Source organism: Vitis riparia, chromosome 10, assembly GCF_004353265.1.
Source record: "Vitis riparia cultivar Riparia Gloire de Montpellier isolate 1030 chromosome 10, EGFV_Vit.rip_1.0, whole genome shotgun sequence".
Lineage (NCBI taxonomy): Eukaryota > Viridiplantae > Streptophyta > Magnoliopsida > Vitales > Vitaceae > Vitis > Vitis riparia.
Genome location: NC_048440.1, coordinates 20,764,775 through 20,876,205, shown reverse-complemented (window position 1 = coordinate 20,876,205; position 111,431 = coordinate 20,764,775). Strand labels below are relative to the sequence as shown.

The 111,431-nt window shown below is 33.6% G+C and overlaps 8 protein-coding genes and 1 pseudogene across 10 annotated transcripts in view; 1 reads left to right on the top strand and 8 right to left on the bottom strand.

Moving 5' to 3' along the window:
• Positions 1 to 725, bottom strand: part of LOC117923740 (protein PYRICULARIA ORYZAE RESISTANCE 21-like) — a 1,379-nt gene extending 654 nt beyond the window's left edge. The window contains exons 1-3 of the mRNA XM_034842174.1: positions 632 to 725; positions 291 to 372; positions 1 to 143 (exon numbers count right to left, since the gene is read on the bottom strand). The exon at positions 1 to 143 is cut by the window's left edge and continues 654 nt beyond it. Coding sequence (XP_034698065.1) covers positions 1 to 143; positions 291 to 372; positions 632 to 640 — 234 coding nt within the window. The 5' untranslated portion in view covers positions 641 to 725. The remainder of the gene's footprint in view (positions 144 to 290; positions 373 to 631) is intronic.
• A 15,347-nt stretch (positions 726 to 16,072) lies between these two features.
• On the bottom strand, positions 16,073 to 17,671 carry LOC117923217 (60S acidic ribosomal protein P2A-like). Its single transcript, XM_034841443.1, has 3 exons — positions 17,407 to 17,671; positions 17,019 to 17,257; positions 16,073 to 16,123 (listed from the first exon to the last, which is right to left on the bottom strand). Exons 1-3 carry the CDS (start codon positions 17,669 to 17,671, stop codon positions 16,097 to 16,099), a joined length of 531 nt encoding a protein of 176 aa, XP_034697334.1. The 3' UTR covers positions 16,073 to 16,096.
• Positions 17,672 to 18,436: 765 nt separating this feature from the next.
• Positions 18,437 to 20,774, bottom strand: LOC117923216. The gene is made up of 2 exons (XM_034841442.1): positions 20,635 to 20,774; positions 18,437 to 20,345 (listed from the first exon to the last, which is right to left on the bottom strand). The coding sequence occupies exons 1-2, from the start codon at positions 20,772 to 20,774 to the stop codon at positions 18,437 to 18,439; spliced, it is 2,049 nt and encodes a 682-aa protein (XP_034697333.1).
• A 1,530-nt stretch (positions 20,775 to 22,304) lies between these two features.
• LOC117923741 (histone H2A-like) lies at positions 22,305 to 22,745 on the bottom strand. The gene has a single exon (XM_034842175.1). It carries the CDS (start codon positions 22,743 to 22,745, stop codon positions 22,305 to 22,307), a length of 441 nt encoding a protein of 146 aa, XP_034698066.1.
• A 16,104-nt stretch (positions 22,746 to 38,849) lies between these two features.
• Positions 38,850 to 39,535, bottom strand: LOC117923215. Its single transcript, XM_034841441.1, has 3 exons — positions 39,527 to 39,535; positions 39,283 to 39,367; positions 38,850 to 39,172 (listed from the first exon to the last, which is right to left on the bottom strand). The coding sequence occupies exons 1-3, from the start codon at positions 39,533 to 39,535 to the stop codon at positions 38,850 to 38,852; spliced, it is 417 nt and encodes a 138-aa protein (XP_034697332.1).
• A 13,303-nt stretch (positions 39,536 to 52,838) lies between these two features.
• LOC117923214 lies at positions 52,839 to 53,707 on the bottom strand (annotated as a pseudogene).
• Positions 53,708 to 69,781: 16,074 nt separating this feature from the next.
• LOC117923739 (early nodulin-75-like) lies at positions 69,782 to 71,168 on the bottom strand. Of its 2 annotated transcripts, XM_034842172.1 has the most exons (3): positions 71,073 to 71,168; positions 70,758 to 70,839; positions 69,784 to 70,610 (listed from the first exon to the last, which is right to left on the bottom strand). In XM_034842172.1, exons 1-3 carry the CDS (start codon positions 71,079 to 71,081, stop codon positions 69,979 to 69,981), a joined length of 723 nt encoding a protein of 240 aa, XP_034698063.1. In that variant the 5' UTR covers positions 71,082 to 71,168; the 3' UTR covers positions 69,784 to 69,978. The 2 variants fall into 2 exon arrangements, with proteins under 2 accessions (XP_034698064.1, XP_034698063.1); XM_034842173.1 differs by lacking the exon at positions 71,073 to 71,168 and having other exon boundaries at positions 69,782 to 70,612; positions 70,758 to 70,845.
• A 14,639-nt stretch (positions 71,169 to 85,807) lies between these two features.
• On the bottom strand, positions 85,808 to 92,838 carry LOC117922940 (heavy metal-associated isoprenylated plant protein 6-like). Of its 2 annotated transcripts, XM_034841175.1 has the most exons (4): positions 92,732 to 92,838; positions 92,416 to 92,497; positions 92,107 to 92,268; positions 85,808 to 85,921 (listed from the first exon to the last, which is right to left on the bottom strand). In XM_034841175.1, exons 1-4 carry the CDS (start codon positions 92,738 to 92,740, stop codon positions 85,869 to 85,871), a joined length of 306 nt encoding a protein of 101 aa, XP_034697066.1. In that variant the 5' UTR covers positions 92,741 to 92,838; the 3' UTR covers positions 85,808 to 85,868. The 2 variants fall into 2 exon arrangements, 1 of the variants encoding a protein (XP_034697066.1); XR_004652585.1 differs by lacking the exons at positions 85,808 to 85,921; positions 92,732 to 92,838 and having other exon boundaries at positions 92,033 to 92,270; positions 92,416 to 92,725.
• A 12,885-nt stretch (positions 92,839 to 105,723) lies between these two features.
• Positions 105,724 to 110,293, top strand: LOC117924113 (heavy metal-associated isoprenylated plant protein 7-like). The gene is made up of 5 exons (XM_034842679.1): positions 105,724 to 105,957; positions 106,127 to 106,298; positions 106,454 to 106,650; positions 107,960 to 108,050; positions 109,774 to 110,293. The coding sequence occupies exons 1-5, from the start codon at positions 105,949 to 105,951 to the stop codon at positions 110,106 to 110,108; spliced, it is 804 nt and encodes a 267-aa protein (XP_034698570.1). The 5' UTR covers positions 105,724 to 105,948; the 3' UTR covers positions 110,109 to 110,293.
• Positions 110,294 to 111,431: the final 1,138 nt, after the last annotated feature.

Genomic DNA, 111,431 nt, shown 5'->3' with positions numbered 1-111,431 from the left:
CTTCTCCGGTACTATAATCTCAAAACTCTTGATGGTTTTGCCGCCTTTGCAGATAAGCTTGTCTCTGATCTTATCAGGGCTGCAGCATACTACTTTGATCGTCACTGTGTTTTCCTTCTCAAAGAAAGCCTGCTCTCGTATTTCTCTTGTTCATAAAATTCAACACCAAAATCCAAACAAACAACTCAATTCTTCATCCTTTCAACATTGCCCACAATCTCAAAATGCATTCAACATTCACAAAACCTAAAAATTCAACTACACCAAACACATATATATAAGACTCTCACCAGGAAATTTGCAGAGCAGTTTCTTGATCTTCTTGTAACAGCGGTCACACCCAAGATCAACCCTCAGCCTCATAGTCGTAACCTGCAATATTATCAATCAAAGAATTAGAAATGATTAGAAGAATTATCCAATGCCAGTGGTGAAGAGAAAATATTTTTTTCTGACATGGATAATCAAGAACGAAAGGCCAAACCCCGAAAGATATGGCAGATATCCAAAAAAAAATATAAATAAAAAATAAAAAAGAAATAGCCAAGAAAAAATATGAAATTCAGATGAGAAAAATCAAATGGGTGTGAAGGGATTGGAGAGATTAAAGCCACAGCCTCATAGTCGTAACCTCTGGCATGGCTGTGAGCAGTGAGTGATGATGGGGATCCGATCAAAATTTAGTAGGATGAAGAGAAAGAGTGGTTTTATCCGGTGAGAACGGGGGAGGTTAGGCTGAGGTGGCCACTTATAATATGACCAATCTTTTTTTGAATCTTTAGAGGTCAGGCCAATCATTGTCGCCACGTTGCATGATGAATTTCATTTATTCATCAATTTTGTCTATATCTTGGATGGCCCACAATTGCTGACTCCACCATCTTTGACTGCATGTGAAGGCTTTGATCGACCCATCTCACCTTCCTTCCTTCCTTGCATTAAAAAAATTATATGTTCATGAGGTGCAATTATGGATCCTGCACCCCCACGTGGGAACCGTACACGTGTCCCCAGATATTCATTAATGCCACCAGCAAACTTCAAATGAAATAAATATTTTAGTGCAGTGCTGGGGTTTCACTTTTTGTAAAGAATTGTAATATTGGGAAATGAAGGCATCTTTGAATAATGGTTTTATTTGATTGAATGGGGAAAGGATGGTGTCCAAGATACATCGACCGCAAGTTATGACAACGGTGTCGATGTTTGGATGTGGATTGCAGACACATGAGACACTGCACAACTTGCAGAATTGTTTTAGAACCTGAAAGATTACAAAGTACCAAGAGGGTTGCAGAGTTTTCCAGTGCCAGAACCAAGATCACTTAATTGGCCCCAAACAAGGCCATGTTAAAAACCGGGGTGAACAGAATATTCATGATGGAAATGTATCTGTTTTTTGGATGTTCCATGCTGGTTTTTGAAGAGTTATGAAATATGGATTTTTTAAATAATTAAATAAATAGATGTAGACCCTCGTTTTGGTCTATAAGTCTTTAGGATATTTGAGGGCTTATTTGGACCACTTTGAGGAGCTTTTGGCAGCTGGTATGAGAGGGTGGCATGAGAGGAGTGATCTTAGAGGTAAGAAATCAGGGATTGACACGTTGCATGGGGATATTCTGGCAGTAGTGAGGCACGTATTTTTTCTGTTAGAGGAGGTAGGCGCTGATTGGTGCAGAGGCACTTTTGGCAGGAAGGTGGTGTCGTCTGACCGTGGGAAGATATTTTTTGAGGGCTTCGGGACGGGTGAGAGTAGGAGAGAGTTTTTGGAGGAAAAAGGAGATTCCGGGAGAAAGAGAGAGGAAAAAGGTTAGAGAGAAGAAGAAAAAGAGAAAAGTAGTAGAGAGCTTTGAAAGGTCTGGAGAGAAAAAGGAGAGGGGATTCTGGGAGCTGAGGAAGAGAGTAGGCTGTTTGGGGCTTAGAGAGGAGAATATTCAAGGAGAGCTTGAGAGTATTTTCTCTGGGGAAGCTACTAGAGAGAGAAGGGAGCTTGCTGTTTCCATGGATTTTTGAGGTTGAAGCTTGAAGAAGGAGAGAACAGGAGAAGAGAGCAGCTGCAGGTGAGTTTGAGGCGATTTTCTTGCTTTCTTTGATTCATATTCTTCTCATTTTGGTTTACTTTGCATAACTCATCAGTTTGGGATCGATTATATGCTGGAAACTCTTGATTTTCTGGATCACTTCCTTCTTGTTGTTATAGATTTTTGCTGTTATCTTTGTGGTTTGGCTTGGAGTTAATAGAACTCTGTTTTTCACGTATTTTGCGACTTTGGCTTGAGATCTCCTCGCCTGTATCAGCCCATGGATATCACCTGAAATGAGGCTTGATACAATCATGTTTTTTTTTTTGCTTTATTCCTCTTTTATCCTTCCCTCGTTTTTTTTGGCTTTGGATCCTTTTCTGCCATTTTTGTTCCTTTGCTGCTGGCGCGCGTGAAGAACTGAGCATCCCAGTTGGTCCGATTACCTACTGAGTGTGTAATTGTTGAGTTGATTGCTAAAATGGATGAATGTTTTTAATGGATGGACGGAATTTCTTCATATCTCATGATGATATTCTGGGATAATTTTGATAACTATGGGGTTTTCCAAGATTTAGTCGTGATTGTGCCACTGGTCAGAGGAGATTTCACCCAGGAACCAGCTCAGATCAGAATGATGATATTACAGATACATGCTTCAAAATGATGCTTCAACTCCATGATGTTTACGACCCTGATGTGATAAATGTGAAGATAAAAATTGCCTCTGGCTCATGATGTGGAGTAGTGGCAGCTGAAGCCAAAAACTGCCCAATTTTACACGCTCCAGGTTGTGCATTCTGGACCCTACAAAAGCTGACCCATTAACATGCTCGCCACCACCTACCTATTTTCTTAATCGTCAAACAGCAAACAAAGCTGTCCTCAAGCCGCCGGCGGCGAAACGCCTCCGCCATCATCAGCGCGCCAATCAGGCCATACCCAAGTTCTTTCTTTGTCGCTTCTTGACGTGAAAGCTCCTCTATCCATGCATCACATGAAGGCAGTTGCATCTCGTTGTCAATCACGACTTAAGCAAAGCCATTCCCGTCATAGCCTTCATTCTCTCTGCATCCAAATACCCATTATCCACCACTCATCCCATGCCCACGCACATCACCATACCCATTCCTCACTCACCTACACTGCCCATTTCACCCTCCATACCCATAATACCCATTCGTCTTACTATTCTCCACCATTCATCATCCTCCACTATTAACTTTCCGTTCACCTATTTCACATCCTCTCACATGCATGCAACTCATGCACACGATTCCTCATCATTATTCCCAAGCCTCCTCAAAAAATTCCATATCACCACCTGAGTTACCCATGCTCTCATCTTTTTAAGCTCACCATATCCAGCACCTTGGAACAATTCGCTTTTGATATCGCCCTCCTCGTCATTGGTTCTCCTTCGAAAAATGATACTTCTTAAACCCAGTAACGATGAGAGGGTGCCCTGTGATTTCTGTAGTGAGTCGATTGCGGTTCTGTAATGTATAGTTGACTCCGCCAAGCTCTGTTTGTTCCGCGACCAGCATGATCAGTCAATGAATGCCCTCTCACGCAAGCATCCGTGTTCTCAGATCTGCAACAACTGCAGTTCAGAGTCCGTTTCAGTCTGGTGCAAGTTATCCAGAGGCACATCCAGATGCGATGCTAAATGGCATGGCTATTTTGGAATCATACCAGAGAGATGTGGTTTGTTTGAAAGGAACAAATAGTATATAAACATTGCAGTTTGGCAATTCTTTGGATAAGACTGTAAGACTTCGGGACCTTAACATGTGGGGCAGCTACATTAAGGAACATCCTGATGCTGAAAAGAAGCCGCTGGTTCCGGAAGAAGAATTTGCTAAGTGGAGTTAATCAGAACGGAGCACCAACCTATGTACAGCATCATTGAACCCAGCGCGAGCTCTGTAAGGAAGGGCTTCAGGTGGAGCAATCGCCGCAATGAAACTGCCAGCATCAGCATCTCACCTTCAGGATAATCTATCACTATTTTAATACGTACTGTTGCTCTATTCTCCCAGCGTGTATCAATCTGTTGATGCGTTCTTGACTCTAAATATTGATGCCCCATTTGTGGATCTATCTCCATTACTACGTTGGCCACGAGAGGAAGTTCGATGCATTGAGATAGAAGAGTCCAGCAAGCACAAGAACCTCAAGTCCCTTGATACATCCACTGGTGAAAATGAAGACGTGGCAGTGTCTAGGAATGAGGAAAATGTTATCCGGGTCGGCAATCTCTCAGAGGACACTCATGAAACTGACTTGCGTGAACTATTTAGCCGTTTTGAGCCACCAACCCGTGTTTATGTTGCCATTGACCACAAGTTTGATTTGAGCAGAGGCTTTGGGTATGCTAATTTTGTCAACAAGGAAGATGCTGAGAGAGCTATCGATAAGCTCAATGGATTTGTTTATGACAGTCTCATCCTGCAAGTTGGGTGGTCCCCACTAAGATCATTATTTGACTGGGATCCCAATAGCAATCAGGGCCCCACAGTGCCATAGCCTGAATCAAGCTACTACTCAAGCATCCAACCTCACTGCATGGTCTGCATGGCCATCTTTAGGGCCACCTGTCCTTAAGCAATTATTTCATCTTTGATTTTAAAAATAATTCCCTAAATTCCAATTTCCGAACAATTTTATTTTTTTTAGATTTTCAATCCTCAAATAATTTCAATTTTTCAATCTCTCAATCTTAGAATTTTTTAGGACCCAAAAATCTCATTTCTTTCAATAAAATTGGTTGTCCTTTCCTTTCCGGCAAGCCATTTTCAAATTGTCTTTGATTTTTAAAATGTTTTAAAATAATTGTGAATTTATTTTCGTAATTCTTAATTATAGAATTTACGAAATTGATTCACTCAAAAATAAACGGGCTTTGGTGGGGGCCCGACATAAGTGAATTTATAATTGATTGATTGATTGATTGACTGATTTAATTGCCATGAATGATTGATTTGTTCTACTCTATGACATGCATGAAATTATTCTTTAATTGCGCGCTAATCTCCTATCTTGATAGCACATAACGGCTTGTTGCCCAGGTACGTATCTATTCCCACTTTGGTCTTTCTATATACATGTTTTGATTCCCATATGTGCATGATCAATTCGGGTATTCATTGATTTCTTTATTAGATGCCATGGTTGTTTCATTTTATTAGTAGAGACCCGTCTTTAGGGACTTAGAGGGGTGCTACGGTCTTTACCGTACCTTCCCGATAAGTAACCTGACCCCCGAACCCAATCCGGTTTTTCGTAGATCACCTTTTCCAAATAAGGAGTCACACTTAGGGTTTTTCTTTCTTATTTTGTTTACCCTTTTAAAAATAAAACAAAAATAAGTGGCGACTCCAAGTCATTTTTCAAACAATAAATAAAAATCAATTTTTCAAAATAAAAATCGAGCTCACCATCGAGTGGGAAACGCATTGAGTCGAAATGCGGGGTCCACAATAGAATAATAATAATAACGAAAATAATAATGATCAAATAAATAAATGTAAAAATTAGAATTTTGGAAATTGAGAATTTTGAAGAATTATTTAAAGATGAAATTTTAAAAATAAATAAATAAATAAATACAATAACAATAGTAACGAAAATAACAACAATTAAATAAATAAATGTGAAAATTAGAATTTTGGAAATTGGGAATTAAATTTGGAAATCAGAATTTTGAAGAATTATTTAAAGATGGAATTTTAAAAATAAATAAATAAAATAATAATAATAATAATAATAATAATAATAATAATAAAGAAAATAATAATGATTAAATAAATAAATGTGAAAATTGGAATTTTGGAAATTAGGAATTAAATTTGGAAATCAGAATTTTGAACAGTTATTTAAAGATGAAATTTTAAAAATAAATAAATAAATAAATAGAATAATAATAATAACAAAAATAATAATGATTAAATAAATAAATGTGAAAATTGAAATTTTGGAAATTGGAAATTAAATTTGAAAATCGGAATTTTAAAGAGTTATTTAAATATGAAAATTTAAAAATAAATAAATAAATGAATAGAATAGAATAATAATACTAATAACGAAAATAATAATGATTAAATAAATAAATGTGAAAATTGGAATTTTGGAAATTGAGAATTAAATTTAAAAATCAAAATTTTGAAGAATTATTTAAAGATAGAAATTTTTAAAATTAAATTTGAAAATAATTAAAGTTTGGGAAGTCAAAGTTTTGAAAAATAAACTTGAAAATGGGAGTTTTGAAAAATTAAATTGGAAAGAAATCGAAGTTTTGAAAATTAATTGAAAATTAGTTTTAAAAATTGGAGTTTTGAAAATTAAATTTAAAATAAATCATAGTTTTGAAAATTAAATTTGAAAATTAAAAATTTGGGAAAATTACACTTCGATATCAAATATGAAGAATTATGGAATGATTCATAATCAAAGCAAGTGGAGAAGTAAGGCACCTAAATCAGACGGTGGAAAATGGAGCATAGGAAAAAATGGCTTTTCATATCATGGCTGGCGGATAAAAAAATAGAGAAAAAAAAGGGAAAGTTGTGTTTTCATGGACCAATTTGTTAAATATATGGTTTTTGGAACCCAGGTTTATGAAATATGAAAAATATTTTTCAATGTGGAAACTTATATGGGTTTCATGCACTCTGAGCCGGTTGTCTTTTTTCTACCAAGATTGCCCCTCTTAGTATCCAGGTCAGCAACAACTAAAGGGCACGTCAGCACGGGCTGAAACTGAACGGGTTGAAAACTCCAAAATCAAATGTTGAGCTTCCCACAAAAACACCCTAGCCGACGGTTCTTTCTTCCCTCTTTCTCATTGTTGTCTTCACTCCGTCACCAAGGCGATTTGAGCTTCCCAGAAAAACGGTGTAGCCGACGGTTCTTTCTTCCTTCTCTCTCATTCCATACCCATTCCTCTCATCTGTCTTCACTTTGTCACCGAGGCGATTTGAGCTTCCCAGAAAAACGGTGTAGTCGACGGTTCTTTCTTCCTTATCTCTCATTTCTTACTTTTTCCTCTCATTTGGTTTCACTTTGTCACTGAGGCGAAGCAGAGAACCGTGTAGAGTGTTAAAAAAGTTCTGTCATTTCAGTTGAGAAGGGCTTAATCCCATTTGTTTCATATCAGATTTTCTGTCTCGAGGTAACCCATTCCTTCCTTGTTTTGCATTCGCATTTACATTCACGTAAATATGTTGTTTGTGTGGGTTTTTTTATGAACTAGGTGTGGCTCAAATGTTGGCATTTAGGAGTTGGTACTAAATTTTTAAATCTATTCGTAATAAATCATCATCATTTTTTTTCAATTCCATGCGTTTTCTGAATTTTTACTATTTTATTTGGATTGGCAAATTCTCAAAAATCTGTTGTTTTGATATAAAATGAAGGCAAGAATATGGGTTGGGAATTATTTTGCTAAAAAACCCATTTGTTTTTGTTGTGGTTTAGAATTGGGAAAAACATATTTTGAATTTGTTTGCCAAAAAAGGAATTTTTTTTTCCCAAACTGTTTTTGGGTATTGGGAAACAATGCATTTTTAGTGAAACCCATTTATTGGATTGTGTTTTTGGATTGAGCTATGCAATGGATGACCAAAAGGGAACATTTTTTCGGGATGATGTATTTCTTCTGAGAGCGAAATAAGTGCTAACGTTTTCATTGTTTTTTTTTTTTTGTATTTGTTTTATATGTATAGTTTAAATTCACGACCCATTTCTTCAAATATTTTTGGTTAGTATATGTTACTCTTCTTGTTGATTAGTAATTGATATTGATTTAGAGATCTCTTTTAGAAGATGGAAATAGGAAATGCTATACAGGAACTATTTGAACTCATACGTGTCTCATTTTTACTCCTTTGTACAGCTTTCATATCCATAGGCTTCAATGTTCATAAGGCCATTGATTACTTTGTAGGTTTCGAAACTCACCGATTCAGTATCGCCATCCAAACATACTGATTATACACATGGCAACAGAAAAGAGAAAAAGGAAGGAGCATGTTCCACCAACATGCACATAGGTCGGCAAAACAGATTTCATTGAACAATGGCTCCAATCTTCAAATTCAGCTTAATTGGAAATTTGCATATATTGGATTTTTTTTGTCACTAACCCATATTTCATTTTAACTGTAGGTTAAGCTTCCTAAGTCCCGATGTTCTAGGAAGAAATTCATAAATGCCATTGCACGGCTAGCCCCTGAAAAACAGCAAGCCATTAGAGAGATGGGCTTTGGGGGCCTACTGACTTTTGCTTGTCGCGAACTAAGATATGAGCTATGCACGTGGCTCATATCTCAATATGACTTTACCTACCATAGACTTAATATGGAAACCGGCAATGCTATCACTGTTAATGAAGAACATGTCAACAGAGTAATGGGCATCCCTAACTCCGGGCTAGACGTGGTTATCCTTAAGAGAACAGCCCCGTCCAATCGCACATACACTCTCAGGGCACTGGAGCAAAACCTTGAGAATTTGCCCGTGTGTGATGATTTTTTAAAATCATTTTTAATTTTTTCATGTGCCACTCTACTGGCACCTAACTCTAAGCTTGAAGGAAGCCATGACCTTTGGGACACCATATGGGATGGTGATGTTGGTGTCCAAAGGAATTGGGCAAAGTTTCTGCTGAAACACTTAGAAGATGGAATCAAGGAATATCGACAAAAGCAGCCTACTTAGATCCGGGGCTGCCTCATGTTCCTCCAGGTACAGTTTAGGCTCCAACCCCTTTTGCAATTAGTATGAACTTAGTTTACATTTTAATTTGAATGTCATGCTTACTGCAATTTGCTCTTTTAATGCTCCTTGTTTCATATACTACCCTTGGACAGCTGTTCTACATAGCATACTTCTACATGCCATCAGTCAATGTTGAAGTGACCAGCCCGCTAGCTGCTGCATGGACTGACGATGTAATGAAACGCCGATTAGCAGCTGAAATATCAACATTCGGTGGTTATGGATATGTGCATGTATGCTCTAACTCAACAAAGCTTTCCCTACTGGTTAAATTACCATTTAGCCTCGCACCAGTAATAACCAATTTGTTGATTCTCTCATTGAAATAATGATGCAAGACACAGGCACAGGAGCGAGCACAAAGCACAGCCAATATGAATGTACCATCAGTAGCCTCAACCTCTACAGCTGATGACGATGCTACAGAGGTAGTTCTTCTTCACTAACCACTCATACAAGTTCTTCAATACAATGCATACAATAGTATTCTAAAACTATTCTGTTTTCCACTATGTAATAGGTTATTGAAGCCCGTGTCATTGACACATCGGAGAGTATGCTACGATTAGCTTCCTCTCTGGCGCGGGATGTTGCTGCACTACGTTCCAGCCGAAGTGGATCAGAGGGGATATCTTCAATCCCTTGCCCAAAAGCAGAGCACCACGCTGAATATCAACCAATGCGCAAAACACCGGGCAAGCAGACGTCAGCTGACGAAATGGAACCACAAGATAGCCTCGCACCAACCCCCCATTCTCCAATTGGAATGGAACCGTCACCAAAAGCCACTCATTCCGAGCCAATGGCCCCACAGTCTCATGCAGAGGCATCATTTCCACCACAAGTAACAATAGAAGAAGCGCGAGAATGTGATAGGGTAGGTGGGAGTGGTAATCAAGCCATTAAACCTTCATCTATCAAGAGATTTAAGCGGACTGGTAAAAGGATTGTGAAGCGTCCTCCCACTTGCAAAAGTCCATTTGTCACCCAATGTGTTAAACAATTCCCTAAAATCCCCCATGCTCATCGGGTAGTAGCGGATTACGCTTTGGCAGAAATTGGTGATCCTAGGTACATTTCATTTTTCTAAAAATAATTCTTGCAATCATTTAATATGTGAATAACTTTGCATCATTATGACATAATTCATTTTCAATCATTGTAGCGAGATTTTATGCGAGATGTATGGGATGTACATTACCCGAGAAGAAATTTCTTGTCTAAATACAGGGCGATGGGTTAATTCAGTAGTAAGTTACTTATCTTTATGTTGAATTAAATTCAAAATTAATAGGTCATATAATGTATAAAGTGTTGATGGGGTTGTAAAATATGTTCATTTCCACAACTTTGCCAGATTGTGGCGATTGTCTGTCGCATGATGAATGGACAGCAAGCACCACCAACGTGCACACACTATTTTGATCCTTCGTTCTCGGTGAACCCTCTAATATCCTAAATTGACATAGTCTCAAAATAGAATAGCATTTGTTGATGTTTGTATTGATTAACCCCACCCGTGAACAGGTGATTCTGACCAACTTGAAAACAAATGCAACCAGCCAGGTGATCATGGATAGATGTCGCATGTATCTGGATGCTGGTATATTGGGCCATGATTTGGGGACATGTGACATGGTAAATAACGGTTGTTAAATTTCATTTCCATAGTAATATATGCAATGGCATTGGACATGACTATTATCTTATAACATAAAAGGTAATAACTCTTTTATGATAATGCAAATGTTCATCCCGGTTTGTGAGAACAATCACTGGCACGTGCATGTTGTTAATTTTGCAGCTGGAACAGTTGAAATTCTTTCATCTTTGCCCTTGAGGTGAGGAAACAGTATTAGTGCTGCAACAAGGCGATTATCTATGGCAATCAATAAAGCACTGCATGCATATAGAATTCATATGGACGTAGATGTCTCGACTTTTGTGCATGTCCAACCACACCTTGTGCAACAACTGAATGGGTAAAATATTCATATATTCTAACCAAAACGGACATTTGAGGTGAATTTTTTTTCTTAGATTTCTATCATCTACATGACAAGCCTAAATGTGATGTGTTATAGGTTCGACTGTGGTATTCTTGCACTAAACTTCATGGAATTTTGGAATAGGGCGACCTTAACTACTTCAGTGGTAGAGGTTAGAGCTGGTTTACATCCTAATTGGTTTTGTTTTTTTTTAAAAAAAAAAAACAGTATGAAATAAGTTTTTCCCATTTCTGTAGGACAAGCTGAACATGTACAGACTCCAGCTAGTTGTGGAACTAGTGCTCAATGAACAATACACTGTTAGAGATAAAATTATGGCCTCCTGTCATTTGTGACTTCATGGTTGATGATAAGTTTTTTCCTATCTGATGCTACTTACCATATAAAGCAATACTTGATTGTAGTTTGTCCACAAATGACTGAATTCATATCCTGTTATGTGATGATGTGATTTTGTTCCCATTCTAAAACCATTATTTATGTTCTATATTTATTGTATCTTATTAAGTATACAACATCCCATTGTAACAGTGACAGTATGGTGATGTTGAATGTCAAAACTTTATGTACAACAATGGGCAACGCGTAAGGGAAAGAAAGACTGCATGGTGATGCTGTTCCTATAGCTTACGAGAGGGAGTAATATCAGAATGAGTCATATGTTATCCTCTTTCTTCGGATTGTATGAAGCAAACTTGGTTTACCATATGATCAAAATTAGGGTTGTTCATTAATGTGAAATATTGTATAGGAAAGGGAGTAGGAAAGGAGTTGTTCATTATTCTGGGGCATCTTCTGTCAATGTTATAGGTAGGTTGGAGGTTTCTTTGGTTTGTTGACTATATTAGAAACATTTTGCTGATGTACAAATTCTAAGGACTATGTTTGTGTTTTGTTTTATACAAGAAATCCTAATAGAGATAAGGCATTTGTTACATATCCTTTCAATTTTTTCCCTGTTCCATCCCAGTGTCCTCTCCAAATATAGTTCAAAAATAATGATCCTTTGTTGAAGTAGAATGTTACAAACCATGGTGACAAATTCAGGTGTCATGGGTGATGGTGAAGACATTGGATGGTATTCGTAATGAATCATTGAAGACTATTGGCACTGGTGATTTTTTTAGATTGTCATGTGCTGAGATAATTCTTTGTTACATATCACGAGTTTTTTTTCTTTCAGTTAATAAAAATCTGATAAAATCGTCTCATGAAAAATAAAGACAAATCTTAAGGTTTGATATCAGAGAGTGGGTGCAACATGGGTCGTGTGGTGACATATTTATGTGGCAACCTTGGCCGGATATGATGAGAATGCACAACCCATAAAATGTCAACTACCCATTTGCTCATCATTTTGTGGCGCTTTTAAAAAATTGCTCTTGATTATCAATAATGTTATTACAAATTATTATATTAATAATAATTAAAAAACTAATACTAATACTAATACTAATAATAATATTAAGTGATGATCTGGTATTTCATCATGTTCTTAATATTTGGCTTAATAAATATATGTTACAAAACCAAAAAACAATTGGTTCACATGATCACATTCCATATCCAACCACAACCCTTCAAAATCCAAATGAATACCAAAATGGGAAAACAACTGTTTACTTAAATTAATAGTCACAACAAAATATTGACAAAAGAACAACATTTCTTGAATGTCCATTTAGGTAGTACATGAGGTACATTAAGGTAGTACCTCAGGGTCTTAAGGTAGTACCTCATGTGCATTAAGGTAGTACCTTAAATTTTTGATGATTACATAAGCTATCGAATGAGTAAGCAAGAAGAACATAACAATGGCATGCTGTAATATGTAATGCAATGAACTAATTGTAGCTTAAGTCGTAGAAGAGCAACATTTCTCCAAGGTGCCTTAAGGTAGTACTTGAGGTACATTAAGGTAGTACCTCAGGGTCATTAAGGTAGTACCTCATGGTCATTAAGGTAGTACCTCATGTGCATTAAGGTAGTACCTTAAATTTTTTATGATTACATAAGCTACCGAATGAGTGAGCAATAATAATATAATAATGGCATGCTGTAATATGTAATGCAATGAACTAATTCTGACTTAAATCATAGAAAAGCAACATTTCTCTAAGGTGCCTTAAGGTAGTACCTGTGGTACATTAAGGTAGTACCTCAGGGTCATTACGGTAGTACCTCATGTGCATTAAGGTAGTACCTTAAATTTTTTATGATTACATAAGCTACCGAATGAGTGAGCAATAAGAATATAATAATGGCATGTTGTAATATGTAATGCAATGAACTAATTCTGACTTAAATCATAGAAGAGCAACATTTCTCTAAGGTGCCTTAAGGTAGTACCTGAGGTACATTAAGGTAGTACCTCAGGGTCATTACGATAGTACCTCATGTGCATTAAGGTAGTACCTTAAATTTTTTATGATTACATAAGCTACCGAATGAGTGAGCAATAAGAATATAATAATGGCATGCTGTAATATGTAATGCAATGAACTAATTCTGACTTAAATCATAGAAGAGCAACTTTTCTCTAAGGTGCCTTAAGGTAGTACCTGAGGTACATTAAGGTAGTACCTCAGGGTCATTACGGTAGTACCTCATGTGCATTAAGGTAGTACCTTAAATTTTTTATGATTACATAAGCTACCGAATGAGTGAGCAATAAGAATATAATAATGGCATGCTGTAATATGTAATGCAATGAACTAATTCTGACTTAAATCATAGAAGAGCAACATTTCTCTAAGGTTCCTTAAGGTAGTACCTGATATGCATTAAGGTAGTACCTCATGATCATTAAGGTAGTACCTCATGTGCATTAAGGTAGTACCTCAAATTTCTGATGATTACATAAGCTACCGAATGAGTAAGCAATAAGAACACAACAATGTCATGCTATAATATGTAATGAAATGCACTAATTCTGACTTAAGTCATAGAAGAATAACATATCTCCAAGCTGCCTTAAGGTAGTACCTGATGTGCATTAAGGTAGTACCTCATGACCATTAAGGTAGTACCTCATGTGTATTAAGGTAGTACCTTAAATTTCTGATGATTACATAAGCTACCGAATGAGTAAGTTATAAGAACATAACAATGCCATGCTGTAATATGTAATGCAATGAACTAATTGTGGCTTAAGTCATAGAAGAGCAACATTTCTCCAAGGTGCCTTAAGGTCGTACCTGAGGTACATTAAGGTAGTACCTCATGATCATTAAGGTAGTACCTCATGTGTATTAAGGTAGTACCTTAAATTTCTGATGATTACATAAGCTACCTTAATGATCATGAGAAATTTCAGGTACTACCTTAATGCACATAAGGTACTATCTTAATGGTCTTCAGGTACTACCTTAATGTACCTCAAGTACTACCTTGATAGTTTGAATCTTTTCTCAGTCATTTCCTTGCTAAATTTGGATTTGACAAAATTGAGGAATTGCAAAATACCATTGTGACTGCATGTGTAGTTAATCATCATGGTACTAATAATGGGATGGGGACATGTGTCTAATGCATTACTTTTCTTACTAAAGATAAGTATTCTGCATTCTCTTTCCCTTTCATATGTGGGATTAGCTCATACCTAGGTTTGTGCTAGCATTTTCTACAGGTAGCAGAGTTAATTTGTGAATGGAATCAAGCATGAATACTATAATCTGCAAAGCATTGTGGGCTGTGTGAACTTTTTCATGCGGTATGACATGAGATGTGTCCCAAACCACTAATATCGAGTCAATGTTTTCTCATGCGGGCTAGATGGAGCCCCCATTCCTGTCAGTCCCCTTTGGGGATCCTGGTTGAGGTGGTTGTAGATGAGAGTTTGTGAACTTTTTTCTCATTTTGATTCTTTTTTGGTGCAGTTGGAAAGACGAATTCTCTGTCACAATGCTTGAAATGCAATGATGAGGGAGCTGTGGTGTGGTTTCCCACGAACGTGGAAAGAGTTGTTGCGATAGTCGACCAAAATAGTAGGACTCAATTGTTGCCTTTTTTGTTTTGCTTAAACGATTGAACACTAGGACATTTCGTCTTTGTGGTTGGAACCTTTATATGGCTCAATTAACGAACCATTCTGGATCTTGTTCTTTTATTTGGTGAGGTCTTCACAAGAAAGTTGCATGTTTGTTCAGAAAAAAAAAAATGGTGGGAATCATCCTCCATGTTCATTTGTGGGCTGTGGCGCGGCTATTTGATGAGTATTGTATACCTTACTGCTTCCATTTTCTAGTGATATGGTGTATCATGTTCTCTTGAGGTGCCCTTCTCTTAGACCATTGGTAGAATGAGATGATTCAAACTGATGATGAGAATCTGCTGGGGTTTTCAGAAGGCAACCTGTTCAAATATGTTTTTGAAACAACTGGCACTCGGAGTTGTTACATAAAACAACTGGCACTCTTGAGTAGTTTCAAAAAACAACTGGCATTGAATTCAAGGACTAGTTCACAGCATGATATGTTTGTCTTTCTCAAATAACAATGGATTTGATTGAATGTTGGTTGGTTGAAAAGGTGATCCTACCACTTAGGCTACCTGTCTTGTTGCAGCCCCCACAAAATTGTGTGAAATTTCCTTAATGCTACCACAAGACCAACAACCCTAAAGATCAATCTACCACTTAATCCAACGTCCTGGTAATTGGTCCCTTCTCTTGTGTGAAATTTCCTTGGTTTTTATTTCAAAATAAGTGTGCAGAATGTGGAACAGTGAATGATTTCACCTGCCTGGAAGCGCCTTCACTTGAGGGTAATTTCCAGTTTTGTCACCCCTGGTGAGAGGACTAAACAACACAATCAAGCTTGGGTGGGTGGTGGCATCCCCCAAAGTTCCCCTGGGATAGTTTCCTCTTGTGAATCTGGGATAACATATAAACAACCATTCCATTCCGTATTGCTAGATTCAGGCACTCCAACAGACTGACATCAATATATTGAAATAGCATCCTTACTTCAAATGTAATCCTCACCTTCTGAACCTATTAGCAACAGAGAAGGGTTGCTGCAAAAAACAATATTGAATTTCCAATAGTGATGGATCATTTAGCAATTAGTTGATTATGTCAATTCTGAAATACACAATAAATAAATAAATAAAAATTAAAATCTGTCATTACTAAATTACTGGTAATTGCTTGAACATAGTTAGCAAATCATTGTGGTTAAAAATGAAAGAGCAAATCGTCTTCAAAAAAAAAACCCTGAATTCCCAAAATAGTATAAAGATTTGAGAAATCTTAGCATATGAAAAAATCAAAATCCCATTCCATCAATCAAATAGACTGAAGCCCATGTCCTGCAATGAATGAAACAAAAGGAAAGATATATCAGTTCCTGAGGAATTAAATTTGTGCATGTGTTTAATACAGTTAAGGTTGGCTATATAGGCATAATCAGTGTGCTTTCTATGTGAAAGTCCAATGCAGTGACAGGACAGTGGAGAGGCTACATGCGCAGTAAGATGGTTCATGCAAGTTCCACATTACATAACCACACTTGGGCAGCCAAAAGTACTCAAATTTAATTGCATATAATCAAACTAAAAAAGGGATTTCTGTAATCTGTATTCATGAAAGACTAAAGTCTCATGCTCCAAATAACAACCATTCCTTTTATGTGGAAATTAGATTTTTTTTTTTTTCCCAATCAGAGATAGAGATAGCAAAGAGCATCAAATCTGAAAAATGCTTTAAAATCTAAGGTTTGTAGCCAAAAATGTTCTAGACCAGTGGCAAAGGCATCTTGGTTGGGTTAGGTGAGTCTAGCATTCAAATAATATAAAGGTCAAAATAACCATAAAACATAAAGTAAGCAAAGATAGAGATCCAGAAGCTCATCAAAGTTCTAAGCTTCTAGCATCATGGTTCTACTTAATTTGAGAGAACATAGGTAGGATCTAGTTGTGCTTTCTCATTGGGAAAACATAATCATGCAACCCAATCCTAAGATAACTGAGACCAAAATTGTGGTAATCTAGCACACATCTGGCTCCACACATATGAATGCCACTTTATATGCAGGAATTAAAGGAGAGCTCATTGTTGAGGCATGATGAAGGAGTAGAGAGTTACTCTTAAAATGCATAAAGTGAATCCCAAGAGTAGCCAAAAAGACCAGTAGGGACAGCTGATATGTGACTCAATAAAACTAAGGTGCTGGTTTTAGTGCCAACCCAATCATTGAACGCTTACCTCATCTGATTCCTCTTTCTCTTCCACCTTTTCCTCCTTCTTTGGTTCTGTGGCAGCAGGTGCTACACCACCACCATCACCACCACTAGCCGCAACAGCTGCAACAGCAACACTACCACCAGAAGGCACTGATGTCAATTTCTCTCTTCCAGATGCAATAAGCTCTATTATATCCTTACCCTTAACTTCGGACAACAGCAGCTTAATCCCATCATCATCAGCTTCAGCTCCAACTGTGAATTAAAAGAACAAGTTTCAGCTCAATCCCACATTTAAGCTACTATGGTCATTTAACTAATACGAAAATCTATGTTCATTTATAGCATACATCCACATGCCAGCAGAGTGGCACAAGAAAAAATTAAAAATGATTTTAAAAAATCATCACCAACGGGCAGATTGTCAAGGTTTTGCTCCAAAACCCTGAGAGTGTATGTGAGGTTGGAGGGGCCTGTTCTCTTAACAATAACCAAGTCTTCCCCAGTGTTAGGGATGTCCATGACTTGGCTGACATGTTGTTCATTAACATTGACAGCACTGCCAGTTGCCATTTTAAGCTTGTGGTAGGTAAAGTCATATTGAGATATGAGCCACCCGCACAGCTCATATCTCAGCTCTCGACAAGTAAATGTTAGCAGGCCCCCAAATCCCATATCTGTGATGGCTTGGTGTTTTTATGGTGGTAAGCGCGCAATCACAGTGATGAATTTCCTTCCAGAACATCGGGACTTTGGGAGCTTTTCCTACAGTTAAAATTAAATATTGGTCAGTGATAGGAAAATAGAATATATGGAAATATGCATTAAAGGTGAAATTGAAGATTGAATGCATTGTTGAATGAAATCCGTGTTGTCGACATGTGCACATGTTGCAGGGACATGTTCCTTCCTTTTCCTCCTTTCTGTTGCCATGCCTAGAATAAGATGACCGTCTCGTTCAGATGGATATAATGGAAGCGCAATTAATTAAACCTAGAAAGTAAAAACTGTTAGCGTACAGTTGTGGCTGGTATTGCACAAGCCATGAAGAAGTGTGGTGAAAAATAAATTTTGTTAGAGTGCATGGGAACACAAATGATGCCACTCATTCAAAGTATTTATTTTCGGATAATTAAATGATGCCACCAAATGATACATGGGAACACAAACTGCAGTATGGTTAAAATGGCTTAACCAATGTAATCTTAGCAAATACATGGGATTTGAGTAAATACCATTAAAACAAGATGTGGTGCAAACATAGTTCGAACTTTGTGAAAGAACTGAATCAGCAGAGAAATATAATGTAACTCAATGAACATTGCAGGTGAATGGAAAAACACAAAACATTCAAATAGTAACGATGATTGGGTGACAACCAGTGAGTTGAAATAGAGTAATACAATATCAGCATAATGCAATAAGTAGACAGATATGCATTTAGGGCAAAGGATTTTTGCAGGTTTTTCTGTTGTGGCCGGACATATGACAACGAGAGCAATAAACAGTCCATTTATCTTGATATTGAGACTCAATGCGCTTCTTCCTTGGCCTTCCGGGAGCGCGCTTTGTATGTGGAGGCTTTAAAGAGAAGAACACCTCCCCAGTGATAGATCGAACCAAACCATCATCGTCCACAGTAGGCATGCCATGGGTCTCTATGCCGGAGAAAGAGCCCCCATATATCAACTCTTGCATTGGGTATTTGTAGCAATCATCGACGAAATCAGTAACATTTTGACCAATGGAAATAATGACGGCTGTGGCATGCTCACAAGGGATTCCCAACATTTGCCAACCCCTACAAGTGCATGTACGGTTCAGAATGTCTACATTCAACAAGGCTCTCCCGATACATACCCCAAATACTCCATTCTTGAACGATGTGACTGGATACACCGTACCCTTTGCAATATTTTCCTGCACCTTAGCTTCAATTTTTGGCCCTATACACCCTTTCCAATTCTTGGACTCTTCTTCATGCTTCACAAGCATAGAAGCTAACTTGGACATGTGCTCCAATAAAAAGTTACAAATAGAGTGATGTCTTTCAATCCGTAACCAAGCATTAAATGACTCGGCAAGGTTCATAGTCATTTTATCCCATCTTTGTTTTGGGAATTTTGACATGGCCCAATGGTGCGGCGCATTTTCTTCAACCCATGTGGCTAAAGCCTCGTTGTAATTTTTTAGTTCAAACATGGAAACGTTATAATCATGTTCTAACCTTCCATACGCTATGCTATCTAGGAATTGCAATGCATTTTCTTTACCCTTGTTCCCTCGTGTGTTATGCTTGGACAAGAAACTACTAAAATTCTCCTTCAGGTGACGGTAGCAATAAGCATGGTTTTCAATGCCAAACACCTCAGGGACACTACGAAGCAAAGCAGGATGTCTATCTGAGATAATAATAACTTCCTTCTTTCCCACAACTATCTTCAGTTTTTCCAAGAACCATAACCAATCTTCATAATTTTCCGAGCTCATCACTCCAAAGGCTAAGGGGAACATGGAGTCATTAGCATCGTAGGCGGTGGCTGAAAATAGAGCACCGCCATAAGGCCCACTCATATGGCCCGAATCAATTGCAATGATTGGTCGACACCCCCTTACAAACCCTTCGATAGATATTGAATGAGCAACAAAAAGCTTCTCAAAATGGTCGTCATCGGAATAACTCAACTCAACACTCGATCCCGAATTTGTTGCAAGCATTCTTTCACACATCCATGGCAACAATTTGTAATAATTCTTGGGTTGTCCATAAATGCGCTTCTTAGCCTTCTCCTTCATTTGCCATGCTTGTAGGTAAGTTAACTGGATGCCATGTTGCCTTACAAAGTCCTTACAAATTTGGCGTGGTTGGTATTCAGGAGTAGATCGAATAACATCATCAATGACCAACGATGCACGCGTAGATCTCACTAAAGGCTGAGACAAGACAACATCTTCCAAGCAATGGTTATGCACATTTCGGAATGTGTGTACTTGAACAATGTTTGAATCCCCTATTGCACGCGCAGTGATTTTCCAAGGACAATCTTCAATTGTGCATACTACGGTCATGTGTTTTGGATTATTCCTTTTGTAAGAATATCGAAATTTTCCAGCCAAAGACATCAAATATATTGCATCTCGAAACTCCGACGCATTTGGGAAGGTATGTCCACTACCTACAATTGAATGTTCGAACCGGCTTGGTTGAAGTTGAACGGTATTTGTCATAGCACATCTTTGGGAAAACCCAAATGACTGAATTGTGGGCGACTCATTAGAGATGTGTAATGGGGGCTCGCCAATAGAGGAAATATGAGCTGAGTTTGAAGCAACAATGGGGGTTGGGCCACTGCAAAAAACATAAGGAAAGAATTTGATCCTCCATCAATCTAAGTGTGAAAAGCGATTATACAAAATGGAACATTATTGTGGAAGGACATTAGGTACCTAGTATGGCAAATGAGGTCATCACCACATTCAGTACACTGGGAGATGTAGACATGACAAAACATGTCGTTGAATTTGAACATATTGACTATGTCGCCATCATTATGCAGTGGCAATAGACATGATGGGTCAAACTTGACTGTGAATTCCAATTTAATGGAATTGGAATCCAAGTTCAGTTCACCACATACTTTTGAAACGAATTCAGATTGTGAGATATTCTTGCTAACAACACTGCAATTGGTCCGACCTCCCTTATATTCGACGGACCAACAGCAGTCTTAACAAGCTCACCACCTTCATGAATGTAACAAAACATCTCCTCTTCCATTTCCTTATTGACATAAAGATTTGTTAAAAACAATACAACAACGAAAAATTGAGGAATTATGCATGTTGATTCCATAGACTTTAAGGTTCAAACATGCTAATTGGTTGATGCACACAATTAAGGTTCAAACATGCTAATTGGTCGATGCACTGCACTGCATAGCTCTCAAAAACAATACACAATTAAGAGTAATTTGGAACAACTTTCCCATCTAAAAATCACCATTTCTTAAGAACTTTTTTCACTCTCAAAATGAAAACTTCATCCCGAAAAAATGTTCCCTTTTGGTCATCCACTGCATAGCTCAATCCAAAAACACAATCCAATAAATGGGTTTCACTAAAAATGCATTGTTTCCCAATACCCAAAAACAGTTTGGGAAAAAAAATTCCTTTTTTGGCAAACAAATTCAAAATATGTTTTTCCCAATTCTAAACCACAACAAAAACAAATGGGGTTTTTAGCAAAACAATTCCCAACCCATATTCTTGCCTTCATTTTATATCAAAACAACAGATTTTCGAGAATTTGTCAATCCAAATAAAACAGTAAAAACTCATAAAACGCATGGAATTGAAAAAAAATGATGATGATTTATTACGAACAGATTTAAAAATTTAGTACCAACTCCTAAATGCCAACATTTGAGCCACACCTAGTTCATAAAAAACCCACACAAACAACATATTTACGTGAATGTAAATGCAAATGCAAAACAAGGAAGGAATGGGTTACCTCGAGACAGAAAATCTGATATGAAACAAATGGGATTAAGCCCTTCTCAACTGAAATGACAGAACTTTTTTAACACTCTACACGGTTCTCTGCTTCGCCTCGGTGACAAAGTGAAAACAGCTGAGAGGAATAGGTAAGGAATGAGATATAGGGAAGAAAGAACCGTCGACTACACCGTTTTTCTGGGAAACTCAAATCGCCTCGGTGACAAAGTGAAGACAGATGAGAGGAATGGGTATGGAATAAGAGAGAAGGAAGAAAGAACAGTCGACAAGGGTCTTGAAGCGTCGGCTACACCGTTTTTCTGGGAAGCTCAAATCGCCTTGGTGACGGAGTGAAGACAACAATGAGAAAGAGGGAAGAAAGAACCGTCGGCTAGGGTATTTTTGTGGGAAGCTCAACATTTGATTTTGGAGTTTTCAACCCATTCAGTTTCAGCCCGTGCTGACGTGCCCTTCAGTTGTTGCTGACCTGGATACTAAGAGGGGCAATCTTGGTAGAAAAAAGACAACCTGCTCAGAGTGCATGAAACCCATATAAGTTTCCACATTGAAAAATATTTTTCATATTTCATAAACCTAGGTTCCAAAAACCATATATTTAACAAATTGGTCCATGAAAACACAACTTTTCTGAAAAAAAAATTGAGTAATGATGAAAATTGGAAATAGAGACTTCTAATAGTATCTTCATTAAATGTTGTCCCCATGACAAACTAAAGTTAGCATTGGTGGCGTTTTATGAGAGAGATAAGAAGAAAAGTCTTTCTCTAACACAATTGATAAACTAAGCCTTTTAGGGAGACTTGGTGGCCTTGGATGGCAACTTGGATTCCTTTGCTGCCTTGTCAATCTTCTTTGGTAGAAGAACATGGTTGATATTCAATAGGACACCACCATGAGCAATTGTGACTCCAGCTAGAAGCTTCCCAAGTTCTTTATCATGTCTCACAACCAACAAAACATGCCTCGGGATTATTTTGTGTTTCTGGTTATCCCATGCTCCATTTCCAGCCAACTCCAAAACCTCAACAGCTAGGTACTCTAGCATGACAACAAAGTAGATTGAGACATTGGTTCTAACGCGCTGAGAATAACGGTCTTTCTTGAGGTATCTGCCGATACGATCGATCGGGAATTGAAGACCAACCTTGATGGGGCAAGATATTGGTTTCTTCTTAGGACCACTGCCCTTCCTTTCTCTGGCACCCTTCTTCACCTTTTCAGCGGCCTCCATTTCCCAAATACAGTCGACGAAAAATCAAATTCTCGAGAGAAAAAAAAAATAGGAAGCACCGTCCGAAACAAGCAATTCGATATATAGAGATGAAGATAGAAATATAGATACAGATAAATGAACAACCCAAAAAAGAGTATAAATAACATCAAGAAAAAAAAAAAAACAAAATGGCTCATTAAATGAAAACCCATTCCATGCTGAAATCAATGGGTTCCAAGACAAGTGATTCAATCATCTTCCGCTGAAGAGTGAGCCATTTCAGATCAAAACATGAGAGAAAAACAGTGCAACATCATATCCATTCCAAACAAATCAAACAGTGATCAGAATCCACCAAAAAGCCTGAAAAACAGAGTAATGAAGAGAATAAATAAGGAATCTGCCTGGAAATGGTACCTGAAAGTGCTCCTCTAAGCTTTGTTTTTGCTTTCTCTAGAATCTTTTTCCATTTCCTGCCTTTTTTTGTTCTCTCAGCTCTCACCCTCACCTATTAAAAAAACTTTTCCCCTTTCTCACTCCTTTCTTCCCTTTTTTTTGTTCTCTTCCCAGACAATCCCTATTTTGCCTTGGAACTCAAAATCCCTATATCACTTTCTCTGGCTTTTCTCTTTCTGTCCCATCTGGCCCCAAAACAGCTCACTTAGGCCTGTTTTCCTTTCGCTTTTTACATTGATGATAATAATTGATTTTTTTATCATGATACTTTATTAATTGATGGGATATTTACTGGTTTTTTAATATTTACATAAATAATACTATTGGTTTTCTTATAATCATGATAATAGGTGACTTATATTTTTTAATATCAAAAGCATTTGATAATTAAGGATTGACTTGGTGTTTATATTTATGATATTGTGTATTTGAATTTTAAGGCTTTTATTTGAATATATAGTTTTTGAAAAAATGATTTCTTAATTTTTATTTATCTATTTTATTTTATTGAAACCTATAATATTAAAAATTGAAAACATATAAAAAAATTTATATGACAAAATGTTTCCTCAAATTTCTCTTAATAAAAAATAGTTAATCATTTTTTAATTATATTTAATTTTATTAGAATTACATCGAATCAGCATAAAGGATGTCATCGTACCAGTTTGAGAGATCACATGGCCATGAAATAGACCAAAGTGACCTATATATGCAACCGCCATAATTATTACTCACCCAGCTGACAATGGCCCCCTTAAGGTATCTCTCTAGTTGCTTTCAATCAACTTCCTTCCTCTTAACTTTTTCGTTTTTCTTTACCATATATTTAACTTTAAGTATCTTCATTCCTTCATCAAAAGAGCATCTTCCAGGTTGGAACCATATGATGGCACTAACCTTACATATCCATCATAAGATGGTGATTGGTGCGGAATCCCATATCCATGGTGGCAGGAGCCACCACCACATCCCTCATAGCATGACTTACAACACACTCCAATTGGATAGATGAATGCTGAATACCTTGGTACTGGAGGTGGCGGTGGCGGTGGCTTCTCGGGTGGTATAACCTCGATACTCTTGATAGGATTACCACCTTTGCAGATAAGCTTCGTTCTGATCTTCTCAAGGTAGCAGCATACTACTTTGATTATCACAGCGTCTTCCTTCTCAATGAAAGTCTGGTCTCATAATTCTCTTGTTCATAATTCAACATCAAAATCAAAACAAACAACTCACTTCTTCATCCCTTCAACATTGCCCATATTCTCAAAAATCAACTATACCAAACACACGCATATATATATATATATATATATATATGTAAGACTAACACGAGGAAATTTATAGAGCAGTTTCTTGTTCTTCTTATAGTAGCGTTTACACCCTAGATTAACAACCTTTAGCTTCATTTTCGTACCTTGCGATATTATCAATCAAAAAATTAGAAATCATTGCAAGAATTATCCTTCAATATCTATTGATGTCGCGACCCGCTGGGATTACTGTATCTCTCTGACGTTGGTGTTTGATCAACTGAGAATGATATATGTCCGGACAGGTTGTCCGGACACACCCTCCAAAGTTCTAGTTAGATTGACAGTTCTCTATAATATCTCATCTTGGGAGTTTTTCTGAAGTAGCTGTCTTACATCTCTTTATATTGAGTTATGGGAAGAATTTTATAATGTATGGAGTTTTTGTCACATCTAGGCTGGTGGGGTCCCTTTACTTCCACAGTCATCATGACTACTCATATGGTGGCAGCGCAATCATTACTCTTTAGGTGGTGAATAGAGGTTACTAGTGGGACGATCAGGCGACGCATCTGTCACTTCATTTTGCAGGCGGCACAATGCAGAATGTGGCAGGTGGCCTGAAAGAACATAAAGATGTCTCATCTAGCACGCCTTTAATGGAAGGAGAATGATGACTTGTGGAATATGGTCAGGGACCTTGCTTGGAGCACGTTATGTAGTCTTGAAATAGCATGAGGCAACTAACCATTGACTACTAGATCCGGATATGATGGATTTGGACTATATGTTCCTAATTAATGGAGCACGTCCGGAAAGAGGCGAAGTGATGCCACTTGTCCATAGAAGGATTTCTTGAGATGTTAAGGCAGGCCACCACGTGTCAGCTCAGGAGGAGGGTCCTACAATGCCTTTTTTAACCTGTTTGGTTTGTCCGGACAGAAAATGCGGGTTAAAATGATTTCTTCAAATTTTTTCAGGGATTGTGTGAAATGTGGCGCTGGGATAGGATATTTATGACGAGATGTCGTTATTGAAATTGCTACCAGGCGGCATGTCATTTCGAAAGCAGTGCGGTTGGGTGCCTTGTCATTTGAGGTCCCTAGGGATTTTATCCTATAAATAGGAAGCTAATCCCCTTTGACGGTACTTTTCCCTCATTTTGCCTTTTGTTTGTCCCTGAAACATTTTGACCACATAGAGGCAGCGGTTTTGGGCTTTACTTAGCAACGCCTTCTTCAAAGATTCCCCAACCGGTTAACTCAGGCGGTCATAGTTCGATTCATCTTTCTCTTGTAAGCACTCGTCAAGTTCGTTTCTTCTTTCTCTTTCGCTCTTTCTACTCTCTTTTTTCCTTGATTGGAATGTTTGTTTGTGGTTGGGGGTTTGTGGCGACACTTGAGAGTTTCGGTGAGTTAGGGAATGACTTTGCCGGACTTTGCAGAAAATGGCACAGGGCGGTTCTGAGGTAATATACCCTGCTGGTGTCGCGTTCTGGTGACCCTTGTTAGGGTTTATTTCGGTTATTTCCATTTTTTGAGGCACTATCGAGTCTGCTAGGTGTGTCTTCTTTTGGTGTGCTTGAAAGTCACAGGGGTCAGTCTCTAGCTAGGGTTAAGAATTGGAATTCCTTATTTGGGAAGCTGCTAAGTCGGGCGTATTACCCAGTAGGATTTCTTGGGGCGCTACCCTTGGGGTAATAGGGTTGGGTGTCTACTTTCTAACTATCGTCATTGTGTTATGCAGGTTCAAATCGTCCAGAGCAGTTGGGCAAGGTATGAAGAGTGATCGAACAGCTGTGAATTTCGGACACCCATATCTAGGAAAGCCTACTGAGCTTCTCAACGAGCGGGAGTTCTACGACTGCTTCTGTTTTCCAAATGGTATCTCTGTTTAGCTAGTAGAGGAGGATCCAATGCCTATAGAAAAAGTCGGACACAATGCCATTTATTTTACCAAGGAGCAGTTCAACATGAGGCTCCGTTTTCCCCTTCCGTCTCTTTTCAAGCAGTTCTTTCATTACACCCAAATTCCTATGTCCTACATTGATCCCAATATCGTTCAAGTGTTGATGGGGTGCAGCATCCTGAATATGCTTTTCCATCTAGACCTTTCCCTATTGGAGGTTCTTTTTACCTACACCATCAAAAAGGGTAAGAAATATATCTTCAGTATGTTCGCTCATATCCCATCCCTCCAGTTAGTGACGGGTCTCCCTGATTCGAACAAATGAGAAGGCAAAGGCCACATGCTGGTCAGTGATTACTACTCAAAAAGTGTTATTTCATAGCTTGTAATTAACTCTTTTAAACACTTTTGAGTAGTAGTTATTACCTTTTAACTCAATTAACATGTTAAGGACCCTTGCAATCGTTTCTAATCAAATTGTGTTAAGTTTTGGTGTTTTTGATAGCTTTTAGCTACACCAAAGCAATCCAAGAATGAGGGAGAGTTGTATATAGTTCATGGCAAAGCTTTTGGAAGCTCAAATTCATGAAGAAACCAAGCTTTGGAGCCTCATAGCCCTTTGCCAAAGTCGTTCAAAGTATGCAAGGAAAAAGCAACGCAAAGAGGAAAAACAGAGTGAAGAAAACAGAGGACAACAACTGCAGTCTTCTTTCACACTTTTTGAGCACTTCCTGAAGTCCATTTTCTACATGCTATATACCATTTCAAAGCTCAGGAAGACAAAAATCCAACGCTTCAAACCGTGTACGATTTGGAGCTGAAATGAGGAAGTTACAGCCATTGGAAGCCAATCACTCCAAGCTAAAGGAAGAATTTTGCACGGCTGCGAAATCACCCTTTTGCTGCGAAATGATTTCGCAGCCATTTTGCAAAGTGCTGTGGAATTTCTCCTGAAGTTTCCTGATATTTGTGCACCGACTCATTTAGATCTTTTCTTCAAATATTTTTGTATAAATTTCCATTCTTCTCCTTGTAATCCACCGACCATAAGATTTCTTAGCTAGGAAGGTTGGAAAAACTTCTCTATATATATTCCCTTGCATCCATTGTAAAAGAGAGAATATATCATATATAGAATCAACGAACAGGGCACTTGCTCTGTTTTTCCTATATATTCTTGTTTTCTCTTTAGTTTTCTTTCTAGCCAATCAAACTATGAGGATTTTTCCTCAGAGGATGAGAGGTTAGGCTCTTTGTCTCTTGGATTGAAGAAAGCCGGGTAACTTTCCTCATGCATAAATTGGAAGTTTTGTTGTTTTAGTTTTTAATGAAGAGAAAGAGTGACCCGTTAATGGTTTTTATCTTTTTAGTTAACTTAAAACGCCTTTAAATCACCTGGGCCAACACTTGGTAAGGCAAGTGATCTCCGTCCATGGAGATTCACTAGTTTACCCCTTGCGAGCCTCTGGGAGGTGACTTGAAGGTAGGATTTTCTAGAATTGCCAACACTGGGTAAGCTTTTAGACTCCAAGGAGACATCCATTAGTTATCTCTTGCGAGCTTTTGACGGGTAATCCAAGGTTAAAGATCACCTTGAATGGCAAGTGCTAGGTGAGAGGTATGAGCCATTGCAAGATGCATCAGTGAGAGGGATTTAGTGTTTGAACCCATTAATGGGAAGCATCTGTACAACACCAGTTGGAGAAGGAACTATATGTTAATTCTCTAATGCGAGGAAAAGAAACAAGTGACCAGAACTCCCTTTTTGTATGAGGAATCTGAGCCTAGTGATCTGAAACTCCAAGAAACACTTTTCTTTGTAAGTAAAATCAGATGCTATTTTTGGTTAGCTTAAAACCAATCCTTTTTCAAACATCTTTATGTTTTCTTTTAAAGCTAACCTTGAAATGAAAAGACACCAATTCAACTTTGAATTAATATCATTTGTGAAGTGAAAACTCATCCCAGTGAACGATCCTAGAGCCACTATGCTATAGTAGCTTTGTCTTTGCTACCCTAGTATATGGTGTAATAGGTTATAAATTTTGTTGATTACTCCCTCAATCAAGGAGCACCAGTTGGACACGAATCAGCTAAGACACCAATTAGGCATGAATCAGTCAAGAGACCATGGACAGGCTTGATGGAACACCAAGAAATGGACTTTCACCCTAACTATTCATTGAAGATTCTGGGTAGGGATGGCTCTGAACGCCCCTCCCTTGTTAATATTTGGTATTGGGTTAGTTCTACTATGTTTCCAACATCCTCTGTTTTGGTTGGTGTAGGCTTAGGTAAGAGGGGTCGCTTGGTCGAGTGGGTAGAGAAAACTTCATTCGTCCGCCTGAATAAATTGTTTGAAATCATTGCCAGCGAAAGGAATTATCATACGCTCCTCTTTGCCTGGAATCTGCTAGTGATTGTCTAGGAGCCTCAACTGTCCTCAATATCCTCCTTAGGCGATTGCCTAAGGTCGTGATGCTCGGGGAGCATTTTGTCTTACGAGACCTTCCATTTTATGAAGAGACACATGAAGCAGACGCGAAGGCTCGTCAAGAGCGTCTTGAGCAATGACAGGAAAGAAGGCATGAGAGGACACTACAGAGGGCGCCCGGTGAGAAAAGTTGTGTGCGGTCTACGGCTCGTCTTCCAGTAGAGAAGAAGAAGAAGAAGAAGACCTTTATAAAAGTAATCAATGCCCTAACTCCCACTCTTGCATCTCCGTCTACCTATATTCCCTCCGCATCCGATAGCTCTGCCCATGCTTTCGAGTGTGTCTCTAGCTCCTCGAGGCTCGATCCTAGTGATCCAGGGATCTGCTCTTCTAAGCCCGAATCGGAGTCTATAGCTCTTGGAGTTATAAACGAGCCAAAATAAGAAAAGGAAGACATGTCAAACGACTTAAGAATCGGCTTCAGAGACACCACAAACACCTCCATGAAGCCATTGACATGGTCCCTCCCCCAACCAAGAGGGCTTGTCCGAAAAGGGTTCGGGAGAAAGGTTCCTTTAATGCCAGTGCCCCCGCCGAATGTTGTAGAGCCTAGCAGCATGCCCGTTGTTGAGGAAGAGGCTGACCCAGCCCTAGGAGGGGCCTCTGGTGGCACTGTTCCTGTTGAGGAGGTCTTGGACCAGAAAGACATTCCTACACCCGCTTCCCCTCCAAGCTAAGATGAAATAATGGAGATGCTAAAACACGTTCCATGCTTTACCGATGTTGAATAGCCCTCTACTAAGATGTCCGACTTTTTTCCTCTCACCAAGCATATAGCAGTGAACCTTGGTGGCGATCCCCCCTCATTTGTTTCAGCCAGGCTTCCTTTTGGCATACTTGAGTAAGCAGTTTCCCGCATTCAGCAACTTCAGGATTCATGATGTCGGAGACTGTAGAAGTGGTACTTTCCATTACTTTGCCCCATTTTTGAATTAATGTACACTTCACTAGCCGGTGTTAATTTTGTTTCTGTTGTAGTTGGTGGTTGGCATTCACAACATGGTACAGCAGCGCGTGCTGCTCTTCAAGCAGCTGAAGATTGCTGAAGTTATGCGGTCTTTCATTTCCCACAGCTAGGGTGGTAGCGAGGATTTACGTTCAAGGATGGAGCGATCCGAGGCTGATCTCGCTGCTACCCGGAAAGCCATTGTGGAAAGAGTCGAGGCTCTAAAAAAGGCTGAAGGGAAGAAGGAGACGCTCCGGATTAAGGCGGATAAGCTGAGGAATGAGGGCAAAGTCACGGAGGTCAAGCTTAAAGGGGCCAATCAGGAGAACTCTCAGTCGAAGAAGAAAATAGAGGAGCTCCGGACTGGGCTCGCTGCTTAGAAAAAAGAAATAGAGGAATTACAAGCGAGTTTTGCCACTTAGAAGAAGGAACTAGAGGTTGGGTTCATTGCTTAGAAGAATGAGCTAGAAACGGAGTATTAGAAGCAGGTGGACGAAATGTACTTCTTCGGCTACCGCTTCTATATGAAGAAAAACGGTATCATGCATGATATTCCATCCATCTTTCTAATGACAAGGATAAGATACCCGACGGCCCCCTTCGATGAGATGGTGCTTTCTTTATGTAATTTCCTCATGTAGTTTTTTTTTCTGCGAAGTGGTCCGACTGAAGATTTGTAAAGACAATTTTTAATATACTTAAGTTATGAATATAATATTGATTTGCTTTCTTGTTGATCTTCATTCACTTGCCTTTACTGATAGTATTGTTTTAAGTTAGCTACATTCCATGGACAGAGTAAATGGGTTCCGTCTAGTTTCTACAGGTGATAGGCTCTATTCTCATTTGCCTTTGACACAATGTAGGGGCTTTCCCAGTTCGCTTGGAGTTTCCTGACTTCTTTTTTAGCTGTATTTTTTAAGACCTTTCTAAGGACGAGTGTTCCGACCTTGAAGGTGCGAGACCGAACCTTACGATTGTAGTATGTAGATGTCCTTTGCTGATAGGCAACCATCCGGATGGATGTGCTTTTCCTTATTTCATCTGCCCAGTTTAGGTGCTTTCTAAGTTCCTGATCTTCGTTCCTCTAACCCTACATGGCGATCCGGCCCGTAGGCATGACTATTTCGGTAGGGATGACTGCGTACATTCTATATGCGAGAGCGAAAGGAGTGTTTCATATTGGTCGTCTAAGCGTCGTCCAATAGGCCCATAAGATGCTGGGCAACTCTTCCACCCATCTTCCCTTGGCTTGCTCCCGCCTTTTCCTTAATACGGATAGCAGGGTATTGTTGGTTGTCTTTGTTTGCCCGTTGCTTTAGGGTACCGAGGTGTTGAGTATAAGTTCTTAATTTTGAGCTCTGAACAGAAAGTTCTGAAGGTAACACTGTCAAACTACGGTCCATTGTCAGCTATAATCATTTGGGGAATTCTAAATTAGCATATGATGTTCTTCCAAACGAACTTCGTGACATCTTTGTCCTTGATGCTAGCATAAGCTTTTGTCTCTACCCATTTGCTAAAATAATCAGTGGTAACGAGCTGGAATTTCTTTTGTGCGGTTGCGATAGGCAAGGGTATCACTATCTCCATTCCCCATTGTGCGAATGGCCAAGGGCTTGTCACTGGGTTGAGTGTTTTGGAGGCCATATGGGGGATAGACGCATACCCTTGGCACTTGTCACACATCTTGACATATGCTTCTACATCTCGCTTCATAGTGGGCCAATAATACCCTTGCGAGTGTGCACAATGCACTAAAGATCAGCCTCCTGAGTGGTTACCACAAACACCTTCATGTAGTTCTGCCAACACATATTGAGTTTTCGAATGGTCTAAGCATTTGAGGTATGGGTCTCCAAAAGACCGCCTATAAAGGTAATCTCCAATTAAGGTGAAGCAAGCAGCTTGCACCCAGGTCCTATGTGCATGCTTGGAATCTTCAGGCAGGGTCCCTATCCGGAGATACGTCTTTATGACGCTCATCCACTCCTATCTTTCCTCGATAACGTTGCAGACAGGCGACTCTAAAATGGAGGGAGCAGTCTGGACATGTATGGGCAACAATATTGATTCTCTTATGGGAAGTGAGACAGCTATTCCTGCCAAGACGTCGGTCTATACGTTATCTGCCCAAGGAATCTTCTCAACAACCCATTCGTCCAGCTGTTGCAAAGAGTCCCGTACTTTCATCAGGTATTGGGACATGTGTTCGTCCTTAGCTTCATATTCTTTTTGTATATGTCCCACGATGAGCTGAGAATCATTGTAAATCATGAGTTTAGAAGCGGAGAGTGCGAACACGAGGTTTAACCCGGACAGAATGGCCTCATACTCAGCTTCATTGTTTGATGTAGGATATCCTAGCCGGATAACCTGCTCTAGTTGTTCACCAGCCAGATATTTTAGAAGGAGGCCAACTCCGGATCCGAACGACCAAGAGGCCTCATCGACCTGCAAGATCTACCATCCTGACCTGCCTAACTCAATGCTTTGGGTAGGTTGTCGGGGAATCTCAACTATGAAGTCAACCATGACCTGTCCATTTATGGACAGCCTAAGCTGATATTCAATTTCGTACTCACTCAACTCTATGGCCCATTGGAGCATTCTTCCTTATATGTTTGGTTTATGCAAGATACTTGATTGGAGCCAAAATATGTGCTCTAATGGCACATATTCGATATGATTTGTGCACCAAAGGACATTCAAATCACCCAACTTGACCTAAATCAATGCTAAGGCCCTAGCCATGAGTTTAATTTATACTTTGGAAATTTATCTCAAGTTCAAGGGAAGAAAATTGTGCAAATTGAATGACTTTAGATTTTGAAAGATCAAGAAAGGGCTAAATGAGGAAATAAGTGAGTCAAGACTCATTGAACGTAAGGAAAGGCAAAACAAGGATATCATGAGGTTGGAAGATGATAAATGACCATTATGGAGTAAGAAAAAAGGCAAGAAAGCATGGGAAATGAGGCATGAAGCAACATTTATCTGCATGGAAATTTAGAACTCAAAAATCTGATGGCATTATATACTTTGACTTTGAGGACAAATTTGGAGCACTTTCTGGAGTCCATTATATACATACTATATATCGTTTCGAAGCTCGGGAAGTCATGAGTCCAACGCTTCAAATGGTTTGCAAATTGGATCTGAAATGAAGAAGTTATGGCCATTTGAAGACAACTGCACCAAGCTGGAGGGTCATTTCGAAATGATTTCGAAATTCAACTTATGATTTCGAAATTCAACTTATGAATTCGAAATCCACTTCGAAATGACACCAATTTTGAATTCACCCACTGCCACTTTGATGTTCCGCCTCCTCTACCTCGGGAATTGCATCTAAAGCACTCCATCCGCCCTAGGTGGACCCCACATGACTAGAAATCACCATTTTATTATTTTTTAATCATTTTTAGGAAATTATTTTGTAATAAGTGGCCAATGAGAGTGTGCCACATGTTAGGTAATTGAGGATATTATATAAACTCTCTCAATTCTAGGTTTTAGGGATCTTGGATTTTTTTCTAGAGAGTTTGACATTGAAGGTGGAAGAAGACGAGAACTTTGGTTTGTTTTCTTTTTCTTCTTTATTGAATATATTGTTTTTAGTTTCTTTTGATTCAAATTATGGATTTTTACCCTATTATGGATTGTGAATGTGACATCACCCCCATTAGCGGCTAAGAGCCAACTTGGGGCTTGAAGCATGAAAACCTAAGGGTTAAGAAACCTATAGGGACAATGGGTAAATTATTATAACAATGAGATTAATTATTGGTTGGGTGACAATTTATCATTTTTTTTATCCTATCCTTGTGAGTTCGTTTAGGGAATGATACGGTAGGTTATTACTTGATACTAGTGATTCTTGATCATTAGTTATCCTCGCCTTACCTACCGTTATTTGCCCATAAACAAAGCTATAAGGAGTAGGAAGGGTTAAAAAGCCAAATCTTAAATTGATAATCAATCTCATTCATTTGATGGTTTTAGGAATCTGTTTGAAAAAGGAAAAATTAGGTTTCGGATGCAATTTTGAGTTATAGAACCCAACTTGATCGCAAGTGGCCAAGGATCCCAAAACCTTAAGATCATATTACTTAAAATACCCTTGTTTTCTATAATTTCTATACCCTAGGTTGGATTGTGGAAAACCCCAAACTTGAATCAATTGAATTTAAAATCAATATTCATTTTCTCTTATTAATTTAATTTCTTTTACTTAGTTTCACATTATTCCAATATTGTTTTTCACTTAAGGATTTAAACAAAAACAATTCATTTATTCTAGTATTGACGATTTTCATAAGCCATTCCTTGAGAACGATACCCGGAATACTACAAAAGTCGTAGTGACTCTTTCTCTAGTTTTTCTTGACCAGAGTTACTACATAAAAAGGCTAAGTATTTTGGTACAATGGAGAAATTTCGGTCAATACTTCAGAGGGGTTAGTCGGTGAACACAACTATTGGATGAGCTTGGAAATATGGGCGAAGTTTCTGAGCAGTGTTTCGTAAAGCTAAGGTCGTCTGCTCGATTTTTGAGTACCTAGTCTCTGCATCGGTCATCGCTCTACTGATGTAGTAAATAGGTTTTTGTTCTTTATGCGACAGGGAACAAAATAGTACAGCGCTGACCGCCCAGTCAGATATTGCTAAGTACATGTACAACTGCTCGCCAGGTTGAGGGCTGCTCAAAATGGGTGGTTGTGTAAGGTAATGTTTGACTTCCTCGAATGCGTTCTGGCAATTATCCATCCACCCTGTTGCACTAGCTTGTCTTCTGGGTGACCATGAATCCTAGGAATTTGCCTATGCTTACACCAAATGCGCATTTAGACGGGTTGAGTTTCATGTCATATCTTCTCAGCAGGTGGAAGACTTCCTGCAAATGCTGGGCATGCTCTTCCCAGGTTTTGCTTTTGACCACTATGTCGTCAATGTATACCTCTACTATGTGACCGATCAGAGGTTTGAAGATTTTAGTCATCAACCTTTGGTAAGTGGCTCCAACGTTTTTTAAGCTGAATGACATGACCTTGTAACAGTAGAGTATGTATGGCGTTATGAAGGTGATATTTTCTTTGTCTATTGGAGCCATAGAGATTTGATGGTATCTAGATAAGGCATCTAGGAAAAAAAACATCTCATGTCTGGCGGTGAAGTCCACTATTTGGTCTATTCATGGCAACGAAAAACTATCTTTGGGGCATGCGTCATTGACGTTAATGTAATCCACGCACACTCGTCACTTTCCTTCCTTCTTGGGAACTACCACTACGTTTTTCAGCCACTCTGGATAATCAACTTCCTTAATGAATCCGACTACCAGCAACTTTTCTATCTCACTTTGAATGATTTTCTGCTTATCCGAATGGAATCGTCGGACCTTTTACCAGATATGTCTTGATGATGCTAGGACATTGAGTTGATGGGAGACAACCGACGGGTGGATTTCAGGCATGTCGGAGTGCGTCCATGCGCAAACATCTTTGTTTTGCTAGAATGTGCTCTAGAGGCGTTGCGTTTCACCTGGCTCCATGAGGGAACTAACATATGTAAAATGATCTTCTCCTTCCGAAATCTGAATGGTTTGCAAGGGATCTACTACCGGAGAATCCTTATCCATCGGGTACTGTAATTGTTATTGGTTAGGCTTGTCTACTTGCTTGGGGGAAGATTTGCGATCATTGTTGGATCTAGTCTCCCAAGTAGCACTGACGAGTAGCCAGCTGGCTACCATAGAGATCGATTTGTCCATTTTTGGTAATGAAACTCACCATCTGATGATATGTGGAAGGGATGGCCTTCATGCTGTGCAACCAGGCACGCCCTAAGATAGCATTAAAGGGGGATAAATCTTCCACCATAAATAATTTTACATTGAGAGTGACTCAACCTGCTTGGATTTATAGTACAATATCCTCAATGGATGTTGTTGAGGCCCTATTGAACCCTGACAGTATCCGTCTCGGGTTCTCCAAGCTAAAGGGCATAAATCCCATTTATTTGATTACCGATATTTGTAAGAGATCTGTCAAGTTGCCCTAGTTGACCAAAATCCATCTCACGTTGAAGTCACCAATTCTTAGTTTCAAGATAAGGGCGTCTTGGTGTGACTACAACACCCAGGCAGGGTCCATTGGAGGAAAAATGATTACTCCATCTATTATGTGAGCGCTTCCGCTGGTTAGTCCAAGCCGGATGGAGCTAACATGTTCTCAGACTGAGGTGGCTTGTAGTAGTCTTTGTCTCTTTCGCTTGGAGTTGTATTCTTCATCTAAAGGTCCATCATGGATGTAGTTGATTATGGCTTTAAGAATAACGGGAGCTGAGGGAGTTCCGGAGACCTGATTGTGGGAAGTTTCCCCACTTTTAGCTCCTGAGCGGACGTACTATTTTAGATGTCCTGTTTTTATGAGTTTTTCCACCAAGTAATGGAGGCTTATACACTGCTCCGTGGTATGTCCATGGTCTTTGTGGTTTTGGCCACCTAAAATCAGACAGCTCGCGTATCAAGGGGAGAAGCTTTTCATGAGTAATAACGAGGGGTGTAAGTGGGAATTGATCCGGCTAGCGTTGCTCGCCTTGTCCTATGCTAGGAGGTCTTCATTGACTTGAAGGCTTGAAATTCCTTGCCGCGTCGTTTTTTACCAACCGGCCAGTGACTAAGATCTGTTGTGTGGCTGTGTAGACATCATCTTCCAGTATAGAATATTTGTTCACGCGCCAAAACAGATCATCCATAGTTGTGAGGGGTTTTTTGGGAAGGGATTCATAGAACAATGTGCCCAGACATATGCTACGCTTAAAAATTTGGAGGACAGCATCCATACTGTATGATTCCACTTGCAATACAGCTTGTCCAAAATGCTTCACGAACTCCCTTAGGGATTCATTCTCCTGCATTTTTATGTTCTACAAGGTGATGATATTCTGCTTATATCGAGCTAAGCACAAGTATTACTCCACGAAGGCTTCGGACAGATCCTTGAAATTATCAACTGAATTCATGGGGAGCCAATGAAACCATGAGAGAGCTTAGCTTTGGAGACTGGCAGAAAAGACTTTACATAACAGCATGTCATTTCCTATACCCAGAGTCATGAGTTGTCGGTAGTGCATGATGTGATCAAACGGATTGTTAGATCCATCATATGCAAAAAATTTCTACACAAGGAACCCTCTTGAGGGTTTGTAATTGATAATGCAATAACTGAAAGACGTGGAGAGCATGTCGTCCAATTGCCTGCTAATGGAGCCTGGAGGGGGCTTCATTCGCTGAATCTCCCCCGACTCATCGTAGTGGTTGGTGTAAGAGATAACCCTATGTGTTGGGTACGGCTGAGAGATCGGGGTATGTTCCATGTGTCGTGGCCGTGTGCAGCCTATCTTTGCCAGGTGCTTGAGATCCCAACCTTGCACGCATTGCGTCAGATAACTGGGGTCTTTTATCGCATTGACTCTTTGATAAGACATGAGTAGAGTCAGAGTTTTCGTCTTACAACGCACGATACGTAGGTAAAGGTCCTTCGTTAAGCCATACACCACGCACATTAGGGGGAGGTTTTGCGTTTCTAGGATATGTGGCCACCTGGTTTTGTCTAGAGTTTGTTCCCCGGCCTCTCGGTCGTTGGTCACTATGAGGCCTTGAGGATGAAACTTGGATTCTCAACACCTCGTTTTCTTCCCTGAGTCTCCTCATTTCTTGGAGCAGGGCTTGTACCTTTTGCTCGCTTTCTTATTGTCATTTTTCCATGTTTTTACGCCAGTCAAAATAACATTTGTCACCCATAGCTGATGAATGGCTTCTTGAGGGTGTGGACATCTTCGTATACGAGTTGTTCCCATAAACGGCACCAATATTGATGTCGCGACCCGCTAGGATTACTGTATCTCCCTAACGTTGGTGCGTCCATATATTAGTTAAGATGTTATGGATGCATTCTCCCCTCATTTCTTTACGTATAATCATCAAGATAATGGTCTAGCTTGGTCCCCCTCATTACGTTCTCTACCCAAGATTCGAATCTTGGAGATAAGAAAATATAAATGCCGCGAGTTGGTCACTAATAGAGTGCTACTTTAACTGGATCATCCAAAGTCGTTGGGTGAGTCCGTGACCTCTGAAGTCTTTTTCTAATGGTTTATTTTCTTTCTTATAGTGACAGCTAATTAATTAATGCATGTCAATTTACAACCAAAGCTTCCTTAAAAGAATATACAGTAACAACTGCACTAGGATTTCCATTGGCCATTGGAAATCTACGTGTGGTAGCTAAAGCTTAAGGCTCATTCGATTTGAAGATTGAGAAAGTAGTGTTGGATCAACAGCTATAGGAATTATTCTGGATCAACCCGACTTATACTTGTTGAGGAATGTGGCTAGAACTAGAAGCTTCATTGTAATGTTTCTCCATCATCGATATATATATTACTGCATGGCTCTCATGATCAACCTGCAGATACCACAAAAAGAATTCTAGAGGTAACTTCACTTGGAAGTCAGGATGAGAGAATTTAATTTCGTGATTTTGACCCTAATGACACTATGTAAGGCCACTACCAAACTTCAAATGAAAGAAGGTGTAATCAATGTTTGGATATGGACTACAGATAAAAATTTTGAGGATTGAACCATTTAGGGCATCTTCAAGCTATAAACATATAAAATTAGATGCTTATTCCCTTAAAAAGAGAATAAAAGCATTATCGAAAGCACCTTTCGTAAGGGCCCTTTTGAAGAATTGACTTGCCGAAGGCAACTTGAGAAAGTAAAAGAAAGTGAGATCCAACAGTATGGAAAGGAAATAGTCATAGAAAGACTTTTAATTTCTTACTTGATGAATGTGGTCAGAACAATCAATCATCTAAGGATGATGAAATCAACATCTATTAGTCCACAAACATTGATATTAATCAATTGGACTATACAACCTTAATGTCGTGGAAGAGAAAAGAACCGGCCCGAAAGAACTGACTCAACACCCAACTGAGAGAAGGAATCAAGGAACCAGACAAGGACAATCACATTAATGGAGTATGATTCACAGGATGGTGCATGTGGGATTTTCTTCACTAAAGATTTCACAGTGGCAACCACCACCACGCCCCTCAGAGCATGGCTTACAGCACACCCCAGTTGGATAGAATGGTGGGCAAGGAGTTGGTGGTTTTTCCTCAGGCTTAGGCTTGGGCTTCTGATCAGCCCCTTTTGGCTTATCTGCTAGAGGTTTAGGTTTTTTCTCGAGTACCTCGATCTTCTTGATGGTTTCGCCACCTTCACTGAGAAGCTGCTTTTTGATATTCTCGGAGAAGCTGGATACCACTTTGATCATCACAGTGTTTTCCTTCTCAAAGAAAGTCCAGTCTAGTATTTCTCTTGTTTATAAAATTCAACGCCAAATTCAAAACCAACAACTCAATTCTTCATCCTTTCAACATTGCTCGCAACCTCAATATTATATTTATAAGACTCACCAGGAATTTTATTGAGCAGTTTCTTGATGTTCTTGTGACAGCGTTTACATCCTAGATCAACGTCCTTTAACACCATTATCGTAGCCTGCAATATTATCAATCAAAAAACTAGAAATCATTACAAGAATTAATTATCCAATGTCAGTGACGCAAAGAAAATCGCAGATAAAAAGAACAAGAAAACAAAAAAAAAAAAAAAATCAAATGGGTGTGAAGGGATTGCAGAGATTAAAGGCACAGAGACCTCTGCCATAGATGTGAGTTGTGAGCTGTGAGTGATAGGATCAGAGCTCAAAATTGTGTGGAATGAAGAAAAAGACTGGTTTATTAAGTGGGAACTGGTCAGCTTAGGCTGAGGTGACCCCCATTAAATAGACCAAACTTTTTTAGTGTTGAGAAGTCAAGCCATTAAATAAAAAATTCAAAATTACAAAGAATTTTTAAAAAATAATTCAAACTTTTAAATAAATATATGAATTTTGAATTTTATAAAATAGGATTTTTATTTTATTATTTTTTTAAAATAGTTTGTGAAAGCAAAGGTTCCCTTATTTCATTTCATTGTGAAGTTTGTGGTTGTGTTGGATGGCCCACAATGGTTGACTCTACCATTTTGACTGCATGTGATGGCTCTGATCGACCCATCTCACCCTCTTTCTTAGCTTGCATATAAAAAATAAAAAAAATAAAAAAAAGTTTTATGTTGAGAAGGTGTATGCGCCCCGACATGGGAACCGTACACGTGTCCATAAATTAAATTTCAAATATCATATGATATCAAAAGATGTCTATGGATCCCAAAATTTATTATAATTTTATTTTTATATTAATTTTAAACTCAATTTTATCAATAAATTTCAATTGAATTTTTGGCTCATTCATATTTTAATTCTTAATTTTTATATTATTATATTATATTATATATATATATATATATATATATATATATATATATATATATATATTCTTTTCTCTGTCCTCTCTTCCCTCTTCTCTCTCTTTGCATTTCCCTTTTTCTTTTTCCTTTTTTAGTTTTTTTTTTCTTCTCTTTTTGGTGTGGTCGGCCCCGTTTCCCCCGTTCTTCTTCATTTTTTTCTTACCCCAACACCACTGGCCAAGGGATACAACCACACTTCATTTCTCTCCTTTTTACCCACTCTCATCTCTTCCCTTTTTCCCCTCCATTTTCTCCCTCTCTTCAGACCTTCCTCCACAACTTCTATATTAGCAGTTGGACCACCTCACCCACACCTCCATTCTTTTTCTTTTTTTTCCTTCCCTCCACACGACTACTCACCAGAACACCCAAACGACCCCCCATTTTTTTTCTTCTTCTTCCATTCATTTCCCCCCATTCTTCTTCCTATCCCCAACTCCCACAGACACTGCCCCCATATTTTTTCTTTCTCCATCTTCTTCTTCCCCCACAGCACACACTCCACAACTCCACACAATCTTCCTTCATTTTATTATTATTATTATTATTTTCTCTCTTCATTTTCTTTCTTCACACCATTTCCCATCTTCAGCAATCTTCGTCACCACTACCGATGGCGTGATGCCGACATCGTTCCATCCTCATTTTCGTCGATGCTATTTCCGACGTTGTTCCATCCCCATTTCTTATTATTTATTTATTTATTTATTTATCATCCACACCACTTCCCATCTTCAGCAATCTTCATCACCACTGCCGACGGCATGTGCCGATGTTATTTCTAAGTCATTCCATCCCCCATTTTCTTATTATCTTCAATTTTTTAATTTTATTTATTTATTTATTATTTCATTATTATTATTATTATACGAAATTTGAGCTAATTTATTATTGATGAATTAATTTAGAATTTGTTAATTTTGGCTAAATTAGTTATAATTTATATGATTGTGCTCATTTGAATTATTTAATTTGAATATGATATAATATTGTGATATATTTTGGATGTGAGTTTACATATTAAATTGGGTTGATTTTGGTTGTGGATATAAGTTTGCATATTAAATTGGGTTTGGATAATGAGATATTAACTTTAGGCCTAATGTGATTTATTTTAATTTATCATGTTTTGGGTCTAGTTAATTGAGCTTATATTTTGGCTATTAATTTAAAATTTTTATATTAGGGTCTATGACATGTGAAATATTTTTGTTGGGTTATATTTGTTAATTTTGACCCATTTTTAATTGGTGAAATTTGTTGGATTAATTTGAAATTTGAATTTGGGTTTGAATATCAATTGTGAATTTTATATATTTATAGATATTTACATTTTAGTTATTTTTGTTTTTGCATGAACACATTCTACAATTTTGTTGGCTAAGTACGAATTTATGACGCATGGAGAATGAAATTTCATGGAAGAAAGTGAGATTCGAAAAGTCATATAAAAACATTGAGCTTATTATAAACTTATTTGGGTAAATATTTTATTTCTCACTTTTATTTGGTTTTATTTCTATTAGTTCTTGTAAATATTCGTTTGTATATATTTATTGAGTGTTTACAAAATTGAATATCGAACAAATTAGAAATTTTGTTTAAATAAAAAGAATAATTCAGTAAATATGTTTTAATAAAATAAAGTTTTTTATTAATAAAAATTCATAAAAATGCATTTAGAAAAATCCAAAAGAATTGTTTTTAATAAAATTTGAAAATTTGTTTTTAATAAAATTGTCCAAAAAACTGTTTTTTTTATTAATAAATTCTTTTTCCTTAATTAAAATAGGATTAAAAGTAATTTTTAGAAATAAGAGATTGATTTTTTTCTTTTTAATTAAAAATTCTTTTGCAAATAATGTTATTTTAAAAAAAAAAAATTGTATAAATCACTTTTTTTAAATGAATCAAAATACTTTTGTAAATAAAATTGTAAAAATTCATTATTTTCTAGTAAAAGCAAGTAAAAAAAAAAAATTGTGCCCAAATTGAAATTTCGTAATAAATTCTTTTGATACAATAAGTGTAAATAATTTCTTTGAAAAATTGAATCAAATTACTTGAAGAAAATATTTTGTAAATAAATAAATTGAAATCACTCATTCAAAATTATTTTTAATAAAATCCTTTGAAATTTCTTGAAAACCAATTTTTAAATTTTTTTTATTTTGTTCAATAAATAATTTTGCATAATTCTCTTATTATTTATTTGTGTATTCTAGTAATTAGATTTTATCATTATTTCTATGTATATTGATTTTCACCATGACTTGTACATACTCATTTGTATGATTATTTTTCTTGGTATTCATAATTAATTAATTAATTGTCACAATTCTCTTAATTCGTTTAGTAGAGATCGTACGTATACGGACTTAGAGGGATGCTACGGCTCACCACCGTACCTTTCCAATAGGTAATTTGACTCCCGGACTGGACTTTGGTATTTCACATACCTATTTTTCTCCCAGGAGTCACACTTAGGGTTTTTCTTTCTTATTTTGTTTTTTTCTTTTAAAATAAAATAAAAATAAATGACGACTTCAAGTATTTTTAAGAAAATCAAAATTTTCACAAATAAATAAAAAAACAAGTCGTTCCATCGAGTGGGAATGCATCGTTAAAAATGCAAGGTCCACAATGTCATAATATGACTTCCATGATTTAGATTTATGTTTGTTTTTTAAAACCTTTTTTAAGTTAAAAAAAAAAAAAAACATTTTTTTAGTAGTTTTTAAAAATAAGGCTTTTGAATAAGTTATTTTAAAATATATATATATTTTGATTTTGTAGAAATATTGTAAATTTAATTTATATAATATTAATTTAATTTAATTCAAGTCTTATTAAAATAAAATTAGTTTTGTAATTATAAATAAATTAAAAAATAAATAATTTTTTAGTAAAACATGAATTATAATATTATTATAATATTCATTTTTATATAAAAATGTTGATATTAACCCCTTCAAAAAGCATAATTATTTTTTAAAAGTGAATAATAATAATAATTGAAAATAAAAATTTTATTTAAATTAAATTTTAAAAAAATAAATTTTAATTTTTTTTAAGATACAAATAAGTCAAGTTTTTTTATCACAAGCACATGTTTAATAGTGAAATAGTGATATAGTATTTTGAAATATTTTAACTTAATTTATAACTAATTGGCAAAGTCTTTTAAGTTTCAAATTATTTTTGAAAATTATTAAACTTATTAAGAAATTCAATAGAAATTGTCATATAATTTGAAGCTCATTTCTTTAGTGGAAAATTTTACTATTGTAGACTCCTATTTTTGGGGGTTGTTTTTATCTCCATTTTTTTTGGCCAGGTGGAGGAGTTTATGAAGAGCACATGCCCTTTTTGGAGAGGTTATTAAAAATGTGGCAGCTCATCTATTAGTGGAGGTGGTTTTCTGAAGAATGAATCAGTAGGTGACAAGTGGAAAAGCTCTTGCAAGTCGTTTCCGTTTGAGAAAAAAACTTTAGAGAGAGAGATGATAGAGGAGTTTTGGAGGGAAGGGGGATATTAAGGTTTTTGAGAGGTTTTGCCAAGAAATATGAGATGAATGAAGGTGAGTTGAGCTTTTTTTCTTTTTTTAAGGGATGATTTTTTCTCATTTTCTAAATAGGAGAATCTTAAGATTGAAAAATGATGGATGATCTGAGCAGGTTGTCCATGGGTGCTTCATTTTGGAGAGATTAAGAGAGAGTGAGTTGGATGTCTTGAGATAACTGGGGCAAAGGGTAAAGAGAGAGTTGGAGGAAAAGTAGCTAAACAAGCTTCACTTGAGGAGCTCAGGTATGGCAACATGGGTACCTTTACTTTGGATTTCTTTGTTTTCCTTCCTTGTCATTACTGATTTTAAGTATCGTCTGTTGATGGCTTGGGTATGGATATCATGTCATGCATTTGTTTTTTTACTACTGATCTTCAAATTGTTTGGTTTGGGCCATAATGTGTTTATGTTTCATTTTTAATTGGTTTTGTTGAGATTAGTTTGACTCCATTTTAGTTCCTTTATGAAATGCTCGCAACCATGTTTTGATCCTTATTTAAAATACATTTTGGCTCACTCACCTACATCTAAGTTTTTTTATTAAAACATGAAATGTGGCTTTCACTGGTTCATTTTTGTTTTGTTTTTTTTTTCCTTCCCGCTCTGTTTTCTTGGTTATTCTCCGCTGTTTTCTATGGGTATTTTGGGTGCATGGCATTATGCATATCACCAGTTGATGATGTTAAAGATTGACTACTGGACACTTGGATAAGCTAGTGAAAGAGTTGATTCAATGAGCTTGACTGCTTAGACTACTAATGGGCTACCTTTTTTTATCCATTTCTTCATATAAAAGTGGAGCATTATCTATGCTTCTCGTGCAAATTATGTTTTCATTTGGGCAGTCGACTATCTCATCAACAACTGAATAAAAAACACTAGCTGGGATTGCAAGCAGCTGTAATTCAGTTCATCCATCTACAATGGGGTGAGGAAAAAGGAAAGTAGCGAGCCAAAACATGGGTTCTAATCCTATTTTCAGTCATCAAGACACTCCTAGAGGCCTTCTTATGGTCATCCTCATTGAAAAAAGACTGTTAACCTACTACTTTATTCTTTGGTGTATGGAAACTAGACTTTTTGAAGCATGTTTTAGTACAGAATCTACCCCCCTATGCCAGTCACTCTCTACTGCAATAGAGAAATGCCCAATTGACTCTTCTAGTGGTTTGGGTGTGCCTCATATTGGATGAAATGCTTTACACTCCAGTTGTTAATCCTTGTCCGAACTTGTCTTTTAGTTGTGAAGGCAAGCACGACTTCAATAATTGGCTATGGTGACTAGTAAGCAAAGTGCATTTGGGCCCACTCTTCCTAACATTCCACCACTCACTCTCCAACAAATTTCTTTTCATTCATCCCTAACATGCATGAATTCTTATGTGCATGGCCACACTTCATACCCACCAGTCCCCATTCTTCACATTCACTAAACTCATACCATACTCACCACTATCAATTTGTTCCCCATCATCATACCCACCAATCACACCTCACACTCATCCCACCTGCTACCACCACCACTCATTACACCATTCATTTCCCACAAGCTTCTTCCCATTCTTTCCCATGTGCATGCAACCCGTATGCATGACCACCTTTAGATACCCCATTTTCCAAGCCCACAGCTGTTTGGAGATTTTCGTCAATGGTGAAAAGGATTTATATGTCAAGAACGTGCAAAGAATTGTTACTTTGATGGAAAAGAGGTAGGAAATTTTGGATTATTAAATGATTTTCTGGGAAGGAAACCCTTGTATTACAAAAGATACCTGAAGATGGAGTTGGGATGGTGTTATCTAAAAGAGACTCTTTGGTCGCTTATGATATTGCACTATTTGAATATAACAATTTTGAATTGTCCACTAAAGAAGGGGATCCTAATCATGAGTAGCTTAATGAAAAAGCGAAGGAACCAAAATAAAAATGAGAACGAGGAAAATGAGAAGAATGGACATGATAATGAGAATCCATGGAACTCCATGAAGAAAAATGCTAAACGATAGCAAATTGGGGAATCTTTTACATGGATCAAAATTGGTTATGAGCATCAAGGAATTTTATTTGAGACTCTATGCGTTGGATACCCATCTTTGCATTCCTATCAACCACCCAATTTTTACATAGCCTTGTAGCTAGTTACTAGAAATAAACTTCAAGATAATCATAGCAGTTCCAAAACAGGTCCACACTGGCAGGCCAAGGTGCGCAATTTGGTGAGTCTAATTAGTAAGGTTCATGCTCCAACTCAATTTCAGTAGTCTTTTAATAACAAGAGGTTTGTTTCATTCACCAAAGACGACAAGCAACTTGACACCGATGTTCACCATAAGTATTTTTAATGGTTATGCTGCTGCATGGGTGATGACTTTGATGGAAGATGGCGAGCTAATTGATGGGAAATCCCTTCATCACTCCCCAAAATATTTTGGAAAACATCTTTGCTGTTGAAACAAATTGAGCACCTCTCCAAGAAGTAGTTGTGTAGCATGCTAAACTGGCTGCTTTCTGAAAGCACTAAGTTGAACAGAAATCATGCAAAATAAGTTGAACAAGGTGCAAATGGATTCCAGAATTTGGTTTGAGGAAGATAGTGTGAGTAAAGACAGTGCATGGGTTTTAGATCAGAAGCTTAATCAACCCATGGATAAGAAAACAAGTTGAATAACATCAGAAAAATGACTTAGAGAAGCTCATTTGCCTGATTTCAATTCTGTCTTTCTTAAGTGGTTCCCCAGCTTTCCAAAAAGCTAGTCTCAAAACATCATCCAACAACACCACCAATCCCCACAGTGCAGTCTCACTAACCCTATGCCCATTTATGCATCTATGCATGGTCACCTTTAACATGCAAGCTTTAAAGGCCACGTGTCTTCACCTCCTTTATTCTTCATCCTCACTTTCAAAATTTGGTTTTCAAAGCCCCAAATTCAAATAATTTTAAGTAGTCAATTTTCCTTCCTTTCCTTAAGGTTTAGGGTCATTAAAAAAAAAAATCTCGTTTTTAATAAACTTGTTGCATTTTTCCTTTAGGCAAGTACTTTCACCAATTCTCTTTGATTTTAAAATAATTTTTTATTTTCACGTTTTTAAATAAGCATGAGTACAATTCTATGATTCCAAAAATCATGGAATTTGTAGAATTAATTCATGCAAAAATAAATTGGGTTTTGGTGGGAGCCCAACATCTATGATGTTTTCTTTAAAAATAATTTAAGTGAAGTGTATAATTGGCATTGATGGATTCTATTCTATTTTGTGACACCTAAGACGTATGTTGCATTCATTTTTGTACACTAATCCTATTTCATGATAGCATTTTATTACTTGTTGTCAATGTACGCTCTCACTCTCACCCTGTTTATTTATTTGTTATCATGACTTGCTTTTGATCCATGATCATTTTGGTATCCATTGATTTCCTAGTTGATTGTCATGTTTGTCTCACCTTATTTAGTAGAGACCTCATGGCTTAAAGGGGTGTTACAGTCTTTCACTATGTCCTCCCACTAGGTAACCTAACTCCCAGATCCATTTCTATTTTCATAGACCGTATTTTTCAAATAAGGAGTCACACTTAGAGTTTTTTTTCTTATTTAGCTTTCTCTTTAAAAATAAAACAAAAATAAATGATGACTCCAAGTCTTTTCTAAAAATAAATTAGTTAAATTTAATAAAGATAAATATGTTAACTTAATAATTTAAAATAAATTTAAAGTTAATTTTAATAAACAACTTTAATATTTTAAAAAATAAAAAACAAGTGATAAACTTTAAGTCATTAATTTAATTTAAAATCAACTTAAATTATTAAGTAATAAATATTATTAAACATTTTAGTACAATAATGGGGGTAGACTCTTTTGTGATGGATTAAGAAATATTGGAAATGAAATGCATCTTTGAAAAAGGGTTTGGTAATTGATTCAATGGGAAAATGAAGATAAAATTGACAGCAAATTATGGCAAAGAAGGTTTCGAAGTTTGGATGTGGACTGCAGATACATGGTACATGGACTTAGAGATGTTTAGAACCGATCAACATCCATTAGGACACACAACATTATTAATTAGTGGTGCATGTGGGGTTTTCTTCGGTAAGGAATTCACAACGGCAACCATAACATCTATTACAGCAACACCCAGAAGGCCAGTTGCCATAAGGGCCATCATTTGATGGCACGAGCCTCACATATCCATCGTAGGATGTGGTTAGCGTGGAATGCCATAGCCATGGTGGCATGGGCAGTGGCCACCATGCCCCTCATAGCATGGCTTAAAGTACACTCAATTAGTATAGAATAGTGGGTACCCTAGCACTAGAGGAGGTTGCTGTGCGGGCTTTTTTTTCCATCTCAGGCGAGGGGCCCGTGGAATTCTCAGCCCCGTTTGACTTTTTTGGCGAAGATTTTTTCTCCCAATACACTTGATGGTATCGACACCTTTGCATATAAGCATCATTTGGATCTTCTCAAGGCAGCAACATACTACTTTGATTATCACAGTGTCCTCATTCTCAACGAAAATCTGGTCTCATATTTCTCTTGTTCATAAAATTCAACACCAAATTCAAAATAGACAACTCACTTCTTCTTAAGAATAGTGTAAATGTGAAAAGAAAAGAAAAATGCTTAAAGTGTTTTAGCTTGTCCCACATAAGGAAAAAGTGGAACATTAGTGGATTTATTAACTAGTCCACTTTCCTTAGCCTAATAAGCTTGTGGAGATGTGTAGGAGAGTCTCAGACGCCCATGGGACTTAAGCCTATCTAAGTGGGGCTTCGGATTAATTAGACCAGAATTCTTTAAATCACATCCACCATTAAGTCCCATCTAAGTGGGGCTTCGGATTAGTTAGACCAGAATTCCTTAAATCACATCCATCATCCCACATATGTGTGCCACCTAGGCTAATTTTTACAAAATTCAAAATAATTTTTTTTTTTAAATTTTAATTTGACTTAGTCTTTTATTTTTTACCAACTCTTTAAAAGAGTCTCATTGGTCTATAAAAGAAGGTTACCCCTCAACTCTCAAAATACCAATTTTTCATAGAGTTCTTCTAAACTTTCTAGCATTATTCTTCCCTCTCCACTCATTCATACATCTATCTGGATGAGAAATATTTTAAAACTCGAATTGTACACGTCTTACCTGTAGAGTGCGTGCATCCAAGGCGAGATTTACTGGTTGTTGAATCTAAAAGGTAGACTACTAATACCCAAGTGCATTGAGTTCGTCTTCGAGAAAGGTGGATCTATTTCAGGGACGGTTGTCACGCCTCAACCTATCTTCGATAAGTTTCTAGTTCCTAATTATGTTGTTTACTTGTGTGTTTTTGGGCTAATCCTTTGTTTTTAATACCCTTAGAACAACATCTCCATCTTTTCAACATTGCCCACAATCTCAAAATGCATTCAACAACACCACACACACACACACACACACACACAGATATATATATATATATATATATATATATATATATATATATATATATATAAAGTAGTTTCTTAATCTTCTTGTAGCAGCAGTCACACCCAAGATCAACCTTCAACACCATAATCGTACCCAGCAATAACAAATGCCCATTTTAGGGAATTAGAGGGGTGCTACGGTCTTTACCGTACCTTCCCAATAAGTAACTTGACCCCCGAGTTCAAATTTGGTTTTTCATAAACCATCTTTTCCAAATAAAGAGTCACATTTAAGGTTTTTTTTTTATTTTGTTTTCCCTTTAAAAATAAAACAAAAATAAGTGGCGACTCCAAGTCATTTTATAAAAAAAATAAATATTTTTCAAATAAAAAGTGAGTTTACCATTGAGTGGAAATACATGCACAAAATGCAAGGTCCACAGACCCCTTTAAATAAACCAAATTTTTTTAGTCTTCCAAAGTCAACCCAATGAAATGTGGAAACATGCCATGAGTGAGCTCACGTTCGCTTCATCATCAAGTTTGTCGTTTGATAAAAGTACTACAGTTAAAAAAAATAATTCTTAAATAATTTCTAAATTATCATTGTAAAAAAAAATAATTCCAAACTTATCATAGTTTTTACCAAATAGGAAAGAGAATGTTATTTCCTTTTAAAATCATTTATTTGAAAAACGATTTATATATTAAAAAAAAAATCATATTTGGAAGATGTGTAGACCTCGTATTTCACTCGATGGCGAAACTTGCTTTTTTATTTATTTGGTGAAATTTTGATTTTTAGAAAAAAAAAAAAAAAACTTAAAATTACCACTTATTTTTGCTTTATTTTTTAAGGGAAAAACAAAATAAAAAAGAAAAACCATAAGTGTGACTCCTGAAGGAAAAAACAGGTCTGTGAAAAACCGAGTTTGGGTCCAAGGGTCAAGTTACTTATTTGAAAGGTACGGTAAAGACCGTAACACCTTTCTAAGCCCCTAAAAATGGGTCTTTACTAAATAAGGTGAGGCAAGTATGGCAATTGATAAAGAAATCAATGAATACTAATGAAATGATCGAATAATAAAACAAATCAAGCATAAGAACAAATAAATAAATGAAGTAGGAGTGAGAACGTACCTTAGCAACAAGTAATAGTGCGCTATCATGGAAACAAGGTTAGTTCAAGTATAAAATTATCACATGCATATCAAAGAGCAAGACAAAGATTAGACAATATTCATTAAGTATAGCAGTTGACAATCTGAAGAGAAAAATCATATGTGAGGTCCCACCAAAGCCCAATTTATCTTGTATGAATTATTCTCACAAATTTCATTACTTTGGAATTATGAAAAACTCATTATTGCTTATTTAAAATCAAGAGAAACAGAAAATTATTTGAAAATCGAAGAAAATTTGTACAAGCACGTACCAAAATTAGAATGGCAACAACCTTATTAAAATCAGGATTTTTGGCGACCTAAAACCCTAATAAAGGATGAAAAGTTGCAGAATTGAAAAAATATTTGACAACTGAAGTGGAATTAAAACTATTTGAAAGAAAACTAGAGTTTTGAAATTTATTTGAAGATTGAAGTTTTGAAAATTAAATTTAAGAATTAGAATTTTGGAAATTAAATTTGAAGATGGAATTTTTAAAAAATAAATAAATAAATAAAATAATAATGACTAAATAAATAAATGTGAAAATTGGAATTTTAGAAATTGAGAATTAAGTTTGAAAATCGGAATTTTGAAGAATGATTAAAAGATGGAATTTTAAAAATAAATAAATAGAATAATAATAATAATAATAATAATAATAATAACAAAAATAATAATGATTAAATAAATAAATGTGAAAATTGGAATTTTGGAAATTGGGAATTAAATTTGGAAATAGAAATTCTGAATAATTATTTAAAGATGGAATTTTAAAAATAAATAAATAAATAAACGGAATAATAATAATAATAATAATAATAATAATAATAACAAAAATAACAATAATTAAATAAATAAATGTGAAAATTGGAATTTTGGAAATTATGAATTAAATTTGGAAATCGGAATTTTGAAAAGTTATTTAAAGATGGAATTTTAAAAATAAATAGAATACTAATAATAATAACGAAGATAATAATGATTAAATAAATAAATGTGAAAATTAGAATTTTGAAAATTGTGAATTAAATTTGAAAATCGGAATTTTGAAGAGTTATTTAAAGATAAAATTTTAAAAATAAATAAATAAATAGAATAATAATAAATAAAAATAATAATAATGATTAAATAAATAAATGTGAAAATTGGAATTTTGAAAATTGGGAATTAAATTTCGAAATCGGAAATTTGAAGAGTTATTTAAAAAGATGGAATTTTAAAAATAAATAAATAAATAGAATAATAAGATTAACAAAAATAACAATGATTAAATAAATAAATGTGAAAATTGGAATTTTGGAAATTGAGAATTAAGATTGGAAATCGAAATTTTGAAGAATATTAAAAATGAAATTTTAAAAATAAATAGAATAATAATAATAATAATAATTAAATAAATAAATATGAAAATTGGAATTTTGGAAATTAGGAATTAAATTTGGAAATCAGAATTTTGAAGAATTATTTAAAGATGGAATTTTAAAAATAAATAAATAGAATAATAATAATAGCGAAAATAATAATGATTAAATAAATAAATATGAAAATTGAAATTTTGGAAATTGGGAATTAAATTGAAAATCAGAATTTTGAAGAGTTATTTAAAGATGAAATTTTAAAAATAAATAAATAAATAAATAAATAGAATAATAATAATAACGAAAATAATAATGATTAAATAAATAAATGTGAAATTTTGAATTTTAAAAATTGGGAATTAAATTTGGAAATCGAAATTTTGAAGAATTATTTAAAGATGAAATTTTAAAAATAAATAAATAAGTAGAATAATAATAATAACGGAAATAATAATGATTAAATAAATAAACGTGAAAATTGGAATTTTGAAAATCGGAATTTTGAATAATTATTTAAAGATATAAATTTTTAAATTAAATTTGAAAATAATTAAAGTTTGGGAAGTCAAAGTTTTAAAAATTAAACTTAAAAATTGGAGTTTTGAAAAATTAAATTGGAAAGAAATTGGAGTTTTAAAAATTAATTGAAAATTGAAATTTTAAAAATTAGTTCTAAAAATTGGAGTTTTGAAAATTAAATTTGAAAGAAATCAGAGTTTTAAAAATTAAATTTGAAAATTAAAAATTTGGGAAAATTAAACTTTGACATCAAAATATGAAGAATTAAAGATGATGAGATGTGATAGTGGGTAGGTTTTGTTGGTGGAAATCCTTATGGAATGATTCAGAATCAAAGCAAGTGGAAGAGCAAGGCTCCTAAGTCAGACGATGGAAAATGGAGCATAGGAAAAAATGGTTTTTCATATCATGGCTGGCTTTTATGGATAAAAAAAAATAGAGAAAAAAATCTGAGTAATGATGAAAACCGAAAATGGAGACTTCTAATAGCATCCTCATTAAATGTTGTCCCCGTAACAAACTAAAGATAGCAATGGTGGCGTTTTATGAGAGAGATAAGAAGAAGACAAGTTTTTCTCTAACACAATTGATAAACTAAGCCTTTCTGGGAGACTTGGTGGCCTCGGATGGCGACTTGGGTTCCTTTACTGCCTTGTCAGTCTTCTTTGGCAAAAGAACAGGGTTGATATTCGACAAGACACCCCCATGAGCAATTGTGACTCCAACTAGAAGCTTCCCAAGTTCATCATTTCTCACATCCAACAAAACATGCCTCGGGATTATTCTGCACTTCTGGTTATCTTATGCTGCATTTCCAGCCAACTCCAAAACCTCAGAAGCTAGGTACTCCAACACGGCAGCGAGGTAGTCTGAGGCACCGATTCCAACACGTTGAGAATAACAGCCTTTCTTGAGGTATCCGCCGATACGACCAATCAAGAATTGAAGACCAGCCTTGACGGGGCAGGATACGGGTTTCTTCTTGGGACCACCGCCCTTCCTTCCTCCGACACCCTTCTTCACCTTTTCAGCGGCCTCCACTTCCCGGATACAATCGGCAAAAAATCAAATTCCCAAGAAAAAAAAAAAAAACAGGAAGCACCGTTCGAAACGAGCAATTCAATATATATAGATGAAGATAGAAATATAGATGCAAATAAATGAACAACCCAGAACAGAGTATAACCAACATCAAAAAAAAAAAAAAAAACACTAAAAACATTGATTCAAGACAAGTGATTCAAGACAAGTGATTCAATCATCTCTTGCTAAAGAGTGAGCCATTTCAGATCAAAACATGAGAGAAAAACAGTGCAACATCATATCCATTCCAAACAAATCAAACAGTGATCAGAATCCACCAAAAAGCCTGAAAAATAGAGTGATGAAGAGAATAAATAAGGAATTTGCTTGGAAATAGTACCTGAAAGTGCTCCTCCAAGCTCTGTTTTCACTTTCTCCATAATCTTTTTCCCTTCCCACCTTTTTTTGTTCTCCCATCTCTAAACCTCACCTACTAAAAAAACTTTTCCCTTCTCCCACTCATCTCTTCCTGTTTTTATGTTTCTCTCCCCAGACAATTCCCTTTTTGCTCCGGAACTCAAAATCCCTATACCACTTCCTCTGGCTTTTCTCTTTTCGTCCCATCTGGCCACCAAAACAGCTCACATATGCCATGTTTTCCTTTCCCTTCTAGTCTCATCTTGCCGCCCAAAAAACAGCTCATTTTTGGGGTGATCAAAAAAAAAAAAAAAAAAGAATTCCTATCCGATGGCTCTACAATATGATTTCTAAAATTCATTTTAAAAAAAAAATTCACCAACTGTAAACTTTTGAATAGACTATTTCTAAAAATTCCTATTCCTTTTTTCTAAAATTTATTTTTTAAGAGACTATTTCTCAAAAAAAAAAGATAAATTATCTCTTGAATAGACGATTTTCTCAACAAAAAAAAATATATATTTGGGAAAAACATCTCTTCAAAAAAAAAAATCCAATTTTCTATTCCCTATAAACTTTTTAATTAATGATATATTTTTAATAATATAATCATATATATATATATTATAAAATTAATTAATTTTATTTACTAAATTTAATATATAAAAATTATAATTATTGAGATATTTATCAACAATAATATTTATAAAAATATAAATTATGTTTAATATTTAGATATTGATTTTTTTTTCTTTGTTGATGGTTTATATGAACAAAGTTATTGGTTTTTTACGTTTATGATAATAATTGATTTTTTATCATGGTTGATACTTTATTAATAGATGGGATATTTATTGGTTTTTTAGTATTTACATAAACAATATTATTAGTTTTCTTATAATCATAACAAGTGACTTAGATTCTTTAATATTAAAAACATTTGATAATTAAGGATTGACTTGGTGTTTATTTGAATTTTAAGGCTTTTATTTGAATATATAGTTTTTGAAAAAACGATTTCTTAATTTTTATTTATTTTTTTTATTTGATTGAAACCTATAATATTAAAAATTGAAAACAAATAAAAAAAAATTATATGAGAAAATGTTTCCTCAAATTTCTCTTAATAAAAAATAGTTAATCATTTTTTAATTATATTTAATTTTCTTAGAATTACATCCAATCAGCATAAAGGATGTCACCGTCCCAGTTTGAGAGATCACATGGCCATGAAATAGGAATTTGGGATCAAAATGGCCCTTTTATTAAAAAAAATTGTAACATCTAGGCACTTATTGAAACTTAGGTTCAAAATGGTCTCTTTAGTGTCACATAGAGGTCATGTCATTAAAAAAAAAAAAATCGTCATTTTAGTTGAAGCCACAGTTGGCAAATGAGGCTTCATTTTTTAACTGAAGTCGCAATTGGCAAATGAGGCTTCATTTTTTAATTAAAGTCTCATTTGCCAACTGTGATTTCAGTTATTTTTTTAATTTAAAATTTAATTAAAAATTATTAAATTATAAATTTAAATTTAAAAAATATACTTAAATAATAAATTATTTATATTTAAACTTAAAAATCTACTATTACTTCAAAAAACATAAATTGATAAATAGAAGATATTATAAATAAATATTTTTATTTATTAATAAATTAATAAATTTTAAAAAATAATGAAGTGCTAATGTTTTATAACTTAAAATTAATTTGATTAGATAAATTGTTAATAATTTTAATTATTTAAAGAAATTGTGGCTTAGCCCCCAATCACTTTGTTATGGGTTTCTAAATGAAATTGTGACTCATCCATGTTCACATGAGAGTCCCAGAAGTACTAGGATCAGATGTATCAAATTTATTGAAAGATGTACCAAGGGTCCTAAAATGCGTTTCGATGTGGGGATCGGCCCCCAATCACTTCCCTATGGGTTTCTAAATGAAATCATAACGCACTTTCAGACCCTTGGTACATCCTTCACTAAATTTGGTACATCCGACCCGACAGCTTTCGGGACCCCCATTTCAATATGGATGGTCCATAATTTCATTTAGAAACCCATATGGAAGTGATTAGGGGTCGATCCCCACCTCGAAACGCACTTTCGGACCCTTGGTACATCCTTCACAAAATTTGGTACATCCTTCATGAAATTTGGTACATCCGATCCTAATGCTTCCGGACCCCCATCTGAACATGGGTGGACCATAATTTCATTTAGAAACCCATAACAAAGTGATTTGGGGTTAATCCCCACTTCAGAATGCACTTTTGAACCCTTGGTACATCCTTCACAAAATTTGGTATATCGTTCATTAAATTCGGTATATTATTCATTAAATTTAGTACATCCGACCCGACAGCTTCCGAGACCCCCATTTCAACATAGATGATCCATAACTTCATTTAGAAACCCATAGGGAAGTTATTGGGGGTCGATCCCCACCTCGTAACGCACTTTAGGACCCATGGTACATCCTTCACAAAATTTGGTACATCCGATTCTAGTACTTCCGGGACCCCCATGTGAACATGGATGAGCCACAATTTCTTTAAATAATTAAAATTATTAACAATTTATCTAATCAAATTAATTTTAAGTTATAAAATATTAGCACTTCATTATTTTTTTAAATTTATTAATTTATTAATAAATAAAAATATTTATTTATAATATCTTATATTTATCAATTTATATTTGTTGAAGTAATAGTAAATTTTTAAGTTTAAATATAAATAATTCATTATTTAAGTATATTTTTTTAAATTTCAATTTATAATTTAATAACTTTTAATTAAATTTTAAATTTTAAAAAAAATTAACTAAAGCTGCAGTTGGCAAATGAGGCTTCAGTTCAAAAATGAAGCTTTATTTGCCAACTGCGACTTTAATTAAAAAATGAAGTCTCATTTGTCAAATGCGATTTCAGCTCAAAAATGAAGTTTCATTTGTCAACTGCGGCTTTAGTTCAAAAATGAAGCCTCATTTGCCAATTGCGCCTTCAACTTAAATGATGAAAAAAAATATTTTTTAATAATATGGGGTCTATGTGGCACTAAAGATGTTATTTTGAATATAAGTTTGAACAAGTAACTGGATGTTATAATCTTTTTAATAAAAGGGTCATTTTGACCCCAAATTCATGAAATAGACCGGAGTGACCTATATATGCAGCCGCCATAATTAGTACTCACCCACAAGTAGATTAATCCACAGGGAATATACAGAGCCCTTTCAGCTGACAGTGGCCCCCTTAATGTGTATCTCGGGTTGCTTTCAATCAACTTCCTTCCTCTAACTTTTTCGTTTTTCTTTGCCTGCAGGTACATTTCATATATTTAACTTTAAGCAGCTTCATTCCTTCATCAAATGAGCTTCTTCCAGGTTGGGATCGGACCATGTATTGATGATGCTATGGATGCTTCCCTCCCCCTCATTTCTTTACGTACAATCATCAAGATAGTGGTCAAATTTGGTCCCCTCGTTACTTTCTTTACCTCAGATTTGAATACGCGATTTCTTTACATACAATCATCAAGAAAATACTTGTTTGTGTACGTAGTGCATGCAGATACATGAGACATTGACTTGCAGAATTGTATAGAACCTGAAAGATCATAAAGTTCACAAATGGTTGCAGAATTCTCCAGTACCAGAGTTCCATACCAGTACCTTGTGGGGTATTCTGAGGATTGAAACATTCAGGGCGTCTTCAAAAGGGCCCTTAGAAAAGGTGCTTTCGATAATCTCTTTAGTCTCCTTTTGAAGTGAATTATAAGCATCTAAGGATGAAATCAACGTCTATTAGTCCACAAATATTATTGGCCTATATATGTTGTGGACGAGAAAAGAACCGAAAAGAACTGATCACCGACTCAACACCCAACTGAGAAGAGGAACTAAACAAACCAGACAACGACAATCACGATGGAGTATGATTCACATGATGGTGCATGTGGGATTTTCTTCTTCAATAAGGAATTCACAGCGGCAACCATAGCTTCTGTCACAGCGACACCCAGAAACCCAGCCATCAAAAGATGGTGGTTGGTGCGGAATCCCATATCCATGGTGGCAGGGGCCACCACCACGTCCCCCATAGCTTACAGCACACTACAATTGGATAGAAGAATACTGGATACCCTGGTACTGGAGGTGGAGGTGGAGGTGGCGGTGGCGGTGGCGGTGTCGGTGGCAGTTGCCGTGGCTGTGGCTTCTCGGGTGGTATAACCTCGATACTCTTGATGGTATCGCCACCTTTGCAGATAAGCTTCGTTCTGATCTTCTCAGGGTAGCAGCTAACTACTTTGATTATCACGGTGTCTTCCTTCTCAATGAAAGTCTGGTCTCGTATTTCTCTTGTTCATAAAATTCAACATCAAAATCAAAACAAACAACTCACTTCTTCATCCCTTCAACATTGCCCATAATCTCAAAATTCAACTATACCAAACACACACACACACACACACATATATATATATATATGTAAGACTCACACCAGGAAATTTACAGAGCAGTTTCTTGATCTTCTTGTAGCAGCGTATACACCCTAGATTAACAACCTTCAGCTTCATTTTCGTAACCTGCGATATTATCAATCAAAAAATTAGAAATCATTGCAAGAATTATCCAATAATGTCAGTACGTGGTGCGCAGAAAATAGCAGATGAAAAGAAGAAGAAAACAAAAACCTCATTCCAGGTTCCAAAATATGTTTGATATTATAATATACGATTTAGAAAACAACCAGTTTTCAAAACATGTTTTTACTTCTTCTTTTTTTAAGATGTTATCGCTTGTTTTCTATGGATAATTTTAAAAAATAATTATAAGGAAAATAAAAAATTATATATAAAAATTATTTCAATCGAAACCAATAAAATTCTAGTCATCTGACGAGTAATAAATAACAGAAGGCCAAACCCGAATGATATATACACGGCGGATATATATAAACTAGCGAGAAAATATGAAATTCAAATGAAAAAATAAAATGCGTGTGAAGGGAGTGAAGAGATTGGAGGAACATAGACCTCTGCCATGGCTGTGAGAGATGGGATCCGAGCTCAGAATTCAGAATTGAGTCGAAGGAAGAAAAAGATTGGTTTATTAAGTGGCTAGGCTGAGGTGACCCCCTTTAAATAGACCAAACTTTTTTAGTCATCAGAAGTCCACCCAAAAAAAAATGCGATAATTTTAAAAAATAATTCCTAAATTATTATAATAGAAAAAATAATTTCAAATTTATTATAATTTTGTCCAATATGAGAGAAAAAATAAATTTTAAGTGAAAAATTGTATCTTCAAAAGACGATTTTAAAAAACTTATACAAGAAATTGTCTTTTGAATAGACAATCTTCAAAAATAAAAAATAAAAAATTAAGAAATGATAAATCCTCTTTTCAAGAAACGATTTCAAAAAAATAAAAAGAAAATCAAATGAGAAATAGTTTTTTAAAGAGATGATTTTCACGTGATAAATTCAAAAAAAAAAAAAAAAACCTAATTGAGAAATCGGATTTCCACACAAAAAAAATATATGAGCTTTGGGTCCATTACTCTAAGCACCTTCTTTGGTTGTTGAAGTAATAGTCTTGCTTATGAGGTAGGTGGTTGGAGAAGGACAAGACAACATATCATCTGCCAAATGTCATTTCTTTCTACCAAACTTCTTCTATGCTGTAATCAAGGGTCTCCAAAAAGCCCGTGGCCTGCTTTAGGCCCGGCCTGAGCCCATTTCTGGGCGGGCCGGCTCGGCCCGTAGGCCCACCCTTAGGCCCGCCCCTTTAAAAAAAAACTACAAAAATAAAAAGTATTAAAAAAAATATTCATTTCAAAATTTTATTCATTAAATGTATAATTACATTTGAAAATGTGGGAAAAGTTTACATCACTACAAAATAAATACATCTCAACTAGGTTGGCACCTATTTATTTGTCAATCATCTGTATTTTTCAACCACAAAAAATAAAAATAAAAATATAATATACATTTAGTCATTATTTTCTGGCGGTGATGGCGAACTATCATGCATCCATGAAGATCTTGATAATTTTAAAGATTCCATATCGGCAAGCATCTCTGTTTCTCGAATGGAATCGTACATCCTTTTATCTGTTATTTCCCAATCTTTCACACATATCCCTGCTTCAATAACATCTGGCGCTAAGTTGCATCGTTTTTTACTAACTACTCTTCCACCTGCACTAAAAGCAGCTTTTGATGCAATTGTACTCACAGGAACTGTTAGTACATCACGAGCAATTATAGAAAGTACAGGATATTTGTGTTGATGTGATTTCCACCATATTAAAATATCAAAATCTTCTTGATCTTCAAATGAAATTATATCAGTATTAAGATATTTATCTAAATCAGATGTATTATTTGGAGAACTATTTGTTGTCTTTTTTCGACTTTTCAACATTTCTAGAGCTCCTTTATAAAAAGATGAGGAGTTTGTAGATGTAGGTGGTAATTTAATAGTATTAATATCATTACCATATTTTTCTTTATAATAATTATATAAATTATATAATAATGAATTTATTTCATTTTTAATTTCTTTAATTTTTATTTGGTCATTAAAATAAATAATTGTTAACCATTCATCCAAAACTTCAAATTTCAATCTAGGGTCCACAATTAAAGCAATATAAAAAATTAAAGGTATTTCTCCCCAATATTTTCTAAATTTTTCTATCATTGCAAATATTTTATCATTAAATATTTCAAAAGTTAAATATTTTTGAAGTACAATAAAAATATTAGTTATTTGCATAATAACTCGATTTGAAGTTGGATAATATACACCACAAAAAATGTTTGTTGAAGTATCAAAAATTTCAAAAAGATCTCTTAAAAGATCCGCAATATGCCAATCATAATCATTTAATGCATAAATATCTGCTTCATAATCATTGTTAATTAATTGTATTTCATATAATTCGACTACTTTTCTATATTTTGTAATATTTTGTAAAAGTTTATATATGGAATTCCATCTAATGGTCATATCCAAATTTATATTTTTTCTTTTCATATTTAACATTTTGCAACAATCAAAAAATAATTCATGTTTTGCTTGAGAACTATTAATACTATATGCAATGCCTCTAATTTTTTCCAATGTACTATCAACATTTTTTAATCCATCCTTTACAATTAAATTTAAAATATGTGCACAACAGCGCACATGAAATATTTTAGCATGATCTTCTTTTACTTGTTAATATCGTTTTAGTCTATGTATTGATGCATCATTATTAGCAGCATTATCTAATGTTATTGTCAATATTTTATCACGAATGCCTAAATCTATAATTTCATCATTTATTAAAGATGCTATATTTTTACCACTATGTGGAGCATTTATTAATTTAAATGAAATTATTCTTTTATTTAATCTCCATTCATTATCAATGTAGTGAGCAGTTATACATAAAAAACCAGTGTGAGTTAAAGATGTCCAAATATCAGATGTTAAACAAATATTTTCTTCAAAATTTGCAAAAAAAAAAAAATTAATTTCTTTTTGTGTATAAAATTTTTTCATAATATCTATTTTAACTGTATTTCCAGACCAACCTTTAAATTGAAGATTAATACCTCGTTGAATTGTTCCTGGAAAATCATGAGTTTTCATCATGTTAAAAGGTTGTTCTGCTCTTATTATATAATCAATCATTTCTTCACGACAGTTAGATTCATCATAAGAAAATGTTTTTAAATTTCCACTTTCATTTTTACCTAATTGCATATAATTTCTAATATCTACATTATTTTTAGTTTTACAATTTTCATAATGTCTTTTTAAATGACTTGTGCCTACATTTGACACCAGTAAGAAATTTATTACAAATTTTACATTTTGCTTTTATTTCTTTTTTATTATTTTCTAAAATTATTTCTATTCTATCAAAAAAATTCCATATATTTGAAGTAAATTTTTTGTTTGATGATATTTCATCACATGGACTAGATGAAGAAGCACTTGTCATATTATAATTATTGATAAAATATTATGCCAAAAATAATAAAGTAATAAATATAAAAAAAAATGTAACAAAAAAATAAAGTAGTAGGGGTGAAGTATGTTACTCAATTAGAGAATCGATGTAGAAATTCCTAGCAAATTTGAACTCTTGGAGCCATCAATGCTTGTTTTGCACCACCAACAATATTGTATAATTTGAGGGAAAAATAAAAGAACTTGAAATATTGTAGAATGTGAGAGAAATAGAGAGAGAAATAGAGAGAATTTGATGAAAAAATGAAAAGGAAGACAATGTATTTATAGGAAGATTAAAAAAAAAATTCAAAATAATTGGTCATGTGACCGTTGGAGCCTTTAATTTAAAAAAATATATATATAATATACTTTATATATATATATATATATATATATATATATATATATATAACACAATCAATAAACATAAAAAGAATGTAGTTTAGCTGGTTAGAAGCCTAAAGTTTAAACATGATGGGAGGGGTTCGAATCCCCCCCTCTCCCTTCCCTTGGCTTTTTTGAAAGCCATTTTGGCTTAATTCAAAAAGCCGGCCCGGCCCCGCCCGAGCTGGGCCACGGGCCTCCTATTTACGACCTGGCCCGCCCGTTGGAGACCCCTAGCTGTAATTCCCCTTCAACGAATTGGATTCATCCATCTGATCTACATTCTGCTACTACTGTTGCTTTTGTTGCCCTTTGTATAGAAAGAGATTCCTAATAAATCAAAAGGGCATGTAAAACATGAAAACCCAAATGGCTTTTTAATTTTTGTGTGGTGGAAATCGTGTCTTTTTCAATAGATGATTTTCAATTGCTTAATTTTTTTATTTTTTATTTAGTGGAAATCGTTTTTCTAAGATATGATTTCCAATTACTTTATTTTTTTTTTATATTTTTTTTTTTTGGAAATCGTCTCTTACTTGGCAAAAACTATTGGAATTATTTTTTCCACTACGATAATTTAAGAATTATTTTTTTAAATTATTGCACTCTTATCAAAAATCCCAAACTCACCTTACGCAAGTTTGTCCATTGTTAAATATAAAGTAGTACACATATATATTCAAAATCATCATATAAAGGAAATATTTAAAAATTATTTTAGAGAGTAAATTAATTATAATTAAATGCAAAATTTTCTTTTAATTGATTATCAAAAATATAAAAATTATCATGATAAATTTCTTCATAGTGTTTTTAACATTATTAATAGATTAATTAAATATTAAAAATTTGTACATATATCACAATTTATTTTATATCATTTAATACAATTGAATTAAATGTATCATAATTTTAATATTAATATATATTTTAAAATTAGACATATTATAATCAAATACCATAATATTATTATGAAATAATATTTGATGTAATTTAATAATAAATATACACTTATAAATTTCGTATTTTTATCGATGCATATAATATTATTATCAAATATGATAAATCATATTATACATATATCAAATTCTTTAATAAAACAACTTTAAAATATCTATTATACTTTTAATAATATTTTTATGAAGTTTTTCTCATATTTTTTAAAATTTTGATCAATTTTAGGCATATCGATATTTTTTTCCAAAATATTTGTTCATATATTTGATATATCTATAAAATTGAAATACCGATATATTTGTGATTACCGATATTTTCATTTTTGGGTGCAATTAGTGATTAAAATATTGTGATCGCCAACATCACAAGCACCACTGGGGCAAGTTTGCTCTTTGTTAAATAACATGCATCAAACATATATATATATTGAGAAAATAAAGGTTATGTTTAATTAAGAAATAAACACCCAAGAGGGGGGGTGAATTGGGTTTTTAAAAAATCTTTTCAATAACAACAATTTCAAGCACAATATAAGTGAAAGTAAAGAGATAGAGTTAAAGAATTCAAACTCGGGTTTTATAGTGGTTCGGCACTTCCTTGCCTACGTCCACTCTCCTCAATCTCCTAACCAAGTGAGGGTTCCACTAACTTGAAACTTCAACCAAGCTTCTAATCTTCTTACACTTGGATTCCGGCTCCAATGGGCTCTTACACAATCTCTTCAAGAATTACACCTCTCGAAGGCTTAAACGATTGGCTTTTACAAGAATAAAACACTCAACCTAGCTTAAGGATGGATCAAATACAAAACAAGGCTAGGATGATACATAAAGGTGCACTAAGGAGTATGCAAATGATGATTTAATGCACCAAGAAAGAAATGAGAGCTTTTTGATCAAGAACAAGTAGGTAGATAATTTATTGCAAGTGTTCTCTTATTCATAAATGAAGTGGAGCTCTTAATTTATAGGTTTCTAAGCTCGGGAGTCAAAAACAGCAAAAGGTACCCTCGACTGGTCGAGTTAGGGGTCGACCGGATCACTAGCCGTTGGGCATTAAATGCTTTGACAGGTTACCGTTGCCTCGACCGGACCTCAACCGAGAAGGGTGTGAACCTCAACCGGGAAGAGAAGGCTACTCGATGAGAGAAAGTGTTTTTGACACTCCTCGACCAGACAGGGTCAACCGGTCGACCGGTTCCCCAACCGGTTGAGCCGGTTGGCCATAGCCTCGACCGGTTGAGCCTTTTAGCCCCGAAAACCTTCCTTTTTAAATTCTTTTCTTTTCTACTAATTAGGCAAGGTCTTTAGGTGAATAAATATGTCAGTTTTAAAACATTTTGCCTAAGGTATATTTGATAAAACTCGGGTTTGAATGAATTTGAAAGTTTAAAGAATAAACCGAGTTTTTCAAAGATGCATGAAATGGCATGAAAACCTTAAGTGCACCAATGCATTCATCTTACATTCATCTCCTATGATCAAGGGACTTCCAATAATCTCGGTCTTGTATCCATTTGGTCCTTGGATGAATTTCCGAAATTATACCTGAGATTCTTTATCATTTAAAACAATTAGTTACTTAACCATGGTTTGTTATCATCAAAACCCGATTAGGAGAACCTTTGGGCTAACATATATACATATATATAAAAAGTTAGAATATAAACAAAATATTAAAAAAAAATACTTTAAAGAATAAATTAATTATAATTATTTTATAATCAAATGAATTTTTTTATTTAATTTATTGGCAAAAATATAAAAATGATCATAATAATATTCTTCATAGTGTTTTTAATATATTAATTACATATTAAAAAAATTATACATTTATCATTATTTATTTATTTTATATTGTATCATAATTTTAATATTAAATATATTTTAAAATTAAACATATTATAATCAAATATCACAATATTATTATATACACTTTATCAAATTTATATTTTTGATTGACACGTATAATATTATATATGTCTATATATTACTTTTTCCAAAAAAATAATTTTAAAATACTTTTATAAATAAAATTGTAAAAATTCATTATTTTATAGTAAAAGTAAGTAAAAATAATTTTTATACATAAATTGAAATTTCGTAATAAATTCTTTTGATGCAGTAATGTAAATAACTTTTTAAAAAATTGAATCAAATCGCTTGAATAAAATATTTTGTAAATAAATAAATTAAAATCACTTGTTAGTTGTTAGTTGAGGGTGTTGATCAACAGCCAAGAATTATTCTCGACCAACCCAACCTCAAATTTCAACCAAACATAAACACACCGTTAGTTGAGAGAAAACCGGTTTCCATATCACTTTCATTTTTGTTATAGAGCAAACTCTCCTTAATGTTTCTCCATTGTTAATTATTGCATTGCTCTCATATCCATGCATTTTCCTCTCTTTTGGCCTTACGTCTTTTCTCACTTGTCTTTTCCACAGCATAATTCGCAATTTTTTATTTTTTATTTAAGATGGGTTTGTATATTCTGTCCATAATCAACCTGCACACGTTACAGCAAGGAGGAAGTTAGCATAATGCTTGAAGAATTCTAGAGGTAACTTCACCTGGAAGGCACAATTATAGAATTTAATATCGCCATTTTTGACCCTAATCACACTCTGCAATGCCACCAGCAAACTTCAAATGAAATAAATATTTTAGTACAGTGCTGGGGTTTCAATTTTTGTAAAGAATTGAAATATTGGGAAATGAAGGCATCTTTGAATAATGGTTTTGTTTGATTGAATGGGGAAAAGGATGGTGTCCAAGATTACATCCACCGCAAGTTATGACAAAGGTGTCGATGTTTGGATGTGGATTGCAGATACATGAGACACTGCACAACTTGCAGAATTGTTTTAGAACCTGAAAGATTACAAAGTACCAAGAGGGTTGCAGACTTAAGTCTTTTATTTTTGACCAACTCTTTAGAAGAGTCGCATTGGGCTATAAAGGAGGTTACCCCTGACTCTCAAAATACCAATTTTTCATAGAGTTCTTCTAAAATTTCTAGCATTCTGCTTCCCTCTCCACTCATTCATACATCTATCTGAAGGAGAAATATTTTAGAACTCGAACTGTACAGTCTTACTTGTAGAGTGCATGCATCCAAGGCAAGATTTACTAATTGTTGAATCCAAGAGGTAAACCACTAATACCCTAGTACATCAAGTTTATCTTCAAGAAGAGTGAATCTATTTTAAGGACAATTCTCACACCTCAGCCTATCCTTGATAAGTTTCTAGTTCCTAATTATGTTGATTACTTGTGTGTTTTTGGGCTAATCCTCTGTTTTAATACCCTTAGAACAACATCTCCATCCTTTCAACATTGCCCACAATCTCAAAATGCATTCAACAACACCAAACACACATATACCTACATACATATATATATAACACCAGGAAATTTATAGTGCAGTTTCTTGATCTTCTTCTATCAGCGGTCACACCCAAGATCAACCTTCAACACCATAATCGTACCCTGCAATAACAAATACCCACAAAGATATGGCAAATATATAATAAAAAATAAAAATAATAAAAAAAGACCAGCGAAAAAAATATGAAATTCAGGTGAAGAAATCACATGGGTGTGAAGGGATTGAAGAGATCAGAGGCACAGACACCTCTGGTGAGCTGTGAGCAATGGGAACTGAGCTTTGAATTGAGTTGAACGAAGAAAAAGACTGGTTTCTTTATTAAGTGGGAACGGACCAGGTTAGGCTGAGGTGGCCCCCCTTGGTTGGTCAAACTTTTTGAGTCTTTGGATGTCAACCCAGTCAGATGTGGGAAAATACACTTTTCCCAATTATTAAACATAAACACCCATGTAAATAACTAAATAGTATTTAATATAATTATATAGTTGAGTTATAAATAAGTTATTAGTTAATTAAATATGAAAATTTTAAAATTTGGAAATAGGAGAGTGAAGAAAACACACTATTAAAAAAATAATAATAAAATTTCAAATACAAAATAGAAATTACCAAAAATTTAATTTTATTATAAAAATTATAATAAAACAAATTTTTTGACATAGCGAGGAAAAAAAATGATGAAATTAAAATAAATAAATAAATAAACTAAGAATATCAAATAGATTTTATGAAAAATTTTGTTTGTTTTTATATTCTATCTAAAAATTTATATATATATTTATTTAAATCCTTGAGAATTAGTTTTTTTTTTTTTTGGTAAATAACATTGAAATGAAATTACTTTTTATCTTTTGAAACTAGAAATTAAATTTATATGTTTAAGGGGAGGCCATGTTTAAATTTTCTTACTGGTAAAATTGATCAAAAGTATACAAATTTTGAATGAAAATTTGAAAAATAATAAAATAATAAATAATACAAGCATTAAATTAGTCATTACAAAAAATAATATATGCATAGTAAAATTAGTAATAAAATATGGGGAATAACAAATATGACTTAAAAAATAAATAGTGAATATCAATTTAGAGATGAAAATTGTATTTTATTAATTTTCAATGCTTGAAAATATATTAAATTATATTTAATATTAAAATTATCATATATTCTACGACACAAAATAATAATATGTGCCCATTTATTTATTTTTATTTTTAAATATTTAAAATTTTATTTATTAACTTATATTTCACTTGAATGTAATTTCTTTAAATAAAGACAAAAATTAAAAATTAAAAAAAGTATTTTAATGAATCCCATAATAGGTATTTTTATTGAATATAATTAAAGTGACATTTCCTTGTTAGCTGAATAAGAAAAGTTAAAATATTTGGTTTTCTTATCCAATTAAAAATATTCAATTGATATTAATTAATATAATTAAATTAAATTTATTGATAATAAGTGGCTTTCAATTATTCACCTCATTATTTGGCTTAGTCTAATTAGACTAAAAACCTGTTTGACAATGATTTTAATAAATATTTTTAATATTTAATAAATTTTATTATTCAAGTATTAAATTGATTAAAAACATTGTTTTAAAATCAATACTAAACACTAGACGCGTGAAATCTTAATTATTCACACGCAATTAATCCTTAGAAAAGAACAAGGAAGATTGAATGGATAAGATAAAGGGCTGGCCCCATTCAGAATACACGCATCTCTTGTGTCATTGTACGAGTTTAGCGTGATCACATGGCCATGAAATAGACTGGAGTGACCTATGCAGCTGCCATCCTTAGTACTCACCCACAAATAGATTATTCTACAGAGCCTCTTCTGCCGACAGTGGCCTCCTTAATTAATTTCTTCGGTTATTTTCAATCAACTTCCTTCCTCTTCTTTTTTTCTTTTGTGGCTTTCTTTGCCTGCAGGTACATATATACTTATCATATATTTAAGCAGCTTAATTCTTTCACCAAATGAACCTCTTCCTTCTTCAATGTTCTTTCTTCTTGTTGGGACCACTGAAATGGATGCCTCCTCCCCTCATTTTTCTTGTGTATAATCATCAAGATAGTGGTCTATTTTGGTCCCCCCCCTGGTTGCTAATTTCTCTGCCTAAGATAGGAATGATGATGATAAAAGACCATAAATGACGCCATTTGGTCACTGATGGAGTGCCATTTGGTTGGATCATCCAAAGGTGTTGGGTGAGTCCCTGCCTTATCTATTCCTTCTTATAGTGACAGCCAACTACTATGGAAGCAACTACTTAATGCATGTCAATTTGAAACCAAAGGTTTCTCAGAGAGAATATGTACAAAGTGACTGTACTATGATTCCCATCAGCCATCGGAACAGGGGACTAAGAGAAGATTAGGCAGATGTTTAAGAGAAGATTGAGGGTGTTGGATCAACAGCCAGGAATTATTCTCGACCAACCCAACATAAAATAAATTTCAACCAAACATAAACATACCGTTAGTTGAGAGAAAACCGGTTTCCATGTCACTTTCATTTTTGTTATAGAGCAAACTCTCCTTAATGTTTCTCCATTGTTAATTATTGCATTGCTCTCATAATCAACCTGCACACTTTGCAGCAAGGAGGAAGTTAGCATAATGCTTGAAGAATTCTAGAGGTAACTTCACCTGGAAGGCACAATTATAGAATTTAATATTGCGATTTTTGACCCTAATCACACTCTGCAATGCCACCAGCAAACTTCAAATGAAATAAATATTTTAGTACAGTGCTGGGGTTTCACTTTTTGTAAAGAATTGAAATTTGGGAAATGAAGGCATCTTTGAATAATGGTTTTATTTGATTGAATGGGGAAAAGGATGGTGTCCAAGATTACATCCACCGCAAGTCATGACAAAGGTGTCGATGTTTGGATGTGGATTGCAGATACATGAGACACTGCACAACTTGCAGAATTGTTTTAGAACCTGAAAGATTACAAAGTACCAGGAGGGTTGCAGAGTTTTCCAGTGCCAGAACCAAGATCACTTAATTGGTCCTAAACAAGGCCATGTTAAAAACCGGGGTGAACAGAATATTCATGATGGAAATGTGCCTGTTTCATCTGTTTTGGATGTTCCATACCGGTTTTTGAGGTATTTTGAGTGTTGGAACATTCAGGATGTCTTAAAGAAATGGCAGTTTTCTGCCTAGACAAGCAATGAACAGTGAAAATTGGATGCTTATTCAGTGATCATCAAAAGAGCCTTTTCTAAGACCCCTGTCGAAGAAATTGACTTGCTCTAAGAAAGGAGAAAGGAAAGTGAGATACACTATGGAAAGAAAATGATTATAGAAAGACTTATTACTTGATGAATACCATAACAATCACCAACATCCATTGATCCACAAACATTAGGGCACCAACATTATTATTAATGCTTTTGCCTATACAACCTTTATGTTATGAAAAAGAAAGAACCCCAAATGCTCCCAAAAGAACTGATTCAACACCCCACTGAGGAAAGGGATTAAAGATCCAGATAAAGACAATCAACATGGATTGCCATTCACATGATGGTGCATGCTGGATTTTCTTCAGTAAAGTATTCACAGCGGCAGCCATAGCTCCTGTTGCAGCGACACCCAGAAGGCCAGCCGCCATAAGGCTCATCATAGGATGGCACTAGCCTCACATATCCATCATAGGTTGATGGTCGTTGGTATGGAATACCATGGCCATGGTGGCATGGGCCACCATGCCCCAGATCAAAACATGGCTTACAGCACACTGCAACTGGATAGACTTGTGGGTAACCTGGTACTGGAGCAGGTGCAGGTGGCTTTTCAGATTTTTGCGGCTTCTCCGGCGGCTTCTCCGGCTGCGGTTTAGGCTTCTCCGGCGGCTTCTCCGGCTGCGGTTTAGGCTTCTCCGGCGGGGGCTCTTTAGGCTTCTCTGGTGGGGGTTTTTGCTTCTCAGGCGGCGTTTTAGTCTTCTCCGGCGGGGGCTCTTTTGGCTTCTCCGGCGGGGGTTTTGCCTTCTCCGGTGGGGGCTTAGGCTTCTCCGGTCCTATAATCTCAATCCACTTGATGGTTTTGCCGCCTTTGCAGATAAGCTTTTCTCTGATCTTATGAGGGCTGCAGCATACTACTTTGATCATCACTATGTTTTCCTTCTCAAAGAAAGCCTGGTCTCGTATTTCTCTTGTTCATAAAATTCAACACCAAAATCCAAACAAACAACTCAATTCTTCATCCTTTCAACATTGCCCACAATCTCAAAATGCATTCAACATTCACAAAACCTAAAAATTCAACTACACCAAACACATATATATAAGACTCTCACCAGGAAATTTGCAGAGCAGTTTCTTGATCTTCTTGTAACAGCGGTCACACTCAAGATCAACCCCCAGCTTCATAGTCGTAACCTGCAATATTATCAATCAAAGAATTAGAAATGATTAGAAGAATTATCCAATGCCAGTGGTGAAGAGAAAATATTTTTTTCTGACATGGGTAATCAAGAACGAAAGGCCAAACCCAGAAAGATTTGGCAGATATCCAAAAAAATAAAAAAGAAACAGCCAAGAAAAAATATGAAATTCAGATGAGAAAAATCAAATGGGTGTGAAGGGATTGGAGAGATTAGAGCCACAGAGACCTCTGGCATGGCTGTGAGCAGTGAGTGATGATGGGGGTCTGCTCAGAACTTAGTAGGATGAAGAGAGAGTGGTATTATCTAGTGAGAAAGGGGGAGGTTAGGCTGCGGTGGCCACTTATAAATTATAATATGACCAAACATTTTTTTAATCTTTAGAGGTCAGGCCAATCATATTTCGACACGTTGCATACGAATTTCATTTCATCATCAATTTTGTCTATATCTTGGATGGCCAACAATTGCTGACTCTACCATCTTTGATTGCATGTGAAGGCATTGATCGACCCATCTCACCTTCCTTCCTTCCTTCCTTCCTTGCATTAAAAAAATTATATGTTCATGAGGTGCAATTATGGATCATGAACCCCCATGTGGGAACCGTACACGTGTCCCCAGATTATTCATTAATGCTTGACAGCTGACACCCATCTCCATGTCACTTGATCCTGTGGTGTAGAGCCAGTATCAATGGAGGAAATTCTGTGGGCTAATGATACATGGAGAGTGAGACAACCCCTGCAGGCTCAACCAAACGCTCCAACTCTAACCCCACCTTTGTTCTTGAGCTTGTGGGCCTGACCTAAGACGGCTAACCAATTTTTCTTCTCTCTTAGGCTTGGAGAGGATTAAGAAAAGGTTGCTCACTCATGTATCACGTATATGACTTTAGGGTTTTTCGATGCCACCGAAAACCTATCTTTTTATATTATTATCAAAAATAAAATAAAATATTATATCACCGGATGGGTAGGTAACGTAAAGTTTTCAATGACTTCAAATTAAGTGGAGAAATCCAAAGCAACATAATCAAGTTTTATTGGGAAGTTGTAAATTGATTCAATTACATTTTCGATAGATGGAAGTATCATACCTTGATGACGTTGGAGTATGAACCTTTATCTTCTTCTTCAAGTTTGAGATTAAGGTCCTAAACTCTTTTCTAAGTAAAAAAAAAATTGAGTTTTTTTAATTTAAAATAAAATTAACATAAGAATTTAGAATAAAAAGTTATTTACGGTATAAACTCATTTTTAATTTTATTTTATGTCTTAAGTTATTTCATATTTAATAAAAAATTTAGAATAATAATATTATCCGTTAATTATTAATATTTTTAATTTTGTCTTGATCTTAACTAAAACAAAAATCAAAAAGTTATTGGGAACATGTTGTAAGTTTAAGGTTTGTTAGGTAAATGTTTTCGAAAATAGTTTTGAAAACAAGTTTTTAAGAATGATTTTTAAAAATTGTTTTCTAATTTTTATAAAACAAAAGTATATTTAGAAACTTAAAATATTTTTAACATGTTTTAAATATTTTTAAATATGTTTTAAAAATAATTTTTATGTCTAATATTTTATTTTTAATTGTTTTACATATTTATATAATTATTTTTTAAAACAACCCTAAAAAAACAAATAAAAATAGTATAAAATAACTAAAATATGTTTTAAGGGTGTTTTTAAGAATAAAAAATAGAAAACGATTTTTATTTGTCAAACCTGTCTTCCTATTTTTATTTTTTATTTTTTTTGTTTTAGGAGATAGAAAATTGTCATGTAGTGTATACGTGTTTGCATTTCTTCCTCTCCTTTTTTTTTTCTTTTCTTTTTTTTTTTTGAAAGATTCTTCCTCTTCATAATTCATATATTCCCTTTTCTCTTCTGGTCTGGTTGTATCAAGAATCCAAGGATGGAATACAGGAAGAGTCTAATATACATGCTTGGTAAAACCATACTTACTAGGCTTTCACTGAACTCTTTCTTTCTGACATAGATTGGTTCCTTAAAGCAAAGACACGGTACATATCATGGACTTAAGCTTTTGACATGATTGAAACCTAGCTTCATCCACTATAGTAAATAAAGTCCTCTTTGAGAGTATTTAGTGCTGCAAACTGGTTTTGCTTTTGTGTTAGAATTCAAAAAGCTTCATCAGTGGGGTGCTGTTGAGAAATTTGTTGGCTCACCTAGCTGATATTTGGTACCTAGGTTTAGTTCCTTCATATGTCGGCAAGTCAATTTCTTTGGTGACCCTAAATCTTGCTTGGGAAGCTTCTCGTGAAGATCAAATATAACTTTTAAGAGCATACGTATAAAACTCTCAATCATGGGTCATTCAGATCTTAATACGAATGAGAAGACCCAGGTAACCTAAAGTTAAATGCCGTACGAAACATGGGTTAAGACTTCAGATTAGTGGATTGGATTACCAAAAGAGGAGTGAATCATGCTTTCCTCTTAATAAGATTTAGAAACATTAATGGTTGAGTACCATCTTTAAGAGTTGTGTGGTGTGGGTGGATTCAGTGTCAATCAAGTGTCCAAAAAGTCACCTAATATCAATCAGTGATTTTGGAAGTGGCATCTGGGTTCAACCATGGTTGTTGCCAGGATGTTCTTTTGATTATCATCTCCTTCATTGTTAGGCAGTAGGCCTTAACTAACTTGCTACCTTTCATGCTACTTAATCATCATTGTATCACTTTCAGCCACTCTTCTTTTTCACTGCCACTGCCTCCTGCTTTTTTGTTCTTTTATATTGGGTGTAATTTCGATTCCTTATAAACTCAGACCCTCTCCAATTCTTATTCAAAACCCATGTATACAAATTTCATTGTGATCCCTTCCTGTTTATGTTAATATTTGCATTGATTTGGGGAAATTCTTAGGGACTTGGCCAAATTTTTGGGGTAAAAATAGTGCTTTTGAGCAAAAGGTTGGCACAAAATTCTAATTATTTATGGATGTTAATAAAAATATGAAAATATTTTTATATATTTAGTATAATTGTCTTGTATATGTGTAAACATATAATATATATATATATATATATATATATATATATATATATATATATATATATTTGATATTTATGGGAATATAAATAATTTTTTTTTTAATAATTTGGTATGAAAAAAGCAAAGAAAATGAAAAAAAAATTATATATACATAAATTCATAGTTTACAAATTTGTATGTCTTATATAGTTGTTATTTAATTAATTTAAAAAAAATAAAAAATAATAATAATCGAACATTTAATTAATGAAAAAAAAACATGTATTATATAATTATTATTTAATTAAATTTTAAAAATAAAAAATTACGAAATTTTAAAATAAAAATAATAATAATGGAAGGTAAAACTAATAAAAATAAATTAATATAAAATGTCCTATATAATTATTATTTAATTAAATTTAAAAAATAAAAATTATGAAATTATAAAATAATAAATAATAATAATTAAATGGTAAATTGATAAAAAAATATTAAAAACTATATAAATATTAAATATATTTTTTTATTAAAAAAATATTATTTTAAAAAAAATTAAAAAATAATTTTGTAGTAATTATTCCGAGGTGCCCATGTGGCGCCCATTGATAAATAAAAACCCTAAGTTAGAGACAGTGGCTGATGGACCTGTCCAATGACCTTGACTGCAGACTGGGCGACTTGTATTAATGGGCTTGGCAGAACATTACTTTTGCTTTTTTACTCCATGAAGCTACCATCTTAATTGAAGTGAGAGTTGTCACTTTCACAAATACAAATATCAAATCAATTAACTATACCTCTCCTCTTTCATAGATAATGACTTCTCTTTCTCTTTATTTTGTTTGCTTTTTATTTCCACTTTTTCTTTGCAAAAGCATTTTCTTCTTTTTCTTTTTATTTTTTTCCTTTTTTCAATTAACATTGACTCAATATTTTTAGAATCAGGTCTATCATTAAATTAAAAAAATTATGGATTCATAATTCAGTAGTCTAACCAGTAGTTGAATCGTAGTTGGACTGATGATGTCATAAATATATCATTTATATTTTACTAAAATTTAAATAATTTTTAAAATTATAAATATATATATATATATATATATATATATATATAATTGAAATACAATAATATGTATTTTTCATCTTTTATATAAATATATTAATAGTTTAAATTTTATTAAATAAAACAAATATAATATTTAAATGTGAAAATATATCTTAAAAATGGAAGTATATTATATATGTTAAATATTTGAGATGACTTTTCTAAATAATATATCTATTTTATTATTATCCTTTTTACAACTGCTAGTCCAGACTCCAAACCGATGACTAGCAGGTTGGTGAAAGTGAAACCATACTTATCTTGAACCTATGGACCAAGCCCCAGGCCCGCAGGTTATGCATGTTTAAATGCTGATTTTTCTTTAAATCAGCTGTTATGCTTGTCCCACATTAGAAAAGAACATATACAGACCTTTAAAATCTCGTTGGGCCATGGAAGGTTGGGCTATGCAAGTGTGCATGGCCCAACAACAAACTAGGCCCATTCTTCCAAAAAAAAAAATTAAAAACTGAGTGGAAAATTTGTTGAATTGAACCGTGCCAGTCCAAATCCCCTTTCGGCTCAAAATGTGAACCGGACTAGATCAAGATGAAAGCCTTATTTTATTTATTATTAAAAGAAAGAAAATAAAAATAAAAATAAAATATGATTTTTTTACTTGGAAAGACAATTTCATGAATTAGAAATGGATTCGAAGGGGAAGACAAAGTGTATGAATTAGGGATGAACTTGGAGTCACAATACCTCGTGGAAAGGAATGAGATAAGCCGTGACACTTCTATAAGCTTGTATATTTACTAACTTCAATGTTTAAGTAAAGGGAAAGTTTTTGGCATTCAATTAATTAATCAATAAATACAAAACTAATGGATTATATATAAATATAAATATAAATACAAAACTAATTAGGGCTTAGGCTTCTCAGGCTCTTTTGGCTCCTCCGCTACTGTAATCTCAATACTCTTGATGGTTCCGCCGGCTTTGCAGATTAGCTTGTCTCTGATCTCATGAGGGCTGCTGCCTACTACTTTGATCACCACTGTGTTTTCCTCCTTAAAGAAAGTCTGGTCTCGTATTTCTCTTGTTCATAAAATTCAACACCAAAATCCAAACAAACAACTCAATTCTTTATCCTTTCAACATTGCCCACAATCTCAAAATGCATTCAACATTCACAAAACCTAAAAATTCAACTACACCAAACACATATATATAAGACTCTCACCAGGAAATTTGCAGAGCAGTTTCTTGATCTTCTTGTAACAGCGGTCACTTTCAAGATCAACCCTCAGCCTCATAGTCGTAACCTGCAATATTATCAATCAAAGAATTAGAAATGATTAGAAGAATTATCCAATGCCAGTGGTGAAGAGAAAATATTTTTTTCTGACATGGGTAATCAAGAACGAAAGGCCAAACCCAGAAAGATATGGCAGATATCCAAAAAAAATAAAAAAGAAACTGTCACGCCCCGAGACCCACTCCAAGGGCATGACGGTCATTTCACACTTCAAACCCGAAGGCTTACAGTGTAACCTGACCCAAACACTTATCTTGTAATCGGAAGTTACCAATTACCAAGTACCTGTTCAGAGTAGCGGAAACAATCTAAAATCCTCAAAATTCAATTTCCAAATAACTTCCAAATACCAAATTATCCAAATGAACATAACTAACAGTTAAAACAAAATCCAACATCAAATCCTAAGTCAAATCCTAATGATGACCATTCCTCAGCCTAGCCATCACTCCTCACCCGAACTAAGAGTACCTGAAAAATTTTCAACAATTGGGAATGAGCTCACAGCCCAATAAGGAATATTAATGCAATTCATGGATCAAATATTTTCATTTCAAATAGGAGATATCATTTTTTTTTTTTCATCAAATATCAGAGTTTCAACAATACTAATATATTCAAAATTCAACCAACCATTTTCATATCAAATTCAAACACTTTCACATAAGATTCAATCAAATTCATTCAATTTTCATTACTCTGGTTATCAAATATCAAATGCCCAATTAGGTGGGACTTTTCAAATGGGTGGCTAGCCTCAAATTGTTCCTGGTGGAAGGAACCAAACACTACTAGTACTAGTAACCTCTAACCAAACCCCTAGAGGCTGGGGTCCAAATCAATTACATTCCCACCATGAAATGTAAAGGTCAACTATTATATCCCGTTGACAGGGCTGAATAGTCAACTATTATATCCCGTTGACAAGGGCCGAATAAACCAGAGTGATGTTTTTGTTCAAGTATTCAAATTTACACAACATAATATCTCCATATTTTGTGTCATAAATAAAACAAAACATTCCAACATAATATTTAGTGCAAAACAGTTTGATCCATGCATGGTAACAAAATATCATTTTCTTTTCCACAATTCAAAATAACATATAAGATAATTTAATTTTATAAATATTGCATTAACTTCCCTTACCTCAAAATATGCAAAGACCTTGAAGGAAAAATAATCCTGAAAAGTCTACTCCTCACCTAACACAATAAAAATACCACTATTACTATTTACCTCAAAATATAAATCTGATAATCCTAAAATTTCTAAATGTTAAGATTAATATTTTTTTATTAACAAAGTAATAATTTAATTACTCTATTCCTTATTTAATTAAAATTAATAAATTCTCAATTTGTTTCTAATAACACATTACTAATTTAATTAAATTACAATTTTATTTTATTATAAAATTCTATATATATAATATATATATTTTGCCAAATCTCTCATTCTATTTATTACAAAAAAAAGACCATTATTACTATTATCTTATTTATTAATCTAACACTAAATGTTATTATTATTATTATTATTTTAATTAAACAATTCAAAATTCATTTATGTCTCTCGGGTACACCAAACCAAGAAAAGCAAGTTTTTTTTTTTTTGCCATCATCATGATTCATTATATATATATATATATATTATATCAAAGGCTTCCTTCAAGGCACACGCCCCCTTTTTCTTTTCTTTTCTTTTTTTTTTTTCTTTTTTTTTTTTCTTGTTTTTTTTTTTCTTGCTTCCAGTAGCATAACACGCGTTCTTTTTTTTCTTTTTTCTTTTTTTTAAATTAACCCTAACCTAAAATTGAAACTTTCCAAGGAATTTTTTTTTTTCATCTAATAAAATTTAAGATCTCCCAAATTCCAACAATAAAATCAAAATCTTAAATTTTTTTATTATTTTGATATTAAAACAAATTAAAAATAAAATAATCTAACCCTAATCTAGATTTGGGGTTTTCCAAAAAATATATCTAATGTGTTTGAAATTAATCAATGAATCTAAAATAATAATCTAGGGGTTAGAAACTTACCTATAGAGGTTTGTTCTTCAAACCTTAAAATCTGACCTCAACTCACGTTCTCTGGAAACTTTCTGCGAACAGGAATACGATTCAAAAAAGAATAGGAAGAAGAAAATTTTCTATTTATACCTAGGGTATTATTCGTAAAATTACCTTTTCACCTCTCTTCCATTTTATTAAATTAATTAATTTAATATCATTATTAAAAATTTCTAAATTACCCTTTAAAAGAAAACTTGGGCGTTACAGAAACAGCCAAGAAAAAATATGAAATTCAGATGAGAAAAATCAAATGGGTGTGAAGGGATTGGAGAGATTAGAGCCACAGAGACCTCTGGCATGGCTGTGAGCAGTGAGTGATGATGGGGGTCTGCTCAGAACTTAGTAGGATGAAGAGAAATAGTGGTTTTATCTAGTGAGAAAGGGGGAGGTTATGCGGACTTTTCACTATAGTACGGTAATTTAAAAAAATTATCCTTAAATTATTATAACAGAAGAAATTATTCCACTTTCTTAATTATTCTTAAAAATTATTCTTAATTTAAGAGGTCACATCGTGTTTCGGAAATGTCTCCATCTTTTTTCCACTTTCTTCATCGCTACAGCTGTTTTCACTGATTGATGGTAATAATGGAAGCCCTTAACAGCATTGCAGATACATGGACTCCACAACAACAATAATAATTGTAGGGAATTCGTGTACAGGAATCCAAGGCTGAAGATTTTTGTCTTTGTTTGAAAATGCAAGCATGATTCGTGTACAGGTACATGGTCTTCAGTGATTTCACACTCAATCTCATTTAATTTACATATTCATTTTTAAGCCAAAAATGTAATCATTAGACTGATTCTTTTTAAAACCATTTATAATAATAAAAAAAATTACAAAATTATTTGTATAAATTAAGAGCTTGTTAGATATCAAACAAATTTTATATCTTTATTTTCAATTTTTTGTTATCAAATTTAAAAGTAAAAAGTAAAATACATTACCAAACATGTTTTACGAAATTAGTTTTAATTTTTTTATTTAAAAAATAAACAATGAGAAATAAATTTTGAAGAAATGTTTAAATAATATTATATATTTATTTTTTAAATCAGTCATTGAGATGTTATATATTTTTATTTTAAAAAATTAAAATTAAGATGAGATGTCTTTTATAATGAGAGTTTATAATATTATATTAAAATCGCATCATATTGCCAAGTTCTGGAGGTAAAAATTAATTAGTAATTAAGTGGGTGATTCCCATAATACTTCATCCATCTGTTTTCGTTTTTTTTTTTTAAATAATAATAATAATAATACCAATGATGTTATAAGTTTGGAAATAGGCCGACTTCTAGCTTGTATAAGCATTATTTTTAAGTTGACAAAAAAAAAAAATCTAAATTATGATTATTAAAAAACAACATAGAGAACTTTAAGCATTTGAAGTAAATGATCTTATGGTTTTTGTTTAAAGCATGTTTTAATGAGATAAGTAAGTGATCGTCATTGTGAATGCCCACTCATCTATTTGATAATTTAAAAACATGTATGATAAATAAATTATGATTATTTTTTATAGTTGGAGAAGAGATTAAATGGAAATAATTTAGCAAAAATTAGATCATATCCCATATATTATATCTTAAAACATGTATGATAAATAAATTATGATTATTTTTTATAGTCAAAGAAGATATTAAAGTAGCCAAAGGAGACTGAAACTTGATTGACTTGTGGGAGTGACATGCAGGTAGTGAATGGAAGACAAAGGAATTTAAAGTCATTGAATGTGAGACTTTTCTCAATAGTACGGTAATTTAAAAAAATTATTCTTAAATTATTGTAGTAGAAGAAGTTATTATAAATATATAGTAGTTTTTGCCATCTAGGGGAGAGGGTGAACGGATAAATTTTTTTTTTAACCAAAATCATCTTTTCAAAAGATGATTTTATTTCCATTTGAAAAAAAAATAAAAATTCAAAAGGGAAATCTTCTTTTCATTAAAAAAAAAATTAATATTTTTTTTAAATATTTATTACAAATTAAAAAAAAACCCCAAGGGAAATCGTCTCTTCAAGAGACGATTTCCCATGAAAATATATATATATATATATATATTTTTAAAAAAAATTCCCCAAATTAAAAAAAGAAAAAAAAAATCCTCAAGGGAATTCATCTCTTCAAGAGACGAGTTCCCATGAAAAAAAATCTCAAATTATAAAATAAAAAATCCTCAAGGGAACTCATCTCTTAAAGAGACGAGTTCCCATGAAAAAAATATATATTTTTTTTAAATCCCAAATTAAAAAATATATATATATATATATATCCTCTTCCCATGAAAAAAAATTAATATTTTTTTTTAAAAAAAATCCCAGATTATAAAATAAAATAAAATAAATCGTCAAGGGAACTCGTCTCTTGAAGAGACGAGTTCCCATGAAAAAAAATTAATATTTTTTTTAAAAAATTTCAAATTATAAATAAATAAACAAATAAATAAATAAAAGCCTCAAATTATAAAATAAAATAAAAAATTGGGAAATCATCTCTTCAAGAGACGAAAAGACGATTTCCCTTGAGGATTTTTTTTTTTAATTTGGGATATTTTAAAAAAATATATTAATTTTTTTTCATGGAAACTCGTATCTTGAAGAGACGAGTTCGATTTTTTATTTTTATTTTTATTTTTTTTAATTTGGGATTTTTTTAAAAAAAATATTATTTTTTTTCATGGGAACTCGTCTCTTCAAGAAACGATTTCCTTTGGAATTTTTTTATTTATAATTTGTAATAAATATTTAAAAAAATATTAATTTTTTTTAATGGGAAATCATCTCTTCAAGAAATGATTTCCCTTTTGAATTTTTATTTTTTTTAAAATGGAAATAAAATCGTCTTTTAAAAAGACAATTTTGGTTAAAAAAAATTTATCCGTTCACCTTCTTTTCTAGGTGGCAAAAACTATCATCTATTTATAATAACTTTTTCTACTATAATAATTTAAAAATAATTTTTTTAAATTATCGTATTATTGAGAAAAGTATGAAGTTAGGCTGTGGTGGCCACTTATAAATCATAATATGACCAAACTTTTTTTGAATCTTTAGAGGTCAGGCCAATCATATTTCGACACGTTAAATGACGAATTTCACTTCATCATCAATTTTGTCTATATCTTGGATGGCCAACAATTGCTGACTCTACCATCTTGATTGCATGTGAAGGCTTTGATCGACCCATCTCACCTTCCTTCATTCCTTCCTTCCTTCCTTCCTTCCTTCCTTCCTTCCTTCCTTCCTTGCATTAAAAAAATTATATGTTCATGAGGTGCAATTATGGATCATGCACCCCCATGTGGGAACCGTACACGTGTCCCCAGATTATTCATTAATGCTTGACAGCTGACACCCATCTCCATGTCACTTGATCCTGTGGTGTAGAGCCAGTATCAATGGACGAAATTCTGTGGGCTAATGATACATGGAGAGTGAGACAACCCCTGCAGGCTCAACCAAACGCTCCAACTCTAACCCCACCTTTGTTCTTTAGCTTGTGGGCCTGACCTAAGACGGCTAACCAATTTTTCTTCTCTCTTAGGCTTGGAGAGGATTAAGAAAAGGTTGCTCACTCACGTATCTTTTTATATTATTATCAAAAATAAAATAAAATATCATATCACCGGATGGGTAGGTAACGTAAAGTTTTCAATGACTTCAAATTAAGTGGAGAAATCCAAAGCAACATAATCAAGTTTTATTGGGAAGTTGTAAATTGATTCAATTACTTTTTCAATAGGTGGAAGTTTCATACCTTGATGACGTTGGAGTATGAACCTTTATCTTCTTCAAGTTTGAGATTAAGGTCCTAAACTCTTTTCTAAGTCAAAAAATTGAGATTTTTTAATTTAAGATAAATTAATATAAAAATTTAGAATAAAAAGTTGTTTATGATATAAACTCATTTTTAATTTTATTTTATGTCTTAAGTTATTTCATATTTAATAAAAAATTTAGAATAATAATATTATCCGTTAATTATTAATATTTTTAATTTTGTCTTGATCTTAACTAAAACAAAAATCAAAAAGTTATTGGGAACATGTTGTAAGTTTAAGGTTTGTTAGGTAAATGTTTTCAAAAATAGTTTTGAAAACAAGTTTTTAATAATGATTTTTAAAAATTGTTCTCTAATTTTTATAGAACAAAAGTATATTTAGAAACTTAAAATATTTTTAACATGTTTTTAATATTTTTAAATATATTTTAAAGATAATTTTTATGTCTAATATTTTATTTTTAATTGTTCTACATATTTATATAATTATTTTTTATAACAACCCTAAAAAAAATGAAAATAATATAAAATAACTAAAATATGTTCCTTAAAAATAGGGTGTTTTTAAAAATAAAAAATAGAAAACGATTTTTATTTGTCAAACCTGTTTTCTTTTTTTTATGTTTTATTTTTTTTTTGTTCTAGAAGATAGAAAATTGTCATGTAGTGTATACACTTGTTTGCATTTCTTCCTCTCCTTTTTTTTTCTTTTTTTTTAGAAAGATTCTTCCTCTTCATAATTCATATATTCCCTTTTCTCTTCTGGTCTGGTTGTATCAAGAATCCAAGGATGGAATATACAGGAAGAGTTTAATATACATGCTTGGTAAAACCTTACTTACTAGGCTTTCACTAAACTCCTTTCTGACGTAGATTGGTTCCTTAAAGCAAAGACATGGTACATATCATGGACTTAAGCTTTTGACATGATTGAAACCTAGCTTCATCCACTATAGTAAATAAAGTCCTCTTTGAGAGTATTTAGTGCTGCAAACTGGTTTTGCTTTTGTGTTAGAATTCAAAAAGCTTGATCAGTGGGGTGCTGTTGAGAAATTTGTCGGCTCACCTAGCTGATATTTGGTACCTAGGTTTAGTTCCTTCACATGTCGGCAAGTCAATTTCTTTGGTGACCCTAAATCTTGCTTGGGAAGCTTCTCGTGAAGATCAAATATAACTTTTAAGAGCATACGTATAAAACTCTCAATCATGGGTCAGACAGATCTTAATACGAATGAGAAGACCCAGGTAACCTAAAGTTAAATGCCGTACGAAACATGGGTTAAGATTAGTGGATTGGATTACCAAAAGAGGAGTGAATCATGCTTTCCTTTTAATAAGATTTAGAAACATTAATGGTTAAGTACCATCTTTAAGAGTTGTGTGGCGTGGGTGGGTTCAGTGTCAATCAAGTGTCCAAAAAGTCACCTAATATGAATCAATTATTTTGGAAGTGGCATCTGGGTTCAACCATGGTTGTTGCCAGGATGTTCTTTTGATTATCATCTCCTTCATTGTTAGGCAGTAGGCCTTAACTAACTTGCTACCTTTCATGCTACTTAATCATCATTGTACCATTTTCAGCCACTCTTCTTTTTCACTACCACTGCCTCCTGCTTTTGTTCTTCTTTTATATTGGGTGGAATTTCTATTCCTTATAAACTCAGAGACCCTCTCCTTCAATTCTTATTCAAAACCCATGTTTACAAATTTCATTCTGATCCCTTCCTGTTTATGTTAATATTTGCATTGATTTGGGGAAATTCTTAGGGACTTGGCCAAATTTTTAGGGTAAAAATAGTGGTTTTGAGCAAAAGGTTGGCACAAAATTCTAATTATTTATGGATGTTAATAAAAATATGAAAATATTTTTATATATTTAGTATAATTATCTTGTATATGTGTATATATAAAAAATATATATATATTTGGTATTTATGGGTGTATAAATATTTTTTTAATAATTTGGTATGAAAAAACAAAGAAAATGAAAAAAAAAATTATATATACATAAATTCATAGTTTACAAATTTGTATGTCTTATATAGTTTTTATTTAATTAATTTTTTAAAAAAATAAAAAATAATAATAATCGAACATTTAATTAATGAAAAAAAAACATGTATTATACAATTGTTATTTAATTAAATTTTAAAAATAAAAAATTGCGAAATTTTAAAATAAAAATAATAATAATGGAAGGTGAAACTAATAAAAAATAAATTAATATAAAATGTCCTATATAATTATTATTTAATTAAATTTAAAAAATAAAAATTATGAAATTATAAAATAATAAATAATAATAATTAAAAGGTAAATTGATAAAAAAAAAAATAAAAACTATATAAATATTAAATAGATTTTTTTAAAAAAAATATTATTTTTAAAAAAATTAAAAAATAATTTTGTAGTAATTATTCCGAGGTGCCCATGTGGCGCCCATTGATAAATAAAAACCCTAAGTTAGAGACAGTGGCTGATGGACCTGTCCAATGACCTTGACTGCAGCAGACTGGGCGACTTGTATTAATGGGCTTGGCAGAACATTACTTTTGCTTTTTTACTCCATGAAGCTAACATCTTAATTGAAGTGAAAGTTGTCACTTTCACAAATACAAATATCAAATCAATTAACTATACCTCTCCTCTTTCATAGATAATGACTTCTCTTTCTCTTTATTTTGTTTGCTTTTTATTTCCACTTTTTCTTTGCAAAAACATTTTCTTCTTTTCCCTTTTATTTTTTTCCTTTATTCAATTAACATCGACTCAATATTTTTAAAATACCATTAAATCAAAAAAGTTATCGATTCATAATTCAGTAGTCTAATCGATAATTGAATCGTAATCGGATCGATGATATCATAAATATATTATTTATATTTTACTAAAATTTAAAATAATTTATATATATATATAAAATTGAAATACAATAATATGTATTTTTCATCTTTTATATAAATATATATTAATAGTTTAAATTTTATTAAATAAAACATATATAATATTTAAATGTGAAAATATATCTTAAAAATGGAAGTATATTATATATATTAAATATTTGAGATGACTTTTCTAAATAATATATCTATTTTATTATTATCCTTTTTACAACTGGTAGTCCAAACCGATGACTAGCAGGTTGGTGAAAGTGAAACCATACTTATCTTGAACCTATGGACCAAGCCCCAGGCCCGCAGGCTATGCATGTTTAAATGCTGATTTTTCTTTAAATCAGCTGTTATGCTTGTCCCACATTAGAAAAGAACATATAAAGACCTCGTTGGGCCATGGAAGGTTGGGCTATGCAAGTGTGCATGGCCCAACAACAAACTAGGCCCATTTTTCCAAAAAAAAAAAAAAATTAAAAACTGAGTAGAAAATTTGTTGAATTGAACCGTGCCAGTCCAAATCCCCTTTCAGCTCAAAATGTGAACCGGACTAGATCAAGATGAAAGTCTTATTTTATTTATTTTTAAAAGAAAGAAAATAAAAATAAAAATCAAATATGATTTTTTTACTTGGGAAAGACAATTTCATGAATTAGAAATGGATTTGAAACTTTTTAATTGGGGAAGACAAAGTGTATGAATTAGGGATGAACTTGGAGTCACGATACCTCGTGGAAAGGAATGAGATAAGCCGTGACACTTCTATAAGATTGTATATTTACTATCTTCAATGTTTAAGTGAAGGGAAATTTTTTGGCATTTAATTAATTAATCAATAAATACAAAACTAATGGATTATATATAAATATAAATATAAATACAAAACTAATTAGGGCTTAGGCTTCTCAGGCTCTTTTGGCTTCTCCGGCGGGGGTTTTGGCTGTTAAAACTCAATCAAGGTGAATACCCTAATTTCATATATACTGGAATATTTCTTGTTATAACTCAACCAAGGTGAATACCCTAATTTCATATATACTGGAATATTTCTTGTTATAACTCAACCAAGATGAATACCCTAATTTCATATATACTGGAATCTCCTGATTAAAAATGAGTAGAAAAAATAATAGCGGAAACATACCTGAATCCATTGAAGGAGAAACCTTATAGGAAAAAAACCCTTGTGATGGTCTCCAATTCTGGCCACTAGATTCTGTGTCAATTTCTCTCTGAGAGGATTTTCGGAAATTGGAATGCGTAGTGGTAGAATGGGGACCATAACCCTATTTATAAACTGCTAGGGCAGTTTTAATTTTATCACAATTATATTTCTGCCCCTCATAAAAATAATAATTATCTAATGGTATCTACACAATAATCTCATGACAATTATACCCTTAAGCCAATTAATCAATTATTAATTAGATCACTATATTTAGGCTTAATTAAATGATAGCACACACATTTTAATTATTTACATGTGTGGCCCAAATTATAGATTAATTACAAAAAATTAATCTAACAATCTCCCACTGGCCCACATGCATATGTAATCAAATAAATGCGCTTAACCTTATGAGCTCAAAATTTGCTATCATGTCCTTAGGGTATATCCGAACAATCTCGTCCATTAACTATACTGACATAGGATCAAGGTGGCCTTTGTTACATCAATCGTTACTAGACCAATCAATGGTCACATATATCTATACAGCTAAATGACATAGATCAATCATGAGTGCATAGCATGGAAATTACATGCAATATGATCTATTCATGCCTATTTCCAACTGGTCCTACTTAACTTTATTGAGATCAAATCTTTAGCATAATTTAACAGAGTGCAATAAAATGAATACTTTATTTCTGCAGAACACAATCCAATTTTATAGATAAAGTCTAAACATAACATAGAGCAATATACAATGAATAATATAAACTCCCACTAAATTTGGATATCCTCAAATGAGACAACATCCATATGAGCAGTGTGCTCATGAAAGACCTTGGGTGGTAATCCCTTTGTAAGCGGATCCGCTATCATGGAGTTTGTTCCAATATGCTCTATGGATATCTGTCCACTCTGTACTTTTTTCTTTTACAACTAGGAACTTGATATCAATGTATTTTGATTTTGTAGAACTCCTGTTGTTATTGGAATATAAAACTGCTGATTTATTGTCACAAAATATCTTCAGTGGTCTTTCAATACCATCCAGAACACGCAGCCCAGTGACAAAATTTCGTAGCCATATTCCTTGATTGGATGCCTCATAACATGCTACAAACTCTGTTTCCATGGTGGATGAAGTTACGAGTGTCTGTTTGGCAGACCTCCATGAAATTGCTCCACCAGCCAACAGATAAATATAGCCTGATGTGGATCTTCTGCTGTCTTGGCATCCAGCAAAGTCGGAGTCGGAATACCCAATGAACTCTAACTGATCCAATCTCCTATATGTAAGCATGTACTCTTTTGTTCTCTGTAAATATCTCATAACCCTCTTGGCTGCTCTCCAATGATCCATTCCAGGGTTACTTAGATATCTACCTAACATGCCAACAATGTACGCAATATCCGGACGTGTACATACCTGAGCATACATTAGACTCCCCACAGCCAAAGCGTAAGGAATCTTCTGCATTTCTTGACTTTCTAAGCTATTTTTAGGGCATTGATTAAGACTGAATTTGTCTCCTTTAGCGACAGGGGTATCACCTGGTTTGCTATTTTGCATGCCACCTTTGGAGGACTTTATCAATATAGGTCCTTTGTGACAATCCTAAAATACCCCTAGAACAATCTCGGTGTATCTGGATTCCTAAGACAAAGGAGGCATCACCAAGATCTTTCATCTCAAAATGTTTTGATAAAAATCTCTTGGTGTCGTGCAATATGCTAATATCATTTGTGGCTAGCAATATGTCATCGACATATAAAACCAGGAAAATATACTTACTCCCACTGAATTTGTGATACACACATTCATCCATAAGATTTGCCTCAAAACCATATGAGACAATAATTTGATGAAACTTGAAGTACCATTGACGAGAAGCTTGCTTGAGCCCATAAATGGATTTAGTTAATTTACAAACCATATTCTTTGAGTCTTCGGACACAAAATTTTCTGGTTGTACCATATAAATTGTTTCATCAATGTCACCATTGAGAAACGCTGTTTTAACATCCATTTGATGTAACTCAAGATCATAATGTGCAACTAGTGCCATGATTATCCTAAAAGAGTCCTTCGTAGAAACTGGAGAGAAGGTCTCTTTGAAGTCAATTCCTTCTTTTTGAGTAAAGCCTTTAGCTACAAGACGTGCTTTATACCTTTCTACATTACCATTTGAATCCCGCTTGGTTTTAAATATCCATTTACAACCAATGGGCTTCGTACCAACTGGTAATGGGACAAGTTCCCAAACTTTATTGTCTTGCATAGATTTGTACTCTTCATTCATGGCTTCAATCCATTTCTGAGAGTTGGAACTTTTCATGGCTTGCTGGAAGTTGATTGGATCATCTTCCATCATTCCACTTTCTACCTCACGTTCCTGGAGATATACGATATAATCGTCCGAAATTGCATTTCTCCTCTCTCTAGTGGATCTCCTTAATGGCATATTTTCTTGAGGTTGTTGAGTTTGTTCTTCAGGAGCAATGTCCTTATTTGCAATTAAGGGTTGAACACTATTGTCTGTTGGTTGAGGATCCAAATTTACTTCTTGATCAATGATAGGTAGTGAAACCTGTACATTATCAAAAGCAATAGTAGATCCCTCTTCCTCCTCAAAGACAATATTCCTAGCCTGATTTCTCCCCCCAAACTCAACATCCTCAAAAAATGTTGCAGTTCCCGTCTCAAAAATTGACCTAATAGCAGGATCATAAAATTTAAAACCCCTTGATCGCTCTGCATAGCCAATAAAGTAGTTGCTAACTGTTTTAGAGTCCAATTTCTTTTCATGAGGCTTATAAGGTCTCGCTTCAGCTAGACATCCCCAAATATGAAAATGCTTTAAACTGGGCTTTCGACCCGTCCAAAGCTCATAAGGCGTTTTAGCAGCCGCTTTAGTTGGCACCCGATTTAGGATATAAGCTGCCGTTTTGAGTGCTTCACCCCAGAGTTTTTCGGGTAAAGTAGAATGACTAATCATACTCCTTACCATGTCCTTAAGGGTTCGGTTTCGTCTTTCTGCTACACCATTCATGCTAGGTGATCCTGGAATGGTGTATTGAGGGACGATCCCACATTCCTTTAGGTATTTAGCAAATGGTCCTGGACATTGTTCACCTGATCCGTCATATCTACCATAGTATTCACCACCACGGTCAGATCTGACGCTCTTTATTCTTTTGTTGAGTTGTAACTCAACTTCTACTTTAAATGTTTTGAACATGTCCAATGATTGTAATTTCTCATGTATAAGAAATAGGTAGCCATATCTTGAATAGTCATCTATGAATGTTATAAAGTACTGTTGACCATTCCAAGATGCCGTAGGGTATGGTCCACAGATATCTGTATGAATTAATTATAAGACGTCTGTAGCTCTATTTGCACCTAATTTCTTTGTTTTGGTCTGTTTTCCTTTAATACACTCAACACAAATATCAAAATCTGAAAAGTCAAGTGAATCTAAAATCCCATCGGACACAAGTCGCTCAACTCTAGATTTAGAGATATGACCTAGGCGTTTGTGCCACAATGAGGCCGAATTATCTTTATTCAATTTACGTTTTGTACCTCGTGATTCCACATGCAAGGTTTCATTATAGGACGGAACAGTTTCCAACAAATATAGATTATCATAAACATTAAGTAAACCGGTTCCTATAACATTTGAATTAATAGATAATGCAAATCTATTGTTTCCAAATGAACAACAATAACCTGATTTGTCCAAAACAGAAACTGAAATTAAATTCCGTCTGAAAGACGGTACAACAAAAGTATCTATTAAATCCAAAAAATAACCAGATTTCAATAATAATCTAAAGTGCCCTATTGCCTCTACTTCTACCGACTGACCGTCTCCGACATAGATGCATCTTTCAACATCACTTGGTTTTCGGTAACTCAAGCAACCCTTTCTTAACACGCCAAGCAGCATACTTGGTACATTCCTTCTTAGTATGTCCAGGCTTATTACAGAAGAAACATGTTACCTCAACTTTCTGTTTCTTTTGTTCTAGGCCATTAGAAGCAGCAACCTTATTATCCTTATTCTTTCGTTTGCCCTTATCCTTGGAAGTGCTAGCCAGATGAGCACTTTCGGTCTTGTCTTGCTTCAATCTCTCTTCCTCTTGCACACAGAATGAAATGAGCTCATTAAGAGTCCATTTATCCTTTTGACAGTTATAACTGACCTTGAATTGATTAAATTGTGCAGGAAGAGAGATGAGAACCAAATGCACGAGTAAATCATCAGATAACTCAAGTTTCAAAGCCTTAAGTTTTGAAGCAAGATGAGACATCTCCATGATGTACTCCCGAACATTACCCTTGCCTTTATACTTCATTGAAATCAAGCTTGCTAAAAACGTGCTCGTTTCAGCCTTATCGTTTTTGGCAAAACGTTTCTGAATTTCCGCAAGGAAGTCACTGGCATTAGTAACCTCATCGGTTACCGCACCCCTAAAAGCTTCTGGAATTCCGCGCTTCATGATCATAAGACTTGGCCTATTTGAACGTTCCCACTTACCCCAATAAACCTCATCCTCTTGAGTACTTTGCTCATTGAGTTCATCGGGTTTGGGCATTCTCAAGGCTAAGTCTATATCCATGCAGCCTAAGAGAATCATCATATTCTCTTTCCAGTCCTTAAAATTAGTCTCATTTAACATAGGGACATTATTGATGTTGGCAGATATAGAAGTAGTTGATATAAAAGCTGAATCGAGAACAAAATAAAATGAATCAAATAAACCATCATGCTCACATAAAATAAGCAATTAAACACATAATCTTTAAATTTAAAAGCAAATTATGACATTTCAAGATACCTAGCACAACATTAATATCAAGTCTTTGGACAGTAATATTAACTGTAAGTGGTACTCTTGTTGTAGTGATCAAACATTGATGATAAGTTATGTCAAATAATAAATCTATCTTTGGATTGATTTATTATTCACATTAAGTTACCTTTATAATCATCACATATTTATCACCATAGGTATGTATGCAATTTGACCAAATATTAACTTTCCTTTGGGCCAGTCAATACCCGCATGAATCACATACACACAAATATCTAACACCCCGAACAGACTAATCTACATGAAAGATGTCACTTTGGTGATTTTCCGCTTTAATTAGCCTATTTAAAATGCTAGATCAATAACTTAAATATTAATATCATAAAATACTATTAAATAATAATAATAATAATAATAGTAATAAAAAAATTTATCAACTCAATATTTCATAAATCTTAATCCATTGACATATATATATATATATATATATATATTAAAATAATAACTCAAAAATTAATCAAGGAGTTGGCTCTGATACCACTTGTTAAAACTCAATCAATGTGAATACCCTAATTTCATATATACTGGAATATTTCTTGTTATAACTCAACCAAGGTGAATACCCTAATTTCATAGATACTGGAATATTTCTTGTTATAACTCAACCAAGATGAATACCCTAATTTCATATATACTGGAATCTCCTGATTAAAAATGAGTAGAAAAAATAATAGCGGAAACATACCTGAATCCATTGAAGGAGAAACCTTATAGGAAGAAAACCCTTATGATGGTCTTTCAATTCTGGCCACTAGATTCTATGTCAATTTCTCTCTGAGAGGATTTTCGGAAATTGGAATGCATAGTGGTAGAATGGGGACCATAACCCTATTTATAAACTGCTAAGGCAGTTTTAATTTTATCACAATTATATTTCTGCCCTTCATAGAAATAATAATTATCTAATGGTATCTACACAATAATCTCATGACAATTATACCCTTAAGCCAATTAATCAATTATTAATTAGATCACTATATTTAGGCTTAATTAAATGATAGCACACACATTTTAATTATTTACATGTGTGGCCCAAATTATAGATTAATTACAAAAAATTAATCTAACATTGGCTTCTCCGGTGGGGGCTTAGGCTTCTCCGGTACTATCATCTCAATCCCCTTGATGGTTTTGCGGCTTTTGCGGATAAGCTTGTCTCTGATCTCATGAGGGTTGCAGCATACTATTTTGATCACCACTGTGTTTTCCTCCTTAAAGAAAGCCTGGTCTCGTATTTCTCTTGTTCATAAAATTCAACACCAAAATCCAAACAAACAACTCAATTCTTTACCCTTTCAACATTGCCCACAATCTCAAAATGCATTCAACATTCACAAAACCTAAAAATTCAACTACACCAAACACATATATATAAGACTCTCACCAGGAAATTTGCGGAGCAGTTTCTTGATCTTCTTGTAACAGCAGTCACACTCAAGATCAACCCTCAGCCTTATAGTCATAACCTGCAATATTATCAATCAAAGAATTAGAAATGATTAGAAGAATTATCCAATGCCAGTGGTGAAGAGAAAATATTTTTTTCTGACATGGGTAATCAAGAACGAAAGGCCAAACCCAGAAAGATATGGCAGATATCCAAAAAAAATAAAAAAGAAACAGCCAAGAAAAAATATGAAATTCAGATGAGAAAAATCAAATGGGTGTGAAGGGATTGGAGAGATTAGAGCCACAAAGACCTCTGCCATGGCTGTGAGCAGTGAGTGAAGATGGGGGTCTGCTCAGAACTTAGTAGGATGAAGAGAAAGAGTGGTTTTATCTAGTGAGAAAGGGGGAGGTTAGGCTGCGGTGGCCACTTATAAATTATAATATGACCAAACTTTTTTTTAATCTTTAGAGGTCAGGCCAATCATATTTCGACACGTTGCATGACGAATTTCATTTCATCATCAATTTTGTCTATATCTTGGATGGCCAACAATTGCTGACTCTACCATCTTTGATTGCATGTGAAGACTTTGATCGACCCATCTCACCTTCCTTCCTTCCTTCCTTCCTTGCATTAAAAAAATTATATGTTCATGAGGTGCAATTATGGATCATGCACCCCCATGTGGGAACCGTACACGTGTCCCCAGATTATTCATTAATGCTTGACAGCTGACACCCATCTCCATGTCACTTGATCCTGTGGTGTAGAGCCAGTGTCAATGGAGGAAATTCTGTGGGCTAATGATACATGGAGAGTGAGACAACCCCTGCAGGCTCAACCAAACGCTCCAACTCTAACCCTACCTTTGTTCTTTAGCTTGTGGGCCTGACCTAAGACGGCTAACCAATTTTTCTTCTCTCTTAGGCTTGGAGAGGATTAAGAAAAGGTTCCTCACTCATGTATCACGTATATGACTTTAGGGTTTTTCGATGCCACCGAAAAACTATCTTTTTATATTATTATCAAAAATAAAATAAAATAAAATATTATATCACCGGATGGGTAGGTAACGTAAAGTTTTCAATGACTTCAAATTAAGTGGAGAAATCCAAAGCAACATAATCAAGTTTTATTGGGAAGTTGTAAATTGATTCAATTACTTTTTCGATAGGTGGAAGTTTCATACCTTGATGACGTTGGAGTATGAACCTTTATCTTCTTCAAGTTTGAGATTAAGGTCCTAAACTCTTTTCTAAGTCAAAAAATTGAGATTTTTTAATTTAAGATAAATTAATATAAAAATTTAGAATAAAAAGTTATTTATGATATAAACTCATTTTTAATTTTATTTTATGTCTTAAGTTATTTCATATTTAATGAAACTTTTAGAAAAATAATATTATCCGTTAATTATTTTAAGGTTTTTAATTTTGTCTTGATCTTAACTAAAATAAAAATCAAAAAGTTATTGGGAACAAGTTGTAAGTTTAGGGTTTGTTAGATAAGTGTTTTTGAAAATAGTTTTGAAAACAAGTTTTTAAGAATGATTTTTAAAAATTGTTCTCTAATTTTTGTAGAACAAAAGTATATTTGGAAACTTAAAATGTTTTTAACATGTTTTTAATATTTTTAAATATATTTTAAAGATAATTTTTATGTCTAATATTTTATTTTTAATTGTTCTACATATTTATATAATTATTTTTTATAACAACCCTAAAAAAAATGAAAATAATATAAAATAACTAAAATATGTTCCTTAAAAATAGGGTGTTTTTAAAAATAAAAAATAGAAAACGATTTTTATTTGTCAAACCTGTTTTCTTTTTTTTATGTTTTATTTTTTTTTTGTTCTAGAAGATAGAAAATTGTCATGTAGTGTATACACTTGTTTGCATTTCTTCCTCTCCTTTTTTTTTCTTTTTTTTTAGAAAGATTCTTCCTCTTCATAATTCATATATTCCCTTTTCTCTTCTGGTCTGGTTGTATCAAGAATCCAAGGATGGAATATACAGGAAGAGTTTAATATACATGCTTGGTAAAACCTTACTTACTAGGCTTTCACTAAACTCCTTTCTGACGTAGATTGGTTCCTTAAAGCAAAGACATGGTACATATCATGGACTTAAGCTTTTGACATGATTGAAACCTAGCTTCATCCACTATAGTAAATAAAGTCCTCTTTGAGAGTATTTAGTGCTGCAAACTGGTTTTGCTTTTGTGTTAGAATTCAAAAAGCTTCATCAGTGGGGTGCTGTTGAGAAATTTGTTGGCTCACCTAGCTGATATTTGGTACCTAGGTTTAGTTCCTTCATATGTCGGCAAGTCAATTTCTTTGGTGACCCTAAATCTTGCTTGGGAAGCTTCTCGTGAAGATCAAATATAACTTTTAAGAGCATGCGTATAAAACTCTCAATCATGGGTCAGACAGATCTTAATACGAATGAGAAGACCCAGGTAACCTAAAGTTAAATGCCGTACGAAACATGGGTTAAGATTAGTGGATTGGATTACCAAAAGAGGAGTGAATCATGCTTTCCTTTTAATAAGATTTAGAAACATTAATGGTTAAGTACCATCTTTAAGAGTTGTGTGGCGTGGGTGGGTTCAGTGTCAATCAAGTGTCCAAAAAGTCACCTAATATCAATCAGTGATTTTGGAAGTGGCATCTGGGTTCAACCATGGTTGTTGCCAGGATGTTCTTTTGATTATCATCTCCTTCATTGTTAGGCAGTAGGCCTTAACTAACTTGCTACCTTTCATGCTACTTAATCATCATTGTATCATTTTCAGCCACTCTTCTTTTTCACTACCACTGCCTCCTGCTTTTGTTCTTCTTTTATATTGGGTGTAATTTCTATTCCTTATAAACTCAGAGACCCTCTCCTTCAATTCTTATTCAAAACCCATGTTTACAAATTTCATTCTGATCCCTTCCTGTTTATGTTAATATTTGCATTGATTTGGGGAAATTCTTAGGGACTTGGCCAAATTTTTGGGGTAAAAATAGTGCTTTTGAGCAAAAGGTTGGCATAAAATTCTAATTATTTATGGACGTTAATAAAAATATAAAATATTTTTATATATTTAGTATAATTGTCTTATATATGTGTAAACATATAAAAAAATATATATATTTGATATTTATGGGAATATAAATAATTTTTTTTTAATAATTTGGTATGAAAAAAACAAAGAAAATGAAAAAAAAAATTATATATACATAAATTCATAGTTTACAAATTTGTATGTCTTATATAGTTTTTATTTAATTAATTTTTTTTAAAAATAAAAAATAATAACAATCAAGCATTTAATTAATGAAAAAAAACATGTATTATACAATTGTTATTTAATTAAATTTTAAAAATAAAAAATTACTAAATTTTAAAATAAAAATAATAATAATGGAATGTGAAACTATAAAAAATAAATTAATATAAATGTCCTATATAATTATTATTTAATTAAATTTTAAAAATAAAAATTATGAAATTATAAAATAATAAATAATAATAATAATAATAATTAAATGGTAAATTGATAAAAAAAAAAATTAAAAACTATATAAGTATTAAATAGATTTTTTTTATAAAAAAATATTATTTTTTAAAAAATTAAAAAATAATTTTGTAGTAATTATTCCGAGGTGCCCATGTGGCGCCCATTGATAAATAAAAACCCTAAGTTAGAGACAGTGGCTGATGGGCCTGTCCAATGACCTTGACTGCAGACTGGGCGACTCGTATTAATGGGCTTGGCAGAACATTACTTTTGCTTTTTTACTCCATGAAGCTAACATCTTAATTGAAGTGAAAGTTGTCACTTTCACAAATACAAATATCAAATCAATTAACTATACCTCTCCTCCTTCATAGATAATGACTTCTCTTTCTCTTTATTTTGTTTGCTTTTTATTTCCAATTTTTCTTTGCAAAAGCATTTTCTTCTTTCTCCTTTTATTTTTTTCCTTTTTTTCAATTAACATCAGCTCGATATTTTTAGAATCAGATCGATCATTAAATCGAAAAAGTTATCAATTTATAATTCAGTAGTTGAATCGTAGTTGAACCAATGATATCATAAATATATCATTTATATTTTACTAAAATTTAAAATAATTTTTAAAATTATATATATATATATATATATAATTGAAATACAATAATATGTATTTTTCATCTTTTATATAAATATATTAATAGTTTAAATTTTATTAAATAAAACAAATATAGTATTTAAATGTGAAAATATATCTTAAAAATGGAAGTATATTATATATGTTAAATATTTGAGATGACTTTTCTAAATAATATATCTATTTTATTATTATCCTTTTGACAACTGCTAGTCCAAACCGATGACTAGCAGGTTGGTGAAAGTGAAACCATACTTATCTTGAACCTATGGACCAAGCCCCAGGCCCGCAGGTTATGCATGTTTAAATGCTGATTTTTCTTTAAATCAGCTGTTATGCTTGTCCCACATTAGAAAAGAACATATAAAGACCTTTAAAATCTCGTTGGGCCATGGAAGGTTGGGCCATGCACACTTGCATGGCCCAACAACAAACTAGGCCCATTTTTCCAAAAAAAAAAAAATTAGAAACTGAGTAGAAAATTTGTTGAATTGAACCGTGCCAGTCCAAATCCCCTTTCGGCTCAAAATGTGAACTGGACTAGATCAAGATGAAAGTCTTATTTTATTTATTATTAAAAGAAAGAAAATAAAAATAAAAATACAATATGATTTTTTTACTTGAAAAGATAATTTCATGAATTAGAAATGGATTCGAAACTTGGAAAACAAAGTGTATGAATTAGGGATGAATTTGGAGTCACGATACCTCATGGAAAGGAATGTCTATAAGCTCGTATATTTACTATCTTCAATGTTTAAGTGAAGGGAAATTTTTTGGCATTCAATTAATTAATCAATAAATACAAAACTAATGGATTATATATAAATATAAATATAAAAAATTAACCACATAATTTGAACTTTGTGAATAAAACTCAAAGTGCAAGGATGAGAATTTTTTTATCCTTTTTATTCCAAAGGATTTTTTTCTAAGAAATTTTTTTAATCCATTGGTTTTATTTGAAACAACCTTTTCCTTTCTACTAGCAACTCCTCACCTCTCTCTCTCTCTCTCTCTCTCTCTCTCATGTTATTCTTTTGTTCATCCCCTAGAAGCCTTTTGTTATCCTGCCTAAGAACCTCACCAATTAATCCATAGTCGAAGAGAGCCAAGTTTGCTGTCCAAAACCCTCTGGAGATACCCCTTCCTTTCCATTTTCGCACACACATCCCATTGAAAACCTACAACCTCTTACTCCCTCACTAACATCAAAGACAAGCCCAAGAGATTCATCATTTTCTCCTCAATGCTCTCTGTAAAGAAAAGAAACTCCACTGCACAATCATCTTCTTTTCAAGCACCCACCAGGACAGCCCACTCTCTCAATTTTCTCTCTGGCCAAACACCTCCGTAACTTTCTCCTTCACCAAATAACACCAACCTTCACTCTCAAAACCAGAGGCCACCACGCGCAGCTATCTCCTTCTCTTTATCGCTCTCTCTTTCTTCTGCAGAATATCCCCAGGAAACATAGCAGAAAGAGACCCTCACAGCTTCTAAGAATAGCCCTCCTTGTTTTTTTCCTTCCTTTCATCCTTGTTCTACAAATATCCCCCCATCCAAACCAACCAAACCATGCTATCTGTCATTGTTCCCCGGCCGAGAATGTAGCAAAATAAAATAAAAACCTCCCCCACAACCATGTGGGCTTGAAAGTGGAAAAGAGGAGAGAGAGTAGGTGAGAGACTAGGTAAGTCTCATTTTTAGTATGGGTCATATATCAACGAAAGTATGAAAATTAAGATAGAGGATATTATTTTTTATTAATTTTTAAAATATTCTTAACTCTTACATAAGTAGTGAGTGTAAATTTTAATTTTTTTGTGTTTTTTTTTTCATTTTCTATTCCCTATTAAGTATTACTTATTTCTAATTTTTTTTCTTTTTCTTTTTCTTCCAATCCATATTTCTATTTTATGTCAAATAAAAAGTAATAATGTTTTTTTGTTTTTCATTTTTAAAGATATTGAATCTTTTTGCTCTTATTATAAGCAATGATAAAAATTTTGAGATTTTTCATCCAAATATTTTTTATCTTTTTGTATTTATCTTTTAATTTAATTTTTATTTTTTATTTTAAATTTTTATTACCCTTTCATTTATATTTTTCTCTTATTTTTAATTATTTTTTATATTTTCTATATTAACCATATTTTAAAAAATTTAAAAATTGACTATCACTTCACTTGATTATATATATATATCCTTTTAACTTTTTAATTTTTAATGTTTTTATTTTAAAATTTTTAAAAAGATAAATTTATTGAAAAAAATAACTAAGATGTGAAGTTCTAATATTATATTAATAATTTTTTTTATCTAGATAGACTAATGCAAAGTATTTTGACTCACAATAAGAAAATTGTCAATACAATTTTTTAGTTAAACTTTAGAAATTAAATTTCAAATAAAATATATTATATAAAATTTTATCTAAAAATAATTGAAAGTTATATTTAATTTTTTTTTATTGACTTTCAAACTTATCTAATTTTTTACTTCAAAGGTAATAGAACATGTTTGCAAAAAAAAAAAATTAGTTTTTTATTTTTTTAAATAAATAAGTATAAATATATTAAAAGAATTAAAGATAATCTTAGTAAAAAAATTTGATAAATATGATTATAATTTTAAATATAGATTCATTTGGATAAAATTTACAAAAAAAAAAAATAATAATAATGGAAAGAAAGAACATTGCTAAAACTACAAAAACAAAATATGGAATTACAAAATTTTGATGATGAAATTTAAAAATAAAATTCGAAACAATTCTTGAGTGAGAGAATTTGAGTTTGGAAAAAATCTTTGAGTAGAAAAAAAATGGGAAAGTTTTTCAAAATCACTTGAAATCCTTAACAAAAAAGTAGTCTTGTATACCCTTGTACAATTAGTAAATATGTTTTGTATAGTCAGTGTAATACCCTTATACAATAACTCAAATTTCATACATCATCTCATGAATATCTGACAATAGGTCGGTTAATCATGTTTGCATTGATTTAGTTTTAAAAAAGAAGAAAAATTATTGTATAATTTTGTTTTACAATCATCATAAGTGATGTACTTATTCAAATGACCATATACAAGTTAAATAAAGTGCATGAGATGAATGTATGTTTAACCAATGTGTGTAAGGAATGTCATTTATCCTCGATTAGGGGAAATAACAAACAAGTTTTTCATAATAACTTAAAATTCTTCACAAATAATAGTCTTGTACACTTAATATATTTATCATGTACACTTAGTGTAAATACCTTGTATAGCGACTCAAATTCCATTTACCCCCTACTTAATGTGTAACCATAGGTAGGTTAACCATGTTTTCATTGATTTGTTTAAAAAAAAATTGTGGAAAATAGAAAAACAAAATTTTATCTCAAACATAATTAATAATATAAGTATTTGAATTATCATGTACGAATTAAATAAAGTGCATAAGATGAGTATGTAATAGAGGAATGTGTACCTTAAGAGTGTGCAATTCTTAGATGATAAGACAAAAAAAAAAAAAAAGGTTGTCCAAAATTGATTAAAATCTTTCACAAATGATAGTCTTGTATACTCCTTATATAGTTTGAACATTTGTCTTGTACAGTTAGAACATTTGTCTTGTCCAATTGAACATTTACTTTGTACAGTTAGTATAACACCCTTGTACAATTATGCAAATTTCATTATATGCATACATTATGTGCCACATATGATATGTGAACTATGTTTCCAATGGTTTGATTTAAAAAATGATATAAAACGTAAAAACAAAATTTTTCCCTAAACATCATTATCAGGGTAAGTATTTGAATTGTTATATGCGAGTTAAATAAAGTACATGAAATAAAAGAATTTGTGGTAAGAGAACATATAATCCTTAGATGACAAGAAAAAAAAAAGTTGTTCAAAATGTACAATTTTGTACACCCCTTGTACAATTAGTGTAATAACTTTATATAATAGTATAAATTATATCTACATGAGTGTGTATACTATGTTCCCAATAGTTTGACATTTAAAATAATTAAAACAAATAAAATGTTATTTTATTTTATTTTCAATGTAAAATGTAATAAAAAATAAGACAAAGAAATTACTTAAAAATTATTATTTAAGTCAAGTTTATTTATTTATTTTCTTTTATTTTTGAAAATAAAGAAAAAAGAATAAAATAAATTAAAATAAATATAAAACAAAATAAAAATATATAATTATTAGATATGTTTAAAGTAATAAAAATTTTTCTTTTAATAATGATATCAAATTAAAATAAAATGACTTAAAAATTAAATTAAAAGTGGTCCATAGGTCATGGGCCATCGACATGACCCACTGGCATGATTGGCCCATAGGGTTGTGGTCATGACGGCCCACCTAATTGATATGCATGTGTCAGCCCGACACGACAAGATTTTTAATTGGGCACCCGGCAGTTGGGCCATGAAGGACTGCTAAACATTGGGGCACAGCCCATTGGACACCAACGCTGCTGCATAGGACCCTTGAAAAAAGGGCATGTACCCCTTGTGCTGACAAAGTGCTAGTGCCTTAGAAAAAGGAAAGACTAGTAGACTTTCTTCCCCAGCCTCTGCAAAAGCTTTAACTACTTTGATGTTCATACTCCATTTCCTCTGCACAAAGATTTATGGGAAATACAAGGTAACATGAACGCAGTACCAGAAGCAATCACATCAACAAAATCAATCAAAATGGAACTGAATTTCATGTGCATTTATAATCTCACCAGGGACACAGTAACACATCTCTGTAAATACTAAAAACCAACCCATTGTCTCAAAATTTTTGTACTAATTTGCTCCTCCATGCCCAATTGGCTAATTACTTGGAGCTATTGTTAAAAGATAATTTTATCCTTAAATATATTTTTTATATTATTTACAAATAAATTTGAGATTGTTAATAATATGGAGCTCATACACGATAATAAGTACAAGTAATCAACAATGTATTTCTCAAAATCGAAAAAATTATTGTTCACTTTTCAACAATCAATTAACTGTTTAAAAATTTGTTATTTTTTTTTTAAATTTTTTTTTTTTAAAGAATCTTGTAAAAAAAAAAAATTTGATATCTCATAAATAAAAACCATATCCTAATGTTATTATATCGTTTTATATATGAAATATATAATTAAAAATTTTGTTACTATAATAAAATGAATAATTATTTTTTACAAGCACTCATGAATAATATATAAATATTCAATTAACTAACACACGCCTATTAAATGGAATAACTCATAATTATTCATTGGAAAATATAGCAAATGAAAAAATTAAACAAAAATAAATTAAATTATGTTATAATATATTGTAATGATAGTATATTTATATTGTAAGTATAATGCATTTATATCGTACGTATATTTCATTACAAAAGTAATAATTCCAAAAATGTTTGTTCATTCCCTATTGGTATTAACACATCAGATCAATATATTAATAACATTCATATAGTGCATTGAAATTATTTAATAATTTTTGTATATACATAAAAAAAAAACTACAAGTTTCGTGAATTCAAATTAGTATTTCATTTGGTTTCATAAATTATTTATGATATAAATATGTTATGAAATATGGTATGATCATACAAAATTATCATTTTTATAAAAAAATTTCTGTTTTATTATAATGTAAGTGTATTTATATTGTAATTATAACATATTTTTGTTGTACTTGTCTTTTATAATAAAAGTAATAATTTTGAATATCGTTTTTTGTACTTATTAATATTCAACATATCAAATATATTAACATCATCCACTCGATGCATTGAGAAAAAAAATTATAATAATTTAATTATAAAAAAACACTATGCAAAGGAAAAAAAATCATATGAATTTTTAAAAATTATTTTATTATAAAAATAAAAAATGATTAAACATTCTCCATTATTTTCTTATTATAAATAATCTGAATGAAAAATTAAACATTTTATCTTCCTAGAATTTAATACAAAAACATAATTTATCAATTTAAAATTAATATATATATATATATATATATCATCATCATCATCATCATTTTTATTATATAATTATAAAACTTATTTTTTTCTTAATAAAATTAAAAATTAGAATAAAAATAGAAAACGTGAAAAAATAAATAAATGATATTTTGAAAATATTTTTTAGAAGTGTTTTTGTTTTAAATAGTAAATTAAATAAAAATTATATATAATTGTAAGGGTTAAACTAAAATTTTGATTTAAATTTTGAATGTCAATAATAATAATAAATATGAACTGATGCATCATAAATGTATTGATAAATGTGATTTAAATGTTTTGGATTTTAAAAGTTTTAATTGAAGAACAATTTTAATATTTAAGCCGATTAAAGTCGTCCCAAGAATTATTAGTTTCAGCCCAACCTACCCAATAGGGTAGTTCTCCCGAAAAGAAAAAAGCCTGAGTCACCGACAGTGGATGCCGGGCCTGTTCAGTTACCTTAACTGCAGACTGGGCCTACTAGTATTAATGGGCTGGGCAGAAACTGGCACACATTAATTTGTTTTTGACTCCAAGAAGCTAACACTAGATGTGCCAAAGACAATTCAGGTCGTCCTTGCAAGGAGTCCTGAGATTGATATAGTGTGGGCTACCTTGGTAGGTTTCTGTTTTTGGCTTTTCTTGGAAGCTGATATTAAGGTTATAATTTTGTACTTCAAATAAAATTAGTCAAACCCATATAAAAATCATTATTGAACTTAAAAAAAGGGTTTTTCTTCTTAGGAGTAGATCCAAACAGGGCTTATCGAACCATTTAAAAATAATTTTTAAATCGGAGTTGTAATTTCTTAAGAGGACATGGCTTCCCATATTCAAGAAAATGAGTCAACTCAATATATATGGGTGGTCACCCAATATACATTTTTAGTTCAACTTTTGGAATCAAATCTATGGCTTATAAGAGAATAAGACTCATTCAACACCCAAAAAGGCATCCTGGGCCAAGGTTTCAAAGCCCAAACTTGCTTTCAAATTTGGTTAGGATGATTAGGTCAGAGGGTGAGGCCCCCATGTCTAAAAAGTCCAAAGGGGGGTGAAGTGGAATATGAGTTTGTGCAGGGAGGGCCAAGTCCACAGTTTCAAAAATTTAAACCTAGGTGGGTTGGGACTTGGGACCACCATGGAAAATTATTTGATTGCAGTGTGGTGTCGGGTAGCTTTTGTTTTGGGGATCCTTTCTATCCATGGGAAGTGTGTCCTCTCTATTGTGTCTTCTTTTCCTCACAAATATTTTGGTTTTTCAATGTGAACTTTCACTTAGTGCTTCAGCAATGTAACCACATCAACTAATTTACTATAAAGATAGTCACAAAGCTAAAGAGGATAAACTTGGATTTGAGAGTGAATAGTGTAAGAAAGCCTTTATTTTACTTTTATGAATAGTATTGTCAATCTTCAACACTTTGTATTTCTAATTTTAAAAACAAAGACAAAAAGTGTATTTAAATCAAAATAGCAATTTTGGTAGTTTTTTTTTTTTTTTTTTTATAGTGTATTATATAAGAAAAAAAATAATTTTTAGAAAAATCATTATGAGCTCCTATTATATGTATTAGGTTCTTCTTAATTTATCATACAATACTTGAACTTGACTTAAAGATGATGACATCCATTGAATTGTGAAGGTCAAATCAATTTTATTATGCTCACTTAGAATGTCAAGTATCAATCTCCTTATTGAGTTCGTGGGAATTGAATTGTCTAGTCATCTCGTTGGGATTGAAAGGAGCAGCGCTTTTTTATACAATGAATGATAAATTTGTTTTTATTATATATTTAACCATTTTATATTTTAGACTTTTTATTTTTGTAGAGAATGCAATCGTAATTAAGAATTTTTTTGAAAGTTTTATTGATATACTTCTTGTTTTTTTTTAATAGTGAATTCTTAAATGTTGGTTGACTATGTAAATGTAGAAATCACGTTGAACGTCAGATCATATTAAAAATATCTTTAATTATTTATTTTTGTTTTCACTTGTGTGTATGTGGTTCGACTAATATCATCTCGAGGAATTGAACTCTAGGTATATTGCTATTAAAGTTTTTTTTTTAATGTTTGAAAAAAAAAAACAGCTAAAAAGACATTTCAAAACATTTTGGTCACCCCACATGGCCTGTCTTAACCATGCACGAAGAAAATCGATGTCTACTCAAATGTGTATTGAGTTTGGGTTGATTTATGGGCGAAGAAACCTCAGATTCCTGAAGGAGGAGATGGAGTTGGGTGCATGAAGACAGGAAATCAATCACCTTTTCTTCTACAACTTTTCCACTACCACTTTGAATTTTGTTTGGACAGGAGATGATGATAAGCTTATCAACACACGTGGCACTCACTGTATGGTCCTTCCCATCAGGGGTGTCCCACCTGATTCCAACTTTTCTTCTTTCAAGATACTGATAAACCCCTTTCTCAGACCGACCATCAGTCTGTTTTCATTCTCTTTGATCACTTGGCCATGGAATCCAAAACTGTGGGCTCCATCCCCAATAATTACTACCATTTCACCTCTCCCCTTTATTTAAGCTCATGAAAAGTGTTCTGTTTTGTGTCTTAAAATCAAAAGAGTAAAGAAAAGTTTAAAATTAAAATATTTCCTAAGATGATACAAATAAAAGAAAGCTGTTTGGATTCTCATATGATGCAAGCATCTGTGGGTGATGAAACCATCCAATGATTAGCAGATGTATAGAAGCAGTATAAAACAGGGGATGCCAAAATATTCTTTATATTTTGAATTATTCTTTAAAATATTTAAATTTTATTTTTAGGAAAAATTCTCCAAGTAATATTTTCAGTTTTTGTAAGTGCTTCTAAGTCTATCATCACTTTCTAGGTCTTTTCTTACCCTATTATTGGTGTCATATTTTTAAACATTTTGGTAGAATACAAAAGATTATTTTTAACTTTTTTCTGAAGTCTTAACTTTGAATAAAAAATTTCAATCAGGTTGGACCTCCAAGTCAAAAAAAAAAAAATGGGATCCTAGCCATGTGAAAAGGGTATTGAATGACTTTTTCCCCTCTTATTTTAACTGGATGGAGTGCTCATGCAAGTGATCCTAGGAGTAAATCAAGGGGCAGTTTGAGGGGGGCTGACTCAGCTAAAGTACTTCTGTCCGGCTTGCATTAAACGATTCCACCTCAGATTTGCAGAACTCCCATGTTGCTAAAATAGTTAAATGTTCTCTTCCCACCCTACTTCCCTCTGTACTCCATAGAGAGAGAGAGAGAGAGAGAGAGCTGAGGGGAGAAAAAACAAGCCAGAGAGATATCTTCATTGCTTCTATAACAAATTACATTTGCAAATTCAATTTGTGAAGCAGAATACTTTGAGAAGTCTTGCAGACATGGGTGAGGTAAGTGTGTTTTTTCATGACACCCATATGATTTTTTTTTTTTTTTTTTTTCTTAGTACGTGGGAAACTTCTCTATTTGATATGTGGGTAGTTCTTCATTTTCATGTATATAAGTAGAAAAAGCATCAATTTTTGATATGTAGTTGGTTTTGTGTGTATGGTACCAAAGGAGAACAAAGAGGAGAAGAAGGAGGAAGCCAAGAAAGAAGGCAAGGAAGAGAAGGAGGAAGAGAAGAAAGAGGAGAAGAAGGAAGAGGAGCCTCAGGAGATTGTGCTCAAGGTGGATATGCATTGTGAGGCTTGTGCTAGGAAAGTTGCCAGAGCCTTGAAGGGATTTCAAGGTGATTTATTTTTTATTGCAGAAGTCTTCATGTTTCACACGTTTATTCTCTTTTCAAAGATTTGTTTTGGTTAAACATATGTATATATATTCTAGATCTCACCTACCATTCAGTGAAAGTTTTTGTGGTTTTTATTTTTATAATTTTGGGTACAGGGGTGGAGGATGTAACCACAGACAGTAAGGCCAGCAAGGTGGTGGTGAAGGGAAAAACAGCAGACCCCATAAAGGTTTGTGAGAGGATTCAAAAGAAAAGTGGCAGAAAAGTGGAGTTAATCTCTCCTTTGCCCAAGCCTCCAGAGGAGAACAAAGAGGAACCCAAAGAAGCCAAGGAGGAAGAGAAGAAAGAGGAGGTACTACCACCACTTTCATCCATTACACACACTATAAAATCATATACTTATAAATGAATGAATAAATGAGTGAATGAGTGGATGGGGTTTGCACTTTCACAGTTCAAAAAGCCTACTCTCCACTATCTCCCTTGATCATCTCTTTACAGTTTCAAATTCTTGACCTGTTGAAGCCCACTTGGGACTACTACAATCCTGACCGGGTAATAATAATCTTTGGCCTTCTGAGCCCCACCCTTCAGCCCCATGTGCAGTGTATCTTGTGACTGCTGCTTCCATGCTGACATGAAAGCAACAGAACAAGTCATCAAAATGACCACCCATGGGCACATTTTACTAGGGAGGGAGGAGTCTGTGAAGGGTTGGACCCCACAGCTCGACAAGTTGAGCTTGTAGTACTGCAGCCATGGGGTCACGGGTCCAGTGCCCAGCAAACCCACAAAAAATACAAGGAATTAATTAAAAAGATTTGTCCAAATTCAGGGGTAGTACTTCTTAGCAGCTCCTGCAGTGACTGTTATTATATGAAAGAAGGGTTTATATGAAATTCACTGCTATAGTATATCGTGTCCTTGGAGATGATGCTTGTTCATTTCCTGTCTTACTGGGTAGGCAGCCTGTTGGCTATTTGTATGCCCACTTGTGTAGATTAAATATACAATTAAAAAGAAACGTTTATATGATCATACAAGAAATTGTTTAAATTAGGATAATCCTCGGATTCGTGGATGCCGACAGATCACAACAACTTTCTGGCAAAAGTATGTAATGGCCCTACAAAATGTCAAATTAATCGTAAAGTGAAAACCCCTAATTCATTATTTGGGACTGTTCTATACTTTTTGGCAAATGAGATTGTGGTTTTAATGTAAGGGCCCTTTTATCATTTGGACTACAAAAATTAGGTGCAATAGTGGCCTTGATTCTTAGTTGGAGTATTGGGATGAGAAGCAGTTTGTCCTAGGCATCCTATGTACTCTGTCCGTCCATAGAATATTGTTTGGATGGAAATTGAGGGGTCATTTTCTTGTATCTTTGATCATTATATTACTTCTTTGGCGCATAGGCTGCATCTTGTGTACTTGACTAAGATCTACATCCAATTAAGAATTTGTGATGGTTTCTTATGTGTATGATAGGTCAGTCTCTCCCAGTATAGTGACTGTGACAGAGCAAAATGTGATTTTAGGACTATTTGTTGACAATTTGCTGGATTGGAAACAGAAATGATTTGGGATTTTGAAATAAGTAGCACTGTAGTAGGGGTTGTCTTGTTATATCTATGACCATTGACTTGATCTCTTGGCAGCCACCTCCAGTTATAACAGCAGTGTTGAAAGTTTACATGCATTGTGAAGCATGCGCTCAAGTTTTACAGAGGCGAATCCGGAAGTTCCCAGGTGCGTTGGTGCTCTCAGTTCCCATGTTACAAATTACTACACCATTCATAGCTTAGAATGCTAAAAGGGAAAACTATCAGAAAAAAGAACAGTTTCTCAAAGATTAGTTTCATTCCATTTAAACTAATTCTTTTGCTAGTTAAATTTGATGACTTCGGAAAAAGATAGTTGTATTTCCACTCTACTTTACAAAAAGAGAACTTTTCTTGGTAGGAATTTGCAGTGCAAAGCACCACATATTGAAAATCATCATTCATTTGTCACATAAAACAAGGTCATATGACCAAAAGTGAGGAATTGCCCGGGGCCAACCTCACAACATTTTTAAAAAGTGACATGCATGTGCTTGGTTAACCAAGTGTAAAAGTGTGTAGTGGTTGAAAATCCTCTTCAATGAATTGACCATCCAATCCAATTATGGACGGCTCATATTGGGTAATCTCACCTTGAATGGACCATTCATGATTGGACTGGATGACTTATGCAAAGGAGACGAGCTAGAATCCATAATCCTTGGATTAACATGCATTACCTCTTGCACATCATCCTAATCTTGAACTCACAAGATAGAGTTCATTGATGTCAAAAGAGGAATAGCGTCTCCAACCATCACAAATCAGCCTTTTTAGTCCTTCTTTTCCAAAGTTGCTCGTAAACAGGGCCTTTGTGGGCTATGCTTTAATCTAGCAATCTGCAACAGATGAGAATCCATATGATCAGAGACCATCTGACACATATATGGAGGAAATATTCTATAGGTCAGGACCACAGTGATTATTCCCATTAAAAAACAATAGGAGGTAGAGAATCTGAATTCTTGAATCAATGGTGGGTCCATGTTCCTTTTTTTAGGAAGAAGATCCCCTGTGGGCTGGGACCATGGAGCTTTTTCCCTCACTTAGATGCAGGAGGACCTTAACGCACAACCAAAAAAACTGGTCCTATGGGGTTAGTTTCAATTTAACTTCACTTTAGTTTTCTTGGTTGCCTATAAAATAAATGTGCTGAAGTTAGTGAACTGGAGTACAATCTAAATTCACTCTTGTGGTATTTGGTTGCCTAAACCTTGTTTCAATTTTATGGCCTTCCAAGGCCCCAGCTTCATGCAACCAAATGGCAAATCAAGTAGTTTATTTCGAGTTCAGCTTTCTCCTTGAAACACATTCTAAATTTGTCTACAAGCATCTTTCAGAACCTCATTGTGTCAGCTTGTGTCTGACCAACTGATCCAAGTCTTCCCTCTCTTTTTGTGACGAAGCTCAACAAAATGCTTGAAACTCAAAACATGATTGATAAACTGTGAAAAAAGCAGCAATTCATGCTCGACTTTGGTATCTCCACTCCATGTCAAGCTCCATTTCAGCTTCCTCAATCCACATTGTTGCTGCATGAAGAAATTATGAAAGCATGAGAACAATAGTGCATAAATCAAATAATGAAGGCATGAATAGCAAATTAGCCCTACCTTTAAAAATTAATGAGAGAAGTTTGATTAGAAGTCCAGTTTTCCTTGAAAGTAATCTTAAAATACTCTTGCATTTACAAATTAGCGATGTGTTTCCTATGAAATTGCCATGTTATATCATCTAATTGTGCCATGAAAGTAGAAAATTTGGAGACTATGTTCCCTATTGGCCACCATCAATCATTCTAGTAGTCTATTTTGCTTCTTCCTTGTAAAGTTACTTTTGAATGCCATGTAAGACGTTAAAATGTATTGCAGGTGTAGAGTCAGTGACAACAGATGTTGCAAATGACCAAGCTACTGTCAAAGGCATAATCGAGCCTGCAAAGTTGGTTGATTATGTGAACAAGAAAACCAGAAAGCAAGCCTATATAGTGAAGGATGAAGAAAAAAAGGAAGAAGAGAAGAAAGAAGAGAAGAAGGAAGGGCAAGAAGGAGAAAAGAAAGATGAAGAAGAAGGCAAAGGGGAAGATGATACGAAGACCGATGTCAAGCGAAGTGAATATTGGCCTACAAAGGACTACTTGGAGTTTGCTTCTTATCCCCCTCAATATTTCAGTGATGAGAACCCAAATGCTTGCTCTGTTATGTAACCGATCACGGTGTACTTATAATGTACTCTAGTCAGCTACCTATGCAATTTTCTATGTACTTATATATGTAATAAGACAATGGTGCTTATCGAATCGAGGGTTCGAGAGTTTGTGCCTACCTTGGTGTTCTTAAACAGTTATTAGATTCTTGTTTTTCTCTATGTGAAGTGCATGCATAAACAAAAGCAGGGTGAAGCTTATCTTGACTCCAGTTCCACTACTTTCTGCATACAAGGTCATGATTAGTTGAGAGTTGATAAATCCCGATTAATTAATCATCTTGTTTCTTAAGTTTTGAGATATGTACCACAACATCTGTCAAAAACAAGTTATCTCAGTCCAGTTTCAATGCATTGCCTATTACTGGCATAAAAAACTTGTTGGTAAGGGAAAATATTTCCCTCTATTAATAGTATGTTTCAGAAACCATTCATCTTCATTTATCCCTGATCTACTATTGGCATTGAATGTTCTACAAAATCTTCATCATCTCCTTCATTCTCTATTTACTATTTGCCCTGATAACACACTTTTCTCTAGTCTGACTTGAGTCATTTGCTTGCATTATACTGCATAAGTTCCCCATTCTCATCTTGGTGGCTAAATCTGTTTGGCACATATTTTATGCCGTATGCTCGAAACAGTGCAGCTGAGGAAAGGCTTTACACTAATTTTCCAGGAAATCCTTCTGCCACAAATGGACAAGCGGTAAATTAGCAACTGTGTGTCAATTTCTTGCACTACCCTCTGGATTGACTACTGCTTTTTTCTCTCTTGATGGGAGAAACTAGTTGTTCTGGTATCTTGAATTCTATCCCTTTAACCTACGTTACATGTGGGGCCTAGCATTGTTGAGTTCAGCACAATGCCTCAAGCCTGAAAATTTTCAGGTGACACCAGGCTGAGTCTAAAAGGTTCTACTCAAATCTTTTTCTGAGATGTATTACTGAAACAAAGTTCATCTTGCTAGGATCCATTTGAGTTCCCTGACTTGCATATTTTTTCTTTCAAAACATTGTTATGTTTTCACGTTGGTATAGCATACATGTCACATTCTTGAGATCACTCCTTGATATTACATTCTAAACCAGCTCTACCTTAGTAGACTTTGTTCATGGAATTTTTAAAAAAGATCACATCATGGTGGGCTTGGGAAGATATGCCCAAGGTTGTGGTCCAATTCCTAAAGCTCGTGTTCTGCATTAGGTCTTCACTATCACAGAATTTGCCAAAAAGAGAGGACTCCCAACCAAGTTTGGGCTTCAAGGAGAGGTGCCCACAATGGTGGTCCTTACAATCCTTGTTTAGCTATTAGAAGTATTT

Coding starts and splice junctions, on each gene's coding strand:
- LOC117923217 (XM_034841443.1), bottom strand. CDS start 17,671: ATGGGATTTGGGGGCCTGCTAACATTTACTTGTCGAGAGCTGAGATAT. Junction 17,258..17,406: donor CCTTGACAATCTGCCCGTTG/GTGATGATTTTT, acceptor TGTTCTTTTAAT/TCACAGTTGGAGCTGAAGCT. Junction 16,124..17,018: donor AGAAAGAGGAATCAGATGAG/GTAAGCGTTCAA, acceptor CATTCATTGCAG/GACATGGGCTTCAGTCTATT.
- LOC117923216 (XM_034841442.1), bottom strand. CDS start 20,774: ATGGAAGAGGAGATGTTTTGTTACATTCATGAAGGTGGTGAGCTTGTT. Junction 20,346..20,634: donor AATCTGAATTCGTTTCAAAA/GTATGTGGTGAA, acceptor TGTTTTTTGCAG/TGGCCCAACCCCCATTGTTG.
- LOC117923741 (XM_034842175.1), bottom strand. CDS start 22,745: ATGGAGGCCGCTGAAAAGGTGAAGAAGGGTGCCAGAGAAAGGAAGGGC.
- LOC117923215 (XM_034841441.1), bottom strand. Junction 39,173..39,282: donor ACTGCTCAATAAAATTCCTG/GTGAGTCTTATA, acceptor GAGAAATACTAG/ACTGGACTTTCTTTGAGAAG.
- LOC117923739 (XM_034842172.1), bottom strand. Junction 70,611..70,757: donor ACTGCTCTGCAAATTTCCTG/GTGAGAGTCTTA, acceptor TATGAACAAGAG/AAATACGAGACCAGGCTTTC.
- LOC117922940 (XM_034841175.1), bottom strand. Junction 92,269..92,415: donor ACTGCTCCGCAAATTTCCTG/GTGAGAGTCTTA, acceptor TATGAACAAGAG/AAATACGAGACCAGGCTTTC. Junction 85,922..92,106: donor GCCTAAGCCCCCACCGGAGA/AGCCAATGTTAG, acceptor TTGAGTTTTAAC/AGCCAAAACCCCCGCCGGAG.
- LOC117924113 (XM_034842679.1), top strand. Junction 106,651..107,959: donor AGGAAGAGAAGAAAGAGGAG/GTACTACCACCA, acceptor ATCTCTTGGCAG/CCACCTCCAGTTATAACAGC. Junction 108,051..109,773: donor GCGAATCCGGAAGTTCCCAG/GTGCGTTGGTGC, acceptor AATGTATTGCAG/GTGTAGAGTCAGTGACAACA.